Raw genomic sequence first — 144,179 nt, forward strand, 5'->3', positions numbered from 1 at the left:
ATCCAAGCAAGTTAGCAAGTTTGTACTTCTTGGTACTTTGCCAAGTTTATGACATAAAAAAGGGTACTTGAAAGAGTTCATCATCTGTTCATGAACATGCATTTTTGATAAGGAATACATATCATTCAATCAAATAGTTATACCACAGAAACTAGTTTTTACACTACGTTCAGTAATATTAGTTAGCTTCTCCTCCCCTCAGCAGGTGGAAATCGCTGTTACTGTGGCCAAACCAATGTTGAATAAAGAGTAGCACGTCTGTAGAGAAAAGTTTAATTAATGCTAACACAGCTAAGTAAAAAAAGAAGTTTATGTGCTTTGTTTTAATGTTCAGCCCCAATGCCGTTTCAGCTGCTGCAACATATAAAACATATAAAACTCCTAATCCAGATGCGTTATCCTGCCAGGTTTGACAGGGTCTATATGGCTCCACTAGGATTACATTCTATTTGTCAAGTGACCATATAAGTTCAACATGTAATAGTATTTAACAATGTGGCTTTAAATCCTTTCATATCCTCCTACCCATTTAACCCACTGTGGATAATCTGAGTGAACATAGAAGAGTTGTTGAGGTGTTGAGGCCATACCCTACATCCTGTTACTGCTATTTGTTTAGTTTTTGTGAAAAATATATAGAAAATGTCTCCTTTTTGTATAAAACCTATTCAAAATATTATCATTTATTATTGCATGCATGATTTGCATTGCCACATCTCAACTATATTTAGGGTTGGCCATATCCATAGTTGCTTCTGTTAGCCTAAACATGCAGTTTATTGTAATAATACTTTTAGTTGACTTACTGGATGTTCTATCCAATAGTGACTGAGCCATGTGGTTTAAAACTCCCCAAATCTAGTTGTTTTCAACCCAGCACGTTTTAGAGTACCAGCCCTAAGTCTTCTTGGCATGTCAATATGGGATCTTCTCCCATTCTTCTTTGCAGGGCCTCTCTGGCTATACCACTATTTTCAGGTCTCTTCAGACATGTGTTGGAACGTATATGTGGCACGCAAAAACCTTTTCTATTGTTACAAGCTTGACATCATAACAATAGAACAACCTTTTGGGTGCTACGTAGAACCTTTTTTTTCAGAAAGGTTCTATATAGAACCATTACAGCACATTCTCCTTCAATCTGAAGAAGGCTTTCATGATGCCAAGAACGCTTTAATCATACAAAGGTTTCTTTGAGTGTTTATGGTTCTATATAGAAGCATTTTCTTTATTAAAGAACCCTTAAAGAACCATCATTTTTAAGAGTGTAGACATAAAGATTGAGACTGTGTCTGAGTCTAGAACACTGACTGGGAGGTTATTCCAACGTTAGGGGGCTTTGCATGAAAATGCTTTACCAACTGATGTAGGTTTATTAAATTAAAGTACTAATAGTAAGCCAGCACCTTGTGATCTAAGTAGGCATGAAGCTTCATCATAAGAAATAAGTTCATGCAGATACTAAGGGTCAAGGACATTTAGAGCTTTATATGTCAGTAGCAGAATTTGTAGTCAATATGGAATTTAACTGGCAGCCAATGTAGTGTTGATCAAAGGTGTAGGCAGAAATAAGTTTTAAACACACTAATGTCCTGCAATATTGTTATTGCAGGCTGTCATGACAGCCATGCAGTCATCACCATACCTATTTCAAAGTGGTAATATCACCATATTCTGGCAATCAACCAGAATATTGGATTCACATGAACACAACACACTGCAGTACTCTTTACTATTAAGATTGCAAAGCATGTGTCCGCTTGCTACAGGCATGTTTTTCCCAGTGAATATGACATAACAATTTAATAATAAGTAAAACTCTAACAGCTGACATGTACAAAAACAACACTGCAAACTTAAAAACCCAAACTTTATCATCTTTGGCAAAAGCATTTTACCACAGCAGGCGGCCCCAAAGAAGACAACATGACTGTGATAAAATCAGACTCCTAGATTTACAAAGACGAGGAAAAACGACACAGTAAACTTAAAAACCTAAACCCAATCATGAAAGTGAAAAATATATTGCCACAGTGGGCATTAAAATGATTTACGGTCCATTCATGTCTTACCTTCATTGATGTTAAATGTTTGCTTTGTCATTTTTCACAGAGCCCATTTTAGCCTATGGACAGGTAGATATCATCATATTCTGTGGGATGGAATTTCACTTTAAAAGTATTCAGTTACAACTTTTAACCACAGCTGGAGCTTCAAATTCAAACACTGGTGTGCTGATAACAAACTGAAGGCTTGGAACAATGGCGGATAGCACCAGTTGCTGTGCAGTGATTGGAGGGCTGAGAAAGAAATAAGGATGAAGCTTGACGGAGAGTGTACTGGACTGATGTGGTCAAACTTGCTACTTCTTGTAAGCACTCTGTTTGTAGCATTCTGAACTAACTGAAGCTTGTTTAGGCTTTTGCTGGAACATGCAGACAGCAGGGCATTACTACATCTTTGAGGTAATAAATGTGTGAAGTAGTTTTCTATATTCTGTAGCCACAGTGCATTTCCTAACTTTCTAATATTTTGGAGATGAAGGAAAGCTATTCTACTAATATTGCTTATTTGCTTATATGCTTAGTAGTATTGCTGATCTGTCCATCTTTCCCTCAATCCTGACAAGGCTTCTAGCCCCTGCTCCTGAAAAACAACCCTACAACATGATGATGCCAAGGCTGGAATTAGCTAGATTATAAGCTACGCCTGGTTTCCTCCAGATGTAACACTTGGTATTCAAGCCAGAGAGTTAAATCTTGGTTTCATCAGACCAGACCTATTTTCATTGCCTGAGAGTCCTTTAGGTGCCTAAGAGTCCTTTAGGTTCATGGTCATGTGAGCTATCATTTGTCTTTTGGAGAAGAGTGCTTCCGTCTAAAGTGTTTGAGAGAGTGCTGCAAACATGATTGTCTTTCTGGTTCTCCCATCTCCACACAAAACTGTCCAAGTGACCTCCAGGTTCTTGTTCACTTCCATAACTTAAATACATCTCTCCGTTTACTCAGTTTGACTGGTGGCCAGCTATAGGAAGATGATTCAGAACTTAGTGGTTCAGAATTCCTTTTATTTAAGCTACTTTGTTCTTCAGGACCTTTTAATCTGCAGAATTTTTTTACTCTTTCCCAGATCTGTGCCTCAAATTGAATTAAATTGAATTTTTTTTAGTGTTTTGGCCAACTACAATATGAAAGTATATTTTTTCCGTACGCTTTTGGAAATTAAAACCTTTATGTGTCATATGCTATACTTTTATCCGATCAGAGGCCCTCCTGAGCAGGGGCTGAGCTCTTTCAAAGTAATTTTTCTACAAAACATCTGCAAGAAAAAAATTAAACAGAATCTGTGGATTTTTTTTCATTAATTGAAATCAGCATAGATCTTGTGAGGTGCCTTTGGACGGAATAACGTATAATTATTTACATGCTTTTTTGTATTCTTAAAACATTTATGCATATATGGCCAAAATGCATTTGTTTTTTGTTTTTTTTTTCTTTTCTTGCATGAATGATGAATCTATGACAATGTCCTGTAGCAGTGTGTTGGTTTACTCACATTGTATGAATTGCAGATTACAGGTCCACTGTCAGCATTGTTGCCAGATGGCAACATAATTCAATGTACCCCATTATACTACTGATACCATTATCAATTAAAAAAAAAACATGAAAACATTTTTCAGGTAGAGTTCATGCCGTAAAGGGTTAACAACATTCCATAAGAAGAAAGTAGTGGCTCTGAAAACAAAGGACAGCTCAACCTCTTATTACTTAAGTATTCATTTATTACCTAGTGTTTTAACCAAATTCTATTTTCAATTCCTTCAGTTTTCATAGCTGGTGATTATAAAATTACTTAGTATTATAGATTCTAAATAGCTTTTCAATCACAGGACCAGATTATGTTCGTCAGGTACCTCACAGGTGCGCCATGTATTGACCCGATGCTGCAAGATCGTACATTTCCTCTCTTCTTCATCTTTTAAGAGACTTCTGGCACTGGTGTGTTTTTACTTGGCTTAGTTTAACAAAAGGAGAAGCATGGTAGTGAAATTCTGGTGAGAGATGAACTCGCTCCGCGTGGAAAATCGCGTTAATCGGATGTTCTTTCTCAGTTCGTCGTTCTTTCCGCGCTGGCGAGTCGCACCCGTATTCCGACAAATCCCGCCTGTCCTGCGCTGGGATTGGCTAGCACTTTGTTGCCTCTTGCATCAGGATTGGCTAATTCTTCATACTCACAAGCACTATCCAATCGTACTACAGGAGGGGCGGGACGTGTCGGATTTCGGGTGGGCGAAAACATTACGCGCTAGTGATGGCAGAGCCTGAAGCAACAGCCTCATCATACAGGCTCACAGACGACAGAGCGAGCATAAGCTAATATAAATGATATCTGACACGTATTCAAGACACATAACCTTCTCTTCGTGATAATGTTCATTTAGACTATCATACATTGGATACAGTGCGCTCATTTGTCTGCTGGAGGAGTCTCTGCACGAGCCTTTTCTGGATTCAAACATCTCTGCGCGCGACTGGCGCCTGTCGTCAAGGGAACGGTGATATTTTTTCCCTTCGACCTCACGGGTGAGATGAGCTCTTTTAATATTTACTGGCAAAAAACTGAAAGATTCAGCTAAAAGATTCGGCTACGACAACTAAAATGCGTCCAGCCTGAAGCCCGCGGTGAGGCTACATACTCAGGCTAGCCGCGGCTCCTTATTTCAGGCGTTCTTGGAGATTCACGCCGAGCGAAGCTACTCCGCTCCGTTTCTGGTCGGCTAATAACGCCGTCTGGTTTGGTTTAAACGAGCTACTTGAAAGCGATGAACAATTCTGAGGCGAAGGCTGCAAGATGAGGGTCCGGCTAAGCGCTACGGATGGGATTACGTTTCTGATTAAAACACTATTAAAACGGAGAGGAGGAGGGAGCAAAAAGAGGAAAGGAGTAAGAAAAAGGTCCTGGTCCCAGCTGGAAAAGAAGAGCTCGTTTTCGTAGTTCGTTTTGTGAGTTGTAACTGAGCGAGCGCGTATCTGAGCTCACATACACACAGCGACTCGGTCTCAAGCAGATGCACAGATGTGTGGGGCAGATTGTGTGATGTGTACTGGGTTGGAGGTATCAGAAACCCGCTTCTCTCTCCTTTTTCATTTGATCGGTAGTGTGTTTTCAGCCCCACTGATTGAATTTGAGATGGTGGAAATGCAAATGGCATTGAATCGCAGAATTAGAGAGCGGGGAATTCTGCTTCATGCGTGTTGACCTCGAAACGAGGCCAGACGATGTAGTGTGTGATCTGGTCGATCTGCGTAATGTAGGAGAAGCAGTGGAACAGACAGTCAGTCAGAACAGCGTTTGATCATTTTTCCCTTTACGCACCACAGGGCTTTTCTCAACCGCACAAACTCAGCTGATAAGAACAAAGATTGGATCTGTGATCTCTGTATGAGTACTCTGTTATACAGGCCAGCGTTCTGGAGACATCTCTCTCTCTCCCCCTCTCTCTCTCTCTCTCTCTCTCTCTCTCTCTCTCTCTCTCTCTCTCTCTCTCTCAGTTAAATGCGGATGCTTTATTTCCAGAGCTTGGATTACAAAATTGAATATATTAAAGGGGAATTTCACCGTACTTTCAAATTATCTGCGTAATTAAATGGTTAACGTGTATAAAAAAGTCCTTCAGAGTGGTTTGTTGTGAATTGCCCCGTTTTAGAGAAAATTACCTAATCAGAATTAGTTACAACAGTAGTGATATGAACCAGACGTCCAAAGCGTTTTATGCCTGTAAAAGCTACCTCACAGATTTTTTTTTAATACATGAAATGATTACATATACATTGCCTGATGCCTGAGTCATTGTATCATGACAGTTTTGAGAAATTTATTCTAAAACATATTTTTTAAAAAAATCAGTTCATGGTTGAGGGGTACATGCAGGGCATTGTAAGGCAAAGTAGTAGCCAAAGAACTTTTTCTTCAGATTTACCACTGTTTTACTGTTTTCAATATTACATATGGAACGTGTCAGATAGTAAATCGATAATACATTTGGGATAGCAAATAGAATGTCTATCTTTGCAGTGTAGCAAGCACTGGTTCCTGTCACCTCCATTGTATAGAATACTGAGTGGGTGTATTTCTGTATGATGCACCATTTCACATCAAACCACTCTGAGTGACGTGGCTTACATCTCAACAATTTAAAAAACAAGATGATCTAAAATAATGTCTTGCTGTTTTCTTTATTATATCTCTCTTTATCTCGCCCCTTGATATAGGGGTCAGACCGCAGCTAGTTCAGCAATGCTTATGGCTGGCTTTAACATATGCTTTGTGTTTTTTTGTTTTTTTTTGGTAATTGTTCTTATCTGACTATTGTTCTCTGTCTACACTCTCTGTTTAGATTCAGGACAGGCTGCTGAAGCTCAAAAAGCAGAGAATACCATTATCGTCTTTGAAGGCTATCTGCTTCCTGCTATGCTTGAAGATCTACAACAGGGCCTAAGTGAGGCGACCTGTGGACTGACTGACGCAGTCGTTGAAGAGGCACTCCTGTGTATGATTTTGCTCTCCTAATTTTGCTGGAGAGGCCAAGATACAAAGACGTCACGTTGGTCTGCGATGGCTGTTTCATTAGGAAAGAACACAGACTCTAATGTTTTGGCGCAGATCAAGCTTCACTGTCTCCACAGACTCTAAATGTGAAGAGGACAGAGCAGTCAGTCTCTGTCCATCAAAGAGAGCTCCAAGCATTGACCTTCTAGACCCCTTGACCCCTTCTGACAACAATGTCGCTAAGTTCCTGTGTATTCTTTTGTCTTTGTAAACAAAATATCTTCTCCCAAAGTGTCTTTTTTAGACTTTTGTGCCCTGATTCTATGATCCATCAAGTCTGACAGCATCAGAAGAACCTAGAAAGCTAGTTTTTGTCCACACCTGAGAGACTGCTTCCCAGGCACTTGTCTTTTCTCAGCTGTTGCAGGAGGAGGTGTCCGCTGCTCTTGTGTGGAGGTGTAGAAATGGCTCGGCCTGGTTCAGGAGTGCTGGTGTCGGTCGGAGGGGGCCTGGGTTACCCCTCTCAGAGCATGGCCCGTGTGGTTGTGTGGGAGTGGCTGAATGAACATGGGCGCTGGAGACCGTACAGTGCAGCTGTGTGCCACCACATTGAGAACGTTTTAAAGGGCGATGCACGTGGGACCGTTATTCTGGGCCAAGTAGACCCCCAGCTCGCACCCTATGTTATAGACCTGCAGTCCATGCACCAGTTCAGACAGGACACAGGTGAGAGTATACACATACACAAACACAGAGGTTTTTTTTAATGCAATATCAGGATATTGGGTCACATACATGCACATATGTATTATACAGTTGTAGGAAGTTTGAGCACCCTGGCCAAATTACATATGTTGTTGATTTTTGAAGTAAAAAAAAAACCACACAAACACAAGCTCTGCAGCAAACTGAGTTTGTGAACACTTTTGCAGCCAGTTAAAATTCACCCATTCTAGTGCACAGAATGCTTCTAGATCTGAAATAATCTTGGTCTGTCCTGCATGCACAATATGTTTAAGATATACCCACAGATTTCTAATAATGTTCAAGCCAGGAGACTTAGAAGCCAGCCTCTTTTCAGCTTCAGTTTCTTAACTAACTCTGTCACTTTTGCTTCTAGAATTCCAGCTGATATTTTTGGAATCCATTCCAAAAGCATAATAGATCCACCCCAATACTTAACAGTTTGCCAGGTGATCTTTTTTTAACAAATGCTGTTCTTTTTTTCTACATACATATCTTGATTGATTGTGGCCAAAGAGTTTTTTTTTTTGCTTTATCAGTCCATAGCACTTGTTTTCAAAATGCTTTTGGCTTATGTAGAGGTTGTTTTGCATACCTAAAACGTTGACTTTTGTGATGAGGTCTCTGGTATGGTTTCCCTCTGATGACTCTTTAATGCACATCATGTTTGTGCATGTAGTGTTTCACAGTTGAATGGTGCACCACCTTCCTGCAGATTGCTGTCACATGGGGAGTTTTGCTTTGCCTTGGTAGCCAGCATATGAGAAGTTCTATCTATATCAGATCTTGCCTTGACACAGTTCCTCCTGACTGGCATTTCTTAATGACATTTCAGACAACATAGATTGTGAGCTGGAAGTGTTTAGATATCTTTTTATAGCCTCTCTCTTTGTAGGCAGCATTTACACTATATGGCCAAATATTTGCGTACAGTCCTGAATATTGAGTTTAGGTGTTTCAGCCACAACCACTGCTAAAAAGTGTATGAAATCAGTCACATAGCAATGCAATCTCCACAGAAAAACAGCAGCAGTAGAATGGGTCATACTGAAGAGCTCAGTGACTTTGGCACTGTCATAGGATGCCACCTTTGCTGCAGGCCAGTTAGTGACAGTTCTGCCTTGCTTGATCTGCCCTGGTCAACTGTAAGTGCTATTTTTGTGAAGCAACAGTACCTTGGCCACAAAGCGGTAGACCACGCAAACTCACAGAGTGGGGCTGCTGAGTGCTGAAGTGGGCAGCATGTAAAAATCTCTGTTGCTTCATTCACTACAGAGTCCAAACTGCCTTTAGAAGCAACATAAGCACAAGAACTTTGTGTTGGGAGCTTATTGAAATAGGTTTCCATGGCCGAGCAGCTGCAAAACAAGCCTAAGATCATTGCATGTAATGCCAAGTGTTGGCTGGAGTGGTGTAAGGCGTGTTGTCACTGGACTCAATCACACTTCACTATCTGTTATTCTGATGGACAATCTGGGTTTGCCAGGAGAATGCTATCTCTGGAATGCATAGTGCCACCAGTAAAGTTTGGTGGAGGAGGGATAATGGTCTGGGGCTGTTCTTCAGGGTTTGGGCTTGGCTATTTATACAATTATATGCCTCCAACTTTGTGGCAGCAGTGTGTCGAAGGTCCTGTCCTGTTCCAGCATGACTGTGGCCCTGTGCACAAAGTGTGCTCCATTAAGACATGGTTTGACAAGTTTGGTGTGGAGGACCTCCAGTGGCCTGCACAGAGCGCTGACCTCAGCCTCACTGAACACCTTTGGGATGAACTGGAATGTTTATTGTGAACCAGTGCCTGACCTCACAAATTGACTGAATGGACACAAATTCTCACAGACATCTTACAAAATCTTGTGGAAAGATTCCCAGAAGAGTGGAGGCTGTTATCACCACAAAGGGACTTTTTATCACTGCTTATGGTTTTGGAATAAAATGTCCAACAAGCTCTTATAGGTGTGATGGTCAGATGTCCACATACTTTTGGCCATATATTTTAGCTTCATTTTCAGTTCCTCAGCCAGCTGCATAGACTGTTCATAATGCTTAACCAACCCTGACAAGGCCAAAGTTCTGGGACTTTACAACAGGAAGGATGTTCAAACCTTGCCACAATTACTATTTTTTTCCAATTTTTTAAGTTAACTGTGGATTAATATTTGCAGATGTAATTTTTAAAAATAATGTGCTGCAGAAGTTGTATTCACTCCTTTTACTATAAAAATCAACTAATTTCACTGTGGGTGCTATATTGTTTTGCCTAAAACTGTGTATAAAAGTTCAGGGTTTTTTATTTTTATTTAGAATGTTTTCTAAATAAGAATGCTTAAAAATAATGGAAACATGTTTTGTGTTTGAGACATGACTGGATATAGATGATCTGTGTGTTTTTTGCATATGTTAAGTAATTTGTGAAGTATATTAGTTACTCATGGGCTGTATAAAAATGTTTTGGGCCTGTTTATCTCACCTTGTGTAGTTACTGCAAAGATACCCTCAGAAACATACATGCACACACAAACACACCAAGGTCTCTTGAGGTCAAGGCTAGTGCATGTGCGTGTGCCCTTGCTATTAGGCACTGCTGTTCTGCGCAACAAAATTGGAGGGTTAAAAGAATGCTTATGCTACTGGAGAATGTCTGTACTCTTTCACTGCATTTATGCATATTGTCACAGATGTAAGAAACCCTCATACACTTTATGGACAAAAGCAATGGGAGACACCTCTTAATCATTAAATTCGGGTGTTCCATTCAGTCCCATTGCCACAGGTGTATAAAATCAAGCACCTAGCAGCCTGCCTGTACAAACATTTGTAAAAGAATGGGTCGTTCTAAAGAGCTCACTGAAATCGAGCGTGGTACTGTAAAAGGATGCCACCATTGCAACATATCAGTTTGCGAAATTTCTTGCCTCCAAGATATTCCATGATCAATTGTGAGTGGTATTACTAAAAAGTGGAAGTGTTTAGGAACACAGCAACACAGCCACAAATTGGCAAACCATGTAAAGTTACAGAGCGGGGTCGACGAGTGCTGAGGCGCATAGTGCATAAAAGTCGCTAACGCTCTGCTGACTCAATAACTGCAGGGTTCCAAACAAAACCTCCTCTGGGATTAACCTTAGGACAAAAACTGTGCACTGGGAGCTTCATGGCATGGGATTTTTATGGCTGAGCAGCTGCATGCAAGCCTTACATCTACAAGCACAGTGCTAGGCGTCGGATGGAATGGTGTAAAGCATGCCAGCACTGGACTATGGAGTGGAAACATATTCTGTGGAGTGACAAATCATGCTTCTCTATTTGAACGCTACCTGCCTGACTGCATTGTGTTGACTGTTTAGTTTGGTGGAGGAGTAATAATGCTATGGGGTTGTTTTTTCAGGGGTGGCCTAGGCCCCTTATTTCCAGTGATGGGAAATATTAATGCTTCAGCATACCAAGCCATTTTGGACAATTGTATGCTTCCAACTTTGTAGGAACAGTTTGGAGAAGGACATTTTCTGTTCCAGCATGACTGTGCCCCAGTGCACAAAGCAAGGCCAGGACACAAAGTGATGTAAGACGTGCTGTCACTGGACTCAGTGGAAAGGTGTTCTCTGGAATGATGAATCACGTTCCACTATCTAGTAGTCTGATGGATGAATCTGGGTTTGCCAGAAGAATGCTACCTTTGGAATGCATAGTGCCAACAGTGAAGTTTGGTGGAGGAGGGATAATGGTCTGGGGCTATTTTTCAGGGTTTGGGCTTGGCTATTCATACAATTATATGCTTCCAACTTTGTGGCAGCAGTTTGGCGAAGGTCCTTTCCTGTTCCACCATGACTGTGGCACTGTGCACAAAGCGAGCTCCATAAAGGCATGGTTGGGTGAGTTTGGTGTGAAATAACTTAATTGGCCCACACAGAGCCCTGACATCAACCCCATCAAACACCTTTGGGATGAACTTTTGGATGAGATTGCAAACCAGGCCCTCTCATCCAACTTCGGTGTCTGATCTCACAAATGCTCTTCTGGATGAATGGGCAAAATTCCCAGAGGCACACTCCAAAATCTTCAGTTTAAATGGCTGTTGGCCTTTTTTAAATGGTGGAAAAATATAAAAACTAGGGTTTTGAAATCACATTGAAGATGTCATACACATGTTTATTTAATTACATTAGGGCAATTGAGCAGGCCTGTTGTTTTTCACTGCTGTCAGGCTGGGGTAAAGGTTGGCAGCCCAAGAAATATCTTGTGTTCAGGTGCAACACACAACAGCTGCACTTTACACAGGATGTCATAGAGTGCAGATACACAACAGTATGATTAACAATTTTATTGTCTTTTTGTTTACTCTATGTAACCACTATAGTACAAGCCTAACTGCCAAATAGGCTGTTTAGCTGATCTAATGTGTTAGTAGGGCTGCACAATTAATGTTAAATGTCACTGCAATACGATAAGCACATTGTTAAGTGCCACTGTGACAGAACAGATCAAATGACATTGCACGAGCACAGCACAAGAATGACATAATTCAATTGTTAGTAGATTTGGGAGCCGTGTTTAACATTAGAGTAGAGGTGTGTTTGCCTTAGGGAGAACTCTGCTCTCACATGTACAAAGCAAGTGACTTAACCACTCTTCTATAGAGCCATTCAAAAAGCATTCACATGCTCACAGCTCAAAAACGTGTCTATACTTAACCACAAGCCTTTAAAAATACTTTAAACGTAATAACTATTCTCACTTACAGAGTTGTATGTAAAATGTAGGAAGCTGTAATGGCTACTGCCAAAACAAGCCTGTATCAGTATACTGACCTTTTAAGTAATTAAGTATATGTTAATAGTATTAATTTGTTTTTGTAGGTCTATATGAACCACTCTATTAAAAAGAAATATTTATTAATTATTTATTAAAAGAAGTATTCAGATCTTCAGTATTCAGAAAGTATGACTGCATCCTTGTCCCTCATGGCCACATGGTGAGCAGTTAGACCCATTGAGTAACACACATTTTCAGCAATTAAGGAAACTTTTTGTGTTTTAATGAAAAATATTATGATTTTATGTGTGTACAGCTGTTCAAAGCTGTGTTTGCTAGTCATGTACTGGCTAACCTTTTTTTTAGTTATTCTCAGCTAGATTTAGTGCACCCTAGAATGTTAAATGTTGAAAACAAGTCACTAGAGTAAGTATTTGACAGTATTTTTTTAAATGCCCTACTTTCTTTTCCAACTTGTCTTATCTGTTCCAATCAGATGTAAGGAAAGATAAATGTCTTGACTTATCGTCTGTCATCTTCTTGAAGTATTGTGATATTACATTGTTACCATCGCCCAGCTCTAGAAAGAACTACTCTTATACTGGCCAAACAGGCAAAGCTAAACCTCTATATGACAGCGAAGGACCTGTAGGAAGGTGGTGCACCATTTTATGATCTGCATGGAAGATTCATTAGAAGCAAACCTTACCTGAGATGTCATCACAGAATGAACAGGAGGCCAAATATATCCAGTTCCACAAAGATATCATTGGCTCCCCGGAAAATGGGTGACATCAGGCAAGGTACTTTCCATTTTGGAAAAGTAAAAAGAGAACAAAGAGTTTCACCACATCATTCAGTAGCTGAAACTTTATAAGCATGTTTGCAGACAGGAAAGATGTCTTTAACTCAGTTTGAACTGCTTTCAGAGTTGGTAGTTCTACTCATGAACAAGCAGAAGACAAAGTAATTCTTTGGGCATTTGTCAGAAAGTTCTAGTTGCTGGGACAAAATTAATCTTTTCGCTTGGCTGTTGCCATGCCATAGCCACAGACAATAATGATTGTTCAAGTAAGTTCATTTTGCCTGTGGAAGTTCAATCAGAGGGTGAATAAAATACGTCTCAAAAATGTCTCCTTTTTGCCCTGCAGAAAATCAAATTTGGCATGTAGGGCATCATCAGTTATACACATATTTAAATGAATTTAGATTAATATAAAAGACAGATAATGTCTTTAGTGAGTCATGAACACAGCTGGGATAATATACAACATGACCTGCATATGTAGTGCCCGTTTCACTCATCTCTCCTTGCGCTCTTGGGTTTAGTTCTGCTTTAATGACGTAACAGGCTGGGAGTGTTAGACTGAGGCTGTCAATCATGCTTACTCATCAAGACCATGCACAGACAGTGCTCAGTTAGGTCTGATAAGCTGTGTTTTATTATATTTCTAACTTTCATTTTCATTCAAACATTACTGGATGTTTAATTTTAGCATTTTACAGATATTGTCAACATTTATGCTGTGTTCCCTGGGACTTATATAATCAGCTCGAATGATTGATTATGTAGTAATTGTGTCAGGCCTAGGTCAGAGATGTTACAAGCAGTGGTCATAGGGAAGACAAAGAAGCTGCAGTCCTGTGTTTCAGTCCAGACCCACTGAGAGCCTGCTCTGAGAGTGCGTGTGTGAGCGTGTGGTAGAAAGAGAGACACACTGTATGTCTTCTCTTTCCTTCGTAGACTAGACATCACCAAAAACATGTTCAATTTAGGACAATGTTGAAACACTTACGGTCGTTTCAGTTTTGGTTTTCTGATGTGGTGCGGTCACACATGTGGCCAGTGTGTATGTGTATATGTATGAGTATAATTTGGCCTTGATTGAAAGATGGTGTTATATCCTGAATTATATGTATGCTCACTTATTTTAGGTGTCCTGGTTCTTCCAGATGGAGTGCTCCTAATTGAGTGACTATTCTGAAATTAGAGTGAGAGTGTGTGTGTTTATGTGTTTGTGTGTGTGTGTGTGTGTGCACACGTCTGGTATTCACTTACTGCACTTTGAGCCCTGTGATTTTTTTGTGGTTTTTCTTTTTGCTGTAAGTATACAGAGACTAATGTTTAGCCGCTGAGCTGTACTGCTAGTTTTCCATTTTACATATAGTTATATAGCTTTCCTTTTTTTGGATGCAAGCAAGACGTTTTGTTAATCAGACTCTCCACCATGTGGTTTGATGTGTTTGATATAGAACAGCTTTGAACTTATGCTGTGTCCAAATGGTACATCAAACACAAAGGTATATACTGCGTACTAATCTTAAAAGAATAAGATTTTACCATGTTAACATGCAAAACATTAACATGCTGCACAGTTTTCTAGTACCAAGAAGTAATGGAATGGCACTGTACACCATATAAAGCTTAAACCTTTTATGCTACTTTGTAACCATCACCAAATTTAAACAAAAAACATCTCTTTCGTTATGGTCATCTTGGGAGCCAATATAGATACCGCTGAACACGTCATCATGTTTTCCCACCCATTAGTATCTCTTACCTTTCCACTTTGTATTGCAGAATGGACAGTCAGCAAAAGTTTTAATACAAAATACTTAAAAACTCTTCAGTAACACTTTACATGAACTTCCGTACATAACTCTGACATAACCATGCCTTAAACATTTCATGGCAGATGCCCTATGTGTATGTTCAGTAATATCTCATCGCAACTCATGACAGCTTATGATGTCTGCCATTGCATGTTTATGTCAATGTTATGCATAAGGGTTCAAGTCAAGTGTTACCATCAAGTACTAGGTATGTGTGTTGGTACTTGTGAAAATACTGGGTATGTGTGAAGAACTAGTGATGTGTTGTTTGTGAACAGCACATCACTAGTACTTCTAAACCAATTGATTTGACTCATACTTCATTAGTTAAAAGCTAGGATGTCCAGCGCTAACAGGTACTCAAGTGTTCTGTTATCCATGCCGTTATTCAAATACTGAAATCACTATTTGATTGTTTTTTGCATTTCATTATAGGAAGTTGGAGAAAATATGCAGAACAAAATGACAATTTATTTTTTAACAAAGCTGTAAAATGTGCCAAGTTTGCTAGTATTTGAATGTAAGCATGTATTAAACTTAACGTGAGTTTGTTGTCAAAAATGGATTGATAAGGCCATGACTGAGAAGTCTGAGATGGGCTGTATCACTAACTAGGCTAATTGCTATATATGGTTTTGTATTTTATATTTAAAAAATCGATTCATTAACTCTTATGGAATATTGAATATTAAAATTTGTCAGAATGTACATCCTTAGAATATGCTGCATCCTATTCACTAAACTGTTAGAATTACTGTTCAGTATACCTTTGGGAAATAGCAATAGTCTTGTACCCCATCCTGTTCTATGATGCAGCACCTGAATCAAATGCAACCACTTGCGTATTTGTTTAGCAAAAACATTATAGGTCTTTTTGTAGCACGTAATATTTTTTGAGGATGTAATGATAGAGAAAGGGTGAGAGAGATTCTGTATACGTTGCAGTGTTTGTTGTAAGTGCTTTGGATAGTTTAGGCTTGATCTTTGGCCAGACAGAATTGATCCATTTGCTTCCCAAGGGAGGTGTTTGTGGCTCTGACTGCACTGCTGGAAACTTATCCTTTTTCACAACACACACACACACACACACACACAAAAGTTCTGTTGATTCATGTGATAATACTGGTCATAACATATCAGTAACACTTTTCTATATACAAAGTGTTTATAATTACCTCTGTACTTTTAGACAGCTGTATATGATGTGTTTGGGAGGTCACTTGCACTTGCATGTGTGTTGCTGCGTTGTTGACTTTGGCCTTGATGTAACGCGGAGAGACTGCAGCTATGGCTGTTGTGGTTGCAGTGGTAAAAGAACAGCCTCGTTTTCACAGCTCTCTTTGTTTTTGATGGGACAACCGTGAGAAACTCATCACACATAGGGTGCTTGCGTGTGCTTGTTTGTGCTTCTCCGCTTGCGTAGCCCTGTGGTTTTTCTTTTTTTGAGCCTCTGTATGTGGTGTGTAGTTGTGATATATGTGTGTATGTAATTACAAACTTACAGTTAGTAGGTGGGTGTGCTCCTGCTTATAAGATTTCTCATCGTGTAGTTTCTCACACCTTTATCTGTGTTTACTACAAGATAAACATCAGCAATGCCTTCTGAAAAGTTTTTGAACTTTCTTGTGAATTGTGCTGTCTACAAAGTTAATATAAGTTTAGCCTACTACAAACCTCAGTTCCAAAAAAGGTGAGATAATATATAAAATGCTAATAAAATCAGAAGGTGCTGATTAGTAAATTCTGTTTGACCTGTATTAAATTAAAAACAGTACACATAAAAAACACCAGTTGTTGTGCTATCTGATAAACTTTGTTTTTGTTTTCAATATACTAAAAATACCAGTTATTCAAAATTTGATGCCTGCAATTCCAAAAAAGCAGATCTCAAATTCAGGCAGGTATGTATGCCTCTTTCAGCGTTGATCGCTTAAATGGCCAGGGCCCACTGGTGAGCCCAAAGTTTTATTACACAGTTTTATAACCTAAGAATAGCTCAGCCAGTTTGCATTAAAGTCACTGTAGTTACTGAATAGTATGCCTTAGAATGGAATAAGCCTGCAATTTTAAGGGGTTAATGATGCTTTGCCTTTAAATGTGCAAATTACTCATGCCATGGGCACTAATACACCCCCATACCATGACCAACCCTGGCTTTTGAACTTACTACACTGGTAATAGTTGGGATGGTCCTTTTCTTCTTTGGTCCAGAAACATGATGTATAATATTTCCATACACAGTCTGAAAGGTTGACGTGCTAGATGGAAATACATGTTTGAACAGTGCATCAGTTTGTGTGACATGAGCAAAAGGTTTGTCAAAGTATTCCTGAGCCTGTGTGGTATAATCCATCACAGAAGCATGTTGGATTTTAATGCTGTGCCATTTGAGGGATCAAAGGTCACAAGCATTTCATTGTGGATTTTGGTCTTGCCAAATCCTTGCAGTCTCTTTTTGAGAAACATTGGAACATTCACCAATATCTTCCTATGTTTTTTCTTAAATTTGTTCTTGAGAAAGGTCTGAAGAAAAAGTCTGCGTCAGATTTATGATGTGTTCTTAAACTGCAGAATTGTTCGCACCTTTGTGCTCTTGAGTGTGTGTAGATTCTATTCTTAGAACAAATCCCAAATAAGAAATATTGGTGAATATCAGAATCTTTGTGAAAACTGCATAAGTGGGTTTTAAGAAGAAATGTCTTGTTAAGAATGGTTGGTAAACGAGGCCCATTGTTCTTAAATTCTTGGATTATTTACTGACACATTTTTTGGCAAAGTGGCAAGCCTTGACCCCTCCTTGCTTGTAAATTACGCTCCTTTCATACACCGTTATGTTTGCATCACCTGTTTAGGATGTGTTTTTGATTTTTTTGTTGTTTCTAGTCTTAAATTACTCACTGACTTGTCATTATACTGTTTTTTGTTTAAATACAGGATCAAGTGGATTTACAAATGACTTCTTTCTGGTCTTACTGTTTCTATTATTTGCATTTCTTCATACAGTGCCAACTTTTTGGGGAATGATGTTTGTAAATACAATACTCTAGCTGTATAAGGTATGTTGGGGGTATGTTATATACAGTCTGAGTAGCATATGGCGGCACGGTGGTGCAGTGGGTAGCGCTGTCGCCTCACAGCAAGAATGGCCTGGGTTCGATTCCCGGCCGGGCGACCAGGGTCGTTTCTGTGTGGAGTTTGCATGTTCTCCCCGTGTCTGCGTGGGTTTCCTCTGGGTACTCCGGTTTCCTCCCACGGTCCAAAAACATGCAGTCAGGCCAATTGGACATGCTGAATTGCCCCTAAGTGACAGCTGGGATAGGCTCCAGCACCCCACCGCGACCCAGAAGGATAAGCGGTTTAGATGATGTATGTATGTATGTATGTATGTATGTATGAGTACATGACTATATCTTCAGTATTTTTAGTGTACATTATTCCTTATATCAACCCACTACTTGTTATATAAGCAGTGCAGAACTGAGCGTCCAATGATGCAGCTCAAAAGTCAAGATGGTTGTGGAGATGCGATCTGTTTGCTCTCTGCTGTACTGTACATTTCAGTGCTCAGCCAATAAAACTAAGCCCTCTTATTATTACAGATGCCATTATCAAAATAACTTGGAAACTATGAATTAGTTTCATCTTATTATCTGGTATAGATGAAGGCAATAAAACTGTGCCTGTCCGTTTCCCTTTCTCTCTCGCTTTCGTTCTCTCTTGCTCTGTCTGGTCAGCGCTTGTCTTGTCTGGGACTTGGGGAGGTGAATAATATAAGCCAGATGCGTTTTGGCAGTTGCTCCCCATGCGGCCACTCTGAAATGGAGTAGTGTATGGCCTTTGTTTCCACTTTGCTCATTAGAAACAACAGCCAAACATTCTCTTAGAGGGAGGCAGGGCTGTCGATGCAGTCTCAAGGTGAATTTTAATCAGGCACAGGGACAGTCTGTCCCATAACATCTTGATCTCTCACTTCAAACTATAGGCCACACAGTTCAGTCCAGCATGGAAGTTCATCCTTCCACACTGCTCTGTACATTACAGAGTATACTTGTTGATAAATGTACAGATGTTTTACCAAAAACAAGTACCCTTTAAATGTTTTTGTGATCCAGTTATTTTGTTCAAAAATAAACAAGTTTAGGACTGCCAATTATACTAGTTGAGTAATTGAGTAATTTACTGTGTATTTTGGCAATTAATCAAGCAATAGACCAAATAATGAAAAATAAAACTATACATAGCCTTATAGAGAGAGAGTCCAAAATTCTGGAACAAATTCCAATTTTTTCATTCAAACCTACAAATAAACAATGAAGATTTATGACAAATAAAATGAATAAGAAATATTTAAGATTCTGTACTTTTTAAATTAAATTTTAAGTACATTTGTGACATAACCATGTTCAAGCCTCTGCACAACAAGGTCAGGTTTTTTTGAGTCTTACTCCTTCCACTTCCAAGTACATGTTTAGACGACTCTCAGGTACACTGGTTCTGCTCATCAGAGTCTTTTGCACAAACTTGTGGAATCCATGTGATCGTGAGCATGAAATATAAAATACTGAGAAATTCTGAAATTCATGAAAATATTTTAAAAAATTGTACTTTTGTATTAGATAAGAAAGAAGTGCAAAATGCAGAAGCATTTTAACTAGTGGGCTTTTGGACCTCATGGTATTAAAACTCAACAAAATCATCAAGCTACAGTGGCAAGGGGTACTCATTATCTATTTCTCAAAGTTGTTAAGCAAACCTATATGTCAGTATATTAATGTTTATTCTGGCGCTGAGCCCTTTTTAATCACAAATGCAAACAAATCTGTCCTGCTGTACATCCCCACATTGGCTCTCCAGTTCAGTTTACCCACCCTCTTTTTTGGTTTTCTTACCTCATGAAATGGGACACATGACGAGCAGAGCTTTTCCACTGAAGTTGAACTCAATTCAGTTGAGGGAAAATTGTTTGGCTGAATTATTGGTGCATTGAGGAGCATTTCTTTTGGGAAGTAGTCTCATCCAATGTTTACAACGTGATCGAAAGACATGTAATTCTACAATTTATGCTTTAATAAATAGAGTTAACAATATTTTTTTTTATGCATTAACAAATAGCAAGGTGACAGTCTGGTGTGACCTTGGCTTAACTCAGTTTGAGCTGCTTTTGGAGATTCAGCTCCACCTGTGACAAAACACAGAAAACAGGTAGAATGTCTTCAAGTGCAAGTAATATATCTTTCGTACCTCACAGAATGGGCAAGGCTGGGCAAGCCACTTTCTATTTTGGAAAAGTGAATGTAGCATGGAGAGCTTCTCTTCTCGGCTTATGAGTGTTTCCACAAATAACTTTGAATCCTTTTGACCATTGCAAAAAAGTTACACTTGCTCGGACACATCCTATCCATCATCTTGGTTGTTGCCATGTCAACTTACCCTGAGATCACAAATCACCATGATAAATATCAGAGGATTCAGAAATGAGTTTACCAAGTGAGCTGTTGAAGACATCAGTGGAGGAAATCTATATTAAACCAGACACCTGCTTCACAACGCTGTAAGAGTGCATTTGATCTTTGTGCTAGAAACAGCCCAGTTCCATCACTGATGGCTTTCAGTTGGCTGCTACCTGAAATTCCTGTCTATGAACCATACCAGACACTGACAATCCTGGACTAAAAGAATCATGTCTCTTGACTTGGCTAAACTGAGAATGAAAATGCTTGGACCTTTCAATCTGGAGGCAGTGGTCAGTGACTGTAATGGTGCATTGTGCAAGGAAATGGAGGCTTCCTGTTCTTCAGAATATACAGAAATGCTTGAGGAGGACTGGAAACTAATCATGCCATTGATGGACACTATTTAATCTTATTTCTGACTCTTTTTTTCCATTTTAATGTCAATAGGAATCTTTAAAATAGCAGACAAAGCTATTGTTGTGCTGACTATAATATATAGGGATGCATATTTTGTGCTTAGGCACTATGTCAGGATATCTTTGGATCTTTTTTGTTACAATATTAATTTCTTGAAGATATTAAAAGTTTATACTTTTATAATAAATGTTTGTGTACAGATTTAGTTCTAGATTGGTTAGTTCCAGATTCCCATAGAAGGTTCAGGGCCACCAGGTGCACAGGGTTTAAGATCAGAGGAGTTCAGTGTGAGAAAGGCAGAGGTGTTGAGCACTAAGTTGACAGCTTTATGGTGGCATGGAGGGGGCTTTCCACCATGGTGTGTGTGTTTATGTGTATAAGAGAGGGAGATAGTACTTTGTAGGTGTGGAAACTCTGAGTTTTAGCAAACACAGTTTGCTTACTTGCTTCAAACATGTACATTATTCAAAGCCACAATGCAGTGTTTTGGTATAAATCTGCTATTTTGAGATTACATTCTTGTCTTCAAATCTTTGGTGGTTGCAGTTAGGGCTGGGTATTAGCAGCAGCTTGATGATACGATAAGTATGACAGTACCAGCATCACAATACGATATGATACAATAACAAAACACACCAGATGTACAACAGACATTTTGTCAGTGTATAACTTAATATTTCTTTTAAAGTCTACAGTAATAATGAGGAAATAAATAAATAATGTTGGGGAGAATGATAACAGGGATGTGTACGGGTACCTGAGTACTAGGATAACCGTTTGAAGCAAGTATTCGAATAGTAAAATCAGTATTCATGCATTCATTGAATTTCATCATGGGAAGACATTATTTATTGCATAATTTGAATATGCCAGCTGCCCTTTACGATGTGTTAAAATGTCATGCTAAATGGACCAATAGAAGTGCTGCAAAATGACTTGAAAAATTTCTTTTAACTTTCAGAAAAAAAAGGTTTTCCTTCTCCTGTAAAATCACCATTTTGGAGACACAAGGTTTTGTTCCTACTGCGATCAATGAAATGAAAGAAATATGAAATAGCATATTTCAAGCAGTCAAAATGTTGTTATGGAAGATGTTTGTCATTCTGCTTACTTCAGAGAAGCTGAATAATACATGCAGTATTATTATATAGCTGCTGAACCTAAATCAAGAATTCACAATGCTATCAAATGGTATGATTTTATTCATGAATATATACTTGAAATATTTATAGCACTCAGTGTATTTGTGGAACTGTTTGTCACTCTGCTTTAGGAATTACTTTGGAGACTCTACATAGCACACACACTTGCAAACACACACAGTTCAGTGAGGTGGGCGTAATACATGTTGACACTCTCACACTGGGCAGTCATAAGGGCAGAGGACGTTTGGCGGCACTAACTTCCTTTGGCACAGCAGATTCATGATACACTCACACTCGTATGTGCGGTGTTCTCTGCAGTAAAGCCTCGCAGGTACAGCGCAGTACAGTAACTTCATAGTCTTTATCTGTTGTGGCTAAATTGCAAACTCTGCAGTAACTCTCTGCTAACTAGCTAGCTCTTGAGGACTTTGCAACACACACACATACGCACACTCTAGTAGGCTGGGGAAGGGTGTGTGTGGGTGCAAAGGATGCTGCATAGGGGATGATTGAAATATCCTCCCATGTCAGTGAGCAATTCAGCCTTTGCATAACAGTTACACAGACACGCATGCCTCAGTATCACTGCTTCAAAGCTGTCTTATCTTCTGTTCGTCCAAAATTAATACCGTTTCATAGTGCTTCACTCAGTAGAGAGAGATAAGAGAGAAAGAAAAAGGAAATGGAAATGTGCACAGGTTTATGTGTGTGTGTTGTGTGTTTGTGTTTAGCAGCTTTATAGATTAACATCCTGCAGGGAAAGTGATATGGCAATTCATCACTGTACTGTATAACAGAGACAAAGGGTAGGTGAGCAAGTGAGTAAGCTGTATATCGAAAGTGGAGTTGGCAACATGACAGTGTGTTATCATAATTATGATACATTTCATTAGACTATACATTTCTGAGTATATTGTGGGTATTGTCAGTACTTCTACACTGAACAACTGCAAGTTGGAGATGGAGTTAATTATACCAATTATAGAAAGCCTATAAACAACAACCAGTGTAAAGGAACTGTACAAACTGAATAGTAACAACACTGTGAAAAATGAGAAAAGGCCCCCAGCACCCATTGCGCCCGTGGGAAATTATTTGGATATTTTTAATTAATATATCAAATAAAAGATTTTCCCTATAACTCTGTTATCAGATTAACTAGGACAATCGAGAACCCCCTGCTGTAAAACTATTTACACCACAAAGACAGCCACAGTGGATAAATAAATAAATACGGTATATATGTATGTTATAAATATTGACTCAATTACTTCTGGAATTGTTCACTTCTGGAATTGTAAATCATGCACATTTACTTCCAAATATAACATTACTGAAGGAAAAACATACATAAAGCAAGAACTGAGAGACCTCCAAAACAGGCCGTAATCACATTTTTTTTATCTACTGTGAAAAAGGCTTAAAATTAAAAGGGAACCCCACGCACAGCTAAAATTAAATTGTTGGATTTCTTCTGGATCTTGGCATTATATAATTTTTGTTAACTATTTAGATTTTTAGTGAGTTTAGTTTTGTTAATTAGTTAGATTTTTCCTCCTGTTCCTTTACAAACTTGATTTAAATAATACCACTGTCATAGATTTTCATAGCAGTCATTTCATTTTTAACACTACTGTTTAGCTGTTAACACATTGGAACATAATGTGTTCACAAACCTCGAAAAAAACTAATTTTTGAGGTATATAATGTGTTCACAAACCTCGAAAAAACACATTTTTGAGGTACATAATGTGTATTGTGATATAGTTAATAAAGTATTGTGATGTCATATTTTGCCATATCACCTAGGCCTAATTATGAGGGAGAAACAGGGAGAGGGAAGAGACAAATAAAAAGTGTCTCTGGTCCCATCCGGCTGCTATATAACCCTAATAGTGTACTGCACAGTATAAATGAAGCCCTGTAGTCATTTTATTGAAGCATCAACATCATTTGGCTGTGGTTACTGTGAGAAATGAGTAGTATAACTTTTACTCTCTAGATTTTATTGTTAGATTGAGACATGCCACTAGACAGATGAGGTGAAAGTGGCCACAGAGTCTTACAGGAAGAGAATTGTCTCTGAGGGATTCTGTGCAGGAAGGACATGGTGTCTGTGTGTGTCAATGGGAGTGTGTTTTTGTGAGGCTATGTAATTATTGACCGTGTTGAATTTGTATAGAGTCATACAGATGTTAAGTAATCACTGGGCACTGAATTGTGGAAGAGGAAGCATAAGTGTCCGTGAGGGAGGAATATCCTGTTATGACTTGTTTGTATGTGTGTGTGTGAGGGAGGGTGTGTGTGTGAGAGAGAGAGTGTGTGAGAGAGAGAGAGTGAGATAGAAAGAGTAGCTTAAACCTCATTTGACCGCTACATAACCCTTACTAGAGGTACTCTTCTGCATGCTCATACATTTACAGTTTTAAAGACTTATTGGACTTTAAAGGGGAAGTCCACCAATTTTTCAAAGTTTCTGCATAATAAAATCATAAAATGTAAACAAAATCAGAGTGGTTTGATGTGAAATATTACATTAGAGAGAAACTTACAGAGTCAGAATTGTTTACAGTGATTGTAACTGAGTGATTGAGTTTTTGAGTTCTTTGCCTCAAAGAAAGTTTGTACATTAAGAGGCTATGAATGGAGAGCCTGGAGCCTGGAGTCTGCACTGTTTTACAGTAGTTTTGAGATAAGGTTTTGGCCTAAAGCAGTTGTGCAAAATCTACTTTCACATACTGAGCGGCACTAAATCCAGTTAAACAGGGCTAATTATGCTCTCTCTGTAATGAAATATGCAGTTGCTGTGAGTTTTGATGGTATCCAGGATAGGTCAAGAAAACGACAGTGACGTAATTTAGCAAGATACAATAAATATCATTATACTGCCCGTGCCTAATCTGCATTGTAGATATTGTGACCACTGGTTCATGTTTATTCCACCACTGTAAAGAAATCAGAGTTGGTAAATTTCTCTAAATTTCACATCAAAACACTCTGAATAGCATTGTTTATAGAATTATGAATAACATTTGGGAAAATTCTTGGAATTACATATAATTCTTCTTTTGGCTCTTCAAGGTACAGTGTTTCCTCTACCTTTGAAATTAGTGGGCAGACCACCCAGTAATCTGGATCACTTCCCACTAGTCCCACCAGCAATTATTCTTTTCTTGAGCAAACAGGTTAGTTTAGCCATTTCAGTGAGGGCTGTGTTGCGATTGTATCACATTCAGACGCTTTGTAATCCAGTCTTTTTGGAGACTTCATGAAAATAAATCTATAATGACAAGTCCAACACTGAAAGTCCTCTGTGATTATTTATCCGTTTCTCTGTGTTGAAAGAGTTATGGTTGCTGTTAGCCGGGCTGGTAGCCATCCACTGACACTTTGAGTCGAGTCTGTTGACCAATCCGAAAAATTGAGTGACTGGTGTTGGAGTGACAGAAAGCCAAAGTTGAACCTTTTGTTTAATGTTTCTGTAGCATTTTGGCTAAGCAAACTCAAGCTTAGTTAGCAGGCCAAACATACCACACACCACAGCATAGGCTTGGTTCCAGCTTACTGATGCTAAAATGACACCTGTATATTATATTCGAGAGTGCAAATCTGTATGCTGTAGTATTTGTAGTTCTTAGCCATCGCTGAGCCACTAACATGCTTAGTTTTTTCTGAGCCCCTCTGCCCAACCAGAGCTAGAAGCATGATAAATTATAACTTTAATGCCATATTGTGTCCATAATCAAAACAGCTATATTTCATTAGCTTGTACCATCCCCTCTACCCCATTGCTCCTTCAATAACCACCCCTCCTTCAATGACCAATGTCCTCCACTAATAAAAAATTTCTATGAGGAAACACTGATTTTTATAAGGTAAATGCACACACACTAACATACATAGCTGCATACTGTATATAGATGCTTCCTTAAGGTTAGGATATATGGGATTATGGATGCCCTTGCTGTAGGTCACTGCCATCTATCTCTCTCTCTCTTTCTTTCTGTCTAGCTGTCTTTGGCTCAGAGAAAGTATCTAAATTCGTAAAACTTACTCCATAATCCCATTCCCAGCACACAAGGAGCTAAGCAGAGCACACACAAACCTATATTTGAGTTAATACACTCCCTTTTTGTCCCTCTCTCAAGGCCTGAGCTACATTCAGACTTGCTTGTAGAATGTCATACTGATGCTTCAGTGTGCAACTTCATTAGTTCTTATGAACAAGCCTGTTTCTAGGCCATTAGCCCACAGTTTCCAGGCTTCTTGCACAACCAGATCAGTAAATAATACAGTAACTGCTCTGGCATTACAGGATGGCAGTGCTGTCACTCAAATGCTAAAGCATTACACCCCAGTTTGTCCAGTATGACTGGCTTTACTCAGATGTCACTGAGAAACTAAACTTGCTGTTGGTTTCAGTGAGATATTGAATGCCGATAAGGGAGGCATAATGAAATATTAATTGGCTTGAGTAAACTTACTGCTTAACTTGCCTGTGGCTTTTAGCGTTATTGATCTACACTACACGCACCCATTAGTAGTCTCTGGAGACGAAATAAATTTAACACAAATTGTTTTAAAGGCATTAGTAAACTATTAGCCTATGAATCAGGCATTGCTGCTTTTAATGAAGATCTAATTGCTGTTAACAGGTTTATTTTCTCAGTGAAACTAGTGAATAGTGGTTCGTTGTAAACGAACTTTATCTGAAACTTTTCAAAAGTCAGTCTGCGGTCCTTCTAAAGCTGGAACTCTTAGTTTTGAACTGGCTTTAGTGATGCAGTGGTTATTAGCCTTGGGTAATGCAGAAGTGAGATGTCTCCCTCTTCCTCTAAATGAAATTAGCCACTGAGCTGGAGTTGTGGGAATTCAAGGTCGGTCCTGCTGATTCTGCTGATGTGTCTCGCAGAGACCCAGCCAGCGGCAGGGCTGTGATACTAATGGTGTGTGTGCACTGGTGCTAATGTTGCATTATGTTTATACATGGGTGTGTTTGTGTGTGTAAAGAGAATGTTGGAATGACTTTGCTACAATTACATATAAGGAGCATGTGTTTGCATATGTTGTTGTGTTAGTTTGTATATGGATTGCTGAAGCATTATTATTGAACATGAGTTTTAATTTCTCACCTATCACCCCTCAAGGGCAGCAGTTAAAACTGCTACTCAGCCTTCAAGGGCAAAGCACTTAACCGTTAAATTAAAGGGACATATGAACGTGTGGGGAGATGATATCCCTGTTGTATAGTTGTAAATGCTCTATAATGGTGTGCCCTGTGGACTGGTGAGCACAAACCCATCCTTCACTATCCTGTCTCTCTCTCTCTTAGAGCTTGAGTTATTTATCTGAACCCGATGCTCATGTCTGGATTTGGACTAGGGATGTGTAGTGGTACGCGAGTAATCAGTTAACCATTTGAGGTGCCTGTAATCAAATACTGGAATCACTGTTCGTATAGGTGTTCATTGTGTTTCATCACAGGAAGACACAAGCCGGCAATTCAGTAAAACACCAATTTTATGTTTTAGCAGAACTGAAGGCTATGCCGATGTTAGGTCTTCTCTAACAAACTAAACGTTGGCACAGTGTTCACTGAAGAGGGAAAAAACACCTCTAGAAAACAATGAGTTTCCATTAGCATCTAGTGTTAATGAATGCACTGCATAACGGGAAGAGGTCACACAACATCAATTTCATGATTTAAAATGAAATGTAGGTCCAGAGGAGCAACATGAAAATAATTCATCAGCAACCATGTGGTAATGAGTTCACAACCTCGGCTGCGAAGAGAGTGATCTGAACTCCGAGTGATCTAAAAAGCCCCATTTAGAAACTTTAAGACTAATTTACTGTTAAACAGCTTGAATAATATGTTGGGAAACTGGCGTTCATGTTTAAGAAGTGTGCAGGCTCACACACGTGTAGTCAGTTTCACAGGGGGTGGAGGAGAGAGAGAGAGAGTAGTCAGTTTCGCACTGAGAGAAAGAGAGAGAGGTTTGTTAAGAAGCTGCCTGTGTTATTTCTCTCTGCTACGCACTGTAATGCTAGCTTTACAACACGGATTCCCCTCAATTTACTCTACGTGCATGAAATAGAAAATGAATGCTCTGGAGCTTCAGCTCGCCTCAAAGGGATTTGCTGCAGTTAAAAAAAAAGCTAAATTGACTGAAAGTTAGCATTGAGCAACTACCAACAAGCTAAAATAAGCTAACGGCTTGTTTTTTATGTGGGAAGCCTGTGAATGTGGCTTTGAAAACCACTTGCAGTCTGAAGTTCCTCCAGCAGGTCTTTTAGCACACAAGAGGAAGCTCCTGAAAGTGTGTTTACAGTGTTTACAGGAACATTTATTATAATGACAGATGAAGTAGTTCTCTAAAAACAGATTTAAAAAATAAAATAGGTTTTTATTAAAATAGTTAATATTTAAAAAAAAAGCACATAGACTGAAATGGACCGTGTGTATTTTTTTTTTGTGTGTGTGTGGGGGGGGCAGCGATATTATCAGTAATCGCAATTTTTAAACTAGACAATATCGTGCTAATTATTTTTAAACATTACCCAGGCCTAATTCGAACTTAATCTATGTATTCGTCATGTTTGGTCAATTTTGACAGCCCTAGTCACGAGACAGATGAAACATGAGTGAGACCAGCAGCGCGGTCATCATGTCAGCTGTCTGGAGTTATTAATGCAGCTAACTTGATATTAGATCTAATAGCCTACAATTTCAGTTGAGTGCCTTAAGATACCATGTCTTAACTGTGTTCCACTGTACATTTTATACTGGAAATGCAATTATTTTTATGTTAGGTTATAGGTTATGGTGTACATTGCAACTTCTTTTGTGCCATGTCATTAAGATATAGGCACTGAGTGTTGAAACTTTCACAGAAAGTTGCACATTGAATTTCATTTTGAATGTTTAAATTGTGCTGACCAATCAAAAATGCTGCTAAAAGTTCTTTGTGTCAAAAAGTTTGGATAAAAAAAGCAGTATTGCATTACTGAGTCATAGTGTGGACGATGTATGTCTTCCTTTGGGGGAGTAGAATAATTGTTTCATAGTTTGAGCATGATGATATTTAAATAGCTAGGTTAAGCACATCCAGACAAAATATTATTTACAGCTTCGTTGTTTAAGAGAGGGAAAATATTGGTATTGGATTGACATCGGTTTTAGCAGATACTCGGTTGCAGTATTGGCATTAGTGTTCGACATGAAAAAGTGGCCAAGCTACCCCTAGTTACAATGCACATTCATAGTTTGAATGTCTTTTTCCAAATTTGTGTCGAGTTCAAATTTCACATTTGGGTTATCACAGTCTGCCTCCCACTTTTAACAGTTTACCCATTATTTCTCCCTGCTTCAGTTCATGTCCTTACTTTATTACTACTCTCTATTTTTATTACATTTGAACAGTTTTAATCTGGCATGCTGGAGTCACTCGTGTTTTTGACAGAATTTAGCTCTAAGGTCTAAGAGGCCCGTGCTCGTGAGAAAACGGATGTCCTGGAAATAAACACAATTTAAGAAAGTACGAAATAGTGCTGCCAAAAAGATGTTTGAGGGGTTCGGCTAAAAGTATTTCTTATGTTACTTCAGTATATTATATAACATTCTGTACAAATTAGAACTGCACAGAGTGGAGAGATTTTTTCAGACTAAAAACATTTGGAATGTCAAAAACTTTGCTTGACGAATAATGTTGTTAAAGCAGGTTTTAAATATAACTTGATTATTTTGTTATAATGTATTATTTTATATAATTCTATATATTATTTATATGTTATCTAATCTTACTGTTTTGTCACTACACAGAAACTGGCTCTTTCCTGGCAGGTTTACTTGGCAGTTCGGGAAAAGATTTTTCAGTCACTTTCATAAAAACAAACGATCAGTTTCTGATTTACAAACTGATGATTTGGGCTTGGGTCAGGTTTGGGCTTAAAACACAATGCTGTGTGTTGGTGCAGGTCAGGCTCAGAACATTCTTGGACTGCATTTAAGTTCTGACCAAAATTTCAGGCCCTACTAAATCTCTGATTTCTCTGTGTTTCTCTTCCTCTCTCAGGGACAATGCGCCCAGTACAGCGTAACTTCTATGACCCATCTTCAGCCCCTGGGAAAGGTGTGGTGTGGGAATGGGAGAATGATAACGGCTCCTGGACTCCCTACGACATGGAGCTGTGTGTGAGCATCCAGAACGCCTACGAGAAACAGCACCCATGGTTGGACCTCAGCTCGCTGGGCTTCAGTTACCTGGTGGACTTTGACAGCATGGCCCAGACAAACCGGCAAAGCCAGAGGAGGCGCCGCATTCGCCGGAGGATGGACCTAGCCTACCCCCTCATCGCCGGCTCCATCCCCTAAGTCCCAATCATGGCCTGTGGGCACTAGCTCCGGCACGCCCTGCTCCTGCCAGCAGTGCCTGCTGGTGCACAGCACACGCGCCGCCTCCAATGCCATCCTGGCCTCACAGCAGAGGAGGAAACTGTACAGCATGGCAGCTGCGGCGGGGGCAGGGGATCAGATGGCCCCTGCAGTCCGACAGAGCAACACGTTTGCCGGCACCACCCTTTGGTCGTCCACGGCAGCAGTGGCTGGGGGTCACCATAACAACATAGCGGTGGGCGGAGGAAGAGGTGGGAAAGTGGAGATGAGTACACTGAACTTCCCATGTGCCCCAGCACTCATGACACTTCCAGCCACTCACACATTGACGATTAATGGGCAGAACAATCTGAACCGCCCAGGAACGCAGCGCATCGTGGTGTCCACCAGTCGTGGAAGTATTCCACCAGGGTGAGAAACACAGACACATACACTTGGGCTACACTTGCAAGTATAAGCTGTATGATTCAACAAACCTAAATAATTTGAGTGAGTAGAATGATATCTGGTTTATTGTGTAGTAATACTCATAATAAACCTGAACACAGTTAAGTATCATCAAGTAATCAAACATTCTGTTCTGGCTAGGGATGCAAATTTTGGTGCCATCTTTTGACTGATATCTGCCGTCATTAGTCAGTGATTAAACATTAACCAGCAAGCCTAACATCAAAGACACAGGATCCATCAAAATATCAAATATGAAACGGACAGTCCCAGTTCTGAAATCTGATTGGCTGAGTTGTGTTTAAAGCCATTGTGAAATATTTAATATATGCACACTCATAAGTGCACACATGAAATATTTAATATATGCACACTCATAAGTGCACACAGGAAATTAATTCTGTATTATTGCAATGAGATATTAAAAAGTGTTTCTTGAATGGAATATACTACAAATAGATGGGCATCAACATGTATATGAAGTAAAAGACCCTAAAACCATAATAAACACACCCTGTGTGAGGACCAACTTTGTTTAAATCGAGGGCCTGACAACTATAATATTTTTATGACCAAAAAGTTCCCCAGGTTGAAACGAATGTAAGTGCCACAACTTCGGCTAGAGTTGGCTCCACTCAATAGCTCTTGAAATAGCTCAATAGTTTGCTGTCCACTACGTTATTCTCTATAATTCTGAACAACCATAAATGATTTCTTCATAATACCGTGCATCGCATTTTCTCTCTGAAAACATGGACAAAATAGTTGTTTTATTGCTTGTGGATATTTGCACATTTTATTGTAGTTATGCGGTCACCTTCTCCAAAAATGGTCCAAAACACTATTATTTTTAGCCATGTGCTTCACTTTTTAGTCTGCCTTTCTAGTGGAAAGGTAGTGCCTATAAAAGTAGTGCCTATTGAATCCTTGTACTTACATTTGTTTGTGTTTGTCTGCATGGATGAAAAACCTGCCTATTCAAATAGGACAAAAGTTGTTGATTAATTACCATTTTTAACCGATAGCATTGGTGAAATATCTTTTTATTTGTCAGTTCCACACAGTTTGTCACATCCATAGTTCAGACTAGTAGCGTTGTGCTGTAAGCAAACATATTTGATTGGGCAGGGCAAAGCTGTCTATATTGTAAGACAAGAAAATCACAGTATGTGTGTTTAATCTCTTGATTTCTGGCCTGCTTGTATTACTGCATTATAGTAAATGGCCTTGTGCTATTTAGCCACAGAATTAGTGTGAATTACGTATGATTGCATCATTTCCTTCTCTTTTTACACTTTCTCTGTTTGGTTAGGCTTTCTCTTTTTAGTAATGCTTTTGTGCTTGGTCTATTAGTCGCTTTCCTGCGTGTCTAATCAGCAATATCAATGTTGTAGATTATCCTCCTTCTTAACCACACACAGCTTAATCGGTGCACTTTCTTGTAGTGATGCAGTGCCATTCCTCTGTAGAGAGATTTTGAGCTGTGATTTCTGTGTTATATTTTCAAAATGAGAGTAAAAGCATGTATGTGTTTGTGTGTGAAAGCCAATTTGCCATCCGGGCTTTGATACACTGGGGGAAGATGAATAATGGATCAAGGCAAAATGAGTACCTCAGCAGAGCAAGTGACACACACATACTGGCACACACTCAAAGAAGGGGCCAAATGCTGAGCAAGTCTGTAGTAGAAATGTTATTGAGACTAGATAGAGAGAGACAGAGACAAAAACAGTGAGAAAGAGAGAGAAAAGCGAGATGTTTAGACACTTTGTTCCCAGTCGAGTGGTTCCAGTGGTTAACCTATATGTGCAACAGATCAGATCACGCCCACGGGCCAATACGTGAGCATCAGTTTCCCATATTCGCTTGCATAGTAAAAAATAAACATAAAATGAGATACTGAAGATCTTTTCATCATCACTCTACATGTCCTCATTTATAGCTTAGCTAGAAGTCAGTCACTAACTCGTCTCACTTGAAGTGTGTTGTTATATCTGCCTCATCTGTGCAATGTGTGACCTTTTCATGGTGGCTTACTTTCATTTCTTCAAACCAGAGTGCTAGAGGTGTTGGCACCACAGCCGCCAGAGGGCACATTCATGCACACATTAAAATCATAAGTGTAGAAAAGGGCATGTACAGGCATTGGAATAATACAATAAAGAGTTTATATTCCACATTTTTATGCTTGTTAAATTTCTTTTATTATTAATTTGACCATTTCCAACCTCTCCTTACCCCTTAGAATTAAACAGGCTGTATTTGTTACTGTGCTTTTAAGACTGATATATAACCTCTGTTTCAGTTTGCTGCCCTGTATTGTGCCTTATTCAAAAAACAGTCTGGGCTAAAACATTACTCATGAGTTTTGCATAAATAGGCGGAGCAAAACTGCTAAAGGCAGTCACATCACACACACAATAAATTTAAAATGGGCAACTTAGTTTCCATATTAGGAATGTATGGACTGGGAGGTGAGCAGTATGTTTAGAAACTAACAATGTTTATTTACTTTCATTCCACAGAAAAAAAGAGTAAATTAATTATTTCATAATATGGGCCACTTAATTTAAAAAACCTAGTAAAAAGTAAAGCCTTCAGGCTTTGATTTATAGAACAATGTACAGTGTCATAGTGGGCTGTTCTTCAAGAAATATAGCCTGCTGTTTTTTTCGAGGGATGAAGAAGGCATAAATCTTCTTTTCTTTTTCTCTCAGTGATCCAGAACTTTCATAAAGCTTCAGTGATCTGCTGATTGGGAAGGCCCTGCAGTATCCATGAAACCACTGTTTAATTTGTTTAACAATGTGTCATTATTATCTTTGAATATGGAAAATCAAATCATCATGAGGGAACAGTGATTACATCAACTAGTCCTGTACAGTGGTCTCACATAACTTGTGATGCAACCAGGCAGACCGAGTGTGGGACAACTTCCACAAGATGGTTACGAATGACATCAGTGTTTCTTCTACCACAGAAATGAGTGAGCAAGCCACCCAGTAATCTTAATTCGCTAATCCAAAAGTAGTCCTTTTTCTTTTCCTCACCAAACCAAAAGAGTGAATGACATCATATATTTTATAGTTATTTCTTTGATAAGCCTTTTATACATTTATGAAGAATGTAGCCCTAACCGTAAGCAATAGGCCTGAGCATGTGTAACAACAATGAGCTGTGCTATTTTTCTGCTATCCTTATGGACGTAGTTGCGGCAGACGTGACAGGGTGGCTTTGAAGTGGCATCACCCATCGGGGGCTGAAATACATAACTATGACAGTGAAATGAGACAACAAGATGCAAGTAGCTACGTGTTTTATCCCATTAATAGGTAATTATTATGGCCTCTTATTAAACTATGAGCGAGTGAGCAAAACCATTGTAAAGCTTTCTGTCACTTGCTTGTTGCTACTGGTGTTTACAGGAGGACTATGCTAGCTAACTTTCTACTAGCAAGTAAATCTGAAATGTAGTGCATGTAGTGCATTATGGAGGTTATTATTATTATAAACTGTACACCCCAAATTATGCAAAATATGCAAAGCCATTTGTGTTTCAGCTTCAGGGCACACAGCAGGTTGACACTGGGTGCAGTGGTTGACAAAGTTGGGGATGTGGGGGATAGGGGAGGGGTAGAGGCAAAGGGTCAAGTCAGGTTTTGTGTAGGGCCTCTGTGGGGCTAGGACTGGTGTTCTAACAATTTGATATGCTCATTGAGCAGTGCTGCCACACATGCACAAACATTAGCATAGTATAGTACCTGATCTTTTCTAACATAGTATTGTGTTTTTAATGTTAATTCAGCATTACTTTGAGTGTATTATACAGACTCAGGTAAATGTTGTACCTACTTTCTGATAAGAGGATGTGGGTTATCAAAACATCTGGTAGCATTTTCTGATAAGGTGATTTAGGCTATCAAAATATCCTACCTGTAATTTTAATACTGCTGGCATGATTTGATTAGGTGATTTTTTCCAAATATCCTGCCTACAATTGTATGTAGAGTGCTGCCTATAAATATGCGCTACAGTAGGGCATTTTGACAAGATAGCACGGTTCATCAGAACACCAGCCCTGCTCTTCACTTGCAATAATAAACACTAATAACCATCAAGGTTAGAAAACATGTCAAATATTAGTTTTGGATACAACAATAACAATATGTTATACACAAAAAATATTTTTGAAGAGCACTAATGAAAAATGAAAAAAAAAAACAAAAAACAGGTAATTATCAGAAAACGAACTGTAAATAATTGTTTATATTTCCATGCAAAAAATGCTAAATTATATCAGAATCAAATTGGTGTTGGTAGATATTTGCCTAAAGAAATATCAACATCAAACAGATGTTTAGATCTGACCAGTATTTCAAACTGATATTTGATGATGCATTAATTGTACCGTTGAAGAGCAGAATGTTCGGTGCTGGGCTACTATGCTAAGAAATTAGCATTTCATTTATTTTACTGAATTTGTTACCCTGTATAAATAAGGGTTGGTTTGGACAATGAGTACAAGGACTGCACATCAGTTTAAACAGCATTCTCTAATGAGAGAGAAATGTAGTCCAGACACCTTATTCATAGAATGCACTTGAATTTCATACTAAATGTTTTTAAGAAAGATTCTCAGCATTTATGTGCGACTGACTTAAAAATACCTGAATATACGCATGCCACTTTGAAGTGCGACTGAGTTTTTTATAAATCACAAGCAGTTGTAGAAATGAGCGCATTTGAACATGCTTTCAACTCTGCCCATTTTTTAAGTAGTTTGCAGCTGATTTTTAAAACTGATTTTTAACTGATTGAACAATAAATGATCAAAAGGAGGGAAAAGTGTATAGTGCAGCATATTCTCTTCTAAGAATAGGTGCTCAGTGGTTTAACAGGCTTACTCGATGGTTTATTTTACGTATTTATTCATTAAAAAAACAACTGAAAAAAAAACAAAAACAACCCAGAACAAAGAATGCAATAATGCAAGTGTCTTGAGAACTTTTTGAGGACCTGACAAACCCAGCACTACAGGCAACCACCTTTCAGGACTGGGCAAATTTAATACATCATAATTAGCAGCTCATGAGGCAGAACCCCTCTAGTATATCTCTACTTATGTATACTAGAAGGGTTCTGCCTCATGAGCCACTAATTATCATGTATTAAATTTGCCCAGTCCTGAAAGGTGGTTGCCTGTAGCGCTGGGTTTGTCAGGTCCTCAAAAAGTTCTCAGCATACTAGCTTATTAACTTATTCTTAATGAATGAATGAATGAATGAATAGTATTTGTCTTGCAAACTATTTGAAGTAGCCCTGTTTGCCTGTATCATTTTTGAAAGAGACAACACAATGTAAATCAGGTTTTATTTAATTATTATAATTTGGTATGATTTGCAATGGAAATAGTGTACTTAATATAAATTATACGTGTTCATGAAATGCACACACTGGTAGGCATGATGTAGGGGCACGTAGCCTTCGGACTTCAGCATATCCAGATGGGATTAGTTTTACATTGGGAGGTAGGGTAGAGCCATTGTAGCACTGGATGTCTGTAATGTTTATGACCAATTAGCATGGCTAGAAAATTTGGTGTAAATGACAGAGATGAGAGTGGCTACTCAACTTGTACATTGCACTTACTCCAGGAAAGAGTATAAAACAAGTTAAAACGTTTAATTTAACTATCATCCTATTTCCACAACCATCTATTTGTCTTAAGTGAATGCACTGTGCCACTAGCATTGTCATTAGCTTGGGAATTCACAGCCAACAGTCAACATCACTGCAAAAAAAAAGTTTTTTTTTTTTTCTGTAATTTTTATGTTTACGTTAGATTTTCTTCATTGTACACTTAAGGAGGACAGTACATATCAGCTTGGCCACAAAGATCACAAGTAAACACTTCTCTAAATGCCACCATATTTAAGAAACTTCCAGAGAAAATGATAGCAGTTTTACCAACATGTCGAATCCCATGAGATTAATATAACCTGTAGTTTTGTTTTGTAGAAAGTGAAAGGCGCCAGAATCTTTACTGATGCAGGAGCATGCAGTCTGTAAAAATGACTGGCATAGCGCATTTGAACAGGACTGAAATCACTAAGAAATGCTGTTAAAAATTACACAACCCCACCTCCTCATGTAAAACGTCTTGTCCAAATAGGGATTTTGATCCCTTTTACAAGTTGACGTAGTTGCCATAGTAAAGGTTATTGTGAGACATTTCTTTTGTCTTTTGTAAGAGTTCATTGTTTGCCACAGTCTCCTTTTAGCAGAGCCACATGATATGAAGTAGCCTGATGGTAAGATCAACCATTAGTGACAGTCATTTTTCATGTTGTGTAATTTATTTTTCAACCAAATACATGTGCGGTTTTCGTGATATAGGCTAGATTTCTCATGAGGTAATATTAGTGGATGGGTGAAGGCTTCCACAGTTATTTGTTTTGCCCCCTTGTGTAACTGATCATGTGACAGGGACTGTCTGCCAAACGTTTGTATATCAGGTGGGAAATATACATCAATCTTTGCCCTTTTATGTCCTTTTAAGACAAATCTTTTATGAATGTATATGTGGCACAAATATGTGGCACATATGAAAAATGTTGGCATTGGCCCAGCATTCCCATATCAGAGTATCCCTACTTAAAACTAATAATTATTCCTAACTATGATGGTTTAGGCGTAGCAAGTGTTGAGAAGAGTTAATTAGCACTGACTGCATTGCTGTGAAAAGCTAATTCAAAGCTAATTATACGGCTCTCTGTATGCTGCTAAGTGCCTTGAGTGGAAGCCTTTAATGTACTGGAGTAATTTTGCATTTGCCCAACTTAAAAACCTAACTGTGATGAGCAGAGCGCTAAGAATGGGGAGCCGTCTGTAGTTTCTTGTTTGCATTGGCTAGTCTAGTAAAGGGCTGTACACAGTCAGCTCAAAACCTTTCACTTCCTCTTTTGGTTAGCATGCGTGTGCAAATGTGTGTATATGTATGTGTGTGTGTGTGTGTGTGTGTGTGTGTGTGTGTGTGTGTTTTGGCACGAACAGGAAGTGTCTTTTATTTAAGAGAGATTAGAGAGATGGAGGGAGAGGATGAGGATAAGCAAGGGTAAGACTGTTGTTTCTTTTATTCTTTTACGCAGAGCAGGGCAGTGGAGCCTAAATTGTCTGTCACTTCGATGAGAGAGGGAGTGAAAGAGGGAAGGAATGGAAGAAAGATATGCCAAGAGACGACCTCTCTGCTGGTTTCAGGAAAAAAATAGCTTATATTTCTCTCATTCTTTCTTTTTTCTCACAGTGCTGCACATATTAAGTGTTTAAAGCCTAAATAGTGCAGGCAGTCGTATTCTCTTCCACTTTTGTTTTCTGCTTTCTTCCATTTTTCTCGCCTTTTTGTTTCTCTCTGTGGCTCATGGCTTCCTGCTCTTTTTGGACCTGCCTTGACAGTTGTTAACTCCACCAAGCACATCATGTGATGGCCTAACTCGCCTGGAAATCAGTTGTTTTTTTTATATGTTGTTAATATAGCATATAAATTAGCATGTAGTATACTATATCAGTATATTATATAATATAGGGACTATAATGTAGCATGTTTGTCTGTGTTAGTAAGGAGGTTGGCGAGGAACCTTTTTGGCATTGTGTTGAAATGTTGCAATGCAGCTATGTGTGAAGATATTAATTCAATTTCCTTGTCCAGAACACAGAGCCCATACTCATACTGTAAAAAATGTACAATTAAAATAATCTACTTCTGGAGATGTCTTACAGGAGCTGCTCCTTGTGTTGCTACAGTCAATTGGTGATTAGCAGAGAAATAAGAGTGGTTTTACAAGTACACGTGCATATATGGTATTACGATTGCTGCTGTGTCATCTACACTAGTAAGGCTTTAAACGTCAGTTTGGTAGATATCATTCTGTGTAACATTCTCTAGAATGATTAATAGAAATCATTAAACATGGGGCATAGTGTGTTTCTATTTTGATTGAGACATTTATTTGATGTCAACCTTTTTTGGAAAAGTTTATGTCTGATTGTTGTTCCAGATCTTAAAAGTATAACATGTAAACAAAGTTTGATCAGTAATTTTTGGAGTTAATTATGAAGATCAAGCAAGTTATCACATCATTCATTAAAACAACTCTATCAAAGGAACACCAGTTTTATTATTTTTATTTTTTCATAGGACTGTAAAATGTGACTGTTTTGCTTGTATGTGCAAGTAAAAATGTATAATATATTATGCCTTGCAACTCCAAAACATGTGTGCTTTAATGTGAGCATGTTGTCAAGGACACGAATGAGAGGTCAGAGGTAGCACAGCTTTATTACAGCTTTATTACAAGGAAGCCATGAGCCTCTATCACTCTAGCTGACATTAAGGTTCAGAAACAATAAAAATATATATCTCTGACAAACATACTGGCACATCGTCCACTGAGGAGAAAAAATCCCATGTAGAAGACCATAAATCTTGATCAGGATTGGATAGTGTACCTGTTAGCTCTGTTAGCTCATTAACTCATCCGAAGGGCCAGCTCCTTGTGCTTATCTGACTTGAAAACCTTTAGATTTCCCACTTCCTACTTGTGGATAATGATAAGAAGAATATGTTTTTAAATGTTTTTAAATGTTTTTAAATGTCATTCTGTGTAACATTCTCTAGAATGATTAATAGAAATCATTAAACATGGGGCATAGTGTGTTTCTATTTTGATTGAAACATTTATTTGATGTCAACCTTTTTTGGAAAAGTTTATGTCTGATTGTTGTTCCAGATATATATTTTTGTATAATATCAAATAAAACTTGAAGCCCAGAAAGCACACCCTTTCAGAAGACAAACATGTTGGGATGTATGGATAATATATGTTAGATCTTTTTTTGTCTTCTTGTAAGTGACTCCTGCCTCTAGACTAAATGAAACCTGGCTTTTACATTAGGAACACTTATAGTGGAGAGCAATAAAATTCTGCTCGCAACACGCTTGATTTAAGCTAAAAGGATCTTTCTGTGTTTGGACAGTGAGACACTCCTTTCCTTGAGGACTTCATAGTGCTTTTGTTCTTTTTTATTTGTTTTTGTTTGCTGTCATTACCTGGGACATATGACTCTGATCTCACTTCATTATAACCTGCAACTTAGTCTTTAATCTATTCTAAATGTAATTGCAGGGGCTGCATATTGATAGTTACTAAAATGAAGAGGAGGTATAGCTCTGAACACTGAACACTCACGGTGTTGTTTTTGTTGTTTGTCTTGTTCTCTTCTCTGCAGGGTACCTGCACTACCTGTGAAAAATCTCTCTGGCTCGGGACCTGTTCACCCAGCTTTAGCAGGTGGGAGCTCACTTACGCACACACACAAACACACACACACACACACACACACTCATTTTTATAAATTGTCAAGACAAAGGCTCAGTATAAAAATTAAATTAAGGTTAAGGTTTTTTCACTTAAATATAGTTTCTCTGTATTTTTTCTGCCCCTGGTGCACTGTGAGAAATTATTTGTTTTTGTCCTAAAATTTAGCATTTATTGAACTTCTAATAATTTAGCACCAACAGCAAGAATCCATGGACCCAGCCTGCCTTGTGTCAACAGTCCAGGCTGGTGGAGGTGGCATAATGATGTGGGGAATATTTTCTTGGCACACTTTGGGCCGTTAATACCAATCAATAATCGCTTGAATGCTACAGCCTATTGCAGTATTGTTGCTGACCATGTGTATCCCTTCATGGCCATGATTCACTCATTTTCTACTGCCTACTTCCAGCATGATAATGCACCAGGTCATGAAGCAAAAGTCATCTCAGACTGGTTTCCTGAACATGACAATGCGTTCACTGTTCTTCAGTGGCCTTCTCAGTCACCAGATATGATTTGGGATATGATAGATCAGGAAATTTGCAGCATGAAAGTACAGCTGAAAAATCAGCAGGAATTGATTCTTTGTTAACTGTGATGCAGTTATGTTAACAGAGAACATAATCTCAATGGAATTTCCAATATCTTGTAGAATCCATGCCACAAGGAATTTTAAGAGAAAAAGGGAGACCCTACCCCATGTTAGTATAGTGTTTGGTGATTGTATATGTAATAAGAATATTCTAAACGTAATCCTAAGCTTAGCCTCAGTAATCAAAAATGGAAATGGTGTAGTTCTTTCATTAAAAATAAAAATAAAAAAAATTTAAGTAGGTGGAACATTAGCCCTATTTATCTCTGGTTCCCCCCAAAAGTCAGGACATTTTTATTCTGAAAAATATATAAACCTCGATTCCTGTTTGGGACATGCCAACCGATAAATCTAGCACAGACAATGTCTGTTTATGCAGCCATGTTGTTGTAAAATGTGCAGAATGTGGCCTGACTCATCATGTTGAAATAAGCATGGACGTCACTGAAAAAGTCACTGTCTAGAAGACGGTTTATATTGCTCCAAAATCTGTATATATCTTTTAGTGTTATTGATGTGTGTAGATCATAGATGTGCAAGTTACCCTCTAATACACCCCTGTACCACTACAGAAGCTGGCGTTTTAACTTTAAGATGGTAATAGTCTGGATGGTCCTTTTTTCTTTGACCTGGAGAAAACACTGACCATTATTCCCATAAAGATTCTGAAAAGTAGACTTGCCAGAACACACTACATGTTTCCACTGTGTATCAGTCAATTTCAGATGAGCTTGAGCCCAGCAAAGTCAGCAGTGTTTCTAGACATTCTAGACATATGACCTCTGCTGTGCATAGTGCAGTTGTAATTTGTATGCAGCAATGAACTGTGTTTATTGACAACAGTTTGTCACAGTATTATGGAGCTCATGTGGTGATATCTATCCTTTAAACATGCTGATTTTAATATAGTATCATCTGAGGGATGGAAGATCGTGGGCATTCAGTTGTGGGTTTTGACCTTGCCCGTTGAAATACCTAAAACTCTTACAATTGCTCATTGAGGAAAATTGTTCTTAAACCTTTTGATTATTTGCTGATGCATGCTCATAAAAGACTAGACCTTTCCTAGCTGCTCATTGTAAGATGTTTTTTGAACATTTCGTAACGTTCGTTGTCTTATATTGCCCCGTCCTCTTTTTTGGCCTGTGAAAAATGGAAAGAATTTCAGAATAAGCATATATTTTTAAATAATGGAATTGATAAGACATTTAAACATTGAGTATATTGTCTTTGTACTGTTTTTGTTTAAATATAGCTTTGTCTTTTTGTTTCACACACTTTCTGAACTTTTTTAGGATTGAAGTTTGTATGAAAACAAACAAATACATACTCATCTTTATCATTTTTAGGGATGACGGGTATTCTGATGTGTGCTGCTGGGCTGCCTGTGTGTCTGACTCGTGCCCCCAAGCCTATTCTGCACCCGCCGCCAGTCAACAAGAGCGACCTAAAGCCAGTACCTGGAGTTAATGGCATCCGCCGCAAGACCAAGAAAAAACACCTCCGCAAGGGTAAGAAGGGTAGAAGCGATGAACACTGGTTTGTGTGTGTATATGTTTTGAGTATGTGTGTATGTGTGTGAGTGTGGTTTAAGTGCTGCTGCATGTTTCTCTCTGTGTGTGAATGTGTGTTTCCTCTGGAGAATGAGCTGTTGGCACACTGTTTTGCTGATCTCAGTTGAAACAGTCTGAACCAATATGTGTACTGATGTGACAACGATGGCAGAGCAATCAGGGCAAGATGGCAGACTACCTTTCACATGATATAATTTCAGTAGGCTCCTCAAATACTGTTAAAGTAGCCTGGCTCAAAATTTATTATTATGGATTTTCTGTTATGCTAGCCATAACCTTTTTTTTATATAAATGTTAGTCATTATATAGCCAGTGGGTTTTCTATATTCACTATTACGTACTATCAATACTATTAAGCTATTTGAAAGGTATTTCGTAAACAAAAAAAAAAGACGTCAAACTAAGTACTAGTACACAGTTTTATTGCTTTTTATTTAATTTGTTTTGTATGCATGTTGTAATTTCTTTTCCTTGATCAATGTATTGTAAACTTCTGATTAGTTAGTAGTAGTTATTTAAATTGATATTATTGTGCAGCACTTTCGCCGACACTTGTTGTCTTTTAAATGTGCTATTTGACAGATATTGATCACAGATAGGCACTGTTTGCATTGTAAAAATGTTGTAAAAATGGTTGTAAGTATTCCCCACACACGTCATATGTAAACAGCACTGAAAAATATTGATTCTGAGGAGACATAATTATTAGGCCTGGGAATTTTGAAACATGATTCAGTATAGATAATTTCATTATTTAAATCATGGATATTTTACAGTTACGTTTTCAGTATAGGACAGTTTCGATTTGTGTCAGAGGTGTGAAAAAAATTTTTAGACAGAACATAATATACATCAGGGCCAGTATTACAGAAGCTGCCTATGTTTTTGTCTTAAGTTAAGATCTGAGAAGTCAAGATATGATTTTTTACAAATTTATACAGAAGCAAATTCTAATTTAGGAATCTTGTCTTTTCTTACAGCATCTTATTTCAAGTTAGGAAATCTTAAACTTCTTGATCAAAGTCAACAGTCAACTGTCATGTCTGTTACCTAGCAACCGACCATATATGCACAGCTAAAACATAAACACGTAATCAAAATAATGAAGTTAGTTGGTCAGACAGCTAGCTGCTGTTACTGATGTAAAAAAGGTCCAACAAAACTAAGGCATGATAAACTTGAAGATAAGTTTATTGTGACAGCGCTTTGTGCTGGTTATTAGAGCTGTCCAGTTTCAGTTTCCATTTCTTAAACACTTCAGCTGACTGTGCTAACGTTATTTCTCCTAATAAACAGCAACATGTTCAGGTCTGTCATTATTCACCATTACTGTAATTTATCTGATGAGGTTTCATCAGCATTAACACACAAAGGTAATAAGAGGGGTCAGTGAAGATTGTGTCTGCAGTGTCTGAGATTATTAAAACGCTAATAGAAAAAAAAAAAACTCGTTAGTGAAAGCACCATTTTTAATGCAGATACATGTAACATCATTATGCTAGTTATAGTTAACTATGCTGTCTGGTACTGCATAAAATGATTGAAACGTAGTTAAAACAGAAGTTAAGACACTTTTGAGGTTGTCTTAAATTTAGCACAGAATTTAGGACATTTTGTCTAGTTAGGATGTTTCTGTAATACTGTTTTCTTATCTGAAGTTAGAGCAAAATTCTGTTATTCTGTAATAGCTTCTGTCCTAAATTCAGTCCTAACTGAAGTTGTCATGGTAACTAAACAGATAAGGTAAGATTTCAGAGTAAAGAAGTTTCTGTCCCCTGGTTTTGCAAATATAACATTAACCCAAATTTTAGCTGTTTTTGTGAGTTGATGCTTCATTTTTTTAAGCAAAAAGTTTCTTTAAGTCATACTGGAGAAAAAATTTATATACTTTATTTAGAGACGGACCATCAGCATTTTGTGAGGTCAATACCAATTGACGATTGGGGGTGGGGAGAGGATGACGTGGCACTTAACTACCCAGGCAATTGGTTTAACCCCTTAAAATCCCAGACTGATTACATACCAAGGCTTGTGATTCAGTAACTACAGGGACTTCGGTGCAAAGTGGCTGAGCTGTTCTTAGGTTATAGAAGTATAATTTGTATAAGTTGTAATAAAACTTTGGCCACCCCTATGTTGTTAGGTAAACCTGCCCGCTTACAACTTAGTTAAGGCTACATTGAATCTTGTAGGATATAATTCAAATCACAGCTCTTGTGATTGCACAGTTGCACTCTTTCATATTGCAATTTTGATTTAAAAATGATTAATCATTCAGCTTTACATCAAATAGCCACAGTCTTACAGCTTCATGTTCAAACGCTTATGTGTCTTAAACAATTTTCAATTGACGCAAATAGCAACAGTTAAATGATTGTTGTAACAAACTCATCAAGTAGACAACAGGCATACTGCATCTCATAAGCTTGAATTATTTTCAGACAAAAAAATCTAGAAACAAGATAAAATATTTGAATGCAGAACAAAGTGCCATGGGCAAAAGGCTGTGCAACTGACTCAGGGCTTACCACTGAGAATGAACTGCAGATTGTTTTTCATGAAGAGTACACTTAGGCTTTCTTGCACAGCACAGCAGTCTGTTCAGCTTCTTGTTCAGGATATTTGAAACAGTGCTAAATACTCTTTTTGCTGTCCCTACTCATACAAGAGTAAGAAAGCCCTCATAACTCTAGCACTAATTTAGTGCCTGATTGCTCTGTGGAATAGGTGCCTCAGTTACACACTTGCAATGAAACCGGATTGTCGCTTGTCCAGCACTCTGCACTTTCCTTGAGTATTTCAGAGTACATTAGGCATTTAGCGTTTCCACAGTTCGGTAGCATTTTGTCAGTTTTGTATTGTCACTTATCGCTAGTTCTGCTAGATTCTGTTACTCACTGTACTCGGTTGGATGATGGATGAAGTTACAATGGTATTTATTTCCCTTACGAGAAAAACAAATAATTGACTGTACATGTAATTCTGAAAAATTAAAATTGCCAGACTGACAAAATGTCATGTAGCAAATTTTGGCTTACTTGTTTGGTGTCATTGATCGGCCCTCGCAATTGGCCAAATTTTGGCGGATCGAATGTTTAGGCTGAAAATGGACGTTTCCGATCTATTTCCGATTAATCTTTACATCTTTAACTTGATTGTTAGTACTTAATGGATCCATTCCTTCTTCCTTTGTCTTTGACCCATTTGTTTAATAAAACAAAGTGCATCACATGTGATCGTTTCAGTGTGTTAAAAATTGCATTGTGTTTTTTGGCAGTAGAATTAAATTAGCTGAATTTACTAAACCTTAGACTAAAACTAAAAAAGAAAAATATTGCTATGCATGACAGTTTACTATGGCTGTATCTGAAACGTAACACAGGAGGGCACCCAGTCATGTCTGAGTTGAATGTTTGTATAAAACACTGCCGGCTGAGGTTCTTATATTCTGCTTTGAAGTCAGCATAGATGTATCCTTCTCTGTCTTATGTATCCCATTCCTTTGCGTCAGTGCTGATGCAGTTAGGACAAAATGGCAGAAAACACCAGCACTGACACAGTGAGGAGAGACACTGGTTTGTGTACAAATACAATGGTTTTTATTTTGGTTACAAAAAGTTCAGTATGCTAGCCTTCTTAAAAGACTTTTTTTTGGGGTAAAAGATACTGTTGTATCTTGGAAACAACATGATGTATCATTCCTTTGAAGGTACCTTCATCACAACACCGCCTTCTAAGGTACTGACCTATGAGATAACACAGGCAGCAAAGCATCGAGACAGCCTCCTTCTGTTTTGGACACTTCACTCACATAAGCCCGGTCAGGACTGGAGTTTTGGGTAATGGTTCGAAGCACAAAATGCTTATTCCTACATAAGGGAAAGAAAAAAACCCCAATGAATTCGGCCCTAATTATTAGCAGTTTAATTGTACAGTAGTACTACCGGTGCAATACACTAACTACAGGTGCGTAAAGTTGTCTTCCTTTTTCTGTGGAAATTTTCACAGATGACGATGCTAAAAAAGTATTTCTCTGAAAAAAGCTTGAGGAGGCAATTCTGAATGTGGAGCATTCACGTTATGAGTGTTTTGGGGCTTTGTGACCTGAATTTAAATGTGTCTTTGTGTGTGCGCTCATGTGTGTGGGCTCATGTGAGCATCTGTACGTGCTGTTTCATCACTAGGCAAAAACCCAGAGGATGTGGTGCGCAGATACACAGAGAAAATCAAAGTGGCTCCAGATGAGGTGAGTGCTGCCCACTCGTTTCCTGTTCAAATCTGAGAAAACTGGCAAAATCTGAGAACACTGACTAATTTCGACCAGGGAAATACACTGTACCCACTTTGGTACTTCGTAAATGGAATGATGTTTAGTTTTAGTTTTACTTTCCCTTAGATTACAGATCAAAATTTCAGGTGGAATGTGTAGACAACAACTCAGGGTAAGAGTTTTAAAGATAAAATGTAAAATGGAATGAAATATGAGGTCAGTTTCATACTCAGATAAATATGAGTATAATAATCCATGACATTATACAATGACTGCATGTTCAAAGTCCCAGAATGCTGCATGCTGTAAGTATTGTCATTTAATATGAAATGTACCACTGTAACCAGATAATACAGTCTTAATGTTATTACTCAGCCACATAATGTGATTTTCTGATGTACTCCACATGGGATAACGACACACACTTATAATTACATATTAACTTGATAGTATATATCAAGTTAACCTTAATATTTCATTTTCACTGATGAGTGTCTTGCTGTTATTTTGTTTTAACCACAAATGTGATCTATAGAGTACAGTATCATACAGTATCATATTTTTCTGGAATATAGATATGCAAACTCATTTGAACATCAGACCTACTCATTTGAGTGTCAAACCTACCTTAGACTTGAAACTGCTGCTTCTGAATTGAAAAAGAAAGTGTTTTACTTGAATGCTCCCTTGATGGGAAATATGTGTAAGAATGGTAACATGGAAATGGTTAGTTCCACCACGTTTCCTCAGTTTTGCACAGTGACCACTTCTAATAGGCATGCAAATTTTTCTTATTAGTTTGGCTTGTTGAGCCTGTAAACTGGGCCCCACTTGGATGTTGACATCTGTACTTCTGTATAAATATTAAGTGTAACTAGTTGGATTGATAGAGCCATTGCTAGGGTATCCCAGGTGGTTGTGCTTGAGGTTCTAGCTTGAAAACTGTGACTTGTGAAATAGATACAATAACAAAAGCGTGTTAGTAATGAGAAGAAGATAACAAAGAACAGGAAGTTGGCTTTGGCAAGCAAGCTTTATAAAACTGAAAAATAGATCAGAAATAGATCAGAAATTAGATCAAATGTACATCTACAGCAATATATTGTGATTAGTTGGAGCTTTATTTTTCCACGGAACAAAACAACACAATGTCTCTTATGTTCTAGAGAATAGATACTGTCATTTACAGGCTCTAAAAGAGCTGAAATGGTACCACTGTCTGTTTCTAAGCTTGTTTAGATGCATTAGATAGCTTTTACTGTGCATTACAGGCACTAATACTGTTTGGCTTGCTGATGTGATTTTGTATTGTGATCAGGACTGTACCATATGCATGGAAAGACTGGTGACGTCATCAGGCTACGAGGGTGTCCTGAGTCACAAAGGCATTAAGCCAGAGCTGGTCGGCAAACTGGGCAAGTGTGGCCACGTGTATCATCTTCTCTGCCTGATAGCCATGTACAGCAATGGCAACAAGGTAAGGGCACACAGATCCCTCACCTGCTATAGTTGCTTATCAGATTAATTGATGTCTTTTTAACATTGAGTCTTTTTGACTCTCTCATAAGTAATAGCTTTATGAAAATAGTAATGCATGTTTTCATTTAAGAAGACAACTATGCTTACTATTCAATTATTTTTTTTTCTTCAGTTGTTTAAATGGCATATTGCTTTACTGGCATGAAAATGTTGTTTTCAAAATTTTCTGTATAGCGAGAACAGTTAGCATGAGTAACAGATGAGTAATAAATATGTGTCAGTTGTTTTTAATTGAAATTTCCAAAATAGAGACCACTTTTGATGTGGTGTCAAGTTTAACCTATAACCTATAACATACTCTACTTCTATCACCTAGAAGCTGTCTGAGAATTATGTGAGCTTTTAATAAATCTCACAAATAAGCCTTTTCTAAGTATTTAATTTATTATTAAACAATAGTAAGTAAAAAGTTTATCAACATAAGAGATAACACTTTGTTAATCCCATTTTGGAATTTAGGTGTTACAGGAGCAACAGAGACAGTTAAATTAAATAAATAAATAAAAAATAAGACTATAGATAAGTTTCAGTACTACTGTACCTCAGGTTAAAAGTTATTTTTCAGTGTTGGGAAAAAAAAAACAAACAAACAGATATTCAACAGAAAATAACACAGATGCCAAATGGTTTTCCTTCCAGGATGGCAGCTTGCAGTGCCCTACATGCAAAGCTATCTATGGAGAGAAGACAGGCACGCAGCCCCCCGGGAAGATGGAGTACCATGTTATTCCCCACAGTTTGCCTGGCTACACTGAATCAAAGACCATACGCATAGTCTATGACATTCCTGCTGGCGTACAGGTATGTGTATGTCAGTGTTGTTAAAAGATAGTTTTGCTGTTTCATTTGTGTTTCGATTGTCTACTTGATTTTCCCATTGGCCTAAATTTAAACCCAGAGAGAAGCTACATAAGAGTGGTAAGTTTCAGTATTAGAGCTAGATGAGGCAAGGTTGTACTGATTGACAATATTTGTGTGATGGGAAACAAAGTTTAAACAAAGTTTGAAAGAGAATTCCATCGATTTTTTACATTTCTGCCTAATTCAGTAGTCAAGATCATTCAAAGGGGTGGTGATAGAAACCAGGGGCCGTGAAGTCTACCATAAAACCTCCAGTGAACCTAGACGCATCTTTTGAGTTATATGTAATCTTTGGGCACTGTTTAGCTGTACAACGCACCTCTTCACCATGAATGTATTAAAAAATACATTTTATGCCAGAACGTTTTTTCACATGTACATTTTACTGACCAGGTCATTTAAAGTGCAAAAAATGTAATACAACTATCAATGTAGACTGTCAAATTATGCTTGATTTTATAATAAAGACCTTTGTAAACATTTTTTAACTCACCTAATGAGCTACCATGCTAAAGGAAACAGCAGCTGGTTTGTGCTTGTGTAGTGCTGGTCTGGTGCTGATATAGCTTGTCACCCTGTGTGGTCATACCGGTTGACCAGCATACCCACATCCAAAACACAACATATGCCGGTTTTGCTGGTGACCAGCTATGCTGGTTGATGCTGTTTTTTCTAGCAGGGCAGCTGTTTGGCAGCCAACAAGTGCTGGATGAGATGCTGAAGAATTGAAAGGAGGTCTGGCTTAGTTCAGTAAGATTAGTTGCATATTTGTTTAGCCTCCAACTGACGGCATAATTAGTTTGGCTTCAAAGCTTCATTTAAACAAAGATCTCTAAGTGTTGAGCACAGAGCGGCAGTTACTTGTTTTCTGTCCTCGAACATCGGACGTGATTTGTTCGTGCAATATTTGAAATGAATTTGATCATTTGTGTAACTGATTATATCTTGCACATAAATCGTGATTTTTCAAATGGCATGGTGTACGCATCTCCCAGAGCAGCTCAAATGGGGTTCAAACATCCGTATCTGAAAGCGCACATCATTCAGTTCCTGAATAAGGTGGTGGAGAAAAAATGGAGAAAGAAGCCCAATCAGTGTCATCATTTGCCCAGTTTGAAAGAGCAAAGTATATCTTCGTCATCTGAAAATATTCTGCCCATTTGTTTGTTTTTGTTGCAACGCAATAAGGCTCATAACTAACTACTGTATTTCTCTTGGTTTTCTTGGTTTTCTCAGTCTGAGAGATGGTGGCTGTTTCACTTGTAGGTGACCCAGCCTCAGAATCTTCCTTTTTGAAAGACCCCGTTTGTAATCCTTTATGCATTAAGCGTGAATTTCATTTGAACGAAAAGAGAAACATTTTTGCTTTGACTTGCACTGAAACGTTAGCATTGTGGTAGACCAATAAATAAATAAATATGATGTTCTGTTTTGCCAATAGCAATTTAAAATAACATTTAATTAAATGTTTATTTATTGTAAAAAACTGTGGCCTGGTGCCTCGGCCCACAGGTTGAAAACCAATGCTTTATACATCTGGTTCCTATTACAGGCGCTGTGAATAATTTTGACTGTTTAAATTTCTCCAGAATGGAGCATTTCATATCAAGTCACTTTAATGACTTTGTTAACATCTTAACAATTTAATAATGCAGAAACTTTGTAAAAATTGGTAAAATCACTCTAACAAGGTATAGGTTGAAAAACAGGGATGCACAAATTGTATAAAATTAAAAAAAAGACAAAAATAGATTTCAGTCTTCTTTCTTAAATCCACTTTGGCCTGAAGATGAATTAAAAAGTAGCCTATGGTGCCCAACTCCTGTCCTGGAGGTCCAGTGTTAGTTAGTTGGCAATTTACCCTCTCAAACACAGCTGGTAACACTTATCTGTTATCTGTCAGGTGTAGTGGGTATGTTTGAGTAGAGAAACCTCCAGACTGTGCTGGACACCAGCCCTTCCGGACTGGAGTTGTGCACCCCTGGTTTAGAGAAAGCCTGTAGAATGCTACACACTTAAAAAAGATGGTTCTTTAATAAAGAAAATTGTTCTGTATAGAAGCATGAACACTCAATGAACCCTCTGCATGTTTAAAGAGTTCTTTGCATCATTAAAGGTTCTTAATTAATGGATTAGTGGATAAGGCGTTTTATATGGTTCTATATAAAACCCTTTTGAAAAGGATTCTTCTATTGTTACAGGCTTGACATCGTAACAATAGAAGAACCCTTTTTGGTGCTCAAAGAGGTTCTTTATAGAACCATCTACAGCATATTCTCCATCAATCTGAAGAACCCTTTAATGATGCAAAGAACCCTTTAATAATGTAAAGGATTCTTTGAGTGTTCACTGTTCTATATAGACCCATTTTCTTTACTAAATAACCCCTGAAAAACCATAAATATTAAAAATGACTGACTATGCGAAGTATTTATTGTGAATGGATTCTAAAGAAGCGTATTAATAGTTTATTGAAGTTGTGTGTGATCATGATCCTAAGTTGTGTTGCATTCCTTTTTTCCTTGTTTTTTTCCCATTCTAATTAGCAGTACGCTCCTTTCTGCTCTTTTTTCAGCAGTGTTTGTAAATATGAAGCAACCCAAACACAGTGCAGTGGCACATGGCTTGGATAGTGAGAAATTTGTTTATGTTTGCTTGTTTACTGTCTCTGTGTCAGAGAAAAAGCCATAAACAGCCTCCTGTAGTTCTAAATAAGACCTCTCTGATAAAGCCACCCGCCGCTGCCGATGAGCCCTCAGGGCATCGTTAGAATTTTCCTCACTGCAGCACGCTAATTAAGGGTGAGAGAGCAAGAGAGACTCAAATGGGCGTGTATGTATGTGTGTTTGTTTATGTTTGGACTCTTGTCTCTTTTTTACTCAGACAACAGAGCATCCTAACCCGGGAAAGAAGTTCACCGCACGGGGTTTCCCACGGCACTGCTACCTACCCGACACCGAGAAAGGCAGGAAGGTGAGATCATGAAGTTATAATCATGTCATGGATGCTTTGACCAGAGTGCTCTTGAAACAGTTCACTCATTCAGTCAACTTCATCGACAGTCGTCTAGGGCTGCCCTTGAGTGAGAATTTTCTTAGACGAAGAAACGTGTAAATAAATGACTCAAAAAGAACTGTATACTAGTTTGCATCTTTAAGTGGAAGCTTTCACCTTGAAACTTTATGCAAAGGTTTTAGGCATGTGAGAAAATGATATCTAGAGCTAGTTGTTCTAGAGCTATCTGGACATTTATTTCTTAAACCTAACACTAGTGTTACAACAAATACAAACAAACAAACAAACAATCCATTGTGTTGGCTTAATCATTTCCAAACCTCTCCTCAAGGAAGCACAGTATTTACCATCCTATACCTAGTTCGGCAAATCAATCCTTCGTTAAATTAAATGAAGTGATGGGATTTTACAAATACATGCAATGGCTGGAGTGTTTTAACTCACATACTGCCAAGATTAATAGCTTTAAACAGTTTTCTTGGCTGCCTAAGACCTCTGTAAAGTACTGTATGTTATTTGACCATGTTTTTATTACCTTATTGAAGCATGGTCAGCCACAGTTTTGCATGACGGTGCCTCACATGCTTGTGTTTTATTGTTACTCTGATTAAACAAATCAATAATAAGCACTTACCCATCCAAATTATGAGCTTACACACTCATTTGAAAAAAAACACCAACAAGAAAGAAAGCTTGCATATTTTATACAGTTATAGAAAACAAAGCACACAGTCAGCACTGGTTCTAACCGCTGAAAGTGATTAAAAATAATTTTTTACTGTTGCCAATGTGGCAGAACGCCTCTAGCAGCAAATTTAAATGCGGCTTCCTTTTTTTTCTTTGTTTCCTGCCATCCTCTCTAAAATAATCAGATTGTAAGTCGCTCTGGATAGGAGTGTCTACCAAGATGTTATAATTGATTCTTTTCTGTATTTATTGTAACAAGTGTTTTTTTCAGAGCACATAAAATCTTTATTCCCACATAAATTGTTTTTTAATTTCTCAGATCCTTTAAACTTTTCCACAGTACTGTGTGTGTTAAGTAAGCATGACTTGATTCACAATAACAACACACAAATCAAATTTAAACGATTTAGAAATTTAAATTTTTAACCATATTTTCTCTCTCTTTCTCTGCCTTAGGTTCTGAAGTTGTTGATCATGGCTTGGGAACAGGCGTCTGATCTTCACCATCGGGACGTCCAGCACTACAGGCGAGTCGGACACAGTGGTTTGGAATGAGATCCACCACAAGACCGAGTTTGGCTCCAACCTTACTGGCCACGGCTATCCTGACCCCAACTATTTGGACAATGTTCTTGTCGAACTGTCAGCGCAGGGCGTGGGAGAGGACAACCTAAAGGACTGAGGAGAAGACTATTGTGAGCTGCAGTGGATCACACACATGCGCACACAACTCATACACACCTTCGACCATTGGAGGAGTTTCTGCCCTTTAGAGTGACCCCTAACCTGAGGTCAAAAGGGACAGATGCCTAAAACTGGCATTTGAAATATAGTAGACAGATGAGTCTGTGTGACGTGTTTGGATAAAGGTAATGCAGTGATGGGTGATGATAACAAAAACGTTATATCTGATTCTCTTTCTGATTGACCGCCAGTCATTATTACCATCTGACACAGAGAAATTGTTTTTTATCTTTATAACTTGAACCAAAAATACTGCAGGAGGCGCTCTTCGTAAGGCCGAGTGAACAACAAACCATTGCATGGGTAGACACTCAGAGGATATTGCAGAGGGTTTCAGACAAGTCAGTGAGTGAGTCGATAGGTCAGTGAATCCCACTGGGCAGCATGGAGGACTGCTGTTTCCATGGTGATTTTTTTGACCCAGGCCTCTGAGGATAGATGTGTGTGTGTACGAGGGTTAAAAAGCTTGCTAACAGAACTGAGCACCACTGTATTTTTCATGCTTGGATGATTTGTTGCGGAGACATTTGAAGCAAAGCTTATGTCTTGTTGATTGATACACTTCGATTGTCAGATATAGGATCTGTTTGTGTATGAGGTACCAGGTTAGATAGTGTTTGTATGTGTGAAACGTGTGCTTTTCCTGATCTTCAGATCAAGATTGCTGGAATCAGAGTGTATAGAGTGCTTTCTTCTGGAACAGTAAGGAGAGTTTTCAAATAAATTCTTTTGAGGTGTTTTCCTGAAACACATTTATTTTTGCTCTTTGTCTCTCTCTCTTTAGCATTGTTCTCCGAATTTGAAGATACACGTGGGAACTCTTTAGTATGTCTCGCAAAACCCCCAGCTCCTCCTAGCTACAAGAGAGAGATTTAGGCTGATAAAGCACAGAGGTGGGCTCAATCTGACCATGCTGGAGCAGATAAATCACGACTCCTTCAACTGTGTGCTTCCCTTCAAGGTTAAACTCATTTGCAGTGACCGGCCCTGCCGTGCCATGGCCCTCACTGAGGAGCACACTCATTATACTGCCCATGGAGACAGTGGAGCCCCGGCCGTGATCCATCATGGCCTGGGAGGAGTGTGAGTGTGTGTATGTTATTGCATTCATAAGCAATTTCCAGTCCTTGAACAAGAGGTTTTTGTGTGTTCCTTGGAGGAATATGTCATTCAGAAGAGATTGTCAGAGATATCTCCTATCAGATGAGAGGTGCCCAGCTAAAACATCGATCACAGAGAACAGTGCTAGCTGTTCAAAAGCATTGCCATGGTCTTGAAGTGAAGTGCAGTATTTCTGCGTAGGCTTTTGGCTATCACAATGTTAAGGTCACTTGTTTAATTATGTATGGAGGCAAAGCTTCGCCTGGAAGCCAGAGTCTGAGACCCCGTTAACACCTGGTTGTTTTGTACATCATTTCATTTTTAGATTTAAATGTGGTTTCTCACTTCAGTAGGCACATTTTACTTAGATATTTTATCAGTGTATTGGAATCTTTGTCTATCAGACATATTCAACAACCAAATCCCCTCCCCTGTTCCTTTAGTCCGGCTCCTTCTTGTAGGGATATGTTGCTTGATACTCTGTGTCAAAACAAGTCTCAAGTTTTCATAGCAGTAGGGCTTCAGAGCCAGGCTTATAATAACACTGATCATGTGACTCCTGACCACAAACCTTCATTATTTCACTCAGGCTTCAAATGCAAGTTGCGTCCGTTCTGCAGTTTTATCATAGACTGAAATGCTGCTAGTTAATTGCATATAAGTTTGATAGGACTTACATCGATAATCGAAACATGCACTGATTATTTGGTCTTAATTTGATTGTCCCCAAACAGCCCCCCCAAAAATAAAAGTCCATCACAAGCCTCAGACTTCAGGGGTTAGTCTTATGATGGCATGAAATTGGTCAATTGGTGATACAAACTTTGATAGGATGAAAAACATAAGAAGAGACCTAGATCACATGTTGGGGGAGGGGGGCATTTTACATCTTGATTCTCTCACAAATAAAATATGCATGTGGTTAAAATCTTATCAGGTTTCAATCCAGATACTAGTGAGGTGAAACAGCCAGGTGTAAACGAGGTCTGAGTGATCATATTTCTCAAGAACGTCTGTAGCTGGAGTTGTGTTTTATCCGTTACTTTGTTGTCTATTTCAGAGGGGACTAGTTGTGTGGATCTTTGTAGGACTCATGATGGTCATATTGTTGCTCACTCGCGTCTGCAATGTTTGCGGATGACACTTTCAAATGCTGTTGAATGCAGAAATCATGGTCTTCCTGATCCCTCAAACACAGCAGCTTTCTTTCAGCAATCATTTGATTCAATAAGTTTGTCTTAGCACTCATGATATATTTTTACAGTGTCTCGTAATGCTTTGATGAAGTACAGATATATATATGAACATATATAAATATATACGTTTTCAAGTGTAAGTATAAACTTAAGCTCAGTTTGATGAAGTGTTTAATTTATTTTTTATACTCATACATGTGACACACAAAAATTCATATGATGTTTAGTAATGTTCAGTACATATGCTTTTTTGTCAAATCTGACAAAGAGTGGATTTGTCAGAAACGTCAGGGACTGTTAAAATTCATAAGGAATGTCTGATATTAGTCCTACCACTGTCGCTATGTTGATGATGTCAGGTCTGTGTGAATTCTTCTATGGTAGCAGTCTGCTAGTGTTGGAAAGGGGGCCTTTAGCAGCATGATATTACCCCCTTACTCCCCATTCCTTTACCTAAACGGGTTGTTTACCTTTTATAACTGCAGGGAAAATTGCCAACATCAGCATCACCTTTGACTTTCAATTTCATGTCGCTGTCTCCACTCAAATCTCAGTTTTATCACTCGTCACATAGGTCTGCTTGAAAACAGAGGTCTCCTTTGTTTTGTACACGGTTTCATTCAAGGACAAACACACAGTCATTGCTTGTTCAGACCTTTTCACACTTATATTTGTCAGTTTGAATTTCAGTTTTTTATATGGGACTGTAATGTGAATTGACATATCCCTTTGATGAGTACTGATTATACATGGCACCTGTGTAGTGAATGACAGCAAAAGAAGCTGTCAAGAATCACTTGACAATCACTATTCATCCAAATGTTCCCTTCATGCAAGCCAGTGTTACAGCAATATGAATCAAGATGAATCACAATAAGTGTGAATAAGACCAATATTTCACTCATGTAGCTTAATGCAGCCTAAAGCGATTTGAACACCCAGCTTTAAAAAAAGAGCTGCATTGCATTAACCCCTCACACAGATATGGGTTATTTGCCTGAGCAGTATTAGAGTATGTTACGTTAGATTCAGCGCTGTATTCATATTGCATGCTATTTAATGTGATTTCATAGATGATGTGCAGAAAGTATGATACGAGGGATTTATACAGTGCAACAGATTAGATGAAAAGAGAAATAAATGTTCTTCTGTACTGAGATATAAGGATCAGAAGAACGTTGCCTTTTATGCAATTCTTTAAATGGAGAAACTATGTTGAAGTAGATGTGTAGTAGTAGTTGTGTGGCTTATGTTTAGCAACGGATTTGACTTCCAGCTTGCTGTCAGGTCACTTTTTAAGGGGGGGTTCTAAGTAGTCTACTCGCGTTAAACCTGATTAGTTTATTTATCACTTGTCCACGTTGTTCATTACAACTTGCACTCTTCGTTCGTAGCCTTTTGACTAAATGCGCAATGTGTTTGTATATTGTGCCACTGTACAGTAATATGATGAACCCATAGAGCTCGTTTGCTGCATGTTGCTGATAATGGGCTCTAAGATGCATCTAAAGATGTCTTTGAGAGATTGAAATTGAGATCCTTCTTAGAATTCCAGTGATTGACTGAGTGCATATGTGGATCAGTATGTGTGAATGTGGATGTTTTCACGGCTCCTGGCTTGGTTTTATAGCGGAATACACTGCAGTCCGCTTCCTGGAGTGAAGCCATACTGGAGCTCAGTGTGATCAGTCAGGTGTGTGTGGACCATATGGCCCTGTAGCACTTGCTGACGACCCTTAAGGCTTTTCACTGAGCCAAAGCCAGGATGCCATCTTTCACACGTCCTGCCGAGATCATCCAAAGCTAATTATTTTATTACTGTGGAGGGAGTTTGTGAGTGAGGCCCAGTTGCAGTTTGAAAATAATCAAGCAAATGAGCTCTCTGAAACGGGTTTAGCAGCAGTGTTAGTTATGGGGTGTAACAGTATGCTCAGCTCGTGATCTGTTTGAACTCATGATACTGGGTTTACAATATGGTATTCTTGCAATATTTTTAACAGTTGGAATGGAGAAAAATGTTGACGATATCCATGAGACTAGAGCTAGGAGTTTGACTTATGACATATGAGCATGCTGTTGTAGGTTAATTTGAATCTTATATTATTTTAAACAAGCTGCTGTGGGTTAAGTTGTTTGCAAGCTTTGGTTTTCAAACAATACAATTGAATTAAATGGTACAATTAGGCCAGAAATGTCCTTTACGTAAGTACGTAGACAGTTTGAGCTATGCAAAAATGGTTTTAAGTGTCAAAAAGCGATTCATAATGCAGTGAAAGCATAATCTGCATTCTGAGCTTTACCATAAGGAGCACTATAATCCATCCATATAATCCATCCATATAATCATATATGTGATAAAGATTTGCATATATATTCCAATATAGCAAGTAAAGCAGCATGTGTTCCTCTACTGTGAACATCTTTAGCGGCTGTTGGAATAACAGTAGATTCTGTGTACAGACACTTTGATTTGTCCTCTATTGCCATCATGACTATTGATTATTTTAACTGCCACAGTAACAAAAGAATGTACATCGAGTTTGAATCGTAGAACTGCATTTCCAATACTTCATTAACATTTGTGTTCACTTGCTTGCGTTGAGCATGTTTCTGGCCTTAGAGTGAACTAAGCAGAAGTGGGAGCTTCTTGGTAGCTGCACTAGGAGATCAAATTAACACCCAGAACAATGATGCCAGGTCAATGAAAACAAATGTTAAATGCCATTGTAGTAATTATTAGAACAGGTCCAGATAATCTGAATACTTGTAAAGATGCCTAGGGAATCTCTTGTAGAAGTGCTTGGTATACCATGGAGGCACGACAAATGATGAATCTCAAAATTGCAAGTATGGTGATTCTTATCCGAGTACCACATGTAAGGCTACGTGCCACGGCTGATTTCAGTTCATTTTTTGCCATCACCAGTATACATTATTAATACATTGTTGCTGCCTGTTCAGTATATTTTGAACTGCAGTAATGAACATCTTTAAAATGATGATTCATTCTGAAGTGTGAATATTCTTGTTTTTAAGGGTGATTTTGAGAGCAAGTATTTTGGTACTTACTTGGGAACATGCTAGCAAGTAGTGGAAGCCCGTTCAATGCTGTTTGGGCCAGCCTGAGTAATAATATCAATATTGATAAATACGTTTGATTATGTCTCATTTTACCTGATATCCTGCTTTGGCTGAATCTCCCTAACAGAATGCAGCTCATACCGCTCATCTGTCTGATGTGCTCTATCACATTTTTGCATACTGATGTATTGTTGCACCCCTAGCTTTGGTGTGTGATTTCAAGGCACAGCGCTAAAAATGTAAAGTGAAAGTAATATGAATTGATTTAGATTAGACGAGTTCTTAGTGCGTTTGTCAAGAATTGTAATAGTTTAAAGAGACAGAATTTTTATATTTCTTTGCTTGAAATTGCTACAGAACTACACAGTTTGGGGTTATTCTTCAAGAATGTTAGCATTGCGAGAGATTGTCTTTGCATCTGTTTTGCATCTCTCGTCCTTTCTTTGCCTTTCCTTTTCTTTGTCTTTCTTTTTGTGCCTCATAGGACAGGTCCATGCTAACTTGATCATTTATTGAAGTGCCCATGTTCTCTCTGTGTGATGATGTCAAAGGTGCATGGAGCTTCTGTGTATTCTTTCATGTCATGAAGGCAAGAGAAAGATGTCTTAACATGTACATTATAATGTAGATCTATTACTGATATCAGGCTACAGTTTAGTAATATTGTTTGATGAAACAATAAAAAGGGCTTTTATAATATGTCTTAACATAACTGTTATGACCTTGTTGCATGTTTGTGTTTCCTGTGAAATAAATGCCGCTTCATAACCAAAGGCAGATTGACCTTTCCCTCTCTTTGTGTTTCCTCTGTCCTTGTTCTTTTCTGTCGACTGATTTGGTCCCCGTTGTTCCATTACACGACTGCTAATGAACTGTAAATAATCTGAGAACACTCAGGTCACAGCAAACTTACCAACACAGAAAAGGCAGTTCTACTGTTCCACAGCCCAGTGCTGGGAGGGGGCTCTATACCCCTCCAGCTGATACTTGGAACCGGGCATGGTGACTTCGGCTTATGCACAGCTGCAACAAAGTTGCACTTGATCCATGAGATTTTTTTTATTGTAGGCCTAAAAGAACCAAAAGATTTACCTTTGCTTTTGATCACAATTATTATGTTTAGATGTAAGCATGGCTGTTTAGTTGTATAAATATATAGGTACTATCATAAATGTGTTTTTTAATAGAAGGTAACAGTCCAACATTGACTGAACAGCAATAGTCTTCATGTGCCTTGCTACCAACAATCTGAAGAATATGTGTATGTGATAAAAGTGTAGGAGGTGCTGTTGTTGATAAATGGGAAACTACCCACTGCTTTCTCTCTCATATTTACTCACATAAGTCACATGAATTCACAAAGGGCTCCTCTCTCTGCTGTACGAAGCCTTTTATTAGGCTAGTAGCTGCTGAAAGTTCCCTAATTGGCCGAGTTCCATTTTTGCTCCCTCTGTCCTCTAGTGTTTTTTATGGTTTTCTCCATCCTCCCCTCTCCAGCGGTGCAGCTATGGGCGACACATGAAGCCAGCGAAGCAGCAGGCTAGAATGAATTATTCTTCTTGATGTTACAACTGATCTTGCTTCAAGAAGACCATGTTTGTCAGTGCCAGTTGTATGCACAATTATTTTTAATAAAGAAAACAAGCATGCAAACAACTGTTGTGTATGTATTGCGTAAAACATGACTCATGTTTGCATTAATGCATTTGCATTAAGGTCCTTATTCGAAGAACAGTTTAGATTGATCCTGGGTATTATCGCATGTGTGTGTGTGTGTGAGAGAGAGAGAGCGAGAGAGAAGAGAGAATTGATCCTTCCCTAGTGATTTGTACAAATTGATTTCCGCTCAATAAGGGACCCAGCACACAAAGAGCTTTTTTGTCAAAACCAAACGTGTATTAAACCAACAACAGCATTTACTGCACAGAAACAAAAATCTGAATAGAAATATAATTTGGCAAATAAACAGCCAACAAAAACAGTTTGGCATGCAACACCCACCCTATTATTTTTTCCCTTTCTCACACACCTCAACGCACAGGACTGTAACTGGCACTTTGTAAAACTGTAATTAATTAACCTATTCAGTTAGATTCAAAGGAACATCATGCTCAAATACACTGGAAATCATATCCATAACCAATTGTACATTCCAATCTGTACAGTCCTAAAATGATCTATGGCTAGATATTAAAGCAATAAAAAACACAATAAAACAGTTAATTGTTCAAAAAATCCAAAAACTGACCGTATCACAAGCTAAAACGACTCAGCCATGCTCCACTGAAAAGCTTTTCTACAGTGGCCGCCCTGATTTGAGGTTATACCTGTAACCTGGATACAGCGTAGCCTGGAAACGCCCATGGCAACGGCAAATATAGCACGTTGGCTGGACATGTCCTGATGACCGCTACAAAGGCAGTATGTTTTAGCCCAGCACACTGAGAAAATCAGCTGTAACACATTCATATACAATTCAAAAGAATCCATAGCAAAAATATTGATATTTATCACACATATATACACACTGGCCCCTTTATTAGGAACAGCATTGTAATACTGAGTATCAGAGCAGCCTCAATTAACAGGGTGCTGAGATTCTGGTCCATGCTGACATGATTGCATTACGCAATTGCTGCAGAGCTGTCATGCATGCAAATCTCCCATTTTATCACGTCCCATTCATGGAACCAGTTTGAGATGACTTTGGAGCAAGGAGCATTATCATGCTGGATGTAGCCATTAGAAAGTTGTGTAAATTGTGGCCATAAAGGGATTCACATGGTCAGCAACAGTATGCAGATAGGCTGTGGCATTCAAACAATGCTTGAGTGGTATTAGGGGGCCCAACGTGCTACAAGAAATTAAAATTCCTCAGACCAGGTGCTTTCCAATCCTAAACTGTCCAGTTTCAGTGAGCCTGTGCTCATTGTAGTCTCAGATTCCTGTTCTTAACTGACTGGAACACAATGTGGTCTTCTGCTGTTGTAGCCCATCTGCATTCAGAGATACTTTTCTGATCACCACTGTTGGATGAGTGGTGAGTTACTATAGTTTTCTTTAAGCTTGAACAAGTCTGGCCATTCTCCTCTAATCTCTTTCATCAACAAGGCCTTTCTACCCACAGAACTGCCACTCACAGGATGTTTTTTTCTTGCATGAAAATCCCACACCACATTCAAAGTCACTAAAGGCCACCACACATCAGATGTGCCAAATGATCGACTGAATAGTTGAGCTGATATGCTTAGGTTCCTGATAAAGTGGCCGGTGAGCGTATATACTCTGACTGGTCACTTCATTAAGAACACCTTATTTTATCTACACTCACCGTCCTTTTCATCAGCTCCACTTACCATATATGTGCACTTTGTAGTTCTACAATTACAGACTGTAGTCCATCTGTTTCTCTGCATACTTTCTTATCCTTTCACCCTATTCTTTGATGGTCAGGACCTGCACAGGACCACCACAGAGCTGTATTATTTGGGTGGTGGATCATTCTCAGCACTTCAGCGACAATGACGTGCTGGTATGAGTGTATCAGTCACTGCAGTGCTGCTGGAGTTTTTAAACACCTCAGTGTCACTGCTGGACTGAGAATAGTCCACCAACCAAAAATATCCAGCCAACAGCATCCTGTGGGCAGCATCCAGTGACCACTGATGAAAAACAAGAGCATGACTAACACAAACTGTGCAGCAACAGATGAGCTACTGTCTCTGATTTTAAATCAACAAGGTGGACCTACAATGTAGGTGTGCCTAACAGAGAGGACAGCAATGGGATACAGTGTTTAAAAACTCCAACAGCACTGCTGTGTCTGATCCGCTCATACCAGCACAACACACACTAATGTCACTACCACGTCAGTGTTACTGCAATACTGAGAATAACCCACCACCCTAATAGTACAGCTCTGTGGTGGTCCTGGGGTGGACCACTGAAGAAGCACAGATACAGAAGCGCCAGAGTCTAAAATTGTAGAATTACGTAGTGCACCTACATGGTCAGTGGGCATGATAAAGTAGACAAAAACACAAATAATGTAGAGACTAGGTGGTGTACCTAATAAAGTAGATGGTCGGTATATACCTTTTGTGTTTAAATATAAAAATATCAATGCTATTTCTTTTAAAAAGCACTGTTTGGAAGAATAGCGCCAGATCATGTTCAGCTGGGCAGAAAAACTGCACCATAATGACCTCTGAACAGCCACTGAAATGTCATCCACTTAGTAAACAAAGCGGCAGCGCGGATGCAGGCACGATTCTCCTGCTGTGCGTGTGTGCATGTGTGTTTGAGTGAACGTGTGGCATGTTTTAAGCAGGTGATGTCATTTAGCATCCCGCCATGCAAACCATATATGGATATACATACACACATACTCATATTTTCAAAAGCTACAATTTGGCTGCTGGCTATAAAATCAACACAAAGCATCAATTCAAGTCAGTTCAAAATACAAATACATGAAAAACAGGTCACAAATGTTTCGTGAATGTTGGTCTGATTAAAAAGCCTGACAATCTTCATAAAGTGATTAATTTACTAAATTGCATAATTGTCTTTTTACAGGACGAGAGGCCCTAAAGGAACAGCCGTATTTTACCTGCATGGTGTGGGTAAAAGGTGAGGGTGGAGCAAGGGAACTACTAATCTAGGGCACTAAGTGTGTCAGAGGTTTGTCAAGACTGAAGGGTGTATGAAGGGCTTCAGGTCGTGGAGAGCTTGCCAGGCTGTGCAGCAAGTCTGGAGTGCAGGGTGGGTTTTAAGGGCAGAATGTAGTGCACTCTATGAAGGCAGGATCAGGCTGCTGGCCTCTTCAGTCTCTCTGTGCTGGAAGGAGGCGTGAGCACGTTCCAAGTCCAAAACCACGTCCAACAGCCGAGATGCTACAGCACAGACGCGCTCGTTACGCCCCTGCACACTTGCCTCTACTCTATCTGAGAGAGAGAGAGAGAGAGAGAGAGAGAGAGAGAGAGAGAGAGAGAGAGAGAGAGAGAGAGTGAGAGTTTGTATGTGTATGCTTTTGTACATGTTGAGGACAACCAGAGAAAAATAGCATTAACCTACACTAAAGGGATAAGCAAATTAGTTCTAACTTTGTAAAATGCTTTTACAAAAGGCAAAAACATTTCTTCTTTGTTACAAAAACTAAGGCTAGTTTAGGGCTAAGCTTAAGTTTAAGCTTTTAAAATCACTATTAAATACACTGTAGAAATGACCCAGTGTTTTAAGTTAAAAAAGTAAGTAACCTGGTTGCCTTAACATTTTGAGTTAATTGAACTTCTAATATTAAGTTAACATAAAAAATAATGTTCTACATTCTGTTAACTTTTTATTAGAAGATCAAGTCAACATTGTAAGGCAACCAGGTTACTTACTTTGTTATGAAAAAAACACAATCATCTTTTACCCTCTATGGACAGGGAAAGTCATCTGATCGCCACCTACTAACTATGTTCATAACATCAGATAATAATGATTTGGAAATGTTGTTGTTCAGTTATAATTGACAGTGTGTTTAAATGTTCCAAATGATTAAATGATAGTAAAACACAGAAATACAATTTTTATGAGCATTTCCCCAAAATGGAAAGAGTCACACTGACGACTCTCACATACCGTTGCGCCTCCATGTTTGTCCTTTTTTTATCTGTTTGCATAATTTGAAAGCAGCAATTAACCTTTTCAGTGTGTTAAAATTTCATAGTTAACAGGCCATTAAAAAGTTTGTAATATTCTTCTATTAACCTTAAGCTAAGAATGTTTTTCCTTCTCCTGTAAAGTTACCATTTTGGAGATTTTTTTTTAAATAAGCTAAGTGTTACTGGGAACACAGACAGTATTTTCAAGTGAGCTAATCTGAGATTGTTTTTAATTAGAAGACTCAAAGGCTTTGGAGAGAGAACAATATACTTGAAAAGGCCTACATTAGTTTAGTGGAAAGTATTTGTGTTGTTTATATTGCAACTGCCAGAAATAAAGCCAAGCTTGCCAGGACCATTAGAATGGCTGGCAAAGTTACAGGTAGGTAGCAGAAGCAGCTAGAAGAGCTATATAGGGCTACTGTACTTAAGAAGGCTCTTGCTATAATGCATGATGATCCAAGCCATCATCTTCACAATGAGGATTGAGCTGTTACCTTTGGAATGACACTTTAGGATGCCCGTATCTAGGAAAAATCTTTACAAGAAATCTTTTATTTCCACCGCCATCAAACTCTGAAATCCTTCTTAATATTATTCTTAGCATGTATAGATGTTTGTACCTGTTGTGCAATAATAAAAATAGAACAAAGCCAAATTTTGTGTTGGTGGACAATGATGTTCTATTCTATTCTATTCTATTCTATTCTATTCTATTCTATATTTTATTTGTAGCTACAGTGCCTGTATGATTGCAAAATGGTTGTTTCACAAAACTTGCAGCTTTAAGTGATTTTTAACCCATTATTAAAAACCTTATGTTGAACTAAATCGTCATTCAAAACGTTCTGAATGTATCCTCCCGATAGGTTGGATATCATCACTGTCAATCTCTGAAATGGTACCTTTATATGAGAAAGATGTAGTGTAAAATGTAAAGAGCAGCTGGTATAAAAAGAGCCTACGATATACAGATGGGTGACAAGCTAAAGAAAAAAAACAATATACCTTGGCACCTTGCACCTTGGCAACTGTCCTGGAGGGATGGAAGACTGTTCTCCCAAAACATATTCCCTCAGGTGGTGTTTTGCTGATGGTGTGGGGAGCGCCGACTGACATCGGTCCAAAATCTCCCATAAGTGTTCTACTGGTTTGAGATCTGGTGACTGTGAAGGCCATAGCATATGATTCATATCACTTTCATACTCATCAAACCATTCAGTGACCCCTTGTTCCCCATGGATAGGCGCAGTGTCATCCTGGAAGAGACCCCTCATTTCATCACAGGTTAAAGGGTGTCAGAAAGAATAACTCTGTTGATTTGCAGCAATCCTTTCCTCTAAGGGGACAAGTTAACCCCACAGCATAATAGAGCCACCAGGCTCCCTCGCTGTAGAGGTCAAGCATTGAAGCATGTGCCATTCTCTTGGTGAATGTCACATATGCACTCGCCCAGTTTATGGTGAAGGATGACTCACTTCACTGTATCGCTTTTTCACATCTCTGCAGACCAACGGCTATCGTTTTTACACCACTGAACTGTTAAATGTGCATTTGTCTTTGTAATGAGGGGTTTATGCACTGCAGCCCTACTATAATATCCGTGTAGTTGTGGAAGGACTGTTCCTGTTGACACAGTCTGATTCCGTCCTTCATTGACATTCTAACCTGAGGAACAGCTGCTCTTCTGTTTTTCCTTATATATCACACTATTGCACAAGTATCACAGTCATTGGACATGTACTTTTCCCAAACCTATTTTCCCAACCCTATACTATTGTCTTTCCCATAGATCTAAATGCAAAATTGAGTTGAGCAGTATTTGTGACTGAAGCTCCTGCCATCTGCACCCCAATCATGTACATTCTATCAAAGTCACTTAGATCTTAGACACTCTTGCCATCTTGATCTAAAATCGAGGTCAACTGCCTGCTCTGCATTATTATACATGTTATGGAGCATGGAAGGATGTTAACTGCTTAACTGTGTGATGCTTATTTTCTTTGGAAGCATCTGCACTCATTATGTTTCTCCACTCATTTATTTAGGGGTTTTCTTTAATTTGTCACCATCTGTATATAATACATCTTGGCTATATAAGCCCACATCCTGACAAGGTGTTAGTGCGTGTCGTAGGCTTTGCTGTGCTCGAACAACTTTATTTCTTTCTCTGACCTGAGGGTTTTCTCTGCTTGACCGCGCTCTCTTCCTGTGCGGCAGCTTCTGTTTCCTGTGACTCCAGGTACTGCTTCCTGTTTCTCAAAAGAGGCCAAAAATGGAGAAGCAGAAGTCACAGCGAGGCCACAGACTCAGCATGAGTTAGGTTAAGTCCAAGAAGGCATTCAGGGACAACTTGTTTAACAGATTTAAAGCTACTTACACAGTCTGAGGTCTGGGTAAGTTGCTTTAAAGGGCCCATATTCATTCACTTTTAAATGACCATTTTCCAACATCTCTTTATCATTTAGAATTAAACAAGCTGTTTTGTGTACTGTGCCTCTCAGACTGATATTAGATAAATGAGCTCTGTTTTGACTGGCTGTCCTGTGTTGTGCCTCATTCAAAAAGTGCTGAAACACTCCCTAAGACAGTGGTCACCAACCCTCCTCCTGGAGATGTACTTTCCTGCAGAGTTTAGATTCAGCCTGCATCTAATATGCTGACCCTCTCACGTAACATAAATCCATCTGATCCAGCCAAACAAAGACTTCTGAAGATGTTAATTAGCAAGAGCAGGTGTAGCAGACTGCAGTTGGATCTAGACTTTATAGGAAGGTAGATCTCCACAACCAGGGTTGGTGAACACTGTACTAGGATGTCAAAATGAATGGGCAACTGGGCAAAATGAATAGGAAACTGCTGTAGGTTGAATAGGTGGATGTATGTATGTCTCCTGACATCACAGAAACAGTGAATTCAGAACAGGCTGTTTTTGCAGCATAGTTTCCATATAAGGGCTGCATGGACTGGAAAGTGAGTGGCTTTAAAACTTTGACAATGTTTACATATCACATCAAATTCCTTTATTTAAAAAAGCAAAGGAAGTTATTTTTTTCATAATATGGGCCCTTTAAATTCAGAGCTTTGAAAGTCATTTTAGCTACTACATTTAATTTAATGATTTTTTTCCAAGTAATTTTGAATCATTAAATTAAATGTAGTAGCTGAAATGACTTTCAAAGCTCTGAATTTAAAGGGCCCATATTATGAAAAAATTTAACTTCCCTTGCTTTTTTAAATAAAGGAATTAAATTTTTTTCATAATATGGGCCCTTTAAATTCAGAGCTTTGAAAGTCATTTCAGCTACTACATTTAATTTAATGATTTTTTTCAAGTAATTTTGAATCATTTCTGTTGGTCCATTTATCATTCACACAACATACAGGGCAGCTAGCATTTTCAAGTTATTCTTAATGTTGAGCTGAAAAAAAAAAACTCATTAATTACTCATGAGCTGAGGTGTGAATTTGTTCTGGTATGTCAGTGTTGGAAGGCAGTGTTTACTTTGTAGATGAACAAATTACACCTACACTACATTGTCATGATATTCAACACTTTGTAGGCTAATACTAAAACACAACAGCAACTAAAATTCTTAACAGGGATAATGACATGTATTTTCTGATATGTTTACTACACTGGCAGTTTTTTCTTTTGTATGTCTTACTCTAATCTGCATGTTTATTAATATTTTAGCAAAACAACTCAATATTAACAGAAGTGATGATGATTAAGAAGAAAGGGGGAGGACTGTAATAACTGTTATTGCCTAAATTAGTAAGTATATGTGTGAAACAGTAGTAAGTATGTGTGTAAAACAATTACATTTATAACATAATAGCAGGACAGGTTGGCTCAAATTTTTGCTGCATTAACTGCATATTAAAACGTTTAGTGATGACCTTTGTAAATGTAGGTCAGAACATGTGGCATTACTGACTATAATTAAATGAAACCACAATCTAAAATACACTGCTCAAAAAAATAAAGGGAACACTTAAACAACACAATATAACTCCAAGTAAATCAAACTTCTGTGAAATCAAACTGTCCACTTAGGAAGCAACACTGATTGACAATCAATTTCACATGCTGTTGTGCAAATGGAATAGACAACAGGTGGAAATCATTGGCGATTAGCAAGACACACTCAATAAAGGAGTGGTTCTGCAGGTGGGGACCACAGACCACTTCTCAGTACCTATGCTTTCTGGCTGATGTTTTGGTCACTTCTGAATGTTGGTGGTGCTTTCACACTCGTGGTAGCATGAGACGGACTCTACAACCCACACAAGTGGCTCAGGTAGTGCAGCTCATCCAGGATGGCACATCAATGCGAGCTGTGGCAAGAAGGTTTGCTGTGTCTGTCAGCGTAGTGTCCAGAGCCTGGAGGCGCTACCAGGAGACAGGCCAGTACACCAGGAGACGTGGAGGAGGCCGTAGGAGGGCAACAACCCAGCAGCAGGACCGCTACCTCCGCCTTTGTGCAAGGAGGAACAGGAGGAGCACTGCCAGAGCCCTGCAAAATGATCTCCAGCAGGCCACAAATGTGCACGTGTCTGCACAAACGGTTAGAAACCGACTCCATGAGGATGGTATGGGGGCCTGACGTCCACAGATGGGGTTTGGTGCTCACAGCCCAACACCGTGCAGGACGCTTGGCATTTGCCAGAGAACACCAGGATTGGCAAATTCGCCACTGGCGCCCTGTGCTCTTCACAGATGAAAGCAGGTTCACACTGAGCACATGTGACAGACGTGACAGAGTCTGGAGACGCCGTGGAGAGTGATCTGCTGCCTGCAACATCCTTCAGCATGACCGGTTTGGCAGTGGGTCAGTAATGGTGTGGGGTGGCATTTCTTTGGAGGGCCGCACAGCCCTCCATGTGCTCGCCAGAGGTAGCCTGACTGCCATTAGGTACCGAGATGAGATCCTCAGACCCCTTGTGAGACCATATGCTGGTGCAGTTGGCCCTGGGTTCCTCCTAATGCAGGACAATGCTAGACTTCATGTGGCTGGAGTGTGTCAGCAGTTCCTGCAAGATGAAGGCATTGAAGCTATGGACTGGCCCGCCCGTTCCCCAGACCTGAATCCGACTGAGCACATCTGGGACATCATGTCTCGCTCCATCCACCAACGTCACGTTGCACCACAGACTGTCCACGAGTTGGCGGATGCTTTAGTCCAGGTCTGGGAGGAGATCCCTCAGGAGACCGCCACCTCATCAGGAGCATGCCCAGGCGTTGTAGGGAGGTCATACAGGCACGTGGAGGCCACACACAATACTGAGCCTCATTTTGACTTGTTTTAAGGACATTACATCAAAGTTGGATCAGCCTGTAGTGTGTTTTTCCACTTTAATTTTGTGTGTGACTCCAAATCCAGGCCTCCATTGGTTAATAAATTTGATTTCCATTGATGATTTTTGTGTGATTTTGTTGTCAGCACATTCAACTTTGTACAGAACAAAGTATTCAATGAGAATATTTCATTCATTCAGATCTAGGATGTGTTATTTGAGTGTTCCCTTTATTTTTTTGAGCAGTGTACATGGGAATATTTGCAGCTCTTTCACATGTCAGTTGTTCTGAATGATGCAATGTGTTTATAAGCTCAAAAATAACATTCTTGTATGTGGTAACTGTATGATCTCATTCAGGGGCAGACTTTTTTTAAGGCAATGCCTAATCTGAATCTGGCCAAACAGATACGATCTGAACACAAAACACATATTAATGCAAGGTGGAAACAGGCTCCCTGTTTTAGCTTGCAATGACAATGCGATAGAAATTTTTTTCAGCACCAATCCTGAGATATGTCAGCCAAAAGAATGGGCTTACTATTGGTGTTTCATCTCATCATCTAAATCACATCAGCCTGAGATACAGAATAAGGATCCAAAGCTCACCTGGGAATGCAGCTCAACTCCAATACAGACATCTAGTGGTAAACTGGAGCATTGCAAGAGTGTGCCTGATGTTTTGGGGTTGAAAAGGGTTAATGTACCAATAAACACACGCAAATACATATGCATACATACCTGAGTTTGTCTCTGCCTTGCAACAGTTCTTTGTAAATGGTTTGAGCCCTCAGCGTCTGGGTCTAAGGGATCACTCCAATCTCCCAGAGTCACTGCAGAATGAGTCCTACTACAGCCCAGCGCTGAGAGAGAGAGAGGCTGAATTTAATTACAGGTTACAATCTCACGACAAACACAGACCAACATTATTATAATAGAATAATACAGACAAAGCAATGGAATTATGATTGGAGATGGCACAATACCACTTTCTTTTCTGATAAGAATACTGAAATGAGGATTGGATAATACGAATCTGATATTTTTTCTTTAAAAACTACTAAGCTTTAAAATGAGCTATTTTTAACTAAGGCACCTATTTTTCAAAATTCCCGCATAATTCAATATTTCAGACATACACACAGTCATTCAGAATGGTTTAGTAGACATACTGCACGCACCTGCGCGTTCTGACTGTAGGCAGCAGGTCCACTTGTTTCCACGGTGGGCTCCAGGATGGAAAGAGGGCAGCATGCGTTCATTATAGATACTGGCTTTCCTTATAGCCGAAAGCCACTGATTCAGCTCATTCACATTCTGCAGTGTGCGAGCAAACACAGTATTAACCTGTTGAACCTTTTTAGTTAGGAACTACTATGAATAATTTGGTAAGTATTACCAAAATGTATGTATTAGTTATGTAGTTATTAGAGTTAAGAATTGAAGTGTGGGCCCACATACAGACCCTTAATGGTTTAAAGTGGAATTCCACTGATTTGACTGAAGTTTCTGCATGATGCATTCATTAAGATGTACACAAAATCACTCACAGTGGTCTAGTGCAAAATGCACAGTTCTAGAGGAACCTGGGTGCTCCTTTCTAGAGTCAAAATTTCTCACAGTGGTGGTGATAGAAACCAGATGTCTGAACCGTTACTGCCTAAAAGCTACCAAATAGAAAGCTATCATACAAAATGGTTATGTACATGTCACCTGATGCCTGAAACACTGTTTAAGGTTTGAGATGAAATTTAAATCCATTCTTGGTGTAGAGGTCCATGCAGAGCATTGTAAGGCAAAATAGTACTTTGTAATAGTACATTCTTTGGATTTACCACTAATGGATTGTTAACAAATCGACTTTATTTGTTTTGTAGACATTGTGACCCCTGGTTCCTATCACCACCACTGTAAAGAATTCAGCTTCTCAAATCAAACCACTCTGAGTGAGTTTGTTTACATCTCAACAACTGAATTATACAGACATTTTGAAAAATTGTTGGAATTTGTGTATACATGCTTGTGCAAATGAAGAATCTGACCATTGCATGTGCAGAGATATTCAGTATGTCCGTATGTGTGTAGTTGAGTGCATTATAGTGCGTACGCACCTTGCACTGCAGGTACATGGTGTGGAGCTGTCCCTCTGGGTCCCGGGTTATAACCTGCATGACGTTCTGGAGCTGAAAGGCATTTTCATCTACTCTCTCCACTGCACATACACACTGAATAGGAATTGAAGAGCGAGTCTTTGGAGTCACACACACATAAACAAAACATACATACATACATACATACACACACACATACACACATTTTAATATTTGGCAGGACATGAGATAATATATACACTTTATTAGCTACACTTAACTGTTTGTCCATGTCGTAATTTCTACTTACCATGTAGGTGCACTATTTAGCAATGTCCTTCTCTCATTTATTTTATTTATTTATGTTAGATTCTGTATGTTTTCAGGAAAAAAATGTCCTGACTTTGTAGGAAAACTATGGTCAAGGATGGGCCAAAGTTTAAGGTTAGGGTAAAAGATATTATAGGTATAAATACATAATATATTATGGATGTACAATCAGAATTAGATGCACCTACCTCACATTTACTCATTGTCCATTCTATCAGATCTATTTACCATACAGGTGCACTTTGTATTAGTTGTGAACTCAGACTGTTACAGCTAGACCTTCAGTTCAAGTTACAAATGTCAAAACAAGGTCAAACAATGAGAAAAAAAAGAACTTGGCTGTTCTCGATCAAACAAACATTTGAAGCTTGTAAAAGACATTATATTTGTTTTATCTGTAGCTTTAAAAGACATATTAACATATCTTTCAGTAAAGCCCTGGTGTAGAGCTGTCGCCGTTTTCTGCAGTTTAAGAACAGACTGAAACCTGGTGATCTGACTACCACACATACCACATCGCAGACAGTAATGTATCTAGGACTTTCAGAAAGCCTAGAAGGGTGTTTTTAATCATAAAATTGGTTCTACTCATTGTAAACTAAAAGTCAACTGGTTGATTCTACTGTCACTTCCTAATTATATTAGTGATTGATCTGACAAGTTTGGCTTTCAGTCCAGCTCCTGAAGTCCTAACCAATGGGAGAGCAAGCTTGGCTACCATGGAGACAGAAATTCAGATTTGACAGTTTTCCATTTCACAGTTTTAACCCTTTTGTTTCCTTTTCTTCTTTGGCCTGGAGAACACAATTTTCATTATTTCCAAAAACAACTCGAAAGGTGTAATCGTCAGACCACAGCACGTTTCCACTCTGCATCAGTCCATCTCAGATGAGCTTTAGCCCAGAGAAGTTGGCAGTGTTTCTGCTTATTGATATAAGGCTTCTGCTTTGTATAGTAGTGTCTTTGTAGAAGCATCAACTGACGGTGTTTATTTACAAGGGCATTCTGAAATATTCTTAAGTCTGTGTGGTTATATTCACTACAGAAGCATTTTGGTTTTTAATGTAGTGCTGTCTGAGGGATTAAATGTCACAGGCATTCAATATTGGTTTTCAGCCTTGTCTGTTACACACAGTTTTCTTTAGATTCTTCAAATTTTTTGATAATATTCTGCACTATAGAAGGAGAAATACCTAAACTCCCTGCAGATGCTCACTGAGGAACATTATTCTTAAACTGTTAAGAGTTTTTGGCAAAGTGGAAAGACTTAACCCATCCTTGTTCATACAGGCCTCCTTTCCTGAATAACAATACATTTACAAAAAATAATTAAGTTCGAAAGGTAAAACATAAAAAATTTATTTGCATTTTACGTACTGTCCCAACATTTAAAATGGATTTGTACTAAGAATTAACCCTAGCCCTAAGTGTAGGCCTAACCTTAACCACAATGACCAAAATACAATGTTTTTGCACTGTCAGATTTTAAAAAATGAAAAAACGTAGAAAACTCTTTTTAAGGTCAGGACCATTTTTTTGGTAATGATATTGTGGATCAGCCCCTTTTTTAATGCTTTTTCTACAAAGTTAGGACATTTTTGTCCTGGAAACATATGTAAACAAACACAGACAGTAATGAAATAAATGAAACAAGAATATTCACATAACAAAACAAAAGTAATATGCTCAAACCACAGCCTGCAAAGTAATATGGCAGGTTGCTGAGGTGTCAGAGATAACATTCACTCAGAGAATGAAACATTGCTCGAGGGTGCTTTAAGGGCCTCTAGCAACTAAATATTGACATGAGGTGATGAATAGGACTCTATTCTGTTAAGTCAGGTGCATGTGCACACACACAGACTATATCTGCGTAAAGCATTAAGGCCGTACAGGACACGTAACTAAAAGATCTGGCTTTAATGTGCAAATCAGTCTATTAGGATTGGGGTGAGAGAGAGAGAGAGAGAGAGAGAGAGAGAGAGAGAGAGAGAGAGAGAGAGAGAGAGAGAGAGAGAGAGAGAGAGAGAGAGAGAGAGAGAGAGAGAGAGAGAGAGAGAGAGAGAGAGAGAGAGAGAGAGAGAGAGAGAGAGAGAGAGAGAATTGTCTCCAGGCAGACTGCTTCCTATATTAGGCAGGCCTTTATTGAGGCCCACACAAAGGAAGGTGACAGCTCACAAATCCTTTCAGCAGCCCTCCAGCCTTATTCCTCCCAATCTCTTTCTGCTCCATCCACTTCCTCTACACTACACCTCCCAGCTCTCTCTCTCCACACTCCCCCCAGCTACTGATCTGTCACTGCCTTCCACCCGGCTCTATTCTCTCCATTCCTCTCGCTTTCTCTGTCTTCCTACATCAAAAGGCACAGAATGCTAATCGCTCTTCCACTAATGGTGCTCTCATTCATAAAGCAAATACGGATCAAGCTGAAACCATAATTACTATTAGAGGGAAGACAGGGTGAAATGGTACCTGAAACAAAAGAAATCAGTGTGATGTCCTTTAAAAAGTTCTCTTTTACTGTTTATTAACTTTTCCATACTCTGCTACTGTTGCTATATTGAAAACATTTAACAGAATGCTAGCACAAAGAACACATCATGCAAGCACACAATCTCAGTTTTTGTGGAAATATGTCAGTTTAGACATTATAAACAGTGAGGTTTAGCAACTGTTTTTGATGTGTTTAGTCTATCTGTTCATTTGAAGTAAGAAAAGTAAAACAAGTGATGGATATTTAAGACAATGCAAGATGCCACCCAGTTCAATAAAATTCAGATGCAATTTAAAGCAAATGTTTGGAGAAGAAAAATATGTAAGCAGTTTCTTTCAATAATCAAGAAGCAGGACAAAGCTGTGTGAGGTTGTTTGCTAGACTATAAGATCTACAGAATGCTGATAAAAACTATAGACTGTTTTGTGTGTATGTCCTATTTTGCCTTATTTAAACAAGGTTGAGGGGTGGGGTGGGGGGATGGGAGAGACGAGGATGTAAGAGCAGGAATCGTGGGTGAACATATTTAAATTATTGATTATTTATTTTGTTTTCATTACTGTACACATTTGTAATCATAGTGTATTTATTAAAAGTGATGGCGCTTCTCCAACCCCCCCCATCCTCTCTCCTTACATTGCAGATGGAAAAGACACAGCACGTTGAACTTGGCGTTCAGTTTTGGCCGGCAGCCAGATTTCTCTGGTTGGTGTGCTATTTAACTTTAAAAAACAGCACAGATTTAAATTTGCTCATCCCTCATGATTCGTCATCTTCACTAAAAAAAGGACTTTAAGCTTTGTTGGCTTTAGAGAATACTTCATTATCACCACAGCAAAGTGAATCAAAACTCCAAGCAGCAAACAGAGTAAACATCAGCAACATCAGCACAAGAACCGCGTGTCAGGAACTTTATGAAATGGGTTTCCATCACTCATTACTATGCGTAATACCAAGCATTGACAGGGCTGGTGTTAAAGCACACTGCCAGTGGATTCTGGAGCAGCGGAAATGTGTTCTCTGGAGAGACGAATCACGCTGCACTGTCTGGCAGTCTGATGGACAAATGTGGGTTTATTTAGCACATGCCAGGAGAACACTACCTAGGTATGTGTGGTAGAGGAGGGATAATGGTCTTGGGCTGTTTTTCAGGGTTTGGGTTCGGCCCATTAGTTCCAGTGAAGGGTAATGTTAATGTAACAGCATACAAAGACATTTTGGCCATATTATACTTCCAACTTTGTGGCAACCGTTTAGGGAAGGGTCTTTTCTGTTCTAGCACAACCAGGGCTGTAAGTAGGATGAAAATTTTAGTGAGGTCCATTCTGCAGAAATGTGACCTACATCTCATAGTGAATAAACTATTTGCCGAATATGTGTATTACACCAACCGTAAGTTTCTCTTTTAGGTTAGGCCAAATCATTGCCCCTTTTTTTACCCATCCATAACTGTTATGCACATTTTCCTTTCATTTGTTCCTTTTCCTGCTGTTCTGACTGATTTGACTCCAGTTGCCATGTTTAAGTTCATTTAATTAATTATTTAACAATTTGTGTGTATTTACAGCTGAAAATACTTGTTGAAACCTACACTAAATCAAGTGATAGTTTCAAATTTATTTTATTTTATTTATGTCTTTCTCTCTCTCTATCTCTCTTCACTTTTCAGTTAACAGCTTTTTTCCACACTGAATCTCATAAAACCCTTCCAAAACCTTCGGAAACTACCAATGTCCTCATTTCTAGTTACGGCCATGAGCACGACTGTGGCCCTGTGCATAAAGCGAGGTCCTTAAAGACATGGTTTGACAAGTGAGGTGGGGAGGAACTCCAGTGGCCTGCACAGAGCCCTGACTTCAACCCCACTGAACATCAAGTCTTCTCATCCAACATCAGTGCCTGACCTCACAAATGCTCTTTTGACTGAATGGGCACAAATTCCCAATGTATGTCTTGTGGGAAGCCTTCCCAGAAGGGTGGGTGGTTTTGGAATGGGATTTCCAGCAAGCTTTTACATACTTTCAGCCATACAGTCAACATTCATACATTCAGAACTGCACTTTCAAACTACATATGGCACAAATATGGCAATCCTGCGTGATGAGGACTGTTCTATGCAGTTTCATCAAGATGGCTTTTCTCAAGCTGTGCACAAGGATAGAGGGTGCATTGTCCCACACCCTTAGTTTTGGAAGGGCCAATGACTCAATACCCCCCTGTAGTTAGCACCTATACTTTTGGCAAGGTAGTGTTTATATTGTAACAGTTCTAGTCTTGAAGAAAACCTCACACATTTTGTGATATTTTTATACAGTTTGTGTGAAAAGAACTGCTTCCCTGTGGTTGGGTTTTTGTTCTCCACACATTTATCAGTGTTGCCCCACATCTCCATGGGGTTTACATTGGGTCTGAATTTTACATAATGTGTGGCATCTTGTTTTGTCTTGGAAAAGACATCATTTGTTGTAGGTTTCATCTTTAAGTGACAGACAGGATAGACAGATCTAAAACAGCTGCTAAACCTGCTAAACATTAGTGTATGAAAGATGTGCACGCAAGCAATTTCTTTTGACTGCCAGTGTATTCTGTATGTATTTCAAAGATCACTCTGTTAGGGAAGGTCATATGTAGGTATTTCTGGACTGTAGATCTTTTGCGCAGAGCCAGCACCAGGGCAGAATGGTTGAAGGGGCAAATGAAATTCTGATGAGGGGGGTGTAAAACACACTTTGCAACTACCCAGGTGAGCTAAGAGTAATTGCATAATCTGAAGGGCATTCCATCCTCCTTGGTTACTGTCACTCTGTCTGGCAAGCTCTCAGGAATGAAAGAAACTGCTTTCCAGGAACTGCATGTCAACTGTTTTAGTTGTGAGACTAATCCATGACACTAAATCTAGTGAGTTAAAGAAAGACTTTATTTATTATCCAGACTTATGAAGCTAATTTGATCACATATCTTGGATTTTCGATGAGTTTAATAGGTGATGTGGTCTGCAACACTGTTCAATACAGATTCTACAACTTTCCTCCTGCCTTCGGTTTAGGAAATTAGTAACATTCAGTAATTTGAGTATACTCTTAATGGTGTGAGTAAAGCGTTAACTTTAGTAAGGCCATTCTTTTCAAAACTGAGGGGACAGGAAGATCTTGTTGAGGGGCAACACTCATGGGAATGGGATAGTTATCAAAACTATCCCATATTCAGTCAAATTGTTGTGTGTGTGTGTGTGTGTGTGCTCTCATGTCCCACCTGCCAGTCGGGAGTTTTGGCGTAGGACAGCGTCTCAGAGCTCAGCCAAAAGTAGCGCTTCTTAAAGGCAAAGCGTTTGAGCAGTTGAGGCCCTTCAGCTTTGTGTTTCTGCAGGAATCCCTCCTTTACCGTCACTGAGGGCAAAAACACTGCACGCTGTGGAACGTCACACCCTGCAGACAGAGAGAGAGAAAAAGAGAGAAAGTGTGAGAGAGAGACAGACAGAAAGAAAGAGAGAAAGAAAAAAAGAAAGAAAAAAAGACAGAGAAAGACAGAGAGAAATAAGAGAGATAAAGGGAAGAAAAGACAAAGAGAGAGAAACACAGACAGACAGAAAGAAAGAAAGAGAAAAAGACATGCAGAAAAAGAGAAAGAGAGAGAGAGAGAGAGAGAGAGAGAGAGAGAGAGAGAAAGACAGAATGAGAGAGTTAGACAGACAGGGAGTGTGAGATAGGAAAAGCGAAAGAGGAAACATATATTTTGCTGCTGTTGGAACAAAATCTTGTATCTCCATTTTTGTCATTTTTCAGTTTTTGACATAATTTAAAAATGTCTGTTGTCCTTTACATTGTATGTAAATTTCGTGATGAATGGACCTAAAGAAATTGCCCAAAATTACTTGTAAAAAAAGTCTGGTTCCATTGACTTATATTAAAAGTAAAGTAGGTTTTTCCTTCTCCTGTAAAGTTATCATTTTGGACATATGAGGTTTTGTTCTGACAGCAGTGATATGCTATATAAATTATTATTATTATTCCTATTATTATTATTAGTTGTAGTAGTAGTATTAACTACATCTTCACATTCATCTTTGGCCATCTAAATCAACAGCCAGCTGAAGAAAACAGAAGAGCATGTCGCATATCTGATTGTCAGTGGGTGCAAGTGAAAAATTCTTGCACTGTTCAGAAATAGACACTAGGTGGGGCTGTGGTCATGCATGGCATGGCAGAGTGTAGAAGTACACTTTCTTAACTGGAAAAGTGACATTATTTTATTCTTCTTTTCAGACAAATTAGTGTCATTACTTTCAATGCACAAAAAGACCTACACACACACACATGTAGTGTGACATACCTGCTTCATTAAGTATGACGTGGTGCACTGTTGTACTAGTCATTGCTGTAAGATATGCACAGGTATAGTGATTAAAAATTTATGAAGTCTTTGGAAGAATGTGTCAGACACAGTGAGGAGTATATAATCTCTCATAAAAGGCTGCGCGCCTGTCACTCTTTTGTACTCACAAGTACAAGTTGTCTTCCTGTCTCTGCAGGCTCTTTCCACTGACTGTAGCTAAACTGTAGCTGCTATAGCTAAACAATGCAATGCACACACCAAAGTCAACCACAGCTTTAACCTCAGTAACCAAAAGAAAATCATTTGTCTTTCTATTGTTTAAATATTAACTGTGGGTATTGCATAAATAAATAAATAAATAAATAAATAAATAAATAAATAAATGCCTCAAAGGAACACCACCAAACCATCTACTGAAGCTAATCTGTAATGCCTAAAACTACATACTGATACAATGCTGGCTGTAGTTCTGCACTGAGTTGCCAGTTTATGATGTTTATTGGGTATCCATCTTCACACAAACTGAACATTACAACCATGCAAACTAGCATTTCTAGCAATTCGTGCTCAGCTGAGCATTGGAATGGGCAAAACAAGTGATCTCACTGACTACAGACATAGCATAATGGCGCTAGGCATACTAGTATCTCCCAAAGTACAAATGCTTCAAAAGTGATGCAAAAAGTAAAAAACTACCAGTTTCAGTGATCCTGTGGATCATAAAAACTTGTGTATCAGAGGGAACAATGCTGAGAATCAAGCACACAGTCTCTAATAGGTTACAAAAGCTGAAAGCCATTTTGGGTGCAGATGAACAAGTGTCTCCAGTGGCCACTGGGCATCAAAACTTGGCTGACAAAAAAATTAGTTGGTGAATTCAAGCTCCCATGCTGATGAGAGGCTCAGAATGTGGCACAGCATGAATCCATGGAGTCATCTTATTTGGTGTGAACAGTACAGACTGGTGGTTGCAGTGTGATGGTGTGGGGGAATGTTTTCCTGGCACACATTAGGGCCCCTGAATGTCTCAACAGCACAGCGAATCAGAGCATTGTTGCTGACCAAGTTCATCCATTCATAGCTACAGTTTACTCACACTTGGCTGGACACTTCCAGCATAATAATCAACCATCTCAAAAGGCACATATATAGACATTGAAAGATTTTAAGATGCTTTCTTTGCTGCAGTGGCTTTTACAGTATCTGGATCTTATTCTTATTTTGAGATGAGGTGAAAAGGACTATTCACAGCAGGACTGCACAGCCATTCAATCTGCAGAAACTGCACAACACTCATTTCTAAATGGTACAGCTTGTGGATCAGAGGGATCAATGATGAGAATCATGAAAGGAAACAGATTGGCTACAACAAAGAAAATCACATCTACATTTAACACCGGTGTGCAGAATACCTTCCATAAATTGACTACAAAAGCTGAAGACCACGTCAGGAGTAGATGTTATCAGGGAAGAACAAAAAAGTATGTATCTGGTGGGCATTAAAACTGGACCATCGATCAGTGAAAAAAAAAAATTGTCTGGTCAGATAAACTGGATTTTCCCCACATTTTCTCCCCAATTTAACCATGTTCAAGTCCCACCTGCTAGCGAGGTCTCCCCATCACACAATCCTACTAGGTTGGGAGGGTGAACTCAAGCTAGCCAGAGAGTGCAAGGTCATTTATTTGATCCATTTTAAGGTACCCAGATCCACATCAAACAACTCCACTTTTATGCAAACTCTGGTTCAGTTCACTACTGGTAGAAGCGCATACCAAACGAGAGAATTCAACACTAGAGCATGTTTTTATCAGTGCATATGAGTCTCCATAATCTTTTAACATTTTATTCTTGACAGAAGAGATTCATATTGTTCTTGACGCACAAGCTGCTGCTATAACAATGGCAGTTGACCAACAGTGAAGCATATGATTTTGTCACATGGACTGCAGAAGTTACTTTTGATAGGTTGGGGCCAGACATTGGTGATCTGATTAGCTGAATTGAATTAAACTAATCAATCATAAAGATTCAAGTAAGGTTTACTTTTAACACTCTGAATGTGACAGAAGTAGACATTAAGGGTTTTTATTTTCATGCGATATAATGGGGATGAAAGTAAATTTATCAAGCGTATATGTCAGGGATAGATCTAGATTTTATACTATGATAGGCTAGTGAAAGTAATAATCAAGGTTGTTTGATGGAGGCAAATGTGAAGGAGCGCTTCAATAACGCAATACCCATTTGTATTATTTATATTATTTATATTGTACCCATCATGTATTATTCTGCAGCTGCTGCAACTGGTGTAAACCAACTAAACCAAATAAAAAAGATCCAACGTCACAAAAAAACCCAAACTCTGGTGCAGAGTTTAACAAATGAATGCTGTGGCATCACCAGGGATCTAACTCGTGATCTCCCAATAATAGGACCAACGCTTTGTTGTACAACTCAGAATACCGAAAATTTAGATATCTGTTCATAGCTAGACTGCTCCTTTCCGTGTGGTATAACACTCTTGCAGGACACATCCAGCATCTTGTAAAACCTACATCAAGGAAATTCATGCCGAAGGCTAAAAATAGGCGATGGGATAGGTACCTAATAAACTAGCAGCTCAGTGTAAAAGTATGTGATTGCACAAGCTCGCTAAGCTTGTTGACTCACTTTAGTCACGCTGACTCACCACTATCATGGTCCACATCTATTAGCTTATCCAAAAAGTCTTTAATGGATGCCACGCTGCAGAGGATAATGGGATGCAGAGGAGCCATCCACTGCTCTTTGCCGTGTCCCAACTGCAAGCCAAGGTTGCCCACACTCTGCAAAGCCTGAGACAAAGAGATGGGGAGGGGAGAGAGAGAGAGAGAGAGAGAGACAGAGAGGTGGGACAACATTAGTGCACTGCAGTAAAACTGTAAATCAGCACTATGGACAGCTCCTGTCAGGTTGAGACACATTTATCTGTGTACTCTTGTGATTAGATGGTTTTGTGTGTATGCATGTGGCATAGTCAGCCTGTGGAAAAGATGCATTAGCCACCATGAGCCCCATTTGTCTCAAGGACCCCCTTATTTGTTAAATTATTTTTTTTGTATTTTCATTGCATGCTGGATTTTTTAGCCTCAGCATTGGCTTTTGACTTTGAGGTCAGAGGGAGTCTAACAGGAGCATGGGAGAGTAGCAATTGCCCAACTCCAGCTCTACATTCACTCAATCTCCTATCTGTTGTGGTACCAAAGTGATACTCATTGAAAATATGGAATGCTGTAACACAAAATTATTGTAAATATACAATAACACGGTGTACATTTACCACCCCCTCTGTCTTAGAGATGGATATTTGAGCAAACAATGAAGTGAAATAATTGTTTTTACATAATATTTTGAACCTAATTTTAAAACTAAATCGATAGAACTTCTTTTAAATCAACGGCTTTGTAAAGATTATGCAGTGATTTAGGTGGGTCGTTAAGGTGAGTAGGTAAATGAGGGACTTAACTCTGCCTAGGGCTGGTGTGTCTGCACGTGTTGCTATACCTTGGCAAGCAACAGTAGAGTTCGACTGGTACGTGTATCCGCATGGTGGTCCCTCAGGTGGAAGAGTTTGGGGGTCAGGATTGCCGGTGCAAAGAAACGGAGGAAAAAAAAGCCACTGATCGCCAGATATTTCACATCCTGAAGGAAAAAAAGAGAGGGTATCAAGGAAGATGTGGCTGGGATTGGAGAATGGTGAGCAAAGAGGACACATACAAAAGTAAAACACTACATAAAATATTAGAAAGAAAGAGAAAAGACCAATAAGAAGGTGAAGAAACCAGGACAATGAAAAATGGATGACAGAGAGATGAGAGGTTTTCAATCCCGGTGCTGAGGACCTTATAATCTTTAAATCTTTGGGGAAGGGTTTGCTGATTAGCCAATGAGCTGAATCGGGACTGTCAGAATAAGGAAAACACAAAAGTGCAGAGTATAAGATCTTCAGGAGCGAGGTAACAAACTTTTTATGGCAACCACCATTATTATAACAATTGAGTAGTCTAAAAATTTGTTTGACCATTAATTTAATAGTCAGACAGTTTTTTTAAGGCCAAATAATAAAAATGCATATCACTGAACTGAACTTTAAATAATTAAATAAATACTTTATGAGGGGGGAAATGAACCAGGACGTTCACTCAAATTTATAAAGAATGCAAATTCATAAACAATGCAACAGACTATGCTTCAGATTTAGTAATGTTTTGTGTTGTCACAAATTCAAAAAATGGCAAAAATGACCCTTAATAAGCCTATAGTAAAACTAAATTGGTGGTCGCTGCTTTGCTAATATTGCATATTCATAAAATGTTGAAACTAGATTTGATACACCACAGCCTTGGAGTGGCAATCATATCAGGCAAATATTACAGTCGCATCAAGACACACTTTGTGCTGCACCTGTATTCTTTCGTACATCTGGCCCACTGTTTTTCACAGAGTTTCTCTCTTTTCTCATTACAGAAAGGAGAGAAAAAAGATGGAGAGAGGTTCTTGAACAGGAGGCCCTGCTGGCACGATCTCAAAAACACTCTTTGTGGTTGAGATCGGGGATGGAATGTAGCTCAAGAGTGAAGAGACTGATGCTTTCTCCATTCATTCAGTATAGCTCACATAGAGAACAAGGCCGCACGCCTTGGAAACTGGAAACACTGGATTACATACTGCCCCTGTTAGCTAAGAGGACATTCTTAGAAACAGAAGTGGATGTTAATGACATATGAGGAAATAAAGGCCTGATTCTCTAACCTCATTTTCTGTCTCAGGGAACTGTTCCTCCACTCGTTTATGGAGCTGCTTGAAGACGACCCTCATGGCAAGAGGACACTGGGAAACGGAATTGACAATGGCCTCCATGATGCTGTTGAGATATGTTTGTAACATTCCCACACTGCTCTCTCTCACCTCCTCTTCAGACACCGAACCCTTAAAAGAAATACGCCTGGAGAGAGACAGAGATATAATCGATATCTGCAGCACCTTCCTCCAGTAACCCGTTTCAGCATGGCTGGTTAGGTTGAAAGACAATGCCTGCTTAAACCATAAAAATTAAACATGCTTTCTGGTCAGAAACTTGTAAGTTAACTTTGTACCTGGTATTGTATGGCAGTTTTTGGTACAAGTATAATAAATGGTTATAAATGGTTTCTTGAAACATGAACCAGCTAAAATTAAATACTGTGAAATATCTTAAAGGCTACTGTTACTGTAGCTATGCTTTTAACAACTTATGTACTCACAACGTTAAAAATCTCTAAAGCCCCCGTTCGTGTTTTGTGAAGATATCTGTGTGCAGGAAGCTGCAACATGGCTTTATCAGTTTTAACAAGCAAGATCACAGGACAGAAAAAAGATCTACCTTGTGCTACTACAGAATGTTCTGAAGCTGATATTTCAGCTCATTATAGGAAAACAGATTGTGAGACAAATATAATTATTTCTGTGCATCGTAAAGCAGCAGAGTGTTTTTAGATATTTAAATCACCCAACTTGATGGAAACTGTCAGTAATAGTACAGTGAAACGTCTCAAGACTTAATCAGCTGCATATGGATAGTTCATCCCAGTAACTCCAATTTGTCACAGATGCACAGCGCTGGAAATCCCACCAATAAAGCACTGATAATCTCTTTAAGATTATCATGTGTCATCAGTAAATGACACTTCTTTTAAACAGCAACCAAATGGCATTAAGTGGCACTAATAACTAAACCAAGTTTCTGTTATTGTGAAAGAGAAAGATAGATGCCAGGCTCTGCGGAGCTCTTAAATAGAGTTACAACTCAGAGGTTCACAGTAATTAACATGAGGGGTAGTCTTCTAGCTTTGTATGCTTGGAGTACACGTCTGTGTTTGGGCAGTAAAGCTGGCATTATTAGCTGCAATATGTTGTAAATTAAATGACATTTAATTCATGTTCAAGTGCCCTTTTTCCCACAGCAGACTTACAAAACTGGGAATACGGAACTAGCCACATTAACAGTCAGAGCATAATATATATTTTAGCCCCATCACGATCATTAAATCATTAAACGATTAATTGCCATATAAATAATTGTGATTAAGAATTTAATTTGCTCAAATAAACATTACTTACCAATGCTATCTAAATGTGTTTCAGCACTAGCAAGAGGTTAGAAATTTTGCTGTTCTCATAAGACCAAAGATGTGTCTCAATAAATGTGTTTTCATGCAGTAAAATGCAAAGAAAACTTTTCTTTTCCTATTTACCACTATTTTACCATTATAAACATTACATATAAAAACTCAATGATGGTTATGGTAGTAAACAAAATGGCTACATTGGCATTGTAGACATCACCAGCCCTGGTTCCTATCACCACCACTGTAAAGAAATCTGACTTTGTAAGAATGGAGCGTCTCCATTATGAAATTACATAGAAATTTAGAAAAAATCCATATACATATACATACAACCGACAAAGCAAACACTGATGCACACTATGCTATCTTTGCTCTCTCTTGCTGGATGAACTTTATGCAAATAAGTGTCGATCAATCAGATTTCTATGAAGACTTGTGCCATGCATACATCTAACGGGAGATTATTATAACGGATGAAAAAAAAAGATGTATGCAGGAGACAATTATTTTGGTTAAAAACAAAACGTTTTTAGAACGATATTAGGCTGCTTCAGGGCACAGAACTAGCCTACAACTCCTGCTGTTTCAGTGACACACCCAAAGTGGCCAATTGTTGGGCAGGGAAGTGTTTCACTTCACTCTACAATGCAACAACAACTTTAACAGCACAAGGCTACTGTAGATTATGAACACGTATTAATAAAGCAATTTTTTTACACAAATCACACATCGCTCTGAATATTTCAAAGGTCTTTTTAACAATTGCACTTAAACAATCCTGAAATCTGGTGGTGCTCCAGCCTCCTCAGCACCCCTATTTCCCATGTCCCTGTTTGATTCTGCCCCCACAAACTAAACCGAGTAACTCTGGGAGATGTATTAATAATGTATTTTTTGTGTTCTGGAATAAAACAGTTTAGTATCTTTAGAACTACACTGGAAAATGTCATGATTTTTGTATTGAATGCTTATTTAGAAGCCTGAACTGGCCCCCTTTAACAAACTACATTGCTTGATGGAAAATAGTGTATTTTGAATATCAATAAGTATAATTATCTATTAAACATTGGTGATAAGATGTTCAATAAATAATGTAATTTATTATGAATTAATTTATTATTCATTCATAATTGGCATTGCATTGCAGCATTACCCCTTAACTATGATAAAATCATAGAAACCTCCTCTTGTGACTTATTGCTTTAATCTACACTATAGCCTGTACCGCTGTGTCAGGGGACTCTAGAGGTTTGGACTTGTCAAAGTACAGAGACTTAGGATGATCCTTTTGTTGCTAGGCAACAGCTCCTCCCTACATATCTTTCTGGTTTATATTTTTATTTTACTTGTGTGCAGTGCCTATTCCAGCCTGGATGCTGCCACCAGCTAGACAGTTATACAACTACGGTGCGTGTTTGCTTGTATGTATGTGTATGTGTGGTTATGTGGGTTTTATTTGTGAGTTGTTTACCTGCAGCGATTGAGGTCTATCTTGCAGGGATCAAGCTCAATGTATTTCTTCTCCTCAAAGATGCGGTTGATTATGGGCTTGAGGACCTCATGCAGATATATCATCCCAACAGCCTAGCAACCGAAAAATCCAACATAGATTTGCACACATGCATGTATTTACATACAATAATCATATGGGTTTCATTAAAGCATTTATCAAAATCTGAGATGCCATCCAACACCACATACTGAAAGTGATACGCACCTTCATAAACTGCTCCATGGCTTTGGAGGCCAGAGAATTTGAGCGAAATAGCGTATTTGGATCCGCTATCAGGGAGAAAGCACAGAGAGAATTTACACAATTTTTCCCCTTATAACAAATGCAGTCATTTAATCAAGACATGATGTCCAAAGGTTGCTTATTTTGTTTTGCACAAGACTTACAAAGCTGATGTAGCTGATTCGGAGTGGTTTGCTATGTAATGTTTGCTATGATATGCTACGTATGTACCAGAGAACTTCGTCATTCACAGTGGTAGTGATAGGAACCAGACGTCTAAAGTGTTTCCCACTCTAAAAGCTACCTTACAGAAATGTATTACAGGAAATGGTTATGAATGTTTCCGGATGATATTGTTTTGATTATTTGGAGATAAGGGTAAGTCCTAACATAGCACAATTGCTACTTAATTTTTTATATATTTTAAGATAATGAAATATAAATATTGCACTTCGAAAATTGACAAAATAAGTAATTTGCTGAGCAAGAAGGCCCCGGGTTCGATTCCCCAGCTGGGTGACCAGGGTCCTTTCTGTGTGGAGTTTGCATGTTTTCCCCGTGTCTGCGTAGGTTTCCTCCAGGTGCTCCGGTTTCGTCCCACAGTCCAAAGGCAAGCAGTCAGGCCAATTGGAGATATTAAAAATTGCCCCTAGGTGTGAGTGTGTCTGTCCAGGGTGTTTCCTGCTTTCCTGCTCAATGCGCACTAGGATAAGCTTCAACACCCCCCCCCCGTGACCCAGGAGGATAAGCAGCTTTAATGATGAGTGTGTGAGTATTTAGGTTGTACAGCTCAACTGACTCAAACAACACAAAACTGTCTTGAATTAGTGACAGTTAGCCTCTCATGGTGTTTTGATCAGTCCTACATACGAGGTAAGCTGTAACGCTTGTGCCCTTGCTGCTTTTGGCTGAACTGTTCACAGGAGGTCTCAAAAACAAAGTTTACGTTTTTATTCGCACCCCTACACTTCACTGCATGCAAATTCTTTGGGTCTCAGCACTAAATCAGAACAGCAGCTTATTAGTAAGTTAAGTCCTAATTAACTTGTGTGAGCCATCTTTTCCTGACTGTGTGTCTCCTGCTTTCTCTCTCTGCTCATCTCTTGCTCCCTAGAGGCTGTTCTGATCTTATGATCAACCCACTCCCCTTTAAAGTCGCTTCCTGCGGAGTTGCTATGGAAACTTAGGCACTTTGTTTGTCAGCAGCCCGATGCAAACACAACATAAAACACCAAGTTCAGGCGAAGAGTTTTACACACTCACACACTCGCACACACACACACATGCAGTCATAGTCGTGGGCAGAGAAAATGGAAGAAAGTTAATTAATGAGCAGGACTTGTGAGATGACTGTATGAGAGGAGAGTAATTGGGCGACTGGTGGAGGATAAATATAGCAGGACTTTGGTGATACGTCGCCTACGCTCTGAACAGCTTCTGCCGAAGGAAACTAGTAATCAAATAAGTACCGCTTACAGACACACTAACAAATCTACAGAAAATGTATGGATGGTAGTTTTTGCATACACTGAAAAAGGTGCTGAATTTAGTTGTTTCAGTCATTTCAACAAGAATAAAACATGATAGTAGAAAACAATTACTGCCAAATTTAAGAAAACTGAAAAACAAAATAGCTTTGATGTAATAACTGATATTTAATTCATTTGGAAGTTGAACTGTGCATTCACCCACTTGCACAAAAATGAGAACCCCAGCTGCTTCTTCGTTTGTCTTGCACATGATCTTTTATGGTCTATTTCTTTTCTCAGTAACAACTTCTTGGCAGCTTCAGACCCTGTCTTCTCACAGTGGAAGGATGGACAGAAACATCCAAGAATTTTAGTACTGTTAATCTGATGATGACAGTTTTGGTGGTCTACCAGATCTTGCATGGTTGTTAGGAGCCCCATTTTCTCTGTATCTTTTAATAAGTATTTGAACTGCACTTTTGGAATATCTTGATTTTTGCCTATTTTCTTTCTACTTTTTACTCTCCACTTCCTTATACAAGTCAATTATCTTACATCTAATATATCCTAAAAAATGAATAACTTGTACTTTTGAACAGAAATAGGAAAAAAAACTCAAAAGGGTGTCTTTGGCACAATACGGTACATGCAATGCACATCCACACACACACACACACACACACACATACCCAGACATACATGTATGGTGCACTTCTCTGGTGTTGAGGTAATCCAGGAATGGCACAACTAGGCCCTGGCCAAGATAGATCTTCACCAGTGTCATGGCAATATCCTGCCGGCTCTCTACTGTGGTCACCTCTTCCAGCAGTGTTAGTGGGGTTGGGTCATCTACCTGACAGAAAAAGAGAAGAACCAATCAGCTTTCTTCTTCAGAAGAAGAAGCAATCAGCTTACATCATTGCAGTGTGAAGCAGCGCTGAACAACATATTGTCTGTTAATCTTTACTGTGATCCTGGCCTTTGAAATACTGACATTGCAGAAGCGTGCAATATGCAAATGAGTCCTCCAACCAAAATGTTTTTTGTACTATGTGCCGTAGGCATCTTGACATGTCCATGTGAGTGTTTCTGTGGCGCTTTGATGAATCAATGTAATCCAACAAAAAAAAAGACAGTTCATTTTTAACAGGCCAATTTTTAACCATGTCCGATTGTCATCAGTGCATTTTAATATACTAAAGGTATGTTGCAACCGCAGCAGCTTATGTAGCAATATAACTGAAATACCAGTGGTGCAGCATCTGAGTATACAGGGTATGCACTTGCATACAGCCCCCGGGGTGCCGTGAATTGCCCTGCATCTTGTGTTATATATGCCATCCCTCAATACCTCAGTCAAACTTTCAGTTTCTTAGCAGCCCACCACTGTGTCCCACGGATATACAACAATGCACCATAAACTGGCATTTTAGGATGTTTTTTGCCAAAAACAAAAAAATGAACAAAAAGAGGTTAAGTAATGTTACAGTGTGATAAAATTACTCCCATGCTCAACTTGTAATGGAGTTTATCATTAATAACAACCTAAATAAATCATTCTTCAGCAAAGTAACAGAGTTTGTTGACAGTAGGCAACAAAACAGTCAAAGGTTATTTTGTGAACAACAGTAATGCTTTTAAAGCTTCTAATATGTTGCATTAAAACAATTAAATACTTTCATTCAAATTCAAACACAATTGTGTGTGTGTGTGTGTGTGTGTGTGTGTGTTGAGTCTTTTACAGTAGCTTCAGACACGGCTCAGCCAATCAGATCTTAGAACTGGAACTATCCATTACATAATAGTTCAAATTGAGCTACCTTAGATTATCTGCACCTTTTTTGTTTGTCTTTACCTCTGTAGGTGAGATGACAGCTTCCACCAGCAAATCTATGAGAGGCTGATAGTACAGAGAGGGAAGAATCCTCTCCTCGGCTAAACGCACCTTTAGCCGCAATGCCCCCAGCTTTCCCCTGAAAACCAGAGCAGGAGAACAATGGAAAGCAAGAAAGAAAGAAAGAAAGAAAGAAAGAATGAAGAAAAAAAGAAGGAATAAATGAATGAACAAGCAGAGTATGTAATGAGTTTTAGAAAACTGTGCTGAAATGGTGGCATGCTGGAGAAACTAATGAGAGATTCCCAGAGGCATCATCATCATCATCATCACTCACGCGCCCACACACTCACACAGTGACTCATCTGCTAATGATGCTTCTGGCCTGGTGTCACATTTACACACAACATGCACACACACTCCTTAGCCCCTGTCTATCTCTAACCCGGCATCGTCCTCTGAGTTTCCCAGTGGCAGCAGACGAAACCAGCCCTGAAGCAGAGGAGTTCTATGCAAGCAAGACATGGGGATCTCCACCTGCACAAACACACAAAAGACACATGTTGCTAATCGCGCAAGACTTTCCACAAGAGTTGTCAATAATGATCAATACAGAAACTCAAAGTACATTGTTAAGGGCAAAGTTGATTAGATGAGGTGAAAATAAAGCTAGACTTACGGTGTTTCTCCATTGCACAAAGTACCAGAACCTTTGGCACCAAGAAACTGGGAAAGTGCTTTGTCTATTGGCCACTGGTTTAGGATTGATGGTCCCAGTTATGGTTTTTGGTACCTGCTCAAGTTTGGTATCATAAGCTGCTCAAGTTTGGTATCATAAGATCTTAAGGTTCTTATGATACCAAACTTGAGCAGGTACCAAAAACCATAACTGGTGTAGGATTGATTGTTTTTATTATTGCCCAAAGAAATAGAAAATATAAAAATTAAAATTCCATCGCTTTTTTTCTAGGTGAGGACATTAAAGGGTTAAGGCACTTAGGAATGTTGTTCTCTGTCTTTGGTAACACTTAGCAAATTCTTTACTCTTCCAGGTGCAGAATTATTACTCTGTTAAAGTTCACTAAGATGACATAAACTGATTAGGAAGCTAATGCTGACAGTATTAGCATTCATGCTAGCCTTCGCAGAAGGAGTGCTTCTGCTCATATTTACACACCTGTCAGAGAAAAATACAAGCTTTTTTGTTGATTGTACATATGATTCTGTGTAGTTGTAGACATTTAATAGCAGAGAAGTGCACTGCACAGCTAGTGATCCGCTAAGGTGACTAGTAAGCAAGATAGCTAATTAGCCAAACTAGATGCTTTAGTCTTGTTTTATTAAAGTAGCACAAAATGACTCAAAACACATTATGAGGGATCTAGCTGTCTCTCAAGCAGGTGGTAAATGATCTAGAACTAAAACTATAAGTTCTGTTGGTTCCTTTTTGGGTCATGTTTTTGGATGTGCAGTGGAAAAATGGTCTTAGAAATGGTAACCCTACACTACTGAGCAATGCTACATTGTTTCAGACAGACAGATCTCTTTTCATTTTTTCAGCCTTTTACCTTTATTATGTTATTTAATGAGTTACATATATAATTATGCAATGAATTACACTTACATTCAATTTACATTCTGGGTCGACAAGTTTAAGTCACATTTGACTTTTTTTAGTTTTGAAATCAAGAAAGATAAAGACATGGCAAAAATGAAAAGCATATTTTTTCTTTCTGCAAAACAATACTGTAGACACAACCACAACTTTTCATCAAATTCAAATCAGAATAAAGTATCTCCTGCTAATAAGCACAACTGATTTAAATGTTTAGAATCTACACTATCAACAGAAATTCTTCACTCTTTTGTCTTCACTTGCAAAGAGCTATGAGTAAAAATTGAATGAAAAACGAATACAGAATTATACCATGCTTTTGTTACTGCTGGGTATAACTGTCCACTGGGTCAATTAAAAAAAACAAGACTAACAGATTTTTTTCCAAGTTATATTTGCTTTACAGCATCAATAAACAATTTGTAACTCATATATTGACTTCTTTGTACATGATTTGTGATTTCCCTGCCTTAAAACACCTTATTCAACTTTTGTGAACCTGCCTTTAATTTCCTGCTTTCTTTTTGTTTCAGTAACATTCTAAACGTTAAACAGTTATTTTAAACATAAATTGGTTATTCAAAATCGGTTATTCATTGTTCTGACATTCTGCTAATGGAGGAAAAGGAGAAACTGTTCAGGAAGCATGCACTGTGCACACTCATCCTGCAGAACCAAATTGCAGGCAAATGACCAGACAGTTCAATTTGTCTTAGAAATGGGGATGTCCTTCAAGGTTGCCCAAGTAGTTACAATCTTCAGTAAACTGGAGGAATGATCTTTGGTCAGCTGACATCAAAAAGCCTAGTTGATTTATAAGCAAATCAGAGAATCAGTGAACAATTCAATTGTCTGACTTCAACAATAAAAAGTTAACCACTGTAATGAAAAGCCCTGGAATCCAACACACACTACCACCAGGCTGTAGAGATGGATGTGTTGTTTTCTCTTTGTCTTGGTCCAGGAGAAAATGAATGAATTAATGAATGAATCACCCTGATGAGGCCAGTGACAAAAGTAAACGTACTGTTTGAAAACGCAGTGGGGCAACACTGAACCTGAAGCATGGCAGCTAAGTTTTCCAGGTTCTGATGTAGCTAATGCAGCAGAGAAACAACCGTTCTTAGCCCTAACCTCAAACGTAGCAGAAACTGTACTTGCCAAACCTGAAGTAATCAAAAGACAGCCAAGACAGTAAACAGTATAGCTCAGCAATTAGAGCGAGAAGTCTATTGCCCAGACATGCAAACCGTGAGCAGTGAAAAGGGTGACAAATTCAGAAACCAAACCCTGTGGAGGCATTGTCCCCCAGGAGTACATTTTATTTCAAGATGAAAATGAAGCATTCTGGCACAGTTGGAGAATAAAATGCAAGAAAACAAGTTATCGCTGTAGAATGATTCAATTCACTGAATTCAACAACTATGCAAAAACAAGTCATGCCAGAAACTGAACTGCTTTCCAGATATTCTGACTTGTGTTAAGAAACCTATTGCTTACCATACCAAGGTCAAACAGTCAATGTGCACAATGTGTCAATGTGTCCCTAAAATTAGCCATCTGTATTATTTTTATGTAATGTATGAAGTGTTTCAATGAAGTATCTGTCAGTAAGCCTAAAAAATAAAAGGAGGGCCCCTGTTTCTTTGTGGGCCCCTGCTACTTCTAGGCCCTTTACATTGTCCTGATCTTCCCTCCCCTTATGTCAACCCTGGTTATAAATATGTTGTCATCTAAAAACATCTCCATTTTGGATCTTTTTTTCTTTTTTTTTTTTGCATAATCTGACAACTTTGGCTACCCTTCGCAGAATATTTGACAATGGATAGATCAACAGAAATGGTTTAAAAGGTTTTGTTCTGTCAGTCGATAGACAGTATACAGTGAGACAAACACAAGCCCTGCAGCGGAGAATTCCTGATCATACAGATCATGCAGAGCAGCGAAACAACCCCCACAGCACTACTGATACTGCAGAGCCCAAAGCTGATATAACAAGACTGGTTTTATCTGATGGAAAAAAACATCTTTAGAATCACACACCTCACACTGTGTGAGTTTAAAGGAATATGACACTTCAGGTCATATTCCTGTCAGGTATTAAACATCTCTCTGATGTGGGTTGTTTGCCATGTATAAGACCCTGAGGAGATCTTACCTTGCCTAGGAAGTCATTCTTGCCCACCATGTCCCAGTCCCACACCTCCAGAGTGACAGAACCTGACTCAGCCTCGCCTGCTTCATCCAGACACAGCTCCAGGGTTTCGTCCCAGTGCGGGAAGCGTGTCTTCTTTATGATCTAATACATCCACACACCAGCACAAGTAACATACATTTTCATGCTGTAGCATGTACTATATTCGAGTGCTTGTTAATTGAAGATCTGTGAGAAGTCATTCGCTGTTCACTTCTGTTTTTCCAGGTCTGACAAACCTGATGAAGTTCATGAAGGGTTTGATTAGGCCTGTCACAATTATAACATACACTATATTGCCAAAGGTATTCACTCACCCATCCAAATCATTGAATTCAGGTGTTCCAATCACTTCCACGGCCACAGGTGTATAAAACCAAGCACCTATGCATGCAGACTGCTTCTACAAACATTTGTGAAAGAATGAGTCGCTTTCAGGAGCTCAGTGAATTCCAGCGTGGTACCGTGATAGGATGCCACCTGTGCAACAAGTCCAGTCGTGAAACTTCCTCACTACTAAATATTCCACAGTCAACTGTCAGTGGTATTATAGCAAAGTGGAAGCGATTGGGAACGACAGCAACTCAGCCACGAAGTGGTCGGCCACGTAAAATGACAGAGCGGGGTCAGCGGATGCTGAGGCGCATAGTGCACAGACGTCAATCGCCACAGACCTCCAGACTTCATGTGGCCTTCAGATTAGCTCAAGAACAGTGCATAGAGAGCTTCATGGAATGGGTTTCCATGGCCGAGCAGCTGCATCCAAGCCTTACATCACCAAGCGCAATGCAAAGTGTCGAATGCAGTGGTGTAAAGCACGCCGCCACTGGACTCTAGAGCAGTGGAGATGTGTTCTCTGGAGTGACTAATCACGCTTGTCTGTCTGGCCATCCGATGGACGAGTCTGGGTTTGATGGTTGCCAGGAGAACGGTACTTGCCTGACTGCATTGTGCCAAGTGTAAAGTTTGGTGGAATGGGTATTATGGTGTGGAGTTGTTTTTCAGGAGTTGGGCTCGGCCTCTTAGTTCCAGTGAAAGGACCTCTTAATGCTTCAGCATACCAAGAGATTTTGGACAATTTCATGCTCCCAACTTTGTGGGAACAGTTTGGGGATGGCCCTTTCCTGTTCCAACATGACTGCACACCAGTGCACAAAGCAAGATGCATAAAGACATGGATGAGCGAGTCTGGTGTGGAAGAACTTGACTGGCCTGCACAGAGTCTTGATCTCAACCCAACAGAACACCTTTGGGATGAATTAGAGCGGAGACTGCGAGCCAGGCCTTCTCGTCCAACATCAGTGTCTGACCTCACAAATGTGCTTCTGGAAGAATGGTCAAAAATTCCCACAAACACAATCCTAAACCTTGTGGAAAGCCTTCCCCTTCCCAAGAGTTGAAGTTGTTATAGCTGCAAAGGGTGGTCCGACATCATATTAAACCCTATGGATTAAGAATGGGATGTCACTCAAGTTCATATGCATCTGAAGGCAGACGAGTGAATACTTTTGGCAATATAGTGTGATTGTCAGATTACAGTGATTTGAGCTGATCACAATAATTTAAGATTGCTGCAATCATATGTTAACTCTGCTACAAACAGAATATTAATTGCATGTGTTTTCGTCAGTTGGGGTGAGGCACGTGCATGTAAATAAAAGGCACCACTTTAAGATAAAACTATCCTTATGAAGGCTTTATGAAAGCTTCAAAATTAGTATTTTAATGGTTGTTAATGAGGTCACAAACATTTTAAAAATCATTAACCTCTTAAAATCCTAGGTTATTACACACTTAGGCGTATTATTCAGTAAATACAGGGACTTTAATGCAAACTGGCTGAGCTATTTATAGCTTTGCATATAATGAACAAAAAAGACAATTCTTAGCTTTGCATTTAATGAACAAAAAAGACAATTTATTTGGGATGGTGGGAGATCATATAATTACTTATATGATCTCCCACCATCCCCATTTCCCCATTCCATGTATTATTGAATATTACAGACCAGTTGGAATGAAGATACCCTTACTCACTGATGTCTCAGCACTGAGGTTGTTGTAGAGGATTCTGGTGAAGGGATCTGACGTACCAGTAATATCACGAGGGGCCAAGTCTCTAAAAAAAAAAAAGAAAGAAAAAAATTAAAATTGCAAACAACAAGCAACAAGATGTTAGCAGCAGATCCTTTAAGTCCTGTCTGTGGATGGGACCTGTTCCAGCACATCCCACAGATGCTCAATCGGATTGAGATCTGGGGAATTTGGAGGCCAGAGCAATACCTTGAACTCTTCATCATGTTCCTCGAACCATTCCCAAAAAATATGGGCTGATTAAGCCCTTAAATGGCAAGCACCCACTGGCAGGCCCAAGTTTTATTACACAGTTCTATAACCTAAAAATAGCTCAGCCAGTTTGCACTGAAGTCCCTGGAGTTATTGAATAATACACCATAGTACGTAATAAGCTTGGGGTTTAAGGGGTTAACCTGCTGAAAGAGGCCAATGCCATTAGGAAATATCACTGCCATGAAGTTGTGTACATGGTCTGCAACAATGTTTAAGTAGGTGGCACGTGTCAAATTGATATCCACATGAATTCCCGGACTGAGGGTTTCTCAGCAGAAAATCACCCAGAGTGTCCCACTCTCTCCACTGGCTTGTCTTCTTCTTACAGTACATCCTGGTGCCATCACTTCTCTGTGGCTACATAGCCCATTTTGCAACAGGGTACGATGCACTGTGTGCTGTGACACATTTCTCTGGTAACTGTAATAAAAAGTTTCGGTGACTTATAGCCCTTCTGTCGGTTCAGACCAGCCTGTGGTCGGTTCATGGCTTGTTCCTCCTTGGACAACTGTTGGTAGGTACTCACCACTGCTGAGGACTCCACAAACCTTCATCTGTGAGTGGTCATAATGTTTTGGCTCATCCCTCTTTCAAATGATATGATGCTTATCTTGGAACATAGTTAATGATACAGGTTGTTCAGCTCCGATATGATTCAATTCAGGATCATTACTTTTTTCAAGTTTGCTTTATAAGTAGCTATGTTTATCCAATTACTACCACTATGATGATGCTTATTTCTACTAGCACTCCGTGATTTTTTTCAGTGCTATGTTACCATTAAGCTAGAATTGTGTGCATTAATATTTGGAGGCGGCAGCTCAGATTAACCACAGACATTTTAAGCTCTCAACACATTTAGGTAACTATATTTGGTACCACTTTAAAATTTAACTACCTGTATAAAGGGTATATGGTTATTAATTAGGTCACAAACACCTTAGAATCATTAATAAGTAGTTAAAACAAATAAATAAAATGTGCAAGTGACCTGTTGCTTGCCAAATATTGAACCCACCTTCATCTACACTGTTAAACCTCAGATCTTGCTAGTTACTTATCTTACTTTGTCTTCTTCATCAGTCAGTATTAAACCTGTGAGCTTCACCAGATATTCACATACATCTAATGTAACAGTTCACTGTTGCACTTTTTATAACGGTTTCTTAATTAATTTTAAAAGGGTTTATGACCTAAACTGATTTTAAACCATTCATAGACCATTTATAGATGTGGTCTTATTTTAAAGTGGTTACCTATTTTTTTTTACTTAGTATGTTGTAGTTTTAACTAACTCCCTGGTCATGTCCCTAAACATATTAGTTTGTAAGCAGACTTTGATATGAAACCACAGTCCTTTCTGCAGCAGAAATGTATAAACTGTGTTGCTATATGCTTGTTTAAGTTGTCATGTTAATTGGTCTATGTGCAGTCCTGCATTCAGAAAACTACTGTTGGATTTGCCCAGTCATATTGTTTTTAGCTCATTTCTTTTCCAATTCGAGGTAAGGCTGTAAATCGATGTAGCTTGAATAGGTTTTCTTTACACCTCTTTGACACTTTAACAACACCTACCGGATGTTTCATTTAACATGAGAAGTTGATTAACGTTCATTTAAAACAGAAAAGTAGCACTGTTAAACAACTACAAGCTAAAATAAACCCCAAACAACTCCTTCCTAAACCTCTTGAGCTACCGCAATAAGTTCTATACTCCTGCACTCTAGCATTTTATTTAAAATCCTTGGCTGAAAATTGCTGGGTCTTGTTGTCAGCTTGGCTGACCCTCGCTGGCATCTCACCACAGATTAAATTTCCTTATGGCTCCATGCAACGTAATACTGCTGATCATGAACCTGTAGAAGCGCTCCGTTCAGCAATGCTCTGCTGAGAGAGCATTCATGCAGGAAGCATCCAGACAGCTTTTCCATTACTATATAATACGACCAGAAGAGACGCTGCAGGTTTACCATGCACCACTGAGCACACACACACACACACACATACATCCACACACAGAATACTGTCCATGCCCCTTTTCTTGTGCTTAGATGCATCCTCGCTCTGGGGTGGGTGATATGATAATATGATATTATCATTATTATAAATTACATCATGATCACATCATGGAAATCACCAGTACTTAAGCAGTCCCTGTTGCTGTGTCAGCCTCAGACACTCTGCTCACATAGGTACACCAATCATCTGACAGTCAGGTCCATAAATATTTGGATACTGACAAAGCTTTAATTTTATGGTATTTACATCCAAATGGATTACATACAACTGGAATTTTGTCAGTTAACCTCTTGATTGGTTACCTGCACTGTACACCTGCTTTTTATCAGTTGGACGGGAAACAAATTTTATTTTTCAGCTAAATGTAAGTTAGTCACCAGTAGCAAGCTGTTGCCTGGTCTGCACACAATGACAAAACCAAGCTAAAGTCACTGCAATGAAAAAAGTGTGAAGTATATAGCATTCTGTCTCTCAAAAGTTTTGTTTGAAAGCAAGTAGATAAGATATCTTGCATGTTTGTTTGGTGATGCATACCGCCTTGTTTCAAGCTTGTCTATTTTTGTTGCAGTCCAGTCTTATCAATGGTCATGCCTACATGACATGCAAAAACAGCTCTCTGTGGCTGTCATTTTGGATATCAGTCATTTCTTGTCAAAGAATGCATGTCTTGGAAATGACAAAACCTACCAGACTCTCTGTGGATAAGAAACTAGGAGGTTATGAGCTCTAATCCCGTTTAGATTATAGAGCAAATGGTGCTCTTTAACTGAATGCAGTGATGGCCAATATATGAAACATATGAAAAAAATGAGAAGTCCTCAATAATTAAAAAAAAAAAAATACATAAAAATTCTCACACACTTTATCTTAGTCAGATCTGTGTCTGTGTGTAGGTCTCTCACCGGGCCTCTATAACGTGGCAGCGCAGGCAGGTGGTCTGGGCATCCCTGTGTAACTCCAGTGCTACGTGGATCTCTCCCTGAACCTCCTCATCCGGATCCACACGAGTCAGATTCAACCAGTTATCTAAACCTGCAGAAACAAGTCATTAAACTCCACCTACCTCTATGTATTATATATTGATGCTTTGATATTCTGTGTTGTGTCATATTTTATTTTAATTTAATCTAATCATCTTAAAGTGATATTGGTTTTACATAAGAAAACATTCTGTGACAAAAATGACTAACTGAAAAATGCTGTTTGCATAAGTATTCAAGCCCTGTGCTGTGGAAGCTCCAAGTTTACACAGATGAAAGATATCGCTGTAATGAGGACATGACTGGCTTATAATTGGCCTCTACCTGTGAATCATTACATAAATTTACCTTTTCTGGATGAAAAACCCACTTAATTCAAGTACCGTTTACAAGCCTGTGAGTGTGAAGGAAAGCTCTGAAAATGAAGACTAAAGTACATTCTTGAGATAAAGTTATAGACATGCACAAGATAGTGGGAAGCTACAAAGTAATACTGAAGTGTTTGGATATCCCAGTGAGAACTGTTGGATCGACTGTGAGGAAATGGAAATGGCATCATCACACCCAGGCACTGCCTAGACAAGGCCATCCCTCAAAACTCAGACGGATGGTGCAAAATAGAGGGAGATACTGTAAGACAACCTGCTTCAGCCTGCTATAAAGCGGAAACTTGGGAGAAATTCATCAGCCCATCAACGTGCAAATCACAACAAAACAGTCTCATTCATTTGTGCTGTTTGTGCCGTTAATAGAAACATTTGTGCTGTTTTAATTCTCCAGTTCAAAATGGTGCCAGTACAAATGATGATTTCTATGGCACAAACCAGCACAAATGCAGCACAAACGAATAGTAGCATTTTTATTCCATTTCTGACCACATAGTGGGCAGCTTCATGGAGGTGTAGGTACTTTCTGGCCAAACCAAACAGGGTGAGTGCGAGAGAGAGCAAACCATGAGCTTCTCATGATCTTGTGGGGGAGGGTGACTAAGCTCTGGCAGGCTGCTGTAGTGATTCATGTGAGTCCAGTGCATGCTAGGAAGATGTGAGGGCCTCTGAAGGCTGCTGTGATGTCACTGCTACACAATTTGCACCCAAAATGACTCATGATCCCCCTCATATGGAGGAGGCTATTTTTGCATAGTGAGAATGGAGAAGGAGTCTGTTTCAGATGCAGCCAATAAAAAAGAGGCACCATGACTCCCTGCTTGTAGTGTGATTTTTTTTTTGTATGAATTAAATTGTCACTCTGTTCTTGACTTTAAGCACCTCTTTGAGAACCTGGGGCCACATTACCAAGACATTTGTAACTCTGAAAGCTTTTCTTATCTGTTTAGTCACCATGACAACTGCAGTAAGGACTGAATTTAGGGCAAAAGCTATAATAGAATAGAAAAGTTTGTTATCTTAACTCCAGATAAGACAAAAGTACTGCAGAAGCATTCTAACTAGACAGAATTTCATATATTTCATATATATATTTCATATATATATTTATTTATTTATAGAGTGTACATCGTATATTTATTTATAGAGTGTACACCGTATATATATTAAAAAAGTGTATACCGTTACATTACTTACAGGTTCTTATCGCACTCTCACTCATATGTCTCACTTACCAACGTTTTTTTAGGGAAACAAGAATTCACGCTTAAAAAAGATAGTTCTTCAAGGGTTCTTTAGTAAAGAAAAGGGTTCTTTGGATTGATGGAAAATGTGCTGTAGGTGGTTCTATATAGAACCTTTTTGGAAAATGATGTCAAGCTTGTAACAATAGAAAAACCCTTTTGGGTGCTATATAGAACCCTTTTCAAAAAGGTTCTACATAGGACTGTCTATAGCACATTCATGCACATTTTCCATCAATCTGAAGAAACTTTTCACGATGCAAAGAACCTTTCATCATGCAAACTGTTCTTGGAGTGTTCACTGTTCCATTTTCTTTACTAAAGAACCCTTGCAGAACCATCTTTTTTAAGATGTGATTATTCTATGGCATCTCTCCAAAGACCAGTATGGAGCTTATCTTGTTGAGAGAGCACCAAAACGTTGTCTCTCTGGAAACATAATTTTATAGGAGAATGAATGAACAGTCTCAAAGTCAAAACTGACGTTTAGGGGAACTTAACATTTTATACAAACACGTAAAAAAGAAAAAAGGAGTTAGTAGTTTTCATATAAGAGTGACGAAATAATTTCTGAATGCACAGTTGAGGACAGTGGGGATTATTATCTATTTTTGGTGAACTGTTTTTCTGTCCTTGCCTTTCAATGTTTAAGCACTTGCAGATATGTTCTTCTTTAAATATGCCTCTATTTATATCCAACAGACTCCTCCTGTTGCCATGGTTAGATCTGGACAGCAGAAGATCACACGCAAGCAAGTTTACGGAGATGCTGATTTGATCATGTTTGAGCACAAAGCTGGTCATTAATTCACTGAGGCCTGCATTAACACCATGGAGGCTGTAGTAGCCCTGTGGTGCTTTTTATTGCCAATAAAGCCTGTAGAGCTCATATTTAGACACACAACAAAGTCTGAACAAACAGGACGTTCTCTTATAAATTCTCCTAGGTCTGTATAAGCACTATACATGTCTTCTTACAGTTTGTTGAATAATCTCTCTTTTGTAGCCCTTTTAAATAAATAACACTTCTGTTTTAGGCATGAATTCCAAACTTTTAATCAACACCACATTTGTGTTTGTAAGTAGGTTAGAAGAGCATATTGTCTTAAATGGTAGGAAAAATGCTCTTTACATTTTTGTCCCAAACATCGTAACAAAGGGAAAAAATGCAGGGGAGACGATATTCCTAATATAATTTTTTTACGTTTCAGTTCAAGTCCAAGGGAACCAAAATTAAGTGCAATTAACTAAATTAATTTATTTAAGTTAATCTTATTCTTATAAGCAAACAATGTACATGTACAAAGTAAGTCCTAAAAATAACTTTCCAAGGTCCAGTAACTAGACATTTCATATGACCATAATTCTCCTCTTTTGATGTAAACTGGGTCGTCCTAATCTTGGATAAAGCTTGCATAACCATGACCCTCACCAATCACAAGCTGCTGTTGTAGCTTCTCTTGCCCATACAGCTTTAATAAAACTTTCTCCCATGGTCTCCTGCTATTTGTGTCAGAAAGACTTACAGAAAGATAACCAAGCAAAAGCTAATCTAGCATGCATAACAAAGCAAGCTACCTCATCTATCTGTCTTCCTGCTTGTCATCTGTTTGACTTGCAAGCAGTGAAGTGAATAAGAACCTTCCTTTCTTTAAGACATGGCCACATAAAGGACAAAGTGATGTCTACAACACCATCTGTATATTTAGAACCCGTTTCACTCATTTCTCCCTGCTTGTGCTGTTTGTGGTATTGCCTCAGTGGCGTAGTAAGCAGGGAGTGCTAGACATTGAGATGTCAATCAAGTGTGCCCATTAGAATAGGAGGGACATGCCCAGACTGTTCTCAGGTCTGATCAGTGGTTTTAAGAAATATTTTATTATATTTCTATCTTTTTCATTCAAAGTTTAGTTTAATGTCCAATATAATATTGCATTCCTTAGGTCTTTAAATCATTATGCAATGTACAGCAAAATGCAAAAAACTCCAGACTGTTAAGAACAAAATAAAGGCCAAATGAAATCTGCTATGCCTTGATCCTCATCTTCCTCACTCTTGGTATTGCTCTTCCATTTGTGTGAGTCTGGAGCACACTAGGCAGAGTCCACTAATGAAGTGTTCGGCGTGGGGTCGTATATGGCTTAGCTTCATTTTCCAGGCGACAATATCTCCTGGCCAGGCAGAGCCATGGCAGTGGAAACAGCTCATGCAGTGCTCACAACAGATCGGCCTGGCTCTCCTCAAGCCCAATTAATGATTATGTGCAAGCTGCCAGTACTCAGGCTGAGTTACATACTCATGGCTTCAGGAGACTTTGCTTGTTATGTTGCTTACTAAATTAATGAATAACATTTTAACATCATTAGGGATGGTGTTTGGCTCTTTTGCCACTCCATTAAATGTGCGCAGATCCTGCAATTAGGGCAATTTATGCTGGTGGTCTGGAAGACTGGCATCTTTCACACTAGAGTTTAGTAGCCTTGCCTGATTTCTTATAGCTCACCTTATCACTATGGCCAAAGGGAAGATGAAATGAAGACTGAATGTGTTAATGAAAACTGAATGGAGTGTGAAGTGATTCAGGCAAAATATGTAAAGGTTAAAGTACAAATCCCTACAAAAGCATATTCAATACAAAAAGAGGACAGTAAAGGAGATCGTTGTTGCTTTATGTACCTTGCCTATTCAATCCTCTGTTGTGAGGGTGGATAAGCTTTACAGAATGCTGGCAAAAATCCCATTCAACCTGATGAGCAACTATAGTGCACTATTCAGTTTTTTGTCAAAGCATGCAAATTATTCACATTATAATTTCTTACTTAGCCAGCTTACTTTAGGCTTAGTTTGATCCAACCCTGGGTTCTCTGTCAACATCACCATGGCAACATCACCATGGCAACTTATGCTGCACCTAATCTACTCCAGGGAAGGTTAGGTTTGGGATTTCAGATCACAAACAGCTCCTAGAGCAATCATGGCAAAGCTCCTGACCAATCCGGGACAGCTTGATGGAAGTGGACTCCTCTTGTTTTTTCGAGTCACTTCACACAATACACAAATTAGCAGCTTGTGGTAGTTACTGTTATTAGATAGGCCACTTCACAGCTCCTCCTGCTCATCTTAAACATCACGTTTGCTTAGAAGGATTAATCATAGTTTGAGAATCTAAACCTGGGTTGACAGAAAAAGTTAACTGCTGTCGTTTAGTGAGCTAATCGCAGTTACATTATTTGTGAACATGCTTTGTGATGTTGTTGTGGCTAATCAACGCTAGACTTGCTGGAAACAATAACATACATTTTGCCACCATGCAAATGTTAGCTCACTTACATGACAAATACAAACTACATGCAGTCTATCCTAACAGTGTGACCTTTCACTTTCTAAATTTAGCTATTCTGTCACAACCTCAGCTGTTACAATTTCTTATTAGGTTGAATGGAATATTGTTAGCATTCTTAAAAGCTAGTTGCAAGAGTAGCAATGGAAGAATGCATTCGTGAGTGGAGCAGGGACAGCTCAACGGCACCACATTCTTCAAACTCTGACAGGCAGACACTAAAGGTGAATGTTTGTCTTTCTACAAATACGCTACTGATGAAGGCAGACGGATAAAACGCTAAACTAAATTTATGGACAGCCTATGAGAGAGGCCGCATTTTAGGTCAACGTAACCTTAAAAGTCACTTGTCCATTCAATCACTCAGATAAAGCTTTAAATGGAAGCAGGGATGCATAAGGGCATGGGAATGCTGTCCTATCAGAAGTCAGTGAATATTCACCGCAGGTCTGTCTCTCTCTCTCTATATATATATATATCTTGTGCATGCAACATTCCATGAAATGGTTTTGAGTAGCAGTTCTCAAACTTTTTTAAGTCTAAGACCCCCTTTGTAGACAGTAAGTGCCACTGCGCCACCCTCAGCCCCCTGCACACCTTCCCGCCATCCACCTCAGGTACTCCTTTCACTCAAGAAATGACTTACCAGAACCCTGTCAATTTGCTAGCTACCGCTGACCTGCACACAGAGGCATAGCCCTGTTCAAGGACATTAAGTGTGATATGGCCATTAACTGTGATTGACTGGCACATATTTCATTTTAATATTGTTTAATAAAATCTACCAATTTTAAACAAGTACTATGGTTTTAGATATGGCTGAAGCAGATTTAATAAGCTAACAAAAACTAATTAAGTAGACACTTTTTTGTGGCCCACTTAGCACCCCTACTCCCCAAGGGGCCATGGTCCTCAGTTTGACAACCAGTGGGTCAGAGGAACACACTTAGCCCCAACTCTTATATGAAAAATTAGGGCTAAATAAACAATCAAGCATAAACCTTCACAGACTGAAAGTGATACGTACCTTTGGATTGGTTCGCTATAACTTCTTTACTTAAAGAGATTTTTCCAATGACATCATCATGGCTATTGCAAATGAAAAAGACAAAAACAAAAACAGTGACATTAAAATTAGTACTACTGCTTATACATTCGCACTTTACTACACATCTACAACAAAACATGTAATTTGACCGAGGGTGGCCAAACTTTTGCATACACATTTATATAAGCAATAAACAATCATGAATCAAGGCTCACAACTGATAGTTTCTTGACAGTATTCTTTTGTCTAGATTTCCTCTCAGTGCGGAAGTGCCCAGACCACAAAGCAAGAGGAACTATGCTATGAGTGCTAAACTTACACAGTGAGGAAGGTAGACGCAGGCTAAGATTAAAAGGTGCGGTTATGAATTCCTTAAACAGTCACACCATCTGTGTGTATGCAAGTGTGTTAGAGGGAACATGCCGTTTGCAAACAGATATGCTAACAAGCTGTGAGAGCCTCTCTGATGAGCAGAAGGGCCTCGTTGTGAAGGCAATGCCAATGCAAACATGACCACGTCCTCCTACTCTCCGCCCGCCATTCATCTGTCAACCTCACACAGGACACGTCATTCGTCCTGCCACCAAAGACTAATTACTACACGCTGTTTAGTACATCTTCTGTGCCAAAATTCTCCAAGCACAAATCTGCAAACACTGATAGCACAAGTTTGCACTGATTCAATAAGCATACACAGGAATCACACTCAGGTCTGTAGCACCGGGGCCTGCAGTGACCAGGCCCCCTCATATCGCTACTTCACAGAAGGATCAATTGTACAATACTATAACAATATTATATCACTTATAATATTACTATTTATACTGCTACACACATTATGCATCATGTAATGATATTATATTGCTTACAGCATTTCTGTCACAATTTTACAGATCTCTAGAACAGATGAGCCCAAACCTGGGCCCAAATATCCCTGTTTACAAAATATAATGATATTATACAGCTTGTAACATTGTTACGTATTTTACTAAGAATACGTCATGTATAATATTGCTTTTTACATGGCTACTTAAGCAATTTTACATCATGTAAGTAACAAGATTATATTGCTTATATTACAATTTTACATGACATAATATTATTTTGAATTATATAATATTATACTATAAATACTATCAAATATATTATAATTAGGGATGCATTGATATGGGAATTTCTGCAGGGTTATAAATACAGTAAAATTAATAAAATGCAGATATTTTCAAGCAGTAACTCAGTGTTACCTAAACATTCTCCTCTTCCAAAGTACTATACATATATTACCAAATATTGATTTGAAATATTGGTCAAATCTAAACATCTGTCCGATGCTGATCATTATTTGTTAGCTAGTAAAGTATTTATTAATCTGTCTTACCCTATTGTGTCCTCATCCATGACGTAGAAAGTGAGGGTATGGAAGCCCATTGGCAAATGTAGCGTGTACTCTTCTCCCCAAAACGGATTTAGGTTCTTCCACACGGTGGCCGTTCTTCAAAGAGAATATCAGAGAGGTCAGGTGAGGTCAGATTGTATAGCTTTTACAGCATCGCTCTCATAACGAAGGTTTATATTTTTAAAGTAGTAACTTTACAGAATATACTCTGAAAGGGACACTTTGGCCAAAATGACAAATGTAACTATCACTACATCTCGCATCCTACAGCAATGCATACAGTAATCTCTGGAGTGAGATTTTCCAGTTGGAAGATTAGGAAAACCTTCTGAAAATGTATCTTTCCGGTGGGGGAATCTTTGAAAAGCTACATTTCTGTAGGGTGGATTTTTGGGGGTGGGCAGTAAAAGCTGCAGGAAGGCAGACAGCTAGCGGTACTGCTAAAAGCCAGATATATTATTTCAGCCATACAACTAGTAATCATCATTACAGTGAAGAGAATGGATAAATCAAATGACAGAAATGACTGGTCAGATGAGGAGGACAACAAAGCTCATGTTAGCAAGGTAGCTACCTGATCATTGAGATTCCTTTCCTCCGCTTGGCTTCTTGTCTCTGGCTGAAAGGGTATACAGCTTATCTCTGGTGTCTATTTAATTTTGCCAATTTTGTACAACAACTGAGGTAAGAGTTACACTTATGCTAACTTAGTTGTATTTTTTGGCCTATAGCTACAAAAGCAACAGCTCTGCTACTGGCTGTGCACTTTCTGCTTGCTCTCTGTTAGCTTCTGGTTTGTACTTTATTCGATGTTTCTTTGCTTTTATTCAGTTTAATGCATTTTGAATTGCCTTTGTATATAACTAATATAACTAAATGTACCTTTTCTTGCCTATAGATCAGTGGCTAGGCTAGGGTGTATTTGCATGTAATGTGTGCTGAGTATTTTAGTTTTAGGCCAGAATATCACTTTAACTTTGATGTACATTAACCCTTACATGGACAAGTTTAATTACACACTTCTAAAACCTAAGCTCAACCAACTGAATTGAAGTCCCTGTAGTCACTGAATAATAAACCTTTTTTAAGTGGTTAATTTTAATGTTAATGTAACTTGGACCATTTCTGTTGGCTCAAGACTTCTGAAATGTTTACGCAATTCAAATTGGTTATTTTTTGTAAGTCTTTGATATGAGAGTAATGACAGATTCTGTAAATGTTTAGCAAAAGTTTAGCTCAAGTTCTCCAGGTGTTCAGGGTTTAAATGGGTTCTTGACAATTCATGCAGAGGCAAGAGATGTTGGGAGGGATCAAACAAGCTCAGGGCAAGCATGGATGAGGAATGGGTTACATGTCTGTGAAGAAAGAATGAGGAGCCATTTGGATGCGGGAAACAATTAAAGCGGTCATAACTGGTGATGACGGAGAACAATGAATCAATTCAAATGATCTCTGAAAGGACGAAAGATCATTTCCATTTCAAAAGCATGAAAGCGGTTTCAATATGCACAACACACCACACCAGGTGTGCGGTTCATGGAACTATTACAATATGTAATCTGGAAGTGGGAGAACTCTCTCTCCCTCTCTCTCTTACACATACACACACACACAAACACACACATACACACCGATATGCTTCTAAGAAGAGAGGGACATCCTGTGCAATAATTTATGCTGCTCTCCATGGCAACCTGCTGGTGTCTTAAAGGGCAGTAACAGATCAGGTTCTCTGTGGTTGTGGAGTGAAAGGGAGGGGGTTACACCACAGAGATCACACAAGAAATAGCCCACCCTCGCCCTTAAAACTTCTGCATTATGCCTAACAATGTGTGTGTGTGTGTGTGTGTGTGTGTGTGCGTGAGTGTGAGTGTGTGTCTGTGTTTGGGCACCACTGATCTCGGTGACAGCTACAACACTGTGAATACTATCATTTATGTCCTTTCCAGTCAAAATGTTTTTATTAATTATTAATTTTTTCAGGGGGTATTTCTGAGGAGATTGGCTGTAAAATAATACGCTTGCAAAAGGAAAGAGAAAGTCAAACAGAAATTAGTGAAAAAAAGTTTCCAAACTGAACTTTTAAAAGATAATATGGGGCTTCTAAAACCGTGCAATATAAAGTAAACCACTCAAACTGTCACCATCAGATGAACAGTACTCAAAGCTTTCATCTTTGAGAGCAAACCAAGCTCCACTCTTGCGTCAGATTTGAAAAAAAGGTGTTTCTGTCCATCCTTTCACTGTGAGAGAACATCTCAACACTATGGATCTGAAAGGATGTGTAGCTGACAAGAAGCCTGTTACTGAAAAGACGTAACTGAAAAAAAGAAAACAGACAATAAAAGAACATTTGCAAATCAAACAAAGAAGCTGCTGGTGTTCTGTGAATTGACTGGCCACTCCAGAGTCCAGACCTCAACATCACTGAATGTATCTGGTATTACATGGATGATGAGGAGCAGAAATTGCAACCAACTTCTAAGACTGAATTTTGGAGGGATTAAAAATATCCCTGCAGATTTCTCTAAAAGATTTAAGATTTCTCATTGTTTTACCTAATGGTAGTTAAAACTGCCATTAAGTAAAATGAATGCATCAAAGGTGGCATCAGACTTTTGCACAGACTTTTGTACATCTGGGACAGCCATAATATCCAAGAAACACATAGAAGCTTGCTCTCAGCAGAATAAATAACATTCACACACACAGAGAGAGACACAATTTCTCATACAGTGGCCCCAAAAAGTATTTGGACACTTCAACCATCATTGGTAAACGTTAATGACGTATTACTATTTGTTATTTGATGTTTGTTTCAGAGAAAAACACTTTAACACAACATCAAACTGACGGTAGACTCATTGTCTGGAGAAGAATTCCAACCGGACTGCACTGTAAAGCACAGAGATGCAGACCTCTGAGTCTGAGGCTGTTTTTCTACCAGAGGCGTTAGGCTTTTCAAAAAAGTCTTGCATTGGACAAGAAATACCACTTGGTTTGACACTGAAACACGAACCTAATACACTTTCATGTACGGCACCAACGTCCAAGAACTGTTGAGGGGCCACTGTACACACACTCATACGCGCACGCGCACACGCACAGGTGGGAAGTTGACACTCACCTGGCCACGACCTCGTTGTCAACTTTGACAATGCAGTAGGGATCACTCGTCCCTGAACTTGACAAGAAAAATCAAGATACCACTTTTAGACATTGTTTCCTACCCAAAATATCAAATTACTCCTCAAATTCTTACAACCAGTTCACAGCCATAACTGAAGCACAGCTTCCTAACGTTCACCTAAAGGCGACATTTTTAACCAACATCAATCAAAAACAAATAACTGCAAATCCAACTGTCGAGACTCACACATCTTTCGCCGGCAGGTTCCTTCCCTCAACTATCCGAAAATAAAGAGAAGTATTTTTGGCCATTTTCAAAACGGCAGCAGGATTTCAGACTCATTTCCCAGTCCGCGGCTCTTCCATCGGTGGAGATCCTCAGCGCGCTGTTTACGGTCGGAGGTGCACAGACACATGGAGCTAACGGCGCCGTAACTTACTCTGTGGACATCGCCGCCTTTTGTTCTCGCTGGACACCCACACTCGCTCTCATCAACATCTACGACAAATGAATTGATGAAATGAAACTGTTCGGTTTGATGGACACCCAAGCTAGATCTTTCCGTCACCAACCTACACTGTGAGCCTCTCATACAAACAAGTTGTCTGGCCGCGATGAAGCCATCACTAATTAAAACTCACAGAGATCGCGCCGTACTGAACGCATCCGCATTAGACCCAAATGTTCACGGTCACTCCACTCATCACCTCACGCCACATTTCAATACACTGAGACGAGAGAGAGAGAGAGGAGAGAGAGAGAGAGAGCTCCGTAGCCCGTCACTAACGAGAGTCAGAATTACACTTGCTCTGTAAATGTGATTTCTGTCGCCATCTACTGGTGAGTCAAGCGATAGCAATGTAAAAAAATAATAAAGGCAAACGGTTTTTATTTTCATTCCTCAATATATCTTGTATACTCTAAGAATATCAGACAATAAATATACAGAACAATAAATAGGGCCTACTAGACAGGAGAGCGAAACAGCGATTGGGCATCATATATGTGTATATACACACATGATATACACACATGCACACATGGATTGGCATCAAGCAGCATGTTAGTGATTAAGTGCAAACATTGTCACTGTAAACTGTACAGAAAGATTAAGGTCTTTAGCAAAACTAATCTGAACTAAATTTGTATTTACAGAATTTATTTATCATTATATTTAGCAAGTTTTGTATGTGAAAATCATCTTAAGGATCAAAGGGATCATAATGGTCCTTTTCAACAAATACTAATAAGGTTAACAGTCTTTGGACTTTCTTGTTTTTCATACCTTTCAGAGTTTTATAGAATATGGTGCTTTTTTTTCAAACACTGAATTTGGGCATCACCTGATTACATCGACATCATGTTTAAAATTTGCACAAGAGAATCAAAATATTCACCAAAAAATCAAATTTTTTGTCCTTCAAGCATAGATTAACCTCAGGAGACACTCGAAAGGATACGTCTCAATATTTTTAGACTTAGTTTTAACTTACGTTTTGAGAGGATGTTATTTTTTTCTACCTCCTCACACTGTAAGAAAACAAGTTCCACAATCTCAATTTCACTATAATTGGATCATTTGGCTCTAAGTGCCACAATCAGCACAGGCACATACTCAGACAGCTATTAAGAAGGCACTAGGACCTCTGCTTTGGGTAGCCGGTGTTGTAGTAAATGGCTGAAAAGATACGTTTGGCCACAAAAATGCACATAACCCAACGAGAAACAGACCGGGAAAGTGTCCACGTTTCTTGGAGTTAATGCGGTTTATAGCTGAACTGCTATCAGTGTTAAGAACCAATGTTAACAAGATTTAATGGTGGTAAAACTGTCGCTAGCGGTTTTCTAGCTGTTGTTCGGTTATGAATAGGCAATTCGTCAGAAATGGAGAAGTACTCTTTATATGACGAGCACACCGATGCTACCAAACAGCAGGAGAGGCACTATTATCTTCTGTCTGAACTGCAAACTCTGGTCAAAGACTTGCCGAGGTAACAGTAAATAGCAAAGCTAGGTTAGCTCTTTAGCCATATAAACAGTGCCTTTAGCGGCGCTTGTGTTGGTGTTTGAGCAGTTGCTTGTGTCGATGCTGAGGTGATTTCAGGACGGTGTGAACAGATATGCTGACGTTTATTATTGCAGGGTTGCAGTAAGTTAAAAGGGAATTGATTTTTCACTTTTTTGCATAATTCAGTCGTTGAGATGTAAGCAAAGTCATTAAGAGAGGTTTGATGTGAAATGCTTCAACTTACAGATTCAGATTTCTTTACAGTGGATAGGAACCAGGGTTCACAATGTATAACACAGGCATTTTAATTGATTTACAATTAATTAATTAATTGTGCTGAAATTTTGAAAAAAATGGTGGAATTGCCCCTTTATTATGCTTCTTCAGGTTATGTTTTCTTTCTGTTGGCTGGTGAATGCAGAGGGAAGCCAGATAGTTAACATTAATGCTAGAAAGCAGAATATCTTATTGCAGCTGCACAACTATAGTAGCTGCCTTCAAATCATGACAATGAAGAGCATGGTTTACATGAATGATATCAATTACTTGCCAGATGAGAAGAACAAGCATGTAAAAGTTATCAGCTTGTCTAGAAACTTTTTCTGTCCCGCATGAGGCGAGAGTATTATCCAGTATGCTAGCCAGTTGCTCTGGCTTTTGAATTTGCCACTTAATATTTTCCACAGCCAGGTGTACTTCACTCCACAGGTATTCTTTAATTGAACTGTGTCTTTGACAAAGCAAAAACTGATGACTGAAGTAAGAGTTACACTAATGCTAGCTTGTTTGTATTAATTAGCCTATAGATCTGTCCACAGAATGCTACATAATTCAATAAATCAACACTAGTTATAGGCTGGAATGTCCCTTTTAATAATTTTATCTGAGTTCATGAAACTTAACAAATGTAGCTAGTTACTACAACTCCACTGATGATATGTTATACAAACCCCCTTCCCCCTTTGTATCTTTACAGTTCATTTCAGCAGCGCTTGTCATACACTACGCTGAGTGATCTGGCCCAGGCTCTTATAGATGGGACTGTGTATGAGATCGTTCAGGGCCTGCTGGACATTCAGCACTTAACTGAGAAGAACCTGTACAACCAAAGGCAGAAGTTACACAGTGAGCACAGAGGTGAGTTTGTGTTTTATCAGTTTGTGTGCAGACCTCAGTATGAACGACTCTTTCACCTAATCTCTCTCTAATTCTCCAGTACTCAAACAAGACATGATGCGGAAACACAAACTGGCCATACAGAACTGCAAATCTCATAACTTGGCAGTGCTAAAAACAAACCAAAGAGCAGAAACTGAGGTAAGTGAAAGGATTGCATTAGTTATGATCCACCAAACTGGAATCAGTCCTTCCATTTTAGGTGTAGGAATCATTTTCCCAGTACAAATCAGTCATTTTCTTTTAATTTATCAAAAATCTCTCATCTACAGTTATTGCTCATGATCAGCCTACCAATTTCAAGATAAAATCAAGTTAACTCTATATTTTATGTAAAATTGGAACTAAGAGTAAATGCCTGTTTAGCTTAACTATTAATGCATGAATGATAAAATTCAGTATCACAATATTTTTCATGTTTTAGATGATTGCATTAATAAAGTTAATAAACTCATTGCTGCTAGTCTGTGTTAAAAGAACTTCTTACAGTCCTGGCAGTTTGTTTTATTTGGGCTGTTTTGTTTTCTTTAAAATATTTTACACAGTAACCCTACTTAGTATTGTAAATCTTAATCAGACATAAATCAGATATACTGAAGGAAAACGTGTTATTAATTTGGGTTTTGAACTGTTTCCAAACACTTAGAAGGAAACATTTAAGTTTTGTATTGTGTGACTTCTATACTGTTATAGATGATAAATAGTCTAGAACTAAGTTCAGCATATCAGAGAAATGTCCTTAGCCTAGCACTAACAATGCTGTGAGTTCACTAAGTATGGACAGAGTCAGATTTAGCAGAGACGTACTGCTACTGGAACATGGCTTTGAGTCAATGTAGAGAAAAACGGGGTAAAAACCATATTACTCCCATTAGATAACACATTTCCCAGAAATGCACTTCCATGTCTGTGACACTGATGTGACCTCTGTCTCATGGCTCTCCAGGCTCTGGAGCAGCGTATAAAAGATGAGCAGCGAATGATGGATGAGAAGATCATAGCTGAGATGGACCAGAAGGTCCTGGACCAACAGAACACACTTGAGAAAGCAGGAGTGCCTGGCTTCTACATCACCACCAATCCACAAGTACATATACTTAGTCATGTACACTGAGTTGCCTGTTTATTAAGGCACTCCTACTAGGTGCCTACACTTATTGGCCATTTTATCAGGTACACCTGCCATATAGGTTTACCCTCTACCTCATTCATCAAAAAAATCACCATAGGACCACCAGTGTTCAGATATTATTTTGGGTGGTGGATTATCAGGATAGTGGCATATTAACATGCTGGTATAAGTGTATCCTGTGTAGCGCTGCTGAAGTTTTTAAATTCTGTACGCTTCCTGGCCACTTTGTAGGTGTACACATGGAGGCTAAAGCTCATCTTTTTCCTTGCACATCTTGTTAGTCACTCTCTAGCTCTTTATCAGGATCACTGTTAGATGGATATTTTTTTTGGTTGGTTGAGTTTTCTTAACTCTGCAGTTGTAACCCCTCTGTATCCGCCTGTGACCATTTTATGTGAGTAATGATTCTTCACAAGGTTTTGGGTTCAGGCGTAGTGGCGAGTTTATTAGGTGACAAACACAAAACGTTCGGGTCATAAAAAGGCATAAAAGAAATTATATCGCTTTGTTTTGATTTGATATGATTTATTATGCAGCTGACTGACAAGAACCCATTTTCTGTTATTTTACTATGGCAACAATAATAGACCGTTACATTCAGAAACAACACTTACTAAAACAACAGAAATACATAGAAAGATATTAATAAAGTAAAAATAATGAAATAAACATACCTGACATACCTATTGGGGTCATAAAAAGGCACAGACTACAGCTCTCAGCTTCTGTACAACAATGTGTAAACCACAGTCAAACAGTTTGTTTACATTCAAGAGGCAGACTGCTCTGTGTCCAACAGCTTTCTAATCACTCACTAATATTAACATACTAAACAAATCATAAGAGTTGTTTACAAAATGTAATCCACATATATTAACAAACTATTTCACATTTACATTTTTTTATAACAATTTTTACACTTTATATTATTTATAGGAGCAGAGCTTGACTTTTTCTGACCGTCTTGCAATACACATAACATAGTGACCATTACAGCAATGACATCATAAATAATTTGATCCCAAGAATTCCATTCATAAGAGATAATGTAATTTAACTACAATGCTAATGACTTTAACATTAAATGTAATATTCTAATGAAATTAATACAGATTAAAACTGCTTCTGCTACACAGTGACACACAGGTGTTTAAAAACCTGACCAACTCGTACCACCATGTTGGTATCACTTTTGTGCTGAGAGTGACCAAAGAAAATAATAATATTTGGTAAATGGTGGTGTTATGGTGGCCTCTTTCCATGAGGTTGGGGTTGAGGATGGCTCAAATATTGTGCAGCACCAGAAGGGCTATCATTATTATTATTATTATTATTGTTTATCGTGCATGTACTGTATAAATGCACCTAAGTGAACCTGATAAAATGATCAATGAGTAAATATGTAGCCACATCAGAAAACATTGCAATTAGTTTTTCATTTAAAATTGGTGTTTTGCTTATTTAGGAGATCTAACTTTTAGTACTTAACGCTTACACAATATTAATGGCTAGATGCCTTATCCTATCAATTCTGTCATTTAGCAGTTACCGTTCTGTATGTTATACTAGCATCATTAGTAGCTTTTGTCTGTTGTTCTGTCTAGTATATCTTCCTCATGGGGATAATTTTACTTAACCTTTACTTCTCTCTGTCTTCATTTTACAGGAAGTGACAATGCAGATGAACCTACTTGAGTTGATTTTGAAGCTACAGCAGAAGGAGTCTCAGTCTGGATCGCTGCCTTGAATAACATTGTTTGATTGGATGGAGTTTGTTCATGCTCAGGCCGGCATGTCTCTTGGCTGAGTGTTATATAATGAGCTACTGACGTTTTGGAGAGAATTTCCCCTGTATTCACAGAAACATACATATGCAGATGGACTGGACTGACTGCAGTTTCCCTCCAGTGTACTAGGTCTTTTCCATACTGGTGTCAGTTCAGTTTAGTAGCAATATAGCAGTGCCAGTGGGTACACTGACGGAGAATGATGAATTCTCTTTTCTCAGGCTGCTGTGTACAAATCTCTTACATGGTGAGAGCGTAGAGAGCGGACTTTGTAAAACTCTTTTCTTGAGGACTCGTTGCTGCCGAGCAGATCTTGGACTCATCCTGTAATACTGTCTGTAAAATATACCTCTACACTCCTAGGATCACTCTTGAGATATATATATATATATATATATATATACATACATACATATACACATATATATGTATGTGTGTGTGTGTGTATGTATGTATGTGTGTGTATGTATGTATATATATGTATGTGTATGTGTGTATGTATATATGTGTATGTGTGTATGTGTATATATATATATATATATATATATAAGTATTTTTTTGGAATTTTGATTCGATTCATTTGGAAATAGCACAGTTGTTGAAGCATGCCACATTAGGAATTTCTATTTTTTTTTCAGAGAAGTATTGTTCTCTGTCTGTGAATAAATGTCCTGCAAAACATTTTTGAAATTGTGTTTTTATTTTGGATACAAAAATTAAATGTTATGTTTTCTCATTTTTGTTTATTTATTTATTTCACTTATTTTACTTTACCACTATTTCACTTGACAGTCAGCCTTATTAGGTTTCCATCCTTTTTAATGTGAATTTTGACTAAAAAAAAAGCTTGATAAAAAGTGCAAGAAATATGGAATACAATTGTCAAAATTTGCATAAAAGTTTGTACTTATTCACATAATTTTTTGATTGAATTTTTTGTTGAAGCCACAAAGATGGCCATCTAAAAGCACCATGCTCAGTCACTCTAGAAATGCATAGCTGTCAACATGCTCTAGAGCTCTAGAAATACATAGTTACAAACCTGCAGCTGTTTTATTCAGTTTAACTCGTTCAAACAAAAAACATCACTTGCAGTGCAAAAGTATTAAGAATTTCATCATTTAAAGTGATGTAACTGTCATTCATTCGACTGTCATTGTCCACTACAATACATGCCAGTCCTTGATAGATTTGCAAAATAATAAGGTGCATTTTTGTACCTGTAATATTTTATAAAGTTCATTTTGTGCCAAAGTTTCAAATAAAAATTAATGAAATCCACAAGCAAAATACAGAGTTTAAAAATGTCTAAAAGATGATTACTAATACAAATAATGAGAGCTAAACTTGATTTATCAAAAAGATTACTACTCATTAAGATAAATCTATTACTCATTTTGCCAGTCTTTCATTTTTTTCTGTTTGCTGATTTTCTGAAAACATTTTTTGCTTCTGGAATCGCTTCTTTTGAAACCTTTCTTTTGCTTCTGTCTTTTGCCATATTTTCACATGCGTGGGTCTCAGGGGAGAGGGTCTTTCACTCAACTGATTTCAAGTGACATGGCAGAACGTAATGCTGAGTGCAGTATTTTTGGGTTTTGGATTGGTGTAATCTCAAACCTGTAGTGCAGTTTCTATCTGAAAGCTCTGTTTTTCAGTTCCATTCCAGAGTCATTTTAGCAGCACACAGTTTAGTAAGTTTCTAGAAAAGCTGATTTGACTTACTTGATTTAATTTGACTTACCCTGCTCAATAGGCATTCATCATTACACACACTGTAATGTACATAGCCACTATATAAACCATGCCATAATCCTTCAGAATAAAAGCCTCCCACTTTCCTCTACTGTAGTCCATAAATGCACATATTTGCACTTTTTGCAATATACATCTTTTATAAATGTCTACATTTGTATTAATATTTGCTGCTCAACTCTTTTTGCTGTACATACTGTATATATGTACTTCAGTACAGAACTCGATTTTCTCATTGCACATCCTTAATATTACTTACAGAAGTATTATTTTTTCTGTATTTATTTTATGTTGACTGCACCTGCAAGAGGCATTCCTTGTACATCTGGTACTTGGGCAAATAAAGATTCTGAGTCTGATTCTGATTAGAGCCTATACTAATGCATGAACCTGCTCTTGTTGAAGTGTATGACTTTTTTGAGGATCTCTTTGGCTCCTTTTTTAAAAAAAACTGAACACCTGTCCCCAAAAGACTGTTCAGCCCATCCTTTTCTCCCTTTTGTTGGAATCTTAGGAGCTATTGTGTTATTCATTTATGACACCCTTTGCTTCAAAGCTGTTTTCAAAGGCCTGATCCTCCTTTCTCCCAGCCAGCTTCCTCACAGTTATGCTCAGAGGCATTCCTGTCTACACAGTGCTAAGCATTAACATGCCATCGCTGCAGTGAAGATTCATATCTTCATCATGAATGCACTATTTTATTTATTTTAGTTCACATGGAAACTAAGCTTTAGAGTTTGTTTTACCAAGGCCTTAGGATTAGTAAAGAAAATTCACTGAGTTGCTGACATTCGAGCTCGATGGCATAATTCATGTAACAGAGCTTCAGTTCTTGGTCCGAACATGAGCAGTCTAGCCATGCATGAGGTATGCTTAGATTTAAAGCTGGGATAATAATGATAAAATAAACTGACTGGTGGTGCTTATAATAAAAATTCAAAAATATCACATTGTATGCTTTCCAGTAGACCACACTGTTGATTTCATATTTGGAACTGTGCTGTAACTCCTTTGGTCCACTCTGTACAAACACCACTGGCCAAGTCCTGAGGATTTGTTAAAGTGTCCAGTCAAAATACATTTTGCAGAGACAGGCTAACAGGAGGCCAAACTGTTATGCTGTTGCTAGCTACAATGTTTGCCAGTATGTCTTTACCAATAGGCTCAGAAAAAAAAATGTCCATATAGTGATTGTTTGATCATATGTTCTGCATTTTAAGTACTAAATCTTTGTCAGCATTTTAAAAAATAACAGATTAGTTAAAGTGTAATTCCAATGATAGTTCAATTTTTCTGCATTATTAAATGGTTAAGCTGTAAACAAAGTCATTCAGAGTGATCTGATGTGAAATGTTCCTTTCTAGAGAAACTCACAGAGTCTGAAGTTTTTACAGTAGGTGATAGGAACCGGATGTCCAAAGTAGTTAATGCCTCTAAAAGCCACCTCTCAGATATGTATTATATTAAATGGTCGCAAATGCCTTGCCTGATGCTGGAGACGTTGTATGATAGTTTTGAGAAAATATTTTTTAAATGTGTTTTTAAAATCTATTAGTGGCAGAGAGGTACAGGGCATCGTAAGGCAAAATAAAACCCTAAAAAAAGTTTTTTAGATTTGCCACTATTTTACTATTATCACCATTACATACACTAATACCATCACAAGTTTAGAATTACTGGTTCATAGTCGGTAAGTTTCTCTACTATGAACCATTTCACATCAGACCACTCTGAATGACACTGTTTACATCTCAAAGATTAGAATATGGTAGAATTGGAGATTCGCAGCATGAAAGCGCATCTGAAAAATCTGCAGGAATTGCATGATGCAATCATGTCAACATGGACCAGAATCTCAAAAGGAATGTTTCCAGCATCTTTTGGAATCCATGCCATGAAGAATTGAGTCTGTTTTGAGTGCAAAGGGAGGCCCTAACCAGTATTAGTATAGTGTTCCTAATAAAGTGCTCAGTGAGTGAATATTTCTGTATTTTCAAATCCTAATTCTTTAAACTTTGCTTGTGTTTGAGAGGAAACAAATGTACTTGTTACTCAGTTCCACCTTAATCATTGAGTACTGTAATTCTTTCACTGTTTTTAATTTAATTCATTTCTTTTGGTCGGCTGGCTGTACCAAGAAGTTCCACTGCAATTCTGTATGGAATTCATGTATTTTGTTGTTATTTTGTTGTGAGTCTTTTTTGCTCCTGCTTTTTTTTTAGGTTTTTGCTAGGCTACTTGAGTTATTATTTTATGGAAGTAACTAGGGGTGGGACAAATAATTGATAGTGTAATATTGTGATATTGGTGGTTTAAATGTAGAATCAATACATGGAGGCTCAAGTATTGACATTTCAATGTGTACTAAGCCCATTGTTAGACCACATGCAAAATATTACCAAAATGCCTTTCTGTCTTAGTTCAAGAGATGGCACTCTTTTATGTTGAGACCAATGTCTCTATCAGTGAGGCTATTGCTATGAATAGATGGTGTATAGGAGTATATGCTTGCCCCTCACTTAGGAAAACAGGGTTCAGGCAGGACTGAGCAGCACTATTGTAACAAACTAATAAGATTCAATGGATGTGATTACTAACATTATATTTACCTGCAACTAGTCTTGTAGAACTTGAGTACAGTCTCAGTCTCAAGACCATAAATAATGGTCTTGGTCTTGTCTTGATGTTGTCTTTACCTTGTCTAGGTCTCGGGGTAAGATAGACTCGGAAATTGGAGGCATCGCACTCAATGGTCTTGCGAATAATTTCTGGTTTAAGATCTAATTGATGCCTTCCATGATGGTTTAATCAGGTATTTTTAGTCCGTTGACGTTCACTGGTTCCAAAATTCCAATGTGCCCTGAGGGTAGATCAGAATGTTATTATTACTGTGTTTTCATTTAATAATAAAATGGATGTATGTAATTTGGTTTATATTCAGTTGAGTTTAGGTGGTGATTCTGATAAAGTTTTAAAGAAGAAGGGGCAGAGAATAACCTTACCATCATTTGCTTCCAAAAATTACAATGCAAAGTTGGACTAAGACTATAATATAATATTTAATAGTACGTTTAGGCTATATGTAATTTCATGTTATATTTTACCAAATACATTTTGATTATGTATTAATATATATGTTGTAAGTTAAATGACAAAATTTATGATGAACTATAAACAAATATATTGAACTGAAAATTGCTCTAAATAAAAGTGAAAGCATTAAATGTTCTTTGCCTACTTTACAAATAAAAGCATCTGCTAGGGTTAAGTCTTTGTCTACTTCACAATTTTGTTTTGCTTTAATAAAAATATTCAAATGTGATGAAGTGTAAACACTTAAAAATTAGACAAAAAATATTGCAGGAATAATTTCTATTAGTGGCTATGCACTGCAATATGTCATTTTGCAATACTTAGCGTATCACAAATCTTTAAACATGGTGAAACCCCTGGAATGTAATAATACTTTATTTTTAGTATTGGCTAAGGTTGCTCTACCCTTCTCTGCCTGCAACACACAGTTCCACCCCCAGATGGTACCAGAGGGTCAAATTTAAATCCCTACTGTTTTTTTTCTCTAAAGCACACTGCTGTGACATGTACTAGTGACACAAGAGAGAAAGGGAGAGAGATAGAAAGAGAGAGAGACAGAGAGACATCTGCAGTCCTACCTTTCACTCCCTGATAAATAAAAGCATGGCACTGCACAAATATGGACTCCTGCCAGTCCGTATCCATATGTCATACACTCCCTCCATATAAATTCTGCAGGCTTTCCTCTGATTAAAATATAAATCATAATTTATGCACTGCCCACAGACGCTATTTCATCAAGGTTAATAAAGAAGGAGAGAAGGAGGAAAACATGGGATGGATGAGAAAACAAGAAAATGGCCTGGTGCTATGCAAATACATAGAAAAAAAGGCACCAAATATGCACAGCTCAGGCCTGCTGTTATTATTCTCTAAGGAGTACATTTCTCTGATTCTGATTCAGGAGGGGTCAAGGTGATTCCAACAGATTTTTTTTTTACCTTACTACCATAGCCGCTGCTCTATGCAAACTGAGTAGTATAGGCCTCATCCACTCATGTCTTCCTAAGTTTTTTCTTAAATTTGTTCTTGAGAAAGATCTTAAGAAAAAGTCTATGTCAGATTCATGACGTGTGCTTAAACCACAGAATGTTCACACTTTTATGCTCTTGAGTGTGCGTAGGTTCTGTTCTTACCTAAGATCAAATCCCAAATAAGAAATCATTGGTGAATATCACAGTCTTCCTGAAAACTGTGTCAGTGGGTTTTAAGATGAAATTTCATATTTGCATATTTAATCCCAAAACTATTTACAGTTAATGTATACTGAAGTCATGCTTTAAGCTCACTTTATTCCAAAGTGTGCATAATTTCTAAATTAATTCAAAACAGCTCAGTTTTGTCTTCAGTTTACCTGTTTTGGCAATCATTTTGCTGCTAGTGTCTGGGTCTGCTGTGCCTTCTAATGTACACCCCTAATTGAATTTCATGTGAGCCACCCAACATACTGACAAACTATACTTGTAAGGTAGGTTTCTGTCACTTGAAAAGTTATAGTCGATTGCAAATTTAGGCAAATTACATGTTTTTTGGAATCTAGAACAGCCAAATATGGTTAATGTTGATTACTGCTTAATGCTAACATCCAACGAATCCCATGGTGGCGCTAGCACTACTGTGTAGGTGTTTTTTTGATATTTATGGCCAGAGGTGAAAGCCCCCATATGGAAAAAAATATATGGGCATGTATTTTTGTAGCCATGCAATGGACTGCCGCCCTGTCCAGGGTGTTTGCTGCCTTTCACCCAATGAGATCCTGCACCCTCCGCAACCTAGGAGGATAAAGCAGTTTAGAATGAATGAATAAATAAATGAATGTATTTTTAAATATATTTTAAATACATTTCAAATACACTGCAATTCATGCCAAAATACGTTTCAAACACTAAAATATATTTTAGAATATACTGCTATATTAACCAAATATATTTTAAACTTCATTTTTTAAATATATTACATATAGAAATGTACCATATAAAAATAAATGTATGTAAATGTATTTATTAAATACATTTGAAAATGTTGCAGTTTTGTAATTTTGAGTGCTATCAAATAAATCTTTATATGGCAAAACCAAGTGTAGGTAGTGATGCAATGTAAAAAAGCAGTTTAATGATTTGATATCTTGTTTATTTGAAATATATTTTATGTGAGCGTTACCACATACATACAGTGGTTAATACAGGGTACAAAGCAAAACACAGAAGTCAGTACCATTAATTCTGTTCATGTATATTTAGTTATATCTGTAACCTTTGTTAAAACTACATACAATTAAAAAAATAAAAAATGCAAATAAATGCATTTGTATTTAATAAATAAACATTTTGGCCATTTTCATACATTGCAAAAATATATTTGATAAATACAGTTGAAATATATACATTTCCATATAGGTAGCTCTAATAGCCTCAGTTTGCCACTGCAACAAAGTGCACCTACAGTTGTATGCAAAAGTTTAGCTGCCACATTCAATTGACACCCCTTCTAAAAAAACAAGCATAGGCCAGCATGGCTGGTGACCAGCAAAACCAGCCTACGTTATGTTTTGAATGCTGGTATTCTGGCCAGCCAGCACAACTATGCTGGGTAAGCTATAAACTCATGCCTATAGGAATCACCCTAGAGGTGAGTATAGGCTATACACCTGCTTATACACACTACTAAACAAGTAACTGTAATATAATTTATTCTTGTGGAAATTATACATACAAATCATTAGGGGTGTAATAATACACTCAGCTCATGTTTGATTTGATTTTTGATACTGGGTTCACGATTCTCACAATACTCTGAAGAAACTTGAACGAAGAAAAATTATGACTGTAATCACAATCATGTTGCACAACTAACTAATAACACTAGAGCTGGGAGGCAGGAGGAAAGCTGCCATGAGTTGTTGTTGGTTCTGACTAGTTGCAGGCTCAGTGTTCAAGCAATACAATTACTATGCACAAATAATAGAATGTCCATTCTCCACAATCCAATCCAAGTTTTGCAATGTTGCATTGCCATATCACATTGCCATGATGCACCATTACAACCCTAACAAATTATACATATGTATGAATTAAATACATTCAGTGCATTACTTTTAATGAGTGTACTTTTCAGGCTACTTGTGATGTACCTACATTTTTGAAGCTAAGTAATATACATACATACATATACATACATCATCTAAACCGCTTATCCTTCTGGGTCGCGGTGGGGTGCTGGAGCCTATCCCAGCTGTCATTGGGCGGAAGGCAGGATACACCCTGGACAGGTCGCCAGTCCATCGCAGGGCAGACAGACAGACATACACAGTCACACACAGGGGCAATTTTAGCATGTCCAATTGGCCTGAATGCATGTTTTAGGACTGTGGGAGGAAACCCACGCAGACACGGGGAGAACAGGCAAACTCCGCACAGAAATGACCCCGGTTGCCTAGCCGGGAATCGAACCCAGGCCATTCTTGCTGTGAGGCGACAGCGCTACCCACTGCGCCACCCCTAAGTAATATACTGTAAGCTAATTCTGGATAGGTAAACATCCCATAACTGAAAATTTTCAGCCCTGCTTGGGATCATAAATAACCCTGTCATCTGCAGCCGAATAGCAGAACCTATACAGAAACCTGAGGTTAAGTGTTTTGTTCAAGGTCACCCTACCTCACACCAGCATATTGAACCTTTAGCCCTCTGGTTACCTTTTGCTTTGTGAGTCCCAGCACTATTCCAACACCAGCCCTCAAGTCATTATGCTGTCCCCTGCATCTTTGAAAGCATTAATCTAGTCTAAGGTCACCCAGCAGGCTAAAACACACTGTACAACTAGGACAACAACCGATATGTGAAAAGTGGACTATAATTCAGACCACATGCATAATTGACACTTTGTATAATGGTTGTAGAGCTGCTCTTGCTAACATCAGTAGTAAAGCCATTATGGTGTATGTATGCCGAACAACATCTGTGTAAGTAGATGCGAGTGTGAGTGGAAGACCTTGGAGGCAGGTGTTGGTAATTACCACTCGCAAACTGATTATGGTTTGGAAATCCAGGTTAGAAGAACTCTCCAGACAGTCAATTACGGAAATAAATCAATAGAAGCCCAACATACACAATAGCCCTGTAGCCATGAGTTTGGACTGCTTAAGCTTGCATTTTCTCCATGTAATTTGCTAATCGTATTTCTATATGTAAGGAACTCAATAAGCTTTTTCTTCAAGTGTAAGTTGAATGGAGAATTACCTTAGAGAGCAATACTTTATATGGGCTCAGTGCCACTTGCTTACAACCTATTCTAGGACTTTGGCTACAGTTGTATGCAACACTTTGAACATCTCTGCATGTTTTATTCATCTGAAATGAAAATAAACCAATACATAACTTTTAATTTCTAATTTGAACACAATAATTTATTGAAAACAATAAAACATAAATGTTTTGGTAGTGACTTTTTCAGTAGTGACAATTTTAACTAATTTTAGCATAACTCAAAAACTCTAGTCAATACAAGACTGGTAAACACTGCTTTGAACTGTTGTACACATAAAATCATAATGTTTTTCATTAAAATATAAAGAAGTTTGCATATTGAAGAAAATATGTGTTTTATTAGTGACAATTCTTAAAGTTGCCACTGATTTTCAGACTTTGGGGCATTTTTTTTACTTTAATTTTACTTCAAAACAATGAAATCACCATGTGGCCATGAGGAACAGGGATGCAGTCTCACTTCCTGCTCTAAAATTCACACTTTAAAACCTAGTAGTTTTTGGTTTACTTTATTTATTTGTTAAAATTATTAATAAAATCTAGTAACACTATTTCTTGTCTAATCCAGTTGCTGAGATAGATCTATATATCGCTGTTGTCGGAAGAAAACCTTGTATCTCCAAAATAGTGACTTTACAGGAGAAGGAAAAAAAATACTTTAGTTTTAATGTAAGTCAATGGAACCAGACTTTTTTCCAAATCATTTTGGGCCATTTCTTTTGGTCCATTTATCATGAAATTTACACACAATGTAAAGGGCAACAGATTTTCAAATTATGTCAAAAACTGAAAAATAATATATAAAATAAATAAATAAAAATAAAAATAAAATAAAATAATAAATAAAACATCCGACAGCAGTGATATATATATATATATATATATAAGTCTTAAAATATGAACGTAATCACTTTTGCAACATGTTATTGTTTGTTTAATTGGCTATTCTCATTCTAAACGTGAAGTTTGAGAGCATTTTAGATGTTTTTGCTGTTCTCACTGTGATGGTGTTTGTGTTTAGTTTTATCAGTTCAGCCTTTTTCCATGAACACTAACAGAATGACATTAAACTATTAGAGTCCTCAGAATGGTAGTCTTATCTAAGCCATTAACTCCAGTATATATTATACTTGATTCAAGTTAACCTAACTAATTCGAGAGTAAGCAGAACTTAGAGTACAAGTAGAGTACTGCTAGCTCAGTGGAAACTATTTATAATGACTGGACTGTTTGAGTTAACCTTACTTGCTGCAGAAGTGTGGATCACTGAAAATTACAAAGTAACTATAACTCATATATAGAGTAATTTAAATGTGATTTAGATTTACAGTGCATACTGTATAGTAAACCTTTTTTTTTGCACAGGCCACATTTAATTTTACTCCTAACATGTTAGCTTTACCAAATAAACAATAACTGTGTAATAAAATATGCATAGGTGTAATAATTTATTTTTATAAACAAAACGTGATTTGACCAGAGACGCCTAACCTTTTGGATACAATAGTTCATCTGCTAGTGGTGGACCACCTTAATGCAGCTGAAACTTGCATTAATGAGTCTTTTATGTTCATAACTGGCAAATGACAATTTGATATGCACAGTTTGATACCTGATGTGTGCTTTGGTGGTTTCTGTAGATGAATCATTTGCTGGAAACATACAAATTCGTCATACTTGCGTTTGCCATACTGATGAATTGTCATCAGGACATTTGCCAGGATAAACACGTCTGATTCACAAAAGAGTAACTAATAATTCAAGTGCGCTCTCAGCAGAAGATAAGTACGTGTCTGTGTCATTGCGTGCATGTTGTAATTGCCATCCGTCACAATCTGTGAGGACACGTTCGCCTGTCGTTCTTATTTTCTTTCTCTCCCACTTTGCGCCTTGTTCCTCAAGGCTGATTGCTTTTCACTTTTCATTTGTGAGGCCTGGAATGATCTGAGTAAGTCTGTAATGATTAGTGTACTGACCAAAATGTTCCAAGCCTGAAATAGAGGAAAGTGTCATCAGTGGCTGTGAACAGTTGACCCACATGCCAGTCTAGACAGGCCAACACTATTTATTTGATTGCTCGGTTGTGCAAGCTGATGTTGGGGCAGATTGGCACACCAGCCTATACCAACACATATCCATTTCCATCCGCTGGCCCCCCGGAACAATCTCATTTATCCAGATGATGTCATGGCAGGGCCTTTCTCTGCTGCGCCTTGATTGGCTGGCATGTGTAACGAGCCGGCCAATTGGCTCGTTTCCCATCTCATTGCGGCCATTCATTAAATTGGCGGAAAATTCATGGCCGATACCAGCCATTAACCAGCCCTTGAACATCAACGAAGGGCTGATGGGAGATTACGAGATTATGCAATATCACTGTCCAATTTGATTAGTCGGCACTGTTGTTAACTCCACAAACTAAATTACTCCATTTGATAGATGAGACAGTAGGCAATATAAAGAGGAAATTGAAAATGGCTGGGCCGTATCTCACTTTCTCCCTCGCCTGCTTTTTGCTCCAGTCCACCAAATCACACTATTGGCTCCCAGTGAATCCGTATAAGTGGTGTTGGAATGGGCCTGTGTACGCGGTGGTTTCTTTGTAGTGCTTCGGCAAACTGCTGTGTTTTCAATTGAGTAACGAAACATAGCTGAGCCCCACAGTCCTTGAGCATGAATATCTTAAGATCATTTGTGCATAAAAGTTCTTCAGCAATATCTATGTCAAGCTCTTGCCTGACTTTTCCATTAAAAAATCCTTACATGCTTCCCCATTTATTTTAGAAGATTTCTGATACCCTTAATAACCTTCAACCCTGGCAGCGAATAAATATTTAATTAAAAAATCAAATCCATATTAAGGACAGTTTACATTTGGCTCCATGAGAAGTCGAGTGCAGCTATGTTTAAACACCCCCCACAGAGTGATTACTGCTTAATATTTCAGTTCTCGATTAAAATCTTATGGCTCAAGATTAGCTAAAAGATGTACCACACATTAAGATTTTATTTGGGGTGGAATTATCAAAATTAAAACTTTCTTTCACTGTGTTTTTAATAATTCAGGGACGACTGTCAGGACAGACAGGGGCACAGCATGTAGGTTTGGGAAAAGCATCATGTTGAGAGCTCTGAAAATCATAGAATATGAACGATATTAAACTTTTCATCCTAATTTGACTTCTGGTTGGCTAGAACTTTGACAGTTATCATCCGTATATAGCACATACAGTAGGCTATATATATGTGGCCCCTTTTATTTCCTTATGATTAAATTAATCTTTAGAGATTGGACACTGCTCAGGGTTTGCTCAGTTAAGTGTGAAAAAATGTGCATGTTTATTTTTTTCTTGCCAACCCACTCAGAAATAAATCTAAACTGCTCGCTGTTTATGTGAATGTTCCTGTTTTTAAAATGTGTAAGTCAGGAAACATGAAAAATATTTCACATTTTTTATGCAGCTGACACAGTTCTGTACTTTGTGCTACTGTAGTCTGAATTTTTGATTGAGAGTAGATATGATGATAAATGTCCTTAAAAGGACATTCAGGCCAAAATGAAAAATGCACCCCTTGCTACATCTGTTGTAAACATGCTCAAACATAGTTTCTTCAGTGAGATTTTCCAGTTTAAAGACTAGGAAACTGTCTTTTGATGATGTACCTTGAAGCTACAGCTGCTTAAGGTGGTGTTTTTGGGAATGGCATGTTTTGTTCACTAGCTTGTGAATGCTGAAAGATGACAGAAGATAGATATGTGCCGTTGAAGCTGTATAAACATAGTAACTGTCTTTAATTTATAATTACAATGCAAATAACCATTTACTCAAACAGATGAATCCAACCCACATACTCAATGGATTACTCCAACCCACTCAGAGATTCATTTCAAATGACAGAAATGACTCATCAGATGATAAGGACAAGCTAAAAGCTAAATATAGTGAGGTAGCTAGCTATACCTTTCCTCAGTATGGCTTTTGTTTCTCTGACTAAACTAAATGTCTCTGGCATTCGATTTTGTGCTGAATAAAGATTTAAAAAATTGTTTTTTTTTTTAAAGATTTTGTTGGACAACCAAGGTAAAAGTCAAACTACTGCTAGCTTAGTTGTATTTATTAGCCTACAGATTAGTGGTAGAAGTCACAACTGGTTGACACAGGGATTCCCAATAGTTGTATGATGTATTTTAATGATAGTTGTAATGCATGCTGGGTATTGTAGCGAAACAACACTCATGAACAAAAACATTAAAACAATATAAAATTGAGAATTCTGTCAAACTGATGAGGCTGAAGGATACAACACTGTACAACAGAATACTGCATAACACACCAACAAATTAAGCTCATTAAAATATATGTAAAAAGTTTAAAGAAGTAAAGGCAAAATGTGATGTAAATTAAAAATATATTAATTTTCATATTTAACTTGCTTTACTAAATAAATCCTGATTTGCCAAGATACAATAAAAGGTTTCAGTGTTTTCATGCAACATCAGGTAATAGCTGTAGAGTACTGCAAATCATCTTGGCTGGCAACTCTGAACTTCAGAAAGAAGGAAGCATTCACAGAATTAGGGCTAAATAGGTTTTATTTCTGGTGTTAATATAGGCTTGTTGATTACTTGGGGCACATATGTCAAACTCAAGGCCCTGGGGGGCAGATCTGGCCCATAAAACATTTTAATCTGGCCGTAAATTAATATGGCTTGTGAACAGCTCACAAGAGGGCAGAACGAATTAATGAATTATGGATGAATTTATAAAGAAATGGTGGCATTTGGTCCACCCATTGGCTGAAACTAAAGACACCATTTTATGAATAGGATGAAGCCAGCATTGGATAAACTTGCATGCTCGCTCATGACTGGTGGAGGTGTGTGGTAGAAGAGAATGGACTGGTAGCAAAGATAAGAGAAAAACGATGCAAGAGGAAAAATGCCGAGGTGAAGTGACAGTATATTCCTGCATAATACATCAGGAGGCTCTTTGCAATAGCATTCTTGCGAAGGGCTTAAACCACACACAGACATTTCCAGTTGTTTGTGAACAAGCTGAATATGTTCACAAGCTTTTCACATCACATAACTGACACAGAATGAAACACTGTAGGGGTGCAAACATGTTGTCCTGCATATAATACAGTGAAAGCCTTGCAAACAAAACTGTGTTCATTGAAGAGCCAAAGACAATAAGGCAACTCGAGGCAGCACTTTCCCCACTGCACAGCAGCAGACAACCACTGCAGCTTTTCTGTCATATTTTGCTAGCAAACTAAGTTTGCTTCCCTTCAAATTTGTAAGGATTCCCAGACTTTATGACACAGGAATAGAGTCTTCAACTTTTCACAAAGCCTTTTGCCAGTGATGTGGAGACTGAAACTAATGGCCGTACAAATGGAACTGACAGAACTGCAATGTAACAGCACACTCAAAGACTTTTTCGCTTCAGTCAGTGGAACACGGTTTCCACCACTCATTCCGGATGGCACGCCGCAGCTCAGCATAAAGGGCACCTGTGCGCAAGTGAATGTTTGGAAGCACACTCTTTTGTGAACAGATTTTCTCCTTCGCAAAGAAAACCAGATCCTCTAACAGATAAAGTGTGCTACATTCCGTCTTACAAGTAGCCATAGCTCAGGACTTTACCTCAAGATTTGACATGCTTGCATCAAAGAAAAGAACCCAAGGTTCAGGGTCGACAAGTCAGCAGGAGGCTGTAAGTGAGTAAGAAACAGGATTTTTCTCTTTTCCTGGTTTTTATTCTGCATCTGAGGATTTTCTTTTCAGCAGAAAGGCTCATTTTATGCTAATATGCTAACAACACCCTGTTTCTGTGTAAATCACAGCACAAGAGCATTTTATGAACGCAATGACCATCATAGGTCAAGACTGCATTTTTTCTCTAACACCTTTAAACTAGTGTAGCTTGCAACATCATTAAAATAATTCAATAAGGTCCTCATCTAAATTGAATTTGACATTCCTGGCTGAGGGATTGTCCTGCTGTCAAAATACACTGCTGAGGACATTTTGGGAATAAACCTCACATCCTGGCACAGAGTCAAAACAGGACTGCAACCCTCCAATACATCAGCTTATTGCCCGTGTTAATGAAGCAGGCTAAAAACCTCTCCAGTTGTTCTGTGTTTAAGTGTTATTTTAGATTAACTCGCTCAGTTATTAGACACATGCAATATAATGTAAAATGGAAATTCCCCTTTGCCTTCAGCATAATAATTACAGTTTTCGAAAATTAAACTCCACCATATTTGTATATCATGTTCCTAATTTGCATCTTGTAAAGACCATGTTAGAGCATTTCTCCTTTGCTAACTAACGATTAGCTCATTTTCCAGTGATGAAATACTCTTTATGCATGCTAAACCACACAAATGCAGAGGAAAGAAATGAACAAGAGGCAATGAGTTATTTTCTTCAGAGAAGATGCAGTTTCATATAAGGGGGAAATATTGTCAGCTGACTTGCACTCACTTGCCACTTTATTAGGAACATTGTCTCTACATCAGGGGCAATTCTAGACCTATTTTTGCTACTTTTTTCGTAAATGCCGAAAATGTCATTCTTTCCAAAATAAATGGAAATCTTCAGATTTTGTGATCCATTTCTCTTTAGTGTTACTGCAGTGCTGCCAGCACACTATCTTTTTCTGCTTCATTTTGCAATTTTGTGGTTTGTTTTGTTTGAACCATATTGAAGATTCTGGTGTGAACCCATGGAGCCATTTAGGAATTAGCTTGTGAAGGCTACACATCTGTCTAATCAGAGGGGCATTGAGACACCTTCTCAACAGTGAAGAGAAGTAGGACACACTTCTTAGGGGGCGAGTTAACACATTTGATTGACAAGTAGGTAAATACACAGTGATTTAAAAGAATACTAAAGACATATGACATATGAGTAAACATGCAGAAACTGACATATAACAATGAATATAGAACAGCTCTCTGACTCCCAGGAAGAATTGGACAGTAGAGTCTCCAGCATTTCTATCCTTATTACCTTTTAATGGCATTGACAATCAGGGAAAATTGATTACCGAATTATTTTTTAAAAAATATCTTTGGGTCTGAACTATCCTATTGGAAAAATCACACCTGATCTACACTCGTTGTCCATTTAATCAGCTTCACTTACTACATAGCTGCATTTTGTAGTTCTACAATTACAAACTGTAGACCATCTGTTTCTCTGCATGCTTTGTTAGCCCCCTTTTCCCTGTTCTTCAATGTCCAGTACCCCCACAGGACCACTACTGAGCAGGTATTTTTTGGGTGGTGGATCATTCTCAGCACTGCAGTGACACTATTACACTGCAGTGAAATTATTATTCAAAAATAAAACTTGATTATTACATTTTCTCTGTTGACACATACATGAGATTTGAAGAAATATGAACGTCAGCCAGTTTAAAGCTAGTTTAAAGCCAAAAGAACTGTGGAATCCATGTTAACACACATAAAACCAGGGAAATCATTTTGCTGCTGGATGAACACATCAGGTTTTCATTTCAGATGAAGAGTGATGCAGTGATCATAGGCACACATATAAGTGCATTAGCATTTATCTTTTCAACAGTTAAGTTATTCAAAACCCACTAATGATCCAAGTTTTGCTTACCTTAGATCCGCTTAATTTAGTGACATTGAGCTGTGTGGTCTTCCACATAGTTTAATTCAAAACTTTTTCAGTTTAAAGAATGAAAGAAAACTAACATCACCCTCCAGATAATCAGGATAGTGTTTGAATTAAATATTCGTCAGTAGAACCTTTTCACCTCTCTTATTTTAACAATTGTGACTAATTTACTACCAATTAGCAAAACAAAACAAAACAATTGGCTTAACATTGTTAAGCAGTGCTTAAAAAAGGAAGGTCTAGGGTGTCATATATCTACTTAAGGTAGATACACACAGTTACAGAAGTAAAGTAATATTTGGAAGTAATTTCTACAACTGACTATTCATCTATTTTATTTAAGCACAAGGCCAGAAAATAATATTATTCAGGCCCGTCAAATATATAGAAAGACAGAGAATTTTTTTTTCCATTTTCTTTTTCATTAAGCAGTGCCTAATTTTCCTAAATGGATGTTTTGTTGGTATGAGTGGATCAGACACAGCGATGCTGCTGGAGTTAAGCACTGTGTCCACTCACTGTCCACTCTATTAGACACACCTACCTTGCTGGTCCACATTGTAGACGTAAAGAAAATATCTCATCTGTTGATGCACAGTTTGTGTTATTTATCCTCTAGTTTATTGGTCACCAACTTTACTCCTGAAGATCCTTTCCTGCAGAGTTTAGTTCCACCATGCTGCCCCTCCCCTCATCTAATGCTGATGCATCTGATACAGCCAATCTTAACTTTCTTGGAACTAGACTCTCCAGAAAGGTAGATCTCCAACACCAGTTCTCTAATCCTTCATGAATTGTCAGTTTCAGGCCACAGAACTCTGTTGACTGGGCATTTTTGGTTTGGTGGACTATTCTACAGGTACAGTGAGCACTCCACTCTTTGAAGCACAAACCCACACTACTGTGTCAGGGTCACTGCAGTGATGAGAATGAACTGGTGACCCAAATAACACCTGTTCTGTGGTGGTCCTACAAAGTAACAAATACTAATGTATAAATGTATAGTTATGAGTTATGTTCATTAATTTCATGATATATATGGAGTAATTAATTTCATTAATTTTCATAGAATTACATTTGCAGGAAGAGAGGCGATTGTTCTATGCTACATGTCTGCTATGACTGTTTTTCACCAACGATTTAATTGATTCTTTGCTAATTGGTGGCTCTTGCTAATAGAATTGTACTTTAAATAACATGTGCTGCCAAGGCACGTCTGTCAGCGTGCACTTTGTGAGCGAATCGTCTTGATTTCATCATACTCATGCTTTAAACAAAGAAGCTGTTTGATTAGTTTCATTAATCAATTCACTGCTTTAGAACTGTGAGCAGTAATTATGACTACAGCTAACAGAGAACACGTTTTATGGCAGTAAAATCGTCATTCTCGTGAACATTCCGGCTCTCATCAGTAGCCTGGAAGCTTTGGTGTTTCATCTGGTGATGAAAATCTGATAGCACACTTTCAAAAACACAATTAAGCCCTCTCACTTTTATAATTAAAATGAATGAGATGGAAAAGCAAGTTAGATTACAAAATGAAAGGAAACAATCTCTGACATTGGACGAGCTGGTTATGTGCTTAATGTCATTACAGAGATGACGAACGCAATAACAACAACAATCAGGGAGAATAAAACTCAATAACGAGCCTGACAGATAGCAAACTCCGATAAGAAATGCTCCTGAAATAATTGCTTTTCACCTCATTATAATTCGCCCTAATCTCACCAGGGAACACCCGCATCAAAACTAATAGTTTCTTGTGGACTTTCCTTTAATTCCTGTTCTATTCAATATTAACTGTTTAATTAACAGAGTTGAAGTGCATTATGGAATTGGAAATGAAGATGCACGGTGAGGTAACCTTGTTGGTCCGTCACAGATGAATGCAGGCAACGCCTAAGTGAACTAAATGAAGAATCAGGGAGACACAGCTGTTGTCTGCTAAGATGGACTCTCCAGAGACCTCAGGCACCTATAAGAGGCAAAAATGCAGAAAATGCAGAGATCTTCAAGTCAAGAAAGATGCCTCTGTTGTGAATCTACAGAACTGCAGCGTTTCTCCCCAAGCATCCTTGAAAAATAGCTCATACTGGGCCATTTCTCCAGCTTTTTTCCAGCAGCTTCATTCTAGTTATAGCTTAGGGTGGCCTGGCTGAATGTTGGAAGACATTTTCACGATGCACTTTATGTATCACAAGGTTTATTTTTTCTGATGGTGGAATGTAAAAAATGCACCAGCCACCAGCGATAGAGCAGTGCCACATTAAAAACAGGGCTAAAAGCTAAGTACAAAGATTTTTAATGATTTGATGTTAATTTTATTTAACGTTTGCAAAACAACTACTTAAGAAAGACCAGGAAGAAAAAAATCAAAAATAATAAACAGGATTGGCAAATAATGCAATACAGGTATTGGAAATAGATTTACAGAATACGGAAATTACATGTGTATTCAGATTAGGTTACATCGTGTAAAGGCAGTAGTCAGAATACAGTTACATTTTAAATTCTTATGAGAATACTTTAAGAATGCTTACCCACTAAATCTAAAAAGTATATACCATCCTTAAAAGAAACATAGTCGATGCTTGCTTATTAACTACCTTAAAATCAGTGCACAGTGTGTATAGATACTCTAAAGAAGAACTCAATAAACAGCTTCTTTACAAACATAGTTGTTCCTGCTAAAGCCTACGTAGACTGATAAATCAATGTGATGATCAGTTATTACACTCAGTTGTTCACGAGTGCTAAGTCTAGCATTACTGTGGTACTGTACTTATGGCAAGTAACATATATGTCTTTAACTGAAAATCACATATCTACCTCCTTTTTAATCAGCTTTGCTAGATTTTGTTACTGTACATGGTGAATTGTTTGCTTAGTTCATGAAACAGCTGTGGGACTATGGGAGAAGCAGTGGACTGAAGCAGGCGATGAGACAGACATTTGCAACCAAGAAATTTGACGTAACTGGACCTTAACAAGTTTTAGTTAATTGCCCCTGATATATGCAGTTGTTTAGTGTTCTAAAAGTACTGCTGATACTATAGCATACCGTAACATCATTTATCACAATGATGATAATATATCATCACACTGCCCACCCTGACTTTCCCCTAAACAGAAGCAGTACTTCTGTAATTTGGTAAATATGTAATTATTGCGACAATGTCTCACTTTACTGTTACATGGCAGTCAGATTGAAGTTTGAGAACATATGGAATAGCTAAAGAATTCACACTCACTCTGCTGTGCATTTTAAACGAACACGCAAGAATCAGAGCAGCAGGCCTTCTAATTGTACATGATTGTCTGTGATGTCTCGGTCTCCTTATGCGCAGACGGAAAGCAATTACTTCTTCAAGGCTTCCAAACAGATGGCCTTGTGAAAATTAAGCTGCAGCTCCACAATATGAAAAAATATGTCTGACTACTTCAGTTTTCATTTTCTAGGCTCTCAAGAAAGTGGACTGCATTTTCATTTTTTTCCACCTGTTTTTAAGCCATCACCCTTCATTCTCTCTCTCCTTCTCTCTCTGTGAGATGTGAAACACTAACCATGGAGAGCAATGTCACCTTTCTTGTCTTCAAGGATTCGTGTGTCACTCCAGCCTCAGCTGCCCCCCCGGCCAATCATGCGTGTCTGTTATTAGAATGCGTCCTCTCTAATTATCCAGTTTGGACACTCCGCCCCGCCATTTCGTGGTGATTTTCTCCGCCCTTGACCTTCAGAGGGCTTCTCTTTACAAATCCGTGCATTTTACCATTTCACTGTCAGTATAAAGGACTAACGATATTTTTATCCCAGTTTTAGAAGGCCATTCTCCTCCACTTTGCCTTCTAAGGACATGAATGAAGGCTCAGATGAGAAGACAGCATGCTTAAATCCAATATTTCATTCTTCTACACTGTGAAAAATCTTCAGATGTTAAAGTGGCAAATGAAAACTTCTTAAACATGGGCAATACATCTCAGGATATTTTTATAAAAAAAATTACATGATTGTTCTACAGCCAAACCTTGACTGTTACATTTCAGTTTGGGCCATAAATGTCAAAACCCACTCCTATGATAATGCAAATTTCTCTTAGTGCCCCTATGATATGTTACAAGCTTGTTACAGACATATGCCTTTATTTTACCTTGTATGTAGCAGTTTTATGGTGACTTCACAACAGTGATTGGTTGATTCTTTTGCCACTTCCTATTTATGTTCGTAAGCTTGATTGGATTATTTTTTTGGGCATCCCTGGATTTTCCTCCTTTTGTTCCCAACTAAAACTCAATAATGAAATAAGAGTATTACTACCATAATTGCAAAGTTTAAATACAACAAGAGTGATAATTTTGTTAAATAAAAATGAACAGAAAATTACATATTACAGATGATAGACCTAATTGACATTATAGATAACATAGATAAGAAAAATCGTTGGCAGTGAATCTTGTTAACAATTAGTCATAATGGCATTTGCGCTATCTGTTTTCCTCACTTGATTAAAAGAGGGAAAATAAAGATAGCTGAGACTACAGTATGGGGATATGCATGACTAAAAAAGAAACACATTCACAACAGAAAATGACAAAAAGGCAGCATGGTGAATAAACCACAGTATAACTGTAGTGTAAAGTGAAAAACAGTGTGTTGTTTGTTTTTTTGGTTTCCAAAATATACACTGTTGGCTGACAGGATGATCTGCATTTCCGTCTAAACTGCATGACTAAATTACACTCATATATATCCTATTTTATGAAAGCATATTTTCCTACTCAGTGTTTTAGCCTGACGTTCCCACAAAAACGGTGTTCTTGGTCATTGAAAACTGAGCTTTTGGAAAATGCTCTGCAGGGTGGAGATTTAAAAATTTCTCTGACATGGTTATTGATGTTTGACGAACAGTGAACATGCTTTATGACTCTGGGTGTCTGGCAGGGCTAATGAATGGGCTGTTTTGTGTGCTCAGTAATATCAGCTTTAATTACATGTTACCGATCACACAAACTATTTCAATTATCTTTGCTTTATCATTAGAGGAGAAATAATTTGAATAGTAAGTTCTTGTAGCATTAAACTACCTCCATATTTAGACTGCCATGTAAGATTTGTTCATAATGTCACGCATCCGCTGAGCCCTAGCATGGATCCGGACTCGATCTCCCAGACTCCTCTGGGAGATCACATGACTTCCACACTTCCCTCGAACTCAAAGCCGTACACGGACTTCATCTCCCATCTCCTGGCAGCTCCTCACGTTCCAATCAGAGATCTAGATCTCCCGAATACTAATATGTATCACCTGGTTTATCTGTCATATGACTTTCTTAGGTTAGTTTATAAGCCCGGGCTTTAGTCTTTGAAGGTTGCGAGGTATTGTATCCACTTGTGAACTACTGAGCGTTATATTGATTGTCTGTATCCTGCTTATGACCATTGCTTCTCGTGTTTCGACTCTGCCTTTTGCTCTGTCCTTTGGATTGTTTGCTGGACTCTTCTGATTCAAGTTTTTGACCTTTTTTGCCTGTTTTTTGACTATGTCTTTTGCCTGCCCCTTTTTGGATTGTTCATATTGTGTTATGTTTGTCCTTGTGTATTTCCTGTGTCTTTTGGATTTGATCCCTGCATGTTTTTTGACTAAGACCCTGAACTTTGATTCTGAAAGTAAAGCCTCTTTTGTGTTTTCAAACTGCAAGCGTCTGACTCTTGTTGGCACGTTACAGAATACCTTGCCTAGCATGCAGACGGCGGACCCAGAGGCGTTTCAGAAAGCCCTGACGGAACAAGGACAGTTACTGGGCCGACATCAACAGGTTTTGTCTGAAGTAACCCATTCACTAGAATCTCTAGCACACCAACAATCTGAACAACAAGCTCAGCTGGTACAACTAGTCGCTAGTGTTAAGGGGTTAACTTGTCAGCTGCAGAGTATGAGCCTTGCTCTACCCGAAGTTAGTACTACTGACCCTAGATCTCAGGCAGAGGCTTCACATGCTCTCTTTCCAGTTAGTTAGCCTGATAAATTTGAGGGTGATCCGGATGAGTGCCATGGGTTTCTACTCCAGTGTTCAGTGTTTTTTGAGAATTCCCCAATCAGCTCTGACCAAGCCAAAATCTCTTTCATAGTATCACATTTAGCTGACAAAGCACTGGAGTGGGCTACTGCCAGCTGGACACACATCAGTCACCTATTGTACGTTCAGTTTATTACAGAATTTAAAACTGTGTTCGATCATCCATACAAGGGCAAGGTTAGTGGGGAATTGCTTTCTAAGTTACGTCAAGGGAATCGCTCAGTGGTAGATTATTCTCTGGAGTTCCGTACCCTAGCAGCTAGTAGTGGGTGGAATGAGGCTGCTCTTCTAGTAATGTTTCGCCAAGGGCTGAATGCGGATATATTAAACGAGCTTGCATGTAAAGATGACGACTTGACCCAGGATCAGCTCATCACTTTGGCTATCCGCTTGGATCATCTGCTCCATCACCGCAATCAACCCAAAGACGATCGAAAGACCAGAAGAACGCTTACCAGAGTAAAAGTAGTCCAAGAACCGGCAGAGACTACTGAATCCATACAGTGTGACTCGTCCCATTTAGCCCAAGAGGTGAGACAGTGTCGGTTGAGAAATCACTTGTGTCTGTATTGTGGCAAGGCTGGACATCAACTTCGTGAGTGTTGAGTTAGACCACAAACACATGAGGCGCTGACCCCTGAACTAATGTGGTGAGTGTACCCACAAAGGGGTTGGTTTCAAAGTCTTTCCTGTTACCTGTAACTATATACTGTCATCCATGCCATCTCTTGTCATTTCAGCCCAAATAGATTCCGGAGCGGAAGGAAATTTCATTCACGCCCGACTGGTTGAGCAGCTTCGCATTCCAGTGGAGACCCTGAAGACATCATTAAAGGTGGCAGCTTTGGATGGAGGTCCAGTAGGCCTGGGGACCATCTTAAAAGTAATGAAACCCATTCAACTGAAGATCAGTGCACTCCACAAAGAGACCTTGTCGTTCTTCGTTCTTGAGCAGTCTGAATTTGAGTTGATTTTGGGTCTCCTGGCTAGAAAGACATAATCCTTCCATTTCCTGGTCCGAGCATGCTATTCTGAAATTCACTTGTGCATGACTCACCCATCAATAGCCATCTTGTGAACCTCCGTAAAAAGCCCTAATGCAGATAACAATATTCACATCCCTCCTGAATACGCAGATTTGACAGAAGCCTTTAACGGGAAAAATGCTACCAAGCTGCCCCCACATAGAATGTGCGACTGTGCCATTAAACTCATAGATAACCCAGTTTTTCCCAAATCCAGAATATACCCCTTGACACAAGAGGAAGAAAAAGCCATGGACAAGTACATCCATGAAGCCCTAGATCAAGGCTTTATTAGACCCTCAACTTCTCCCATAGCGCCTAGTTTCTTCTTTATGAAAAAGAAAGACGGTGGATTATGCCCCTGTATAGTCTATCGTGCCCTTAACCAAATCACCAAAACCCTTATCCTTGTCAGGAGTGCATACAATTTAATCAGAATCAAGGAAGGGGACGAATGGAAGACTATTTTTATGACCACTAGGGGGCACTATGAATACTTTGTCATGCCTTCCGGCCTCTCTATCGCCCCCTCTGTCCTTCAAGCTTTTATTAACGAAGTATTCTAAGACATACTAGGGAGATATGTCATTGCCTGAAAGTGGAATAGGAACGGTTTTATCCATCGCTCAGGCTCCCCTCTGAAATTACATCTCATCATATTCTATTCCCATAAGTTGTCCCCAACAGAGAGAAACTATGGCATAGGTGATAGAGAATTACTGGCTCACAAAAACCTAGAGTACCTTCGCAATGCAAAACGCCTAAACACTCGATGGTCCCTATTCTCACGTTTCAAGTTCAGTATAACCTATAGGCCAGGCTCCAGAAATACAAAGGCAGATGCCTTATATTATACCGAAAAGACAGTTTCTCGAATCTCATGTTTGTTTCATGTGTCTCTTCTTAAATCCGTTATTGCAGGGCCTTTGGACGAGGCTATGCCAGACGTCATGCCACCCCCGCCGGAGGAGATAGATGGGGCACCAGTCTATGCTGTCCGTAGGCTGCTGGACTCATAGCAGACCTCCACAGCCAACACCCTGACAAGCCTGCTCCTCGTCCCAGGGGTCACCCGCATAAGGGGATCCCTAGCTCTCTCCCTGCTCGTCTGCAGTTCATAAGCCTGGGCTTTAGTCTTAAAAGGTTGTGAGGTATTGTATCCACTTGTGAACTACTAAGCATTGTATCAATTGTCTGTATCCTGCTTACGACCATTGCTTTTGTTTCGACTCTGCCTTTTTGCTCTGCCCTTTGGAATGTTTGCTGGACTCTTCTAATTCATGTTGTTGACCTTTTTTGCCTGTTTTTCGACTACGTCTTTTGTCTGCCCCTTTTTTCCAGACTCTGGACTTTGATTCTGAAAGTAAAGCCTTTTGTGTTTTCAAACCGTGAGCACCTGACTCTTGTTGGCATCTTACACATGCGTTGGTCCTGCACCTTTCACACGGACTAAAATTGCGTTTTTGAGGACAATGCAGAAAGCATCTCATGGCATTGTTGATCCTGATAAAAGTGTGATTTAGAAGAAGCGTAGGTGGTTTATGTTTGAAAGAGCATTTTGAAAAATGTGGAGTAACCCTTGCATTATATCATTATAAGTATTGACAGACTACTAGCCACACCTTTTCTTTGCCCGACTAATAGAATAATTAAAGTCCTTGTTAACTGATTCATCGATCATGGAAATCATTGTTAGTCGCAGCCCAAATTAAATCAGATTCCCAAAAATCAGAAGGCCATCTCTGAGATGTTCCCTAATGGATTATTCAACTATTCTCTTCTGTTTCTAAAGACTTTTGCTTAATTTTTATCAAGAAAAGTGTCATATTATGCTGGTGGTTTCAAGACAATGTTTGAAGGAATTCAGATGATCTGCTAGTGCAGTAAAATAATTATACTTCACAAAATTACTGAAGTAAAAATGTCTGAAAGTATGTTGAATGTCCTTGTAACATTCATTCATATGTATTCATAAGGCTACATAAAACCTACATAAGCCTTTCATGACAATGGACATGAAACAGTGTAGACATTTATAAAGGCTTATTCAAACAAGCACCAGCTGTCATAACATTTTCTGAGGTGAAATGATGTCAAAATGGCCTTGTTTACAACTGCCACTTGCTGGAATAAGCCTTTCATCACTGTCAGAACAAAATATCTCCAAAATGATAACTTTATGGGAGAAAAAAGAGTTCTTAACCTCTAATGGAAGTTAGTGGAGAAATTATTTATTCCAAGGAAATTTGGACCATTTCCATTGGAAATTTTGACACAATATAAATGGCAGCTGTACATGAAAAGCAACAGAAATGGAGATATAAGGTTTTGTTGCAACAGTAATTTATAGCCTTATGAATGCTGCTCTTTGGTAAAGTGCCACCACTAAATCCGTACAATGTCATTATAACAAATATTACAGTTAAGATGCTTTCACTTGCAGAGACACGCTCTTGTTGTGGTGTGCATACACCTCTGTACAAATAAGTAGAGAAAACAATAACAAACAACAACTTTTTATTGCAGTTTGCTAGTTCTTTATTGCATTCTGAGAACAGAGCCCCTTGTGTATGCAACTGCCAAAGTGTGAGAGGTATTTGCAAATTTTATTCCAGGCAAAAAAGTATGAAATAAATAAACACATACATACATACAGAAATACAGAAAGTAAGAGCATGGCAAATTTTGTCATCCATGGCCCCAGGACAAAAGTGGGAGGATTTCTATGAAATTGGAGTGTCAAGCAAGTGCGCTGTGCCGGAATGACACGCCCTGAAGCAAGAGACTCCACAATGCAACCTGTGCGCCTCGTAGGGGTGGCATTAACAATTCATCAGATGAGTCTGGCTACTCTCTATGCAAATGGAATGCTAAAACATCCAATCACTTTCCAGAGTCATAGGAAATTTTGTATTTGCGCCACAACGACCTGCCGAGACTCCTCTGAATTCCACATTTGCGGCCTGATATGCCCTTGTGTAATAACCTACATATTTCATAGGTTGATGAGTAAGCTGTAAAACTTCTTCCATGTGCAGCATGCCATGTGTCTTGCCGGTGTTTGCTATAATCTGACACATGGATTCAAAAATGCCTGCCATCCACTACTGTGGCATATCTTCCTCACTACTGTTGCCAGTATTTAACCTATTTATATTAAACGTGAAAATCTGCAGCACGACTCAATTATGCGTCATGTGAAGGCTTCAAACAGTTTTCACGTAGCAGATGTCTGAATCTGTGTGATATCGCCTGGGAGCAAATTTGATGGTGTCACACCGGTGCAATTACAACAGGGATTTGCAACATGAAATGCTTTACATGGCTGAGATTGCCTCTTGAATAAAAGCCCCGATCCTGCTGCCATTTGCCCGTGCAGTCTCTTTAAGGATGAGCTGATTTTTCCCGGAGGAATCAATAGAGCCATTTGTCTATATGAGAGCCAAAGGTAGCTAATATACACCATCCTACTTCAGCCCATCTAATTCTGCAATAGACACATCTTGCTTTCAATTCTGCAGATAAGGGGATCGGTCGCTGGGTTGGCGGGAAGGGCAATACGAGAGGTCATTCTTCGGGCAGATGCATTATTTATGACAATGGTTAAATGGCTATAGCCTGCTGACCACTTACAGATATTCCATTTATAGTTCATAGAGCTGAAAGATCCAGAGCCCTGCTGTTGGAAACAGAGAATTTGCTTCCTGGACATTTCGTATAGGCCTACTTAACATGCATAAAGAGATTTCATGCATAGTTAGCCTCTCATGTGTTGCTCAAGCACATATTTTAAACTATTATGTCCTGCCCTTCATCCTCACCCAGTATTCATATGGAGAGTTATGAATGTCACTAATGTTTTCTCCAGCAGAGATTTGCTAATGAGAACCTGTGGAGCTGTTTACTAGAGCTAATGTTCCACACAAATACTGCTATAAACTTGAGGTGTAAAGTTTGAACCTCTCCAGTGAAATGTTTTGCTAATTTTGTAAGTGAAAATAAGTTAACAGATCTTGTACAAGAAACAAACATAAATGTGGGATGTTTCTGCAAAGTTTTGTGGACAGTTTTTAGAAAAAAAACAAAAAACAAAATGTGCCATAACTTTTGCACAGGCCAATATTTATGTTCTTTTCAATTATATTAAATTCAGCAAATAAACAGTAATTGTGCATTAAAATGTAGAGAATGTGTAACTTAGTTTTACTTCAAAAAATCAACAAAACATTTTGTTTGACTGTATGCAATATATTTCATTTGCATATGACCGTATAAATGGATTATGCCTAGTTTTGGTACCTGAAATCACAAAAATGTCATTACTGGACCTTTGACAAAAACAAGAAAAATGTGAATGGATAAGGACCCTTTAATGATGTAAGATTTTACTAGATTGCTCTGCAAAATAACAGGAAGTGATAAAATGATGTCATCATGCTAACATGCACAACATCAAGCTATAACTTCCACAGAATTGAGTTATTTTTGTTTTCGTTTACTGTTTTTTAATAGTAATTATTTAAAATGCTCCTTTGGGGAGTACTGCTTTATTTACTTAC

The 144,179-nt window shown here is 38.5% G+C and overlaps 3 protein-coding genes across 3 annotated transcripts; 2 read left to right on the top strand and 1 right to left on the bottom strand.

Moving 5' to 3' along the window:
* Positions 1-4,308: 4,308 nt before the first annotated feature.
* Positions 4,309-59,332, top strand: dtx1 (deltex 1, E3 ubiquitin ligase). The gene is given in 12 exon segments (XM_036578905.1): positions 4,309-4,586; positions 6,401-7,278; positions 29,752-30,044; positions 30,046-30,482; positions 39,804-39,865; positions 41,837-41,998; positions 46,246-46,307; positions 47,650-47,808; positions 48,510-48,671; positions 51,615-51,704; positions 52,890-52,919; positions 52,921-59,332. Coding segments are annotated over 11 exon segments (1,914 nt in total). The 5' UTR covers positions 4,309-4,586; positions 6,401-7,016; the 3' UTR covers positions 53,116-59,332.
* A 2,766-nt stretch (positions 59,333-62,098) lies between these two features.
* On the bottom strand, positions 62,099-110,352 carry LOC118813525 (rasGAP-activating-like protein 1). The gene is given in 22 exon segments (XM_036578906.1): positions 62,099-63,501; positions 66,382-66,458; positions 70,249-70,295; positions 70,297-70,370; positions 70,689-70,824; positions 71,619-71,756; positions 77,674-77,846; positions 81,446-81,590; positions 82,300-82,437; positions 83,548-83,740; positions 86,374-86,486; positions 86,620-86,684; positions 88,806-88,959; positions 89,962-90,079; positions 90,386-90,477; positions 93,714-93,854; positions 95,787-95,868; positions 99,020-99,149; positions 105,095-105,156; positions 106,494-106,607; positions 109,639-109,695; positions 109,888-110,352. Coding segments are annotated over 22 exon segments (2,466 nt in total). The 5' UTR covers positions 109,953-110,352; the 3' UTR covers positions 62,099-63,349.
* Positions 110,353-111,284: 932 nt separating this feature from the next.
* On the top strand, positions 111,285-116,114 carry dgcr6 (DiGeorge syndrome critical region gene 6). Its single transcript, XM_036578033.1, has 5 exons — positions 111,285-111,632; positions 112,626-112,786; positions 112,866-112,966; positions 113,772-113,912; positions 115,624-116,114. Exons 1-5 carry the CDS (start codon positions 111,526-111,528, stop codon positions 115,702-115,704), a joined length of 591 nt encoding a protein of 196 aa, XP_036433926.1. The 5' UTR covers positions 111,285-111,525; the 3' UTR covers positions 115,705-116,114.
* Positions 116,115-144,179: the final 28,065 nt, after the last annotated feature.

This window comes from Colossoma macropomum, unplaced genomic scaffold (genome assembly GCF_904425465.1).
Source record: "Colossoma macropomum unplaced genomic scaffold, Colossoma_macropomum, whole genome shotgun sequence".
Taxonomy (NCBI): domain Eukaryota; kingdom Metazoa; phylum Chordata; class Actinopteri; order Characiformes; family Serrasalmidae; genus Colossoma; species Colossoma macropomum.

Bases quoted from the DNA above. Each gene is read 5' to 3' on its own strand.
- dgcr6 (XM_036578033.1), top strand. From the start codon at position 111,526: ATGGAGAAGTACTCTTTATATGACGAGCACACCGATGCTACCAAACAG. The intron at 111,633-112,625 runs GTAACAGTAAAT...GTATCTTTACAG, and splicing joins CTGGTCAAAGACTTGCCGAG to TTCATTTCAGCAGCGCTTGT. The intron at 112,967-113,771 runs GTAAGTGAAAGG...ATGGCTCTCCAG, and splicing joins ACCAAAGAGCAGAAACTGAG to GCTCTGGAGCAGCGTATAAA.